At 42.2% G+C, this 121,844-nt stretch overlaps 1 protein-coding gene across 1 annotated transcript; it reads right to left on the bottom strand.

Annotated features, from left to right (window-relative positions):
• Positions 1–32,394: 32,394 nt before the first annotated feature.
• LOC102427937 (kinesin-like protein KIF6) lies at positions 32,395–92,703 on the bottom strand. Its single transcript, XM_006106985.1, has 7 exons — positions 92,555–92,703; positions 86,349–86,458; positions 72,357–72,486; positions 49,423–49,629; positions 39,415–39,558; positions 38,446–38,532; positions 32,395–32,502 (listed from the first exon to the last, which is right to left on the bottom strand). Exons 3-7 carry the CDS (start codon positions 72,366–72,368, stop codon positions 32,395–32,397), a joined length of 558 nt encoding a protein of 185 aa, XP_006107047.1. The 5' UTR covers positions 72,369–72,486; positions 86,349–86,458; positions 92,555–92,703.
• Positions 92,704–121,844: the final 29,141 nt, after the last annotated feature.

Here is a 121,844-nt window from a genome sequence, read left to right as displayed (position 1 = left end):
GCCGCAGTTTGCCAACCACTGACCTAGAGGCTCCACCTCAGACCCCTGGACCAGGATTCAGGCCCATCCCAGACCTGCCGACTCTGCACTTAAACAACATTCTTGGGTGATCAGTTTCATACTAATTAATGTTCAAGAAGCATTACAAGGCCAACTATTGTTGCATGTTGAGTCAAGAATATACACTGTATACACATCTTTTCAGTCCTGGAAACCAAACAGATTAGTAACTGGCAATGTTAAATGATCCTGGCCTCTGTGCTAGTGACTCTGCGTGTGTTTTCTCATTTCGGTGGAAAAAGAATGAGAGAATGCCGCAGTCGGTTTTCCTTTATACCGCCTTCTCCCAATCATTTTATGATGACGTTTACTGACGTTCATTACACATTAGGCACTCTCGTGTATTTTGTTATTCATCTGTACAGTAAACCTATGCATTATTCTCGCTCTTCCATAGACGCGGACAGGAAAGGTCAGAGAAGTTAAGTGCCTTGCATATTGTTACAAAATGAAGGAACGGAAACAGTGGGGTTTAAAAACAGGCCTTTTGAACCAGGAACCCCCCTCATGCCACACAAAGCCTCTCAATCAATTCCATAAAAGCTCTGCCACTTCCTCACAATCCCTGATACACTAAATTTGTCCCTTCAGAACTCTCCTGTACATTTTTTTTAACCAGTAAAGATGCAAACAACAAGGTCAATGGGATCATCCAATACATTTCACGTCTGGCATCTCAAAAACAAAAATTTAACAGAATGCGATAATGGGGGGTCTTGAGACCTAGTGGAGGGATGGCAAAGTAAGGCCTTATTGCGACTTTGCTAACATGATGGACTTCTTTTATGGGGTGTGACCTTTTAAAGCATACAGTGTTGCGATAGCCTGTAATTTATAAAAGGAAAGTTCAGATAAGAGCAACAGAGCCACGATTTATGATTAACTGCAATCCACAGGACATGAAAAACTGAAGGCTGAGACTGTGCCAACAGGACTACGACCAAAAGAAACTCAACAAATATTTTTCAGGGTCATCAGTTTCGTGTTTATTTTTTGTTAGATTCTGCTGAAAGAACGATTCCCAGTTGGCTTAAAGGTAGTTATGGCAAGATTCTTTTCTTTTGTAAGTCTCTGGTCTGTGACAAGTATGACATATGTTATACGTTCCCCGCGCCCTAACCAGCAAGCGCAAGTCACGGCCCCTCGTGTGCAAGGAGTTGAGTTCAGTGTCAGCCACTTTCTTGGAATGAGCTCTGTGGACCGCCAGCAGGAGGCCGGGGAGGTCATGGTTTGGTGATGCAGAGGAAATTCCTACGCGGGCTTTCCCTTCAAGGTTTATCTTAGTGCGTGCTTCCCTTGCCTCCAAAACCGCGCAGCTTTGTGGCGCCTCCAATGCAGAGCCGCACAGCTGCTCGGTACTGTCCGTGTTCTGAAGTAGCGAACGTGAAAAATCCACATGCAAGGCGAAACAGGTTTGCCTCTTTAGTGAGAAGATGCAGCTTACTTAGAGGAAATGCATTTGTGCCATGAACTTCAGTTTATGGAAACGTAAACACTACTTTGAAGTAATTTTAAATAAACTAAAATAACTTTAAAGCTATCAAAGATGTTTTCAAAGCTCTTTAACAATGCAATGATGAAGGCTTTTGAAAAGTTATAAAAGTTAATTCTGATTTTATCAATCCAATTTACTTAAAGGCACATACCTTGATATGATTATACATTTTAACTTCAGTAGACATAAAAAAGTCTCAGTGGTTTAGAACAAGTGGAAATAAGAGATGAAAAGAACAAATTAACCAATCCATAGATATTTGTAATTCTCTCTTTACATTCTCCGTGTGTCTTTTGAACTCCTTTGTTTGCTGTGTTTAATGTGAACATGAATACTCATTTACATAACTCCATGATAAATTAGAAGAGGGAAGAGCTCACAGGGAAGAGCATGGTGGTGTGGTAGGGTGAGGGCGGGCGGAGAAGCCAGTTAGTGGACAGGATCACTGACAGCAGGGACCGGAAAAGACAGGTCACATCACGGAGGCAGCAAGACAGCCAAGAGAAACAAGGCTTCCTATCACAGGGCAGAGAACAAAAGAGCAGCTAGAGGAGTTAAACTGGGCCAGAGTTTAGAGGAGAGGGCAGGAGAGATGGCTACCCAGGGAAAGGACTGGGGGAAAGGAGTCAGATTAGAATGTGCAGAAACTACCAAGAGAGCCCCTCTGAGGAGAACATTGGGGATAGTGAGCAGGTCAGGTCTGGGGAGCAGGAGAAGAAAGACAAGAGGGGAGGGAGGACGGAGAGGTAAGAGAACAAAAGGGAGAGATGGGGGGAGGAGATGAGAGGAGAAAAAGGCAGACCAAAGGTGGATCAAATCAGAGCATCCTATGGAACAAAAATTCATTGGGAAATTTGGAGAAATAGGGCCAGTTAGAAGTGGACTGGACTCTCCCATAGCTGCATATCTCCATGGTTAAGGTTCCCCAGCTATAGACTTTCCTTCATTAATTTAAAGGAGCAGTAAGAGCTTTAGCCATTCTTTGGGCCAACTCTCTGAACTCTTTTTCTGTATTTCTGACTTTTATGAAATTATATTTGTAGACGACATTAAACTTTAGAGATAAACATTTCTCAGCTGGTTCCATTAGCACAAATTCCACATAACAGCCTTGGTTTATATTAAAGAAAGTTAAATAAATATATATTCCACATATATGTGTATATTTTTTAAAAATAGACAGATAACTTGTGAAAGTTTTAAAAGACAGATTTCAAAAGATTTTGTTATGTAAAAATAAAAAGTAAACCCTTGTGGGTATGTTCCCATTTGATAACAAATAATTTGCTTTACTCTATCTTATGAAAAATAGTATACAGCTGTTTGGAAATGTGTTAGTGTAATATTAAACCTAAAGCAAGTTTATGTAAATTGAGTCATACATTATCATCAGGTTCTATATTAAATTGAAGATGGGTTCACGAGGTAAAGACAGAGACCCTATGATGCCATAAAATCACAATAAGCAATATTGAAACCTTAATAAATTAAATGTTGTGCAAAATGACATTAAGTGACTAAGACAATGATGCAGGACCTACAAAAGGAAAAACACAAGTTTAGACCAGGAATAAAGAGGACATGAGTACATGGGGAGTCTCATTAGGCTCTGAATGGGAAGATGCAAGGCTGTAGTCTCCTCCCGAATTTATCAATGAAAGTACAGCAAATCTGATAAAAGTCCCAGAAAAAATGTACACACACACACACACATATTTAATATATATTTTAATATATAGCCCAAATATTTAATATATATTTTCAGGGGTGAAGGGCCCACAAATCCCCCCAAGAAAAATCCAGGTTAGAAAACAGTAAAGTATGAGTTCATTTTTATTAAAATACATATTTATATGTGTTCTTGAAAACTTTGAAGGATTATACCCAAATAATAATTGTTATCATTGAGTGCTGGAATTACAAGTGAGTTCTCTCTTTTTTCTTTTACTTTAGTCATTATCACTTTTCCACAATGAATATAAACTTTTTGTAAAATAAAAAATTATAAAACCTCTACAACCCTCACATGAAAATTTTAAAAATGGGTACAATTCTAAAATTTCATTTGTAACCGATTCAAATTACGTTTCTTTTTTTTTTAATATATATTTTATTGATTTTTTACAGAGAGGAAGGGAGAGAGGTAGAGAGTTAGAAACATCGATGAGAGAGAAACATCGACCAGCCGCCTCCTGCACATCTCCTACTGGAGATGTGCCCGCAGCCCAGGCACATGCCCTTGACCGGAATCGAACCTGGGACCTTTCAGTCCGCAGGCCGACGCTCTATCCACTGAGCCAAACCGGTTTCGGCTCAAATTACGTTTCTTGAAGGCAGGGCCTGGGGGGGGAGATACACCTTTTTTGCTATTAGGTCCTGACATAAAACCCCCAGCTAAAAGGCAAGGCTGTCACTTGGCTTCCAGACGGTGTGCCTGGCTGACATGCTCTGGTCACTTATTTTGGGTCCTGACTGCAGAGGTTGGCAGCTGTGGCTGCATTTGTTTATCACCTTTGGAGCCAGCTATCGGGGACCGGGTGTTAGGTGTCGCTGTAACTTACTATTTCCACACGTGCCCGTTTTCACACTGTGGGGTTTCTTCACCTGGCACTAACCATAGAAAGTTGTAATTAGAACAAACGTTTGTTTCAGGAAGTCTCTAGAAATGTCCAGCTCCAGGTAGACGCAGTTTTTCCCTGTGAAGGGGATGCAGGGGAAGCAAGAAAGAAACACAATAATTCTGGCTCTGATGAAGGGTCACATTCCTTCTTTTAAAATAATTCCCTGGAGCTAAAAAAAAAACACCACACAACACAATACACATACACACAAAACAAACAAACAAGCAAACCCACACAAACCCAATAACAAGAAGCAAAGGCATTAACACACAAAGCATTAAGTGACTGGAGAATGAAACAGTCTGTTCATGCTTTCACACTCGAGACTCCCTCATAGAGAATCAAGTGCTTGGACTCGTGATGAAAGGCCAAAGAATCCAATGTGTCAGCCGTGGTCCAATCCATGGGCCTGCCATTCACGCCTCACCCTTTATTTTTATTTTTATTTTTTATATATTTTATTGATTTTTTACAGAGAGGAAGGGAGAGGGACAGAGAGTTAGAAACATTGATGAGAGAGAAACATCGATCAGCTGCCTCCTGCACACCCCCTACTGGGGATGTGCCCGCAACCAAGGTACATGCCCTTGACCGGAATCGAACCTGGGACCCTTCAGTCCTCAGACCGACGCTCTATCCACTGAGCCAAACCGGTTAGGGCACCCTTTATTTTTAATCTGCTTTCGATATTCATTCATTTGGCCCATTAGAACCCAAAGCGCTTGAACGTTAGGAGAATAAATTAATCATTAAAGTATAAGAGCCCTGGGATGGAGACGTGCCTTTTTAATCATATTAGATAACTCTGTCTCAAGAACTCAGATGCTTCCATAAACGACCCCAGGATAACTAACACAAGCTGTAGACCATATTTTTCGTTTTGGCTTTAATATCTTCGAAATGTAGTGTGGGGACCCAAAACACTTTGTACCAAAGTGGCAAAACCTCATCTGCAGCGAATTACATCTCATGAGTGCTTTCAGAGATCGGATTTGTATGAAATAAGACAGACAGCATTAGGCACTTGTGGCCTCTGGGATATTTAATCCACTAAGCAGAGGTTATTGCTGTACCGCCAGCCAGTGCTCGAAGCTGGGGAAGGATGCCTAGCACACAGGGGATGCGAATTCAGAACGTCAGCAGATAATCTGTCGTTTTTTTTTAAAACATTGATTACTTGGTGGTGGGAATTAACTGTTTGGTAAATATTGACCACGGTACAAGATGTTTCTCAATTTTCTACCCACTGAGGCATTTTAGAAAAGAACTACATTAGGGGCTTAAATTCATCACCGCATAAGGGATATTCTAAGAAGATGGGAAATAAAAATCAAGAATGGACTGACTCCTTCATTTCGCATCTATTCAGAGAGCATTTACTGACTGCCTACCTCATATTATGCATGTCTTCACCTTCCCTTCCCTGCATCCTGATCTGTAAATAGCTTTGAGTTGGTGTTCAATGCTATTCATAAAAAGAAAGGTTTAAATGCAAATATCAATTAGTTATTTGCAAGGTAAAATTATTTTTGGAAATTATGCAAGGGAAATAAAAACTGTGATCATACAAAATAAGACTGAAATAGGGTTAGAAATATTACATGGGACACATACGAAAACATTATCTGTTGTTCGTGTGAAGTTCAAATTCAACTGGATGCGCTGCATTTTTGTTTGCGAGAGCTGCCACCCTGAGCTGAGAGGCAGAAAGACCTGCGGCTTTGCTCACTGCGGGGCTCCTGGGCCCAGACACACAGGGGCCCGGATGACTGCTGTTGGTTAGTAACCTAGTCACTAGCGACAAGGAGAGGTAGGTCCCAGGCCGCTGCTGTTTCCTGAGAGAATAAAAAGGTTCTGCAGACATTGCCCACAACATCCAAATGCTTCCCCACTAATAACACTCCATTTGCAATTGATTTTAAAGCTAAAACTTCCGAGAGCTGTAAGGCTGCCTAGGGCCCTGGGGGAGCCCGAGTCTGTGAAGCTGATTTCCTCAGGAACAATCCGACTGGGAGAGACCTCTTCGAAGTCACATCACTTCTCCGGGTCTGTTTACGAACCTAGCAAATAAGGAAGCCACACGCGGCCTTTGTCATAAGGATCCTGCTCTGTCTGAAATGTTCTCCCTGTCCCCAGCTTCTTCCAAATGGTCTTAACTCATGGGTCTGCGGAAAGTTGTCCCTCATCTCCCCACTCAAAAGTAATTTCTGCCCCTCCAAGAACCCAGCCCGCCTCTCACCCAGGTACCACTTTCTACCTTCTGTATGGATATTTGTGCACACGTCTCCCTTACAAGCCTGAACTCGCCGAAGCCGGCCCGTCCCCAGTTCACTCTGCAATCCCCAACTGTCATCCAGCACCACGCACCTCATTCTGCTTAATGCCCCGCCATGGCCGGGGACACAGGTGTCTATGCCTCCGAGGAAGGCGGCCTTTTTAGGGGCGTTTTGTGGAAGTCACTGCCTGTGCATGGTCTGACTCATGTCAGACTCCCCACATTTTAGAGTCTGAAATGTGCTGCCTCTGAACAGATTTGAGAAGCAGCAGGAAGAGAAATGGCCAACACGATGAGAACACTACTGCGCACATTCTGGAGGCTGTGTAACTGCAGCAGAAGTCTCCACTTTGAAAAGGCTGACTGGGGCCACTTATGGACTGAACGGATAGGTTGCCTTTGCAGCCAAAATAGGGACCAGCATTCACAGCAGAAAGCATGGCCATGGCCATGGGTGCAGGGGGGACACTCGCTTGTAGCAGGAGACAGGCAGAACCAGAACCAGAACCAGAAAAGAAACAGTACCTAAGCCAGAAGCAGAAGAAATCCTAGGGGAGGGTCCACAGCTACACCTCGACCTACACGGTGAGTTATTACAAACCTATATGTTATTTGCAAGGAATATTCATGAAAGGGAGTTTAAGCCATCAAGTGTTTTTTCAGAAAAGGACACTGAGAAGACGAGAACATAAATAGCAAACCCCAACCTTTTAGAAGCACACACCGTGCAGCCTTCGCTTCCCTAGCTCAGCCAGGAAACCCGCGCTCAGTGGGTCAGAGCTCAGCTCAGCCGAGGAGGAAGGCTCTGCTCGCACCTGGACAGGTGCCGGGGAAGCCCTGGGCAGGGCAGGGTCACCAGAGAGTCCCCGCAGAGCAGGGACTGTCCCGTGTGATCCCAGCCATCTGAGCTTCCAGTGTTACGGAGGCCGTGTGAGCACGTGGCCATGTGGCTGAGAAATCAGTCATACTGACTGAAACAAACAAGAAATCCCATACATTTCCGCTCTTCCTCTTTGGCTGATAACAATGAAGAATGACGGGGTGAACTTTGGAAAAGTTAGTAATTTGACCCAAATGGCGGCTAATAAGAATAATTAGGACCCGTCCTGTGTTTCTTGGTAACCACCCCACAGGTTAGTGGCCCCATGATTACTTGAACTGTGAGGAATTTCATTATTGGCATGAACTCTTGAGTTTTATCAGCTGTGGCTACTTCTACATAAACTGTCTCATAGGAAAACAAGCCCTGGTTAGTATACTCCGAACACACCAAATGAGCCCACGGCAGTGGGTGGGTGTCTGCTTTACGGCCTGTTCTCTGTCTTATGCAGAAGCCGATTCCTTAGGAGGGAAAGGGGGATACATTTCCCCATAGCCTGGTCCTTGTCTCTTCTCAGACGTTCCAAAGACCATTTCTCCACGGCATCGTCAGAGTGAGTGAACAACAGTGCAGAAAAGCCAGGATTCCACAGTTTCTGATCATGAACAAGACAGAAGAGTCAAGCCAATCTAGAATACTGCTCCCATTTTGCTCTGCAGACGCCTTCGAAGCAGGACTCAGGCTTACGTCATCACTGGAAACCCCACATCTTTGTGGCTCAAGGGCCAGAAAGAGTAGCTCTGGAGACGGACAAAACAGCATTCAAATTCTGACTCGGCATCTCATCGTGCTAGCTGAATGTTATTTTCCTCATGAAGCGATTGTGGAATTTTTATTAGACTACGTATATAAAGAACGTAATGCAATGCCTATTGGCAAATGCTCAATAAATGGTATTTATTTTTATCATAACTATTACTACATGTTTGCTGAGTGATGTGATTATAACTTATGGAAAATGTGATGAGTTAACATATTGTATCTTTAACATATTTTTAAACATCTTCACTTGGTCTGATCATAAACTTTTTGCATTATACATGAGTAAAATACAGAATAAAAGTTTACTCCAATCCTGGAACCCCAAGATAATACTGTGAAACTTTAATGTTTATCCTTCCTTGTTTGTAGGCATATATGCATATATGTGCATATGTGCGTACATGTAAATGCACTTTTGTTATAAAGGTAACAAAAATATAGTTTGGAAGTGCTCCCAGCTCAGCGTCTCTCTGTCTAGGTTTCACTGACATTGACATCTGCTGCATTATATTCCACTTTGTGATAAATGGTATGATAAATATCTTCATACATGTATCTGTGTGTCCTTAAGGACACATTTGTGGAAGTTAAATTCCTGAACCAAAAAGCATAGCCATTTAAGAAGTTTGTACAAATGCTTTCCAAAGCTGTCCAGCCAGGGGAACAAGATAAACATTATACGTGGAATTTGCTCAGACCTCAGGACATGCTTCCCTGCCCACTGCCCCCTCCCTGGTCTGTCTCCTCTGCCTGCAGTGTGAGAGCTCACCAACACAGGCTAGCACCCTTCTCATTCTCACCAACAAGACTGGAAAAAAAATTACATCTCAGTTTAATTTGCATGTCTTTGATAATTAGCAGCTTTTGTTTCTTATCGGTTGCTTTCTTCCTCCAAATTTATAGGAAAAGTGACGGCTATCAGGGAGCAAGCAAGGGGAAATGTAGAAAGGAGAGGATGCATGTGGCTGCAAATTTCGATTAGGAGCTCAGATGAACTAAAAGGCCGCTATCAGCCCTGTGCTCCGCCAGTCCAGCCGCCGGCTGATCTGAAAACCCACCGAGGAAAGCCGACGAGAAGCACTCACGGTGGGAGGTGGGCTTGTGAACGAGGAGCAATCTGATTTCTCCAGCAAAAGTAAGAAATTATAGGTCAGGCGGTAGCTACCGTGGCATGAATGATGACCCATTTCGAGGCTGTGGCAAAGTCATCACAGGTATGCTCAGTTAATAAGAAAACCACTAGAGCAGTGGTTCTCAACCTTCCTAATGCCGCGACCCTTTAATATAGTTCCTCATGTTGTGGTGACCCCCAATTTCATTGTTACAAATTGAACATAATTAAAGCATAGTGATTAATCACAAAACAATATGTAATTATATATGTGTTTTCCGATGGTCTTAGGCGACCCCTGTGAAAGGGTTGTTCGACCCCCAAAGGGGTCGTGACCCACAGGTTGAGAACCGTTGCATTAGAGAGACTGGGCTGGGAGGACGGGAGTGAGAAAAAGAACACGAAGACCCAGAGTATAAAATACCCATCTCAAGTCATCACTGCTCCTTAGAGGTAGGTGGCTGGAAGGAGGACAGGCTGTTGGAGGCCAGGCAGGGCAGGGTGACCTTGGGGAGCACGGGCCTTGCCTGGAAGGATGCCAAGGCAGACAGGAAGCAGAGCTCCCCGAGTGATGCTGGGTGAGAGGGCTCCGGAGGTGCAGGCCAGGGTCAGCGGGAGGAGGAAATGGGGCACCTGCATGGGGCATCTTACGTTTTATTCTGGTGGGCCTTTGTCGGAGTTGAGTGTATACTGTGAACTTGAATTTACATAATATGTGGGGCTAATTCTCCATTATGTTCTGCCAAAAAAGGGTCTGTGGAACTATCATTTTTTGATAGTTATAAATGAAAAAGAAGTAGAATTTCCCCCAATGTTTAGCCGACTACAAAGATAATCACCATCTCATAGTCCAAAGAATGACGCAGATGGTCCTGGTTCCCTTTGGGGGCATGAGCTTCATCGGCACTAGGATGTCCTGCACTGGGATTCTCCACTGTAAAAACAAGCTTTGAATTTTCTCTCGAGTCTCAGATCTTTTCCTAAGCGTCAGAGGTGGGTATCCATGGCACTTGGTAACATTGCTGAGAGCCCTGAAGTTTGCTTTGATATGTGTGGATGCTTCTTGGAGCGGGTCACTTTTTTGCATTTTATTTTAAAAAGTTTGATCTAAAAAGACAGTTATTTGGCTAATTAACTGATCTTCCTTTCATTAGGTCCTTCACCCTTCTGGTTTTTATTGCCCATTTTGTCTCAGTCTTTAATTTTTTTCAAAAGCAGCTGTCACTCATCCTCACATAGTTCCTTCTAAGCCTGCGCCATGCTTCTGTCACAGACCAAGGAGTGGTTATCACACTCGGGACTGATAGTTAAGGCCCAGGGTTCAGCACAGCAAGGCCCAGGGATGGAACAGAAGGAGAAATCCCAACACTTCTCCCAAGCTAAGACACACTGTTCCCGCTGAACTCTCTTTAGCCCACAGATTTGTAAGCAAATGAGATCCATTAGAAGACATCCCCAAAGGCTAGGGTCTAAGGTCATTCAAAAAGTTACCCCCATCAAAAAACCCCACAACCAAGTAATCAAACAAAATCCTCCTCAGTATTAACAACAATTTTTCAACTCAATTCATCTTGCCCATTTAGAAGACTTCAGGATGTTCAGGAACAATTTTATGTTTGTGTATTTTTAGCACACTGTTTACAGATGTTGAAATGCTCAATTCAGCAAATGGGAAACAGAAGGCTTCTCTGACATGTCCAGCATTTGAAAGAAAAAACGGAAAGTTCTGAATAAAAACAACTGGAAAGTACCTGAAAGAAGTATTAAGGTACTAAAATAGAATGTTCACATCAAACTTCCCTGGAGAGAGGCAGAGGATTCTAACTGGCAGGAGTCCCGGAGAACGGGCGGAGGGGAGAGCAGGAGCTCGAGGCCCATGGCTCCGTGGTGGATATACCTTTCCTACTAGCAAGTCCCTTGGGAAGTCATGGAGGCGATGAAGCCTCATCAACATCATTCAGGCAGAAAGTGTCTGCCTTCTGCTCCTGGCATCTTTCTCATGCGCTCAGACATGGGTGTGCACATACATACTGCTTTCTTCTTCATGTCTGTGTTTCCTAGAGTTGTTACAATGAGAACATATTACTCATCTGCTTAGGTATAGTATGTCAGATAAAATAACTTGCACATATTTACAAAGATTTTGTTTAAATTTATAATTTTATTTTAAATAAAAATATAAACTTTACGCATAAGTTCTCTTTATCTTTAAATTTCCAAATGTCTTGGAGGTTTCAGCAAATCGTTCTCACTTAGGGAGGATGTGGAGCTCTGTTATGGTTAGGAAGTGGATGGTAAGATGAGAGCAACTCTAACTTGGAAGCATCTTATGAACATTCCATTCTGGAAATTTATAGTTTTTGTTTTATTTATCCATTTAGATATACAGTCTTATATCAACCGTGTAAGAAAAAACACCACTCTGAAGCGAATGATTAATAGTACACGACATTATAGCCAGAATATACAAAAAATAATACAAATATTAACGATAAAAATACTTGAAAGTTAAAGGTCCAGAGGCAGATCAATTTAGAACTCAAAACCAACCATGTGTGTTGCAATTATTTGCTATATGCCGAGAGAACATTTGTTTTTAATTCAGCTGTGAAATTTAGTGTAAAAGCTGAATTAACAAAGAAGGGCATTTTTTCTGTTGTTCTTAATTAAGTGAAACAATTTTATTCTGCCACTTGGAGGTGTGAAATCAGCAAGTGACATTAATTAATTTAGAAGTAAACATTTAAAAACTTTTATTGAATTTATTGGGGTGACATTGGTTAATAAAATTATATAGGTTTCAGGTATGCAATTCTATAGCACATCATTTGTATACTCCGTTGTGTGTTCATCACCCCAAGTCAAGCTTCCTCCGATCACCATTTACCCCCCATTTACCCGCTTTGACCTCCCCCAACCCTTTTCCTTTCCAGCAATCACTGTGCTATTATCTATGTCTATGAGGGTTTTTTTTTTTTTACTTTGCTTACTTCCTTCACTTTTTCACCCAGCCCCAAAAGCCCCCTCTCCTCTGACAGCTTGAGTCTATTCTCTGTATCTATGACTCTGCTTTTATTTTGTTCATTAGTTTGATTTGTTCATTAGATTCCACATAGAAGTGAAATCATATGGTATTTGTCTTTCTCTGACTGGCTTATTTCACTTAGCATAACCCTTTCCAGATCCATCCATGCTGTTGTAAAAGGTCAGAGCTTCTTCCTTCTTCCTTCTTCTTCTTTTCCAGCTGAGTAATATTCCATTGTGTAAATGTACCACAGCTTTTTTATCCATTCACCTATGGAAGGGCGTCTCGGCTGCTTCCAAATATTGGCTACTATAAATAATGCTGCAATAAACATAGGGGTGCATATATTCTTTCTAATTGGTGTTTTGGGATTCTTAGAATATATTCCAAGAAGTGGAATATCTGGGTCATAGGCAGTTCCATTTTTAATTTTCTGACAAGTATGAGGTGATAGCTCATTGTGGTTTTAAGTTGTATTTCTCTGATGATTAGTGATGTTGAATATTTATTCGTATGTCTTTTTGTTATCTGTATGTCCTCATTGGAGAAGTGTTTATTCAGGTCCTTTGCCCATTTTTCTTTTAAAAAAAAATCCTCATCAAGGATATATTTCCATTGATTTTTAGAGAGAGTGGAAGGGAAGTAGAGACACACAGAGAGAGAGAGAAACATGGATGTGAGAGAGACACATCGATTGGTTGCCTCCCTCCCCTCACATGCCCTGACCAGGGCTGGGAATGAAGCCTGCAACGTAGGTACATGCCCTTGACCGGATTTGAACCCGGGACCCTTCAGTCTGTGGGCCTACACTCCATCTACTGAGCCAAACCAGCTAGGGCATTTGCCCATTTTAAAAATAGATTTTTTTTGGTGTTAAGTTTTATAAGTTCTTTATAAATTTTGAATATTAACCCCTTATCAAATGTATCTTTGGTGAATATGTTCTCCCATTCTTTTGGGAGATTGGTTGTCTTTCATTTAGAAATAAGCTTTAATTTTCTGTAGAAATTTTAGAAAATACAGCAGGTCAAGAAAACAAAAAACAACAATAAAATTAAAAACAACAAGACAACCTATTTATCATTCCAATAACATTTTCATGTTTTTTTTCTTTCGATATTCTTAATGCAGGATATTGTATGTATATTTCAAAAGAGACATTAAAATTTTCCTTACTCTTTTGTTCTAGTAGAGAAGCTTGACAAAATATCTACATAAGTGAATAGATTCCTCAGCAGCAATAAAAATTGTATCAAGGAACCAGAGGGAACTAATAATAGTTGTGTTTAGTGCATAGCAGGAATTACTTTACCAGTCCTAATAACAGCACAGTGAGTGGGTATGATCATTATTATCACACAACAGCGAGTAGCTGAGACACAGAGATGGTGTCTTTTGCCCCTGGACATACAGCTAAGATGCGAAGATTGAGGTAGAATGAGCATTTAAAGAAAATGCATCTTCTTAGACCAGGAGAGTCAAGATTAGAATTCAAGTCCATTCAAATTTCCTCTGACTCATCTCAGTGACTGTGGGCAGAGTTCAGAAAACAGTGCGGGCACAAAACTGAATAATTTCAGGTAATTCCTCAGCCGTTCTCACTCATTAGATGAAATCCATAAGGCCCAGCACACAGTGGACAGCAGACCAGCACACAGTGAACTAGATGTTAGAAAGTGCTTTCCATCAGCAGAGGCTGGTTCTGAGGACTCTTGTTGATACCAGTCCCCCTGGGGCAGATCTGAGTCAAGTTCCTACAGATGAAAAATGAGTGGCTCATGAAGGAAACCAGCCTGAGGCCCCGGCAGAGGGTGCACTAATTCATTCAATGAGGGTCCAAATGAGCCAGGTGGTTTCCTAGGTGACAGGAACATAATGGAAAACAACACAGGTTTCCAGTGCTTATGAAGCTCCCTCATGAAGTAGAAAGAGATGGACAATAGACAAACATTGGGTGATGCTGCTGCTATGAGCCCAACATAAAGGGCAAAAAGAGTGACCTGGGGAGGTGTATTTAGATAAGGTGGCCTGGGAAGGTCTTCCTGTCATTCGACATTTGAGTATGAAGAATGTTTCAGGGGAGGCATGGTGAGGAGACCAGGGTGATGAGAGGGAAGCATGGGAGGGAATGAAGCCCCAGAGGTTGCCAGAGGCCAAGCCATGCAGGACCCTTGCAGGTCATGGGAAGAGGTTCTGAATAGTGATGGGATAGTCAATATGATTGTCTTTGGGACAATTTCTTCCATAATAACAAGGAATTATTATGTTCTTGAGATTTATCATTTTCTAATGATCAATCTGGTATAGGACAGAGTTCACTCACATTTCAATTTTCAAGAGATTGTTGTTCATACTCCTGCATGGGTACTTCTCTTTCATATTCATTCTCTCTCTCTCTTTCTCTCTCTTTCTCTACTAGTCTCTCTCTCTCTCTCTCTCTCTCTCTCTCTCTCTCTCTCTCATTCTGGCCTCCTGAAACGTGCTCCTCTCTGACTCCACAGTGGGAGATACTCTCTGAGGACCATCCGGAGAGCTTGTCATGTCACAGGGCCTTTACAGCAGAAGGCATCATTTTGAAACATATTTCTAATAGTGGTTTGACAAATAAAATCACTTTGAAGGCCAGTGACAATAAACTGAATATAAAAAGGATAAAGCATTACTGACCCCAAATGAAGTACTAATAAGAAACTCTTAAGATCCTGAAAATGGTGGTCCAATGGTAGCAAAGTCATGCACCTCCTCCTAGGGCCAGGCCAGAAAAGCAACTAAATCAGACAACATCCACCCTGAATTAACAAATTAGACACAGCGGAGGAGAAAATTTTCAATAAGGAAGGGCTGAGGATGCCTAGAGAATGCCACTTGCCAGGCATAACCCACGTGGAACCACCACCATGCCCTGGCAGTCTCCCAGACATCTGCAGGGAATGGGCACTGCCAGAGTGGGCTCCCACACCAGGGCTCCTCACCAGCCCACTGGGACCTAGCATCCTTGGATCCGGCTCCAAGACCCTGCAGTGAGTGTAAGCCAGGGGGAACCCTGTGCCCCACCCCACTCTGGACCCCAGAACTGTGCTGCTAGTCTGACCCCAAGCCACTCAGCACCTGCTCCACCCCCAGCACCCAAACCTGCTGCCAGGGTGACCTGAAGCAATCCAGAGCATGTCACAGGGAGCTCTGACTGTGTGACCGAGAGCATCCAGCACACACTCTACCCCAGCCCCTGGGCCCCCAGGACAGTCCTGCTGGGGCCACCCAGAGCAACCCAATGCCCACCTCACTCTGGGCGACAGGGGATGTGGACTGAGTGACCCAGGACAACCCACCCCCACTCCACACTGAGGAGGAGCAATCATGCCTCTCACTTGGGGCTACAAGAAAGTTGGGACTGAGCAACCCAGAGCGAATCTCACCTGCTTCCCCCTGGTTCCTAGGACAGTCCTGCAGGGGCTACTTGGAGCAACCCAGAACGTGCCTCACTCTGAGCCATAGGAAAGCACTGCTGGGGTGACCTGGAGCTAACTGGTGTGCCCAGCCAGGGGCCATGGGACTGCACTACAAGTGCACTGCCAGAAGGACCTAGGATGCCACCCTGCTACAGGTGCTAGGGCCACACAGAGAATTGCATGCCAGAGGCCTCTGGGTCCTCACAGGGAGTTGCACATCAGAGTAACTGTACATGTGCTCCAATCACCCCGAGCATCTGAAGCAGACAACTGAGGGACCATATCCATGGGAGAAGGGGATACAACTCAGAGAAGAGACAAAAAAGGTGTGAGACTCAAGGCAGACCAAGTCTCTGGGCTATTTCCAGATCATTGAAGCTCTCAAACCCCAAGCAGGGTGCCCAGGGCCAGAAAGAGATAGCAATAAAGGGGAGACAAAGAAACAATGCCCCAAGGAAAGAAAAGGAGGAATTGCCAGAAAAGGAACTAAATGAAATTAAGGTACGCAGTAGGTCAGAAAAATAATTCAGAGTAAGGGTCATACAGGTCATAAACTAGATGGATGAGAAAATCAACAACATCTGTAAGAATCAAGAGGAAATAAAAAATGATACAGCTACAATAAAAAACACATTGGAAGATTTCAACAGTAGACTAGAAGAGGAGGACCAAATTAGTGAGTTAGAAGACAGGACAGAAAAACATGCCCAATCTGAACAGCAATTGGAGAAAAACATTAGAAAACAAAAGGAGAGCCTAAGGGAGATTTGGGACAACATGAAATGAAGTAACATACATATAATAGGGGTACCAGAAGGACAAGAAGAGGAGCAGGATTAAAAAACCTATTTGAAGACACAATGACAGAAAACTTCTCTGATTTGTGGAAGAAAAAGTCACACAAGCACAGAGAGTCCCAAACAAGATGAACCCAAAAGACCCACACCAAGATATGTCGTAATTACAACGGCAAATGTTAACAACAAAGAGAGAATCTTAAAGGCTGCAAAAGAGCAACAGAGTTATCTACAAAGGATCTCCCATTATATTATCAAATGATTTCACAACAGAAACACATCAGGCCAGAAGGGAATGGAATGAAGTATACAAAGTGATGCAAAGCAAGGGACTGAATCCAAGAATACTCTATCCAGCAAGGCTATCATTCAAAATTGAAGGGGAAATCTGGAGCTTTGCAGACAAAAGAAAGCTAAAGGGGTTTATCATTACCAATCTAGCAATGCAAGACATGCTAAAGGGACTGTTGTAAAAAGAAGAAATAGAAAGGGAAGAAGGAACACAGGCATAAAGAATAAAAATGGCTGCAAAAATGTACCTATAAATAATAACCTTAAATGTAAATGGACTAAATGCTCCAATCAAAAGACATAGAGTGGCTGAATAGATAAGAAAACATGACCCATATATATGCTGTCTATAAGAAACCCACCTCAGAACAAGAGACTGACACAGACTGAAAGTGAAGGGATGGAAAAATATTTTTCAGGCAAATGAAAATAAAAAAAAGCTGGGGTAGCAATTTTTATATCTGACAAAATAGACCTCAAAGCAAAGGCCATAACAAGAAATATGAAAGGCCACTTCATTATATTAAAGGGATCGATACTACAAGAGGATATAACCCTGATAAACATATATGCACCCAATGCAGGAGCATCCAAATACATAAAAAAAAAACTTCGGGAAGATATTAAGGGAGAGATCGACAGCAAAAAAATCATAGTAGGGGACTTTAATACCCCATTGACATCACTGGATAAATCCGCTAGACAAAAATTCAACAAAGAAACAACAATCCTAAATGGCTCACTAGATCAGATGGACTTAATTGACATTTTCAGAACATTTCACACCAAAGCTACAGAATATACATTCTTCTCAAGTGCACATGGGACATTTTCAAAGATAGACAACATATTGGGACACAGGTAAAGTCTCTTCAAATTCAAGAAGGTTGAAATCATATCAAGCATTTTTCAAATCACAATGGCATAATCCTATATAATAAAACCTTAATATGCAAATCAACCAAACAGCAGAACGACCAGTTGCTATGATGTGCACTGACCACCAGGGGGCAGACACTCAATGCAGGAGCTACCCCCTGGTGGCCAGTGCGCTCCCACAGGGGGAGTGCTGCTCAGAAGCTGGGCTCATGGCTGGTGAGCGCAGCGGCGGTGGCGGGAGCCTCTCCTGCCTCTGCAGCAGTGCTAAGGACCCCTCAGGTGGACATCCCCCGAGGAGTCCTGGACTGTGAGAGGGCTCAGGCCGGGCTGAGGGAACCCCCTAGTGCATGAATGTCATGCACTGGGCCTCTAGTTTTAGAAATAAACTACAATAAAAACAATAAAAACATTCAAACACTTGGAGACTAAATAGCATGTTATTAAACAACTAAAGGAGCCCTTGGGGAATGTCTGACTGACAGCTTAGGGGAGCGGGCCTATGCTGTCAGTCAGACATCCTTAGCAGTGCTGCGGAGGCGGGAGAGGCTCCCACCACCACCGCTACGCTCGCCAGCCATGAGCCTGGCTTCCGGCTGAGCGTTGCTCCTGCTGTGGGAGTGCACTGACCACCAGGGGGGCAGCTCCTGCGTTGAGCAGGACTGGGCCAACACCAGCTCTCTGACATCCCCTGAGGGGTACTGGACTGCGAGAGGGTGCAGGCCAGGCCGAGAGACCCCACCGGTGCACAATTGGGGCCAGGGAGGGACGCAGGAGGTTGGCCATTCAGGGAGGGGCCATGGGAGGGCTCCAGGGTGTGTTTAGCCCATCTTGCTCAGTCCTAATCAGCCGGACCCCAGCAGCAAGCTAACCTACCGGCTGAATGCATTTGCCCCCTGGTGGTCAGTGCTCGTCATAGTGAGCGGTTAAGCAGCCTTAGCATATCATTAGCATATTATGCTTTGATTGGTTGAATGAATGACCGGAAGATCGGACACTTAGCATATTAGGCTTTTATTATATAGGATTCTTGGGTTACCAAAGAGATCAAAGAAGAAATAAATAACATCTTGGAAACAAATGACAATGAAAACACAACAATCCAAAATCTATGGACAAAGTCAAAGCAGTTCTGAGAGGGAAGTTCATAGCTTTATAGGCCTACCTCAAAAACCAAGACAAACTGGTAATAAATTATCTAACTCTACAACTTAAAGAATTAGAAAGAGAGCAACAAGAAAAACCTACAGTGAGCAGAAGGAAATAATAAAGATTAGAGTGAAAATAAATGACATAGAGACCAAAAAACAAAATAAAACAAACAAACAAAAAAACCCCAAAAATCAATGAAACCAAGAGCTGGTTCTTTGAAAGGATAAACAAGATTGATGAACCTCTAGCCAGGCTCACTAAGAAGCAAAGAGAGAGGACCCAAATAAACAAAATCAGAAATGAAAAGGGCAAAATAGCAACAGACACCACAGAAATACAAAGGATTGTAAAAAAATATTATGAACAACTCTATTCCAACAAACTAGAAGAAATGGACATATTCATAGAAAATTATGAACTTCCAAAACTAAATCAGGAAGAATAAAAAATTCTGAATGGGCCGATAACTATGGAGGAAATTGAAGCAGTAATCAATAAACTCCCAGCAAACAAAAGCCCTGGGTCAGATGGCTTGACAGGGGAGTTTTACCAAACATTCAAAGAAGAACTAAACTCTATCCTCCTCAGACTATTTCAAAAAATTCAAGAGGAAGGAACACTTCCAAGCTCTTTCTGTGAAGCCAGCATTACCCTAATCCCAAAACCAGATACACTACAAAGAAAGAGAATTATAGGCCAATATCTCTGATGAACATAGATGCTAAAATCCTCAACAAAATTTTAGCAAATCAGATCCAGCAATACATTAGAAAGATAACACCATGACCAAATGGGATTTATTCCAGGGATGCAAGGCTGGTACAATATCCGCAAATCAATAAATGTGATACATCACATAAACAAATTAAGAGACAAAAATCACATAATCATATCAATTGATGCAGAAAAAGCATTTGACAAAACCCAACACCCTTTCTTGATAAAAACTCTCAGCAAAGTGGAAATAGAGGGATCGTACCTCAACATAATAAAAGCCTTTTATGACAAACCTACAGCCAACATCATATTCAATGGGCAAAAACTAAAACCATTTCCCCATAAGAACAGGTAAAGACAGGGATGCCCACGTTCACCACTCCTGTTCAACATAGTACTGGAAGGGCTAGCCATAGTGATGAGACAAAAAGAAGAAATAAAAGGCATCCGCATTGGAAAAGAGAAGTAAAACTGTCATTATTCACAGGTGACATGATACTATACAAAGTGGGCTGGGGAGACCTGTTAGGACACCATGTTAGGAATGGGAAAGATGGCCGAGTTTGGGCAAGGGTAGCAGCAACAGAGGTGTGGCGAAGTCGTCCGATTCAGAACGTGGTGTGAAGATAGTCAACAGAACTCCCACTGGGAGTGGATTTAGGGCCCAATGGAAAGGATAGAAACAGAGGTAACTTCCAAGTTCCTAGCCTGGGCAACGGTAGGGCTCGCAGAGACATTGACAGCACTCAGTGGCAAAGACCAAGTCTGGAGAAGAATTCAGCTGCGGGCAGGCTGAGTTCAGGGCCAGCTGTGAGGTAGGCAATGACATCAGTGAGCATGGCATTCAGAGAACAAATATGGGCTAGAAAATAAGCACGTGTAATCAGTATTTGAATGGCACCTGCAGTGAGGGTGTGGATGAAATCCTCTAGGTCAGTGGTCAGCAAACTTCGGCTCGTGAGCCACATGTAGCTCTTTGGCCCCTTGAGTGTGGCTCTTCCACAAAATACCACGTGCGGGCGCGCATGTACAGTGTGATTGAAACTTCGTGGCCCATGTGCAGAAGTCGGTATTTTGTGGAAGAGCCACCCACATTCAAGGGGCCAAAGAGCCGCATGTGGCTCTTGAGCCGCAGTTTGCTGACCACTGCTCTAGGTAAAAGTACGAAGTAAAAGAAGAAGAGGTGGTCCTAGGATCGAGCCTAAGGAAAGCCAGCACAGAGGAGGACCTGCGCCAGGGAGCAAGGAGCAGTAGGAGATGGTACAGGGGTCGTTAATAAAGCTGAATGCTGCTGAAAGGTCAAGAAAGACTGAAATAAGCCCGTTAAATTATCAACACCAAGGTCATCACTGACCAGAACAGCGCTTCAGTGTGAGAGGCAAAAGCCAGATTGGAGGGTGTTGAGGAGTGAGTGGGGGAAGGGGGTGGGGATTGTGAGTGAAACCAACTTCTCCGCCCAGTTCAGCTTAAAGGAGATGAAAGTGAGGGGGGTGTTGGGTCATGGGGGAGTATTTTGCTTTTAAATATGGGAAAGACTTGAGCCCATTCAAATACTAATAAGGAGAGTCCAGTAAAGAGGGAGAAGTTGAAGATAAAGGGGGGAAGGATAGTTGAGGGTCCTGAGATGGCGGAGGACTGGGATTGAGAGTACAGGTGGTGAGGTCGGCTGGCTCTGGACAGGAGACGGGAACTCTCTCCATGTGACCGGAAGGAAGGGGAGGGTAGGCACAGATGCAGGCTGGTATGTAGGGCTGGCAGCAGAGCAGGAAACAGGAAGTCCTCAACTCGGGCACGTAGTAACTGATTGTAAAAAGACATGTTTGTGTGCACTGAGGGGCTGGTAGTCAAAGATACGTTGCTGTTAAATTAACTACAGCAAAATAAAAGTTTCTCACTGGACAGTTTTGTTTTATTTGGCTTTGGTTTGTATAATTACTGATCTTTTAATTTTATATTATCTTTTATCATACAGACTTTTCTTTTAAAAAAAATATATTTCTTTATTGATTTCAGAGAGGAAGGGAGAGGGAGAGAGAGTAGAAACATCAATGATGAGAGAGTCATTGATCGGCTGCCTCCTGCACACCCCCTACTGGGGATCGAGCCCACAACCCGGGCATGTGCCCTTGGCCGGAATTGAACCTGGGACCCTCAGTCCGCAGGCCGATGCTCCATCCACTGAGCCAAACCGGCTAGGGCTCATACAGACTTTTCTAATTTTTTAAAAGTCAGGTTAGTCCAGGTTAAATTTACAGATAGTAAAATTTTCAATTCACCCTTTCTACATGTGTATAAGTATGAACCTTGATGAATGTGTACAGTTTTATGACCTCTGCTAAAATAAAGATATAGAATATTTCAATCACCCCCTCTTGCTCCATTATAATTGATTTCCTCCCCCAGCAGCAACCACTAATCTGAATGCTGGTCCTATACTTTGCCTTTTACAGAATGTCACATAAATGGAATCATCTACTATGTAGCCTTCTGTGTCTGCCTTTTGTTACTTATCATAATGCTTTTGAGATTCATCCAAAGTTGTCGAACATATCAATAATTCACTCAATTTTTATTGCTATGTAAGATTCAATTGTTGAGCTAAACCACAATTTGTGTAGCCACTCACTGGTCTAGACTGTTTCCCAGATTATAAGTAAAGCTGCTGTAAATATCCATGTAGAAGTCTTGGTGTGGGCATGTTTTCATTTCTCATGGATAAGTACCTTGTAATGGGATTGCTGGATTTATCATGTTATGTTTAATGTTATCAGAAATTGCGAAATAGTTTTTCCAAAGGGATGCACCATGTTACATCCCCACCAACAATATGAGTTTCAGCTTTTCAATCTCACCAGCATTTGTTATTGTTAGTTTTAAACAGCTGTGCTAATAATTGTACAGTACTATCCCATTAAGGTTGTAATTTGATTTTCCTAATCACTAATGATGTTGAGCTTCCATGTCCTCATTTGCCCTCTGTTTATATTCCAATATAATGTCATTCCTAATATTCTGTCCATATTGTTTTTCTTCTTATTAAATTGTAATAATTAAAAAAATATTCTGGATATAGGTCTTTGGCAGATACATGTTTTGAAAATAATTTCTCCCAGTCTGCATTTCTTGTTTTGTTAATCCTCACCTGAGAATATCTTTCCATTGATCTTTTAGAGAGAGTGGAAGGGAGGGAGTGGAAGGATAGAAAGAGAGATAGACATCAATGTGAGAGAGAGACATCAGTTGGTCGCCTCCTGCATGCATCCTGATGGGGGCTGGGGATCAAACCAGCAACCCAGGCACGTGTCCTGGACTAGGAATCAAACCAAGGGCCCTTTGGTGCATGGGCTGATCCTCTACCCACTGAGAAACACGGTCCAGAGCTGCATTAATACATTCTTAAAGGTATTCTTCAGAGAACAGATGCTTTAACTTTTGATGAAGTCCAGTTTATCACTTTTTCTTTTATGGTTTGTGCCTTTTATGTCCTATAACATAACTCAAAGTCACAGAGGATTTCTTCTACCTTTCCTTTTGAAGTTATATATTTTAGGTTTACACTTAGGTCTAAGATTCATTTTAAATAGATGTTTGGATATGGTATACAGTATGAGTTGTTATTCTTGTACAAAGTTGCTTTATCTATTCTAGGTCCTTTGCATTTCTGTGAATTTCAGAAGCAGCTTGTCAATTTCACACACACACACACACACACACACACACACACACACACATCTGCTGGAATTTTGATTTGGATTACATTAAATCTATCGCTCAATCTTGGGAGAACTTATATCATAGTATTGTATACCCCAATCCACGAATATGGTATATCCCTATTTGTTTAAGTGTTCTTTGATGTTTTCATCAATGTTCTATAGTTTTCAGCATATATATCTTACACACATTTTTTTAGCGTTATCCCTAAGTGTTTTATGTTTTTCTATGCTATTGTAAATGATGCTGGCTTTATATTTCAATTTTTAATGGCTCATTGTTATTATATAGAAGTACAATTGAATTTATACTATATTTACCTTGTATGCTACAACTTTGTTAATCTCTTTTGTTAGTTTTAGTAGCCTTTTTATTTTTTGTAGATTTTTGGGGGTTTTCTACATAGACAATCATGTTGTCTGTGAATAAAGATAGTTTTATTATTTCCTTTCTGATTCTTTACATATTTTATTTATTTTTCTTGCCTTATTGCATTGACTAAGTCCCTTGGTATGATAATGAGTAGAAATGGTGAAAAAGATCTTCTTGCCTTGTTTCCAACTTTAGGGAGAAATATATTAGACTGTGAAAGTTCCCTTCTATTTCTATTAAACTGAGAGTTTTGACCATTTGTCAAATGCTTTGTCTGAATCTATTGAGATGATAAAATGGATTATTGTTATTGTTGTTTAGTTTTTTGATATGGAGGATTACATTGATTTTTAAAAATGGATTTGAGAGAAAGGGAGAGAGAGAAACACCAATGAGAAAGAGAAATATCGACTGGCTGCCTCCTGGATGCCCTCTACTTGGAATTGAGCTGCAACCCAGGCATGTGCCCTGACTGGGAATCGAATGTCTACCTCTCCATGGACAGGATGACGTCCGACCAACTGAGCCACACCCGGGCACACTGACTGATTTTTTATGTTAAACCCGTCTTTCCTTCCTGGGATGATTCCCATGATTTATTACCTTTTTCAATTTGAAAATCTTTTATTAAATACTAGAGGCCTGGTGCACAAATTTGTGCATCAGTGGGGTTCCTCGGCCTGGCCTGTGGGATCAGGCCGAAACTGGCTTTCCAACATCCCTCGAAGGGTCCTGGATTGTGAGAGGGCACAGGCCAGGCTGAGGGACCCCACTGGTGCACAATCAGGGCCAGGGAAGGACACAGGAGGTCGGCCAGCTGGGGAGGAACTGCAGGAGGGCTCCAGGGTGTGTCTGGCCCATCTCGTTCAGTCCTGATGGACCGAACCCCAGCAGCAAGCTAACCTACCGGTCAGAGCGTCTGCCCTCCGGTGGTCAGTGCACGCCATAGCAAGTGGTTGAACGGTCTTAGCATATCATTAGCATATTACGCTTTGATTGGTTGAATGGGTGACCCAATGACTGGGCACTTAGCATATTAGGCTTTTATTATATAGGACTTTTACTGATAGATGACATAGATGATGCTGGTTTGTAGTTTTCTTATATTTGTCGGCTTTTGATATTAGGACAATAGCCTTGTAAAATGAGTTGGGAATTACTTCCTCCTTCTCTGTTTTCTGGAAAAGTTTGTGTTGAATTGGTGTGATTTATGACTTAACTATTTGGTAAACATTCTATGATTCTATCTGGCTTCGAGTTTTCTTTGTTGGAAGACTTTTACTACAAATTCATTTTCATACAGATAGAGGACTATTCAGGTTTTCTATTTCTCTTGAGAGAGTTTTGGTAGTCTGTGTCCTTTAAAAATCTGTCAAATTTATCTAAGTTAGCAAACATATTGTCATAAGTCACTCATAATATTCCCTGGTTATCCTTGTAATGTCTCATCTTTCTACACTGTTAACTATTAATACTCTGAGTACTCTGAGTCATAAAAAAGGGAGATTCCCCCCCCCCCCCATTGGAAAATATTCAGTGAATGGAATATTTAATGATGTAATATAAATAGATACAGGGAGGGAATGGGGGTAATGTGGCTGAGTAAAAAGATAAATTCAGTTGGCAAACTTTCTGCAGTAGGTTTGAATGTAGGGGGATGTGGTCCTGTGGATCCTGATTACTATGTACTTCAAATCAGATTAGAGAATTTCTGAGCTGACTTTGGTCTTGATTTCAGTATTATATCAACTCAGTACGTCATTCCAAAATTTAAATCTTCAGCCTCAACCTTCCCTCAAAGTTCCAGAATTCAACCTGCACATCGTGTACTCCTTCATTAGGTTAAGAACTTAACATTTCTTATTCTCAACCAATACCTTTCCCATTTTTTTCATTCCCTGATTACCTGCTTTAAGTCTTGAGCTTTTACTATTCTCCCTTCTTTATCTCTTTTATATTTGTAGCCATCACTTCTGTTGGTTCTTCATCTCTTTCTCTCACTGTTGTAACTGAGTCTTTTCTCTCATCGTCACTCCAAACCTGATTGTGATTCATTCCTGATTTCTCACTGCTGCTGATTCTATTCATTGTGTAGCCACAAAAAGTCCTCACCGTGTCAATTCTCTCACCACCTTGTTAAAACGGCACCTCCTGTTTTATTTTCCTCTTTGTACACCCTGCTCTCTGAAATGCTCTGTATTTCAGTGATTAATCTTGTGTCCTACCTCTCTCCCACTAGAATACAGCTCCATGAAGGCAAGCAAGGACTTTGTCTTGCTCAGGCCTATATTCCAGCACCTGGGACAGTGCCTGGCATAAAGAAAGAGCACAATAAACATTACTGAACGAATGAATTGCAATGCTCTTAAATCACAGTGTTCCCTAGTCACCATTAAATAAAGTAGTAGCTACACTGCATATGGTATTCATAACCCATCATGAAGTCACCATTTATCTGACAAATCCTATTCTTCAATAATTCCATAAGAACTCCAGGCTCCTGCCAGGCCAATTTCAATCCAGATCCTCGCTAGTTAGTGCCTGTCATGTGCAAGCCCCACACAGTCTCTTGCTATTTCCCTCTCCTCCTCACAAGGGGCTCCTTCCCTCTCAGCACCATTGTTCACGTGGTCCCCTGCATCTCAGAATGGTACCTTCTCCTTGTCATTCTTTAAGGCTTATTTCACTCACTCAGTGGGTGGTATCTGCCATAGTTCCCCCATCTGAGTTCCTACATAATGATTTAGATTTTCAGTATCATAGATACTGAGTAACTAATGTATTAAACCACATGGAACAAACTGATATTCGATTTAAAAACACGGAGCTGAAAGAGTGCATAGAGAGCATTTAGTCCGATTCTCCCACTTTACACACAAGGAAACAAGTTTATGTAGAGAGCCATCAAAACACTCATGAGCAGTTTCCAAATCTTAGCTATTGTGAATTGTGCTGCTATGAACATGGGGTGCATATATCCTTTCTGATTGGTGTTTCTGATTTCTTGGGCTATACTCCTAGAAGTGGGATTACTGGCTCAAATGGAAGTTCCATTTTTAGTTTTTTGAGGAAACTCCATACTGTTCTCCACAGTGGCTGCACCAGTCTGCATTCCCACCAGCAGTGCACGAGGGTTCCTTTTTCTCTACATCCTTGCCAGCACTTGTCATTTGTTGATTTGTTGATGATAGCCATTCTGACAGGTGTGAGACGGTACCTCATTGTTGTTTTGATTTGCATATCTTGGATGATTAGTGACTTTGAGCATGTTTTCTTGTCTCCTGGCCTTCTGTATGTCCTCTTTCGAAAACGAGTGGATTAAAAAACTGTGATGCATCTACACAATGGAATACTACGCTGATGTAAAAAGGAAGGAACTCCTACCATTTGCAACAACATGGATGGACCTGGAGAGCATTATGCTAAGCGAAATAAGTCAGTCAGAGAAAGATAAATATCACATGATCTCACTCATTTGTGGAATATAATGAACAACATAAACTGATGAACAAAAACAGGTCCAGTGACAGAGAAGCATCGATCAGATGCTCAAACCTCAGAGGGAAGGTAGGGGAGGGTGGGAGGAAGGGGGAGAGATCAACCAAAGGACTTGTATGCATGGATATAAGCATAACCGATGGACACAGACACCAGGGGGGTGAGTGCATGAGTGGGGGGAGGCAATGGGGGATAAGGACACATATGCAATAACCTTAATCAATAAAGAAAGAAAAAAAACTCATGAGCAGAATTAGAACTATAAGTAAGGTCTTACAATGCTCAACATCCACTAATATACTCTCTTATTTTCTGTTTTATATATACACATACATATGTGTGTATAAATATTTATATTGTATATATGTATTATTTCCCCAATAAAACTGTAACTTTTTGGAATTAGTTTCTGTATCTTATATTCATGAATCCCCTAGAGCACAATTAGCATCTAGTAGGTGCTCAAAATTTTCAGGTTGAAGGATTAATTGATTTGCAAAATTTAACTAAGATAAATGGGGCAGAGAAAGACAAATACTATATGAACTCACTTATATGTATAAACTGAAACAGTTGGACTCAGAGAAACAGAGATCACATTGGTGGTTGCCAGGGGCAGGGGTGAGGGAAACAGGAAGATGTAAGTGGAAGGGAACAAACTCCCCGTTATAAGATGAATACTTTCTGAGGTTCTAATGTATAGCATAGTGTCTATAGTTAATAGTACTGTATTATATATTTGAAGTTGCTAAGAGAGTTGATCTTAAATGTTCTCACTACACACACACACACACACACACACACACACAAGTATGTGAGGTGATAGACATGTTAACTAAGCATATTGTGGCAATCATTTCAAAATATGAATGTATATTATAAAATCATCACATTGTAAACCTTAATGTCAACACAATGTTAAATATAGCCTGGGGGGAGGGGAAGATAGAGGGAACAAAAGGATCCAGAAGTTTGGAAGTTCACTTTGGTCAAACTTGAGCCCATGAAATCCAATTCAATTCCATCTCAAAAGTAAACTGCTGCTATGCTGCAAATATTCAACTCATTTAGACTTGAGCCAGGATATAATGCTTCCATCCTAGCCAGACAGCTAAAGGATTTTTTTTTAACCAGAGAAAGAAAGAGGTATGTGTTTAGAGAACCAATCAGAATCAATTCTTCACCCAAGAAATTCTATATAAACATTAACTTGGCTATCCAGCCTTCATCCAGCTGTCTCTTTTCAAATTTACACAGACAGAGAGAGAGAGAGGTAAACTAAAAGTAACACAATAACTGGAGGCTGACATCTGAAATCTTCAAATGAAGTATCTGAGTCAATGCAACACATATTTGCATTAAGAACTGAAATGTTGGGACACAGTTCAAAAAACCTGATCGGGCTAGATATTAACAGACATCTCCAAAGTCCCCAATGCATACAGCATAGAATACATTTTCCATTCTTTATCTGCTGTCTAGCATCCTGCACAGAGTCCCTGATAGGATGCATAAGACCAGAGAGGTAGGCAAGAGATAGACCGTTTCTGCCCTTGGTCCTGCCCTGCTGGGACCCTTCCTCTCTCTCTAGCACTGCTAACCCCTCCCACCTCGATTCCCGGAGTCTGGGCGCAGGGAGGGGACTGAAGCTGGTTCACATCCCCAGTGCATGAGCTGCCCTAGAAGACAGAGAAGCATGTCTACTGACATAAAATCGCACTGCCACATTAGGGGCAGATTTTCGTGTTTCTCTTTTACTTCTAGATGGTAAAGAACTCTAAAATCTGATGAATTTTAAGTTGCACCAACATTCAATCTAGGCTGCGATTTGGTGGGCTGTCGCTTCTGGGTGGTGGTGGGGCCTGTGTCCCACTTGGGGGAAGCCTGAGTGTTGCTTTGTCAGCTCCAGGTCCATGCTGTCGTTTCTCTGTAAATGGCCAGTGCACGTCATGGCAGCTGGCAGCTCCTGTGTTGAGCATCTGTCCCTGGTGGTCAGTGCGTGTCATAGCAACCAGTCAGACGGGTGGAGGGACAATTAGCATATTAGCCATATATATATATATATATATATACACACACACACACACATACAAAATTCGTGCATGGAGGAAGGGTGTCCCTCAGCCGGGCCTGCGCCCTCTCCAATCTGGGACCCCTCAGGGAATGTCTGACTGCTGGCAGTTGGACATCCCTCTCGCAATCTGGGAGTGCTGGCTCCTAACCGCTCACCTGCCTGCCTGCCTGGTTGCCCCTAACCACTCTGCCTGCCGGCCTGCTCACCTCCAACTGCCCCCCACCTCTCCGGCCAGATTGCTCCCAACTGCTCCCCACTGCCGGCCTGCTTGCCCCCAACTGCCACCCCTGCCGGCCTGCTCACCCCCAACTGCCACCCCTGACAGCCTGATCGCCCCCAACTGTCCCCCACTGCCAGGCTGCTCTCCCCCAACTGCCCTCCCCTCCTGGCCTGATCACCCCTAACTGCCTCTGCCTTGGCCCCGCCACCATGGCTTTGTCTGGAAGGACATCCGGAAAGTCTCCCGGAAGGTCTCCTGGTCTAATTAGCATATTACCCTATTATTAGTATAGATATTGCATAGCACATGCGAACCCTTTCATTCTGAAGTCTTATATCCTTTTTATTTTTAGTCTTGAGAAATCAGTAGATATTATTCTTTAACTCTTGGCTCCCTGCCTCTTCTCTGTTTCTCCTCTGCAAACTCTTTGTTAGATTTTGGTAAATTTAGAGCTATTCCCTGTGATCCTTTTCTTTTAAGCTTTCTCTTTATCCTTCTATCTTATATTCTGGAAGAATTCCTTGGCCCAATCACCCTAGTTCACTAACTTACCCCTCCATTTTTTCATTCTGCTATGGAGCCATCTATTAAATTCTTAATGGCAACAATTACTTTTTTTTATTTTCAAGATCTCTTGATGCTCTTTTGTAAAAATCAAGATGCGGGTGTTGTTTCATGGACGTAACAGCATGCTCTCGACCTCTAAAGCTATCAGTCACTCCTGAGCAGTAGAGTTCCGCAGGCCTCCCAGCTGCAAAGCCTCCTGTCCCCATCTCGCTGGCTGCTGGCAGCCCTCGTGTCCTAGGCAGTCCTGGCTGCGAGTTCACCTTTCCTAGACTCTCACTCCCTCTGCGTGGACAGCCCATTGGAAGTGAGGGGGACGTGGCTGTGGGTGCTTGTGCTCCTTGCTTTTCTCAGTGAGCACAGGGGGCGGGCAGAGCTGAGGACAGCAGCTGGGTCAGATCTCACCGGGCCTCTCATTGTCCTGTCACCTCAGCTCCCTGAGGCCCTTTCCCCTTTCTCCATCCTAATGGGGACCTAAAGGCTGGGTGGAGAAGGAAAGGAGTGCCCGTATTCACGGGACACCGCTCCCTACAGCAGCTCCTGCCCTCTGATGCACCGGAGGCCACCACTTCCAGGCAGGAGACTTGGCGGCACTGCCCCGGGTCTGGTCTGTCCCGCTCCCTTGACCATTTCAGCCCACCTTTCAGTCTCCCAGGAATTTTTTCTAGTGTCTAGTAGCTTAAGAAATTTACTTCTTGTTCTTGGTGGTGGTGGGGTGGGTGGGGGGGGGGGGTTGGCTGGAGATTCCAGTGCTTGTTTATACTAGTCCTGTAACTCCCAGGTTTGGTGCAGCGGAGGGAGCCCGCAGCCTGTACTTACTCTGTCTGACGTCTTGAACCCTCACATTCAGCTGAGCCTCCTGAGCCACAGGCAGGACACCAGGGATTGGAGAAAACACGGGAACTGTTCCATATGTTGGCCATTTCCCTTCTGGCTCTTGGAAACTCCATTCCCTGACCCCTTTAACAGCTGGCTTCTGGGTGCGTTCAGCCTATGGGAGGCACTGGGGGAGCGTGGAGGGGAGCGGAGGGAGCAGCTAGGGGTCCTTGCTGGGAGGATGCCTGGTCAGCAACCCAGCTTCCACCGGGCAGCCTGCATCATGGGCCAGCTCCCACTGGCCAGCTCCAGGCTCAGGCATTGGCATCACAACTTCTCCCCTTGTCCCCTGGGTCCTGGAGGAGAGATCCCACTGGTCCTGACCTCGGGATGCTACAGCATGGCCTCAAGACCACCTCCCACACAGTGCATTTCCTCTCTTAGATGCCTTTCGTGGAAAGGTCTAGAATGATTTTTCTTCCTGGCTGGACCCTGACATAAATAAAAATTCTGAAGCGCCATCTTCAAGGTCATGTTTGGTAGTCCCTGTCTGAGGCGAAGGGAGGACCATGGCGAAGGAATTCTCACTCGGGTTCTCAATATCTAAGGTATCGCAAGGTATTGCAAGGTCATGACATGACATTTTTTTAAAATGTGAGTTTTGGCAATATATTTCAGCGTAGCTGCGTACTTCCCACAAAGCAGTTTTGTAAGAACAACCTGAAGGGCCCCTCGTAGTATTAAACACAGTGTTCTAGAATTTGGAAACGCTGTCTGGAGGAGTAACTGCTTAGTGCACAACAGAAAGCTTGCTTTAGACTTACCGCCAGGGGCAGCCACGGAATAGTTTAAAGGAAATATTTTCATTGTCTCTACTGTTTACCGTTCTCTCCTCTGGGAGAAGGTGAGGTGAAACAGCCACATCCCTTGAGAAAGAGCTTGTGCAGCTCTGTTTCCAGTTTGGAAGTAGAAACTGCCACCCCCTCAGCCTGGGCCATGATACCACTCCACAAAGGCTTCACATGCAGCACACACACAAGGAGGGCCCCGGACCGGAGAGGGGACAGGAGCCACATGGCCCTGACGTGCCACGTGATCGGGCCCTGATGTGCCACGTGGCCACGCATCAGAAGGCTGGAACGAAGCCACCTTGTCTGGGGCCCTGAATACCTGCTTTCAGCCCCGTTCTGGGTGTTTGAACTGTACTGTATGGGCCGTCTACTTACGAAAGGGGAGCCTGCTTTGCCGGGGTAAACTGGAGCCGGCAGCAAGATGTTGCTGAATACAGGGACGTCTGCTGAGCTCCTTTCAGGTCTGAGGCACAGCACTGGTGGACGGTTTTACAATTGCATGACTGCGAGGCAAGCCCTTTCTTCAGCTGCACGAGGAGACATGCCCACCCTCTCCATGCTCTGCCCCTACTTCCCCCCGGCCCCGGGCAACAAGAACCCTGCCAGCCTCGCCAGCTTTCCATGGCGAGCTGCCACTCCCAACTGGCGCCGGAGTGCAACTGCAGGCCGACCCCGGAGACCTTCATGCTTTTAGGTGCATTCATAACGTTAGGGCCAACAAAGACGTTAACACAAACTCTCACGGTCAGAGAGGAAGCAAGCAAGTCTGCGGGCTTACAGGAGGAGCTCCGCCTCTGTGAGTGCCTCGGTCCTCGGCTCCCCCGTGACCAGGGCCAGCTCATCCCTCAGTTCCTGGACTTCCTTCTGCAGGCGTGCGATCATCTGCAAGGCAAGGCCAGAGCGACTGTCAGCTCCTCCGGGGACTCGGTGACCGAGACACACATCTCTCCAAGTTATAACCTGCTTGGAGGGTGCAAAAGGGTACAGACAATGATAGAAAAGGCACTCCCATACCTCCCACCGAGCTTTGTGAAATCTTAGCGTATTATTTAAGATAGTTTTAGAATTCTTTTTAACAAATACGACATTACTGACATAAGTGGAACCCCTTATTCCTCTATCCCTCTGTCCTTTCTGGGGTGATCGCTAACTGCATGTAGCGGGGAGCATTCCCCATATGTTCACGTATTTACTCCATGTGTACGGATGGAACTGTAGTAACATATGGTTTCATTGTGCACGCCTTCAACTTTATGTAAATGTTACTATATAGCATGTAAGTGCAATTCATTCCCCCCCCACACACATTATATTTCTGAGGTTAATTATATTGTTAATTTCCATTGGGTATATAGTATTTCAGTAAAGGAATAGATCACAGTTTATTTATTCATGTCTCCTGCTGAGGGACACTTAGAATTTTTACCTTTGTTGTTATAAACAGTGCTGTGTGACCATGATAAGTCTCTGGCATGTATGTGAGTTTCTTCAGAGTGAGCACTTAGAATTGCATGGGTGTAGAGCAGTGGTTCCAACCTTTTTTTGGCCATGCCCCACCTACGCATCTCTAAAATCCTGATGCCCTCACTGTGACATATAATTCTTATTATTCAAAAAGTGAACTCCTATTCACATGGAGGAAGCCTAAAAGACCATCAACTTGGTCTAAACAAGCTTCAAAGAACATGGCATCAATGAAAGAGAAAATAAAAGAACAAAAGGACAGTTGAAGTACTGAGGAAGAAGTCACTAAGAAATTGTTTTAAAAATAATAATACGAAGTGATATGAAAAAATAGCAAATGAAATTTCAAAACATATACTAGAGAACTGAAATGCATAAATATGTCACAATATATATTTAGATACTGTATATGAGGCCCTAGAACCATAAGAAATGCAAAAAATTCACTGTTAATAACTCATTCTCAAATTGTCCCGCTTAAAAAATCAAATTGCCCCCCTGTGGGGCGTGTGCCCCACATTGGGAACCACTGCTGTAGAGTATTGCATATTCCCTTCAATACATGGGGTTAGACTGCTCTTCAGAGTGGCTGTATAGATTTCCATTCTCAACAGCTATGTATCGGTTCATTTCCCCACATTATTGCCACTATGTACGCTAAAGACAGACCCTTTAATTTTGTCCACCAGGTATCTCAATCAGTTCTAATCTGCATTTTCATGATTATTAGAGAGGCTGGTCATCTGTGCATGAATATATATTGGCTCTTTGGATCTCCTCTCCTGTGGATTATTTATTCATATTCTTGCTCATATTCAGTTGAGTTTGTTTTTCTCCTTCCTTATTCATTTACAGCTTCTTTATATATTCTGGATGCACACCCTTTATTAGTTTTATGCAACACACATATTTTATCCCAATCTATGTCATATTTTTTTCACTTTGTGGTGTTCTTTTTGGTAAATGAAAATTTTAAATTTCAATATAATTCTATTATCAACTTCTTCCCTTATGAGTTGGATTTCTGTGTCTTCTGAAAGAAAATCTATTTTACCTAAAACCAAAGGAATATTTTCCTATGTGTTCTTATAAAAGTTTTAAAGTTTTGCTTTTCACATTTAGGTTGATTTTATTTTGTACAAAGTCTAATATACGGATCTATTTTAAATTTATTTTTAATACAGCTAACCATACAAGCTTTGCTATTATAATTCTATGATATAACATGTTTCCATATATAAATGTGTCTTTTTCTAGGCTATTAGTTAAAAACATTTGTCTGCTTGACTATACGTATGGCAATACCACACTGCTTTAATTACTATAGCAGCTCCGTGGTCGGCAAACTGTGGCTCGTGAGCCACATGCGGCTCTTTGGCCCCTTGAGTGTGGCTCTTCCACAAAATACCACGTGTGGGCGCACGTACAGTGCAATTGTAACTTCGTGGCCCATGCGCAGAAGTCAGTTTTCGGCCTGGGCGAGTCTATTTTGAAGAAGTACTGTTGATATTTGGCTCTGTTGACTAATGAGTTTGCCGGCCACTGCTATAGCTTAAGAAGACATTTTGGCATCTACATACAAGTCCCTTCCATCTTGTTCTTTTCCAAATAGACTTGGCTATTCTTGGTCATTTGCTCTTTTATATAAATTTTAGACCCAGCTCATGAAATTCTGCCAAAGGCCCTCCTCAAATTTTAACAGGAAATAAATTTGAGTAAAATAAATTTGATTAAAGTTTGATGAGTCTTTTCAAACTATATATGAATGTTTAATGTTATCAAATACCTTTTTCTACATCTGGTGATGTGATCATGTAATTTTTCTCTTTTAAGCTGTAAATGTGACGAATCCCCTGATTTGTGTAATTTTTTTGTTAGTATGAACCACCTCAGATAAACAAAAAGGTATAAGAACACCTTGTACCCACTACTAAGCTTAAGAAATAAAACATGACAGACTCTTTGAAGCCCTCGTGCTGTGTAGCCTGCCCTCAGTGAATTCTCCATTACCATTACCCTAAATTTGGTATTTATTTTTTCCATGGTTATGTTGATTTTACTATACATTCATTTATTTTCTAATGATAGATTATCCTTAAATTCCTGAAATAAGCCCAACTAGGTCATGATAACACACACTATATTAATGATCATATGACCGATCATAATACGAAGTTGCTAAAATAACAATTAGGTTAAATACAATTTTTATTCTTCCTTCAATATTTGATGAACATAAAATATATTGAGTCTGGTCCTTCCCTCCTTCCCTTCCTCTCTTTCCCCCTTTTCTCTTTATGGTAGCTTTGTTATTACGGAGTCAATGTATTTATTAGTTGTAGATCTATTCACGCTTTACAATTTTTCTTGCTTTAGTTTCAGTGTTATGTTTTTCTAGGAAGTTCTCCATTTTGTTTTAAGTTTTCACATTTATACCATAAAGTCATTCAAAGTACTTTATTATTATTTTAAGATAGTTACTGTATATAATGTTAAGTCCCCCTTGCATTCCAAGTACTGTTATATCAATTTGTGCTTTCTTTATTGATTTTTCATTAGTCTTTCCAGAGATTTGTTCATATTAAAAATAAACTCCAGGTTCTGTTTCTCTCCACACTGTATCTTTCTTTTCCTTTTATTTTTACTAGTTTTTATACTTTTTAATTTCTGTACTTCTCTTGTGTGGATTTACTTAATTGTTTATGTTCCAACTTCTTGGCTTAGATGTTACTAGACCAAGTTCAAATTTGAACTTCAAACTCATGAGAGGCAGAGCCTTGGGATTTCGAATTTTCAGTGAAGCCATGTTTTATTCTACGCGGAGTCTAGGCCAAGTGAACAGTCTCTTTCCTTTCAGGTTCGAACTTTCGCTGGTTTTAGGTTGGGGAGCGGGGGGAAGAGCTGCCTTAGGTTCATCATCTGCCTTCTCAGGCTTTGACCTCTCTGCCTCTGAACCCCCTTCACCCTTTGTTTCCATGACAACTGCAGCCTCAGCTTTGTTTCTGGGCCCCGGAGAAGTCCCCTACTTCCTCCAGCCTCAGACATATATATTTTAAGTAAATTCACAGAAAATGCTTGTTACATTTTTATGTATCCATATTATCAGTATCACATCAAGAGAAGTTCCAAAGAAGATGATAGGAATATTTTGAACATGTCAATGTTCCTAGAATTTCATTTAAATGTGCAGAACTGAGTGGGTTTTGGTTACTTACTTCTTTTTAAAAACATTCTTAAAATCATCAAGCTATGCAGAATGAAAGCCTTGGACAGAACTATGTGAGTCATTCATGTGTACCCTCCCTCTACTAAGTTGATCTTGATGCCATGCTCTCTACTTCTACCGAGGCTTTCAAAGTAAAATCTAACAAATTATCTTCTGTTTTACTGAACAAAAATCTTAAAACTCAGCCAACTTTTCAGGATTTTGAAATTATGACAGCCACACTTCCCCCTCGAGTCACCGCGGGGACTTCAGAATGAGGGCCATCCCGAGATCTGACGCATGCCCAGTGAGCGCAGACTCTGGCTGGTTCCAGTTCCTTCATCACCTGTCTCTCTGAGGCACTAATTCTCATAAAGAAAGCAAGTCAGATCCGTGCTGATCCAAGCTGACAGGGCGGGTCCACATTTGCCATGAAATTTTGAGAGTGAGATATAGGAAATCCCACTCAAGCGGTATTTGGGGTGGTTTTGAGGACAAATGTTCAATTGTCACTTGTGCTTCAGAAATACATAAGGTAATGAACAGTACTATCAGGCTTTAGAAGCGATTATAAAAGAGACCAGGGAATAACACTTCACAGATCATTCTGCACCAGGAAGGCCTCCACATTTGTGCAATTATCGGCTACTAGCTTTGGACGCTTGTTTTTAAATTTCTCACAGACCTACATCAAACACATGATAATGTTTACCTTTCTTCAAATTCCTCAAGTTCCTTTAAAGAAAAGTCTCTTTAGCCAAATTAAAAAAAAACTAACTAAATGTCTAATATGTTTATTTTCCTTCAATTTTTTGGCTTCTGGCTAATAACCCATTACTGTCTTCCTCCTGCGCAGTAATGTTTCAGGGCTGTTGACAGGGTTCAAGCAGCAGGACATTCATCCCAGGAGTTCAGTTCCACTGGACTCAGTTCCTCTGAACATTGCCTCCCCTGTCCAGTGGGCCCGTGGGACGCTGTATCCGACCAGGGCCTGTGCTGGGAATAGATCCTTCCCCACCCACTGGTTTCTCCTGGAGAGAATTACATCAGGGGATAGAACACAGACCCACCATTCTCTCCTCCTCCTCCTCCTCCTCCCCCTCCTCCTCCTCCTCCCCCCCTCCTCTTCCCCCTCCTCCTCTGCCCTCCAGAGGAATGATTTCAGGGAGGAAGGGCAAGCAAGCAAGAGGAAGTAGTTAATATGGGTAATGGTGAATTTGAGATTTTTCTTTTGGAATTTGAGAAATTTGTAACACTGTTGGTAAGCTTACACATTTTATTTTTTTATTTTTTTACAATGCACACTATTAAGCTTACACCAGCTTATTTTCTAGAAAAGAAGAAAGAAAGAAAGCTGAGTGACTTGCAAAGGAATATAATCTAAATTTTGGAGTTTTACAAAATTGAAATATTTTATGTCAATATTTTCAGTGTTGGCATGAGTGAATTCCACATTTCATTTCATTCATGGAAGACTAACAAAATAGAGAAAAAAGGAAATATCTGTGTTTATGAGTAGCTGAATCATGTAACTTGCAAATATTTTTTTGCCTAAAAAATCACTTTGATAAAGTACAATTCACTGTTATAAAACTAGAAGCTTGGCCAGTTTTCCATGGATCAAACCATTATAAATGTTTTTAAATCTCTAGAAAAATAACAGTTATGCAAAATAGGGTCCTATTTTATAACCACGAGGACTTCTTTTTCTCTACAAGCTTTTCACAAGATGGTCTATTATTATTGTCTATAGAAAGTTAAGCATTTTTGAGAGGCTACAACCTGCATATAAATGTAACTATGATTCCACTGTGTACGTCCTCAGAACTCATGCACGCCTCCCTAGTGGAGGAATGGGGGACTGCAGGTAAGAGCACAGGCCCTTGAGTCAGGCTGTCTGTGTCTGAATCCTGGTTCTGCTACCTATGAGCACCCTGACTCTGAGCAAGTTATTTATCATTTCTGTGTTTCAGTTTTGCCATTTGTAAGATGGAGCTAGAAATGGCATCTACTCATAAGGTGGTTGCGACCCACAGGTTGAGAACCACTGACTTAGAACATTGCCTGGTTAGGCGGAGTAAGTGCCCCCAGAGTGTAGCTAATCTTTGATATAGTACTTTGATTTTTTAAAACACAGTCAGCTAAAAGTTGCTTACCAGTCTGGGGTCAATTTCTTCATTAAGAACAGCTTCATTCTTGATGAGCGCCACCCGCTGTGCAAATCTGCAGGTAGATATAGACTCCTGAGAAAGGAAAACAACGCCTTAAACTGTCACGGCACAGAGAGATGGAAAGGGAAAGATGCACATCTGAAGAGCGATGTGCATGAAACACAGTAAGGAAACGTGCCTCCAGGTTAGGGAGCTTTGCTCTAGAACAGTATCTTTTATTAAGGTGTTGACTGGGCTTAATAAAATGGTCAGTGCCAAAGGTGTGGGAGAGCCCGACGTCCTAAGTGGCAACTGGCATGTGTTTCTACTGCTGATTGTTAAAGCAGAGCCGCACATGCCCATCACAACCATAGCAGGTGCCCTGGTCCATACGCATGAAAGATGACAAAAGAAATGTTTGTAAGAAACCAAAAAGAGAAGCACGGTGCAGGGCGGGCGGGGCTCGGCCTTGTTTGGAGAGGCACCTGCCACTTCCGCTTTCAGAGAAAGTCTGGACCACAAACATTAAACCGAAATGCATGAAACATCAGCTAGATCTCTAAAGCGACCCAGGGAAGCCATTCGGTAGCGAGTCCTGCCCAAGCATCCTGGGTACTGTGCCCAGCGACATGCTGAGGGACACGTCTCGGAGATGGCTCCCAGGTATCTCAGTAAGCCAGAGTGAGAGGGGCAGGGGAAGCTGACGTCTCTTCTCGCATGACTCTGCCAAGGTAGCGAACCACCCATCAGCAGGTCTTCTGAAACCATCCTGTGCTACGTGAAGTCAATTCTCAAGTGGGGTCATTCTAATGCTGACAAATAATGCAAAGCTGTGGATTCTGTAGGATGTATCTAACCTGAAGGCATACCCTAACCCAGCTGAAAAGATAGAAACCCACCCAGGACCCTCGACTCTGCACACAGACTAACATTAATAACTCAGACTGAGAGCTCCAGAAAGAAGGGCCAACATACGTCGATGTTCCTTTTCTCCAGAGAGAGCGTGGCGATCATGGTCGTCATGCAGTTCCCTCCCAAACTGTCTCTCAGGACACTGGTCATCATGGAGTTCCTGTAGGGGATGTGCGAACGGTGCTTCTCTGAAAGCGCGATGATGACCTGTGGCAGGGCGGACAAATCATGTCACCAGCCTGGCAGTACACGTACATTGGCCAACTGAGCAGCAACTGCGATGAGAATCCACAGGGAAAGGTGAAGCAATGCAGGGAGATGCCCAGGACTCGGGCTCAGGAGAAATATCTTCACAACATCCAGTGCAGTAACGGTGAGGATGGAATGAAGCAAATGTAGCAAAAACATACCACGGCGAACTCTGCAATTTCTGGACACATGATACAGCTTGTACAGAACTGGCCACACTAGTGTTCTGTTTGCAGCCACTTGGAAATTCATATAAAGACTCAAGAGGAAATAATGCCGGTTTTGAGAAATCCTACCAAACTTGGTCTGTCTCTCATCTTCAAGTTAAAAGAGGCAGATCAGTACCCTTTTGATACCTTTTATATTTGAAGTAGCCTTAACCAGAGAAGTAAAAATTTTGAATTCACAAAATTGTATATTTTTAAGACTTTGAAATGATAATTTTTACTAATATAATTGGCTTTAAACTAATAAACTCAAATCTGTAAGCAAATCAAAATTAAACATTAGTTTAACAGCAAAAACTACATATTGATTTATTAGAAGCTGCTTCGCTTCATTGGTGATTTATTTGTTTGTTTATTTATTTACTTAATCCTCACTCAAGGGTATGCCGAGAGAAAGAGAGAGAGAGAGAGAGAGAGAGAGAGAGAGAGAGAGAGAGATCATTGTGAAAGAGAAACATCGACTGGTTGCTTCCATACATGCCCTGACCAGGGATCGAACCAGCAACCTCGCAACCTGGGTATGCGCCCTTGCCAGGAGTTGAACCAGCAACCTTTCGGTGCACAGGAGGACGCTAAACCAACTGAGCCACTCCAGCGGGGCTGCTGATTTATTTTTAATTATAAAATTTCCAGCAGGCCTGTGCTTAAAGCCTTCAATATTTGAAACAGTTATAAACTTGATGAGGAAATTACACTTGCCTCTAGAATTACAAAGATCTCAGCTTTATAACAGGCATCTATTCATGAAAGTGAAATCTTTAATTGGAGATCAAAATGTAAACTTTAATATGGTACTAAAATCTCACTGTAGTGTATACATGTTTCTGAGTAATTAAAAAAAATAAAATTTACAGATTCATAGACCACAGAACAAACAATAAAAAACAGGCAATAGAGGTTAGATTCTGGTGCCAGACTGTCCAGGTCCAAACTCTAGCCTTACAGGGTCATGCCTCAGTCTCCTCATCTATAGTACAGGGAAAAGATAGTGCCTACCTCAGAGGTAGCTGGGAAGATTAAAAGAGTGAAATGTACAAATTTGAGTAGTACCTAGCCTATAAGTGCAGTCTACATGTTTGCTATCATTTTAAGTGATAGGGGTCATTTATGTTGATTCAACTAAGGCTTGTTCATCTTAGTCCTGAGTGTCTTAGGTACTTAAAAGGAAGATACTAGAAGGGTGGATGGTAGATGAATGAAAGGCTGCTGTGGGTTGTCCCCACAGGAGCCACTAGGGGTGCAGGGTTTTCCTGGGAAGATGAATCCAGTGCTAGGATGGCCACTGCAAAGCATCAGGAATAAGTGGCCCACAGATGTGACTTCAGGGGCACCACAACGCCCTGGCTCTTGAAAATACTGCCAACATCTGCCATTGCCCTCTCCCGGCGTGCAATCGCCACCATCAGAACTTCTTCTACTCCTTTCTTTTACAAAACAATATTAGAGCATTATCTGTGAAGGCTGTTATGAGCAAAAACATAGACCTTACACACTGGTCTCCTTGAAATTCATGACCACTGACTTCACTGCAAACCAGAAATCCTGTGATATTTCTCTCTCTCTCTCTCTCTCTCTCTCTCTCTCTCTCTCTCTCTCTCTCAAAAAAAATCACTTTTCCACTCTCAGAAAGGAGGCTGTCACACCATATTCTTTTGTTTCAAACCTCTACCAGCCTCCTCTCCCGCCTTCAATCTGAGCTGACAGCCACACACCCTTCTTACTAGATGTCAGCAGCCTGACCAAGACCATCTCCTGACCTGTCACTAAATCCACATTCTACCCTCCTCCAGTTACTGCCCTGCTCCTGTGTAAGGCCAGCACTCCACCTTAGCCTTCCTCTCTTCTCACCTGTTTCACTTCTATAATTAACCCCTCTTTCCTCTAATTGATTTCTCTTCCTTTCCTGGATCATTCCCATCCTGCATGCCCACTATAGGTACTAAACTAAGGTGGCTCTTTGCAAGGTCATCACCAACCCCCACTGAACCAAAAGCATCAATTGCCATCTTATTAGACCTCTGAATCTATAAAGTACCTCCTTTAGGAAGTATTATTCACTTAGTAATCAGGACACCACACTTCCCTGTTTTTCACCTTTCTTAAAAACTAGGCAATGAATGCTTCCTTTTCGTCTTCCCAAATTATAAATTTTGGGGTGGTCCAGGGCTCCATCCTTGATCCTCTTCTTTTTCTTACCTACACTCTCTCCCTGTGTAAACTCATCCAATCTCCTGGCCTTAAGAACATCTATATCCTGATGCCTCCCCAGCTGACATCATCGGCCTCACCTCTTCCCTGAGCTTACCCCTATGGCAACTCTACATCTTGGATGTCTATTCTTTACATTCTCTCCCCTCTACCGCTAAACCTGATTCTTTCCCAGACTTTACCCATTATTATTATTTTTAATTTTTTTTGCATTTTTAAAATTTATTTATTTTTTGTCTAGGGTTAAGTCCTTTTACCTTCCTCAGTATTCTTCCCTTCCATGTTTCCTCCTATTACTAGTATATGAGTCCTTATTCACCCCCTCTTTTCTTTTCTTTTTTTTGTAAGTAAAAGTAAGTTTATTCTTTTTTTTCTTTTCTTTTCTCTTTTTTTTATTGCTTAAAGTATTACAAAGAGTATTACATATGTCTCCCTTTTTTTTCCCCCGTCCTTGACAATCCCCCGGCCTCCCCTACCCCCCAGTGTCTTATGTCCATATTGATTTTTTTACAGAGAGGAAGGGAAAGGGATAGAGAGTTAGAAACATCAATGAGAGAGAAACATCGATCAGCTGCCTCCTGCACACCCACTACTGGGGATGTGCCCGCAACCAAGGTACATGCCCATGACCGGAATTGAACCTGGGACCCTTCAGTCCGCAGGCCAACGCACTGAGCCAAACTGGTTAGGGCAGTGGTTCTCAACCTGTGGGTCGCGACCCCTTTGGAGGTCGAACGACCCTTTCACAGGGGTCGCCTAAGACCATCCTGCATATCAGATATTTACATTACGATTCATAACAGTAGCAACATTACAGTTATGAAGTAGCAACGAAAATAATTTTATGGTTAGGTCACAACACGAGGAACTGTATTTAAAGGGCCAGAAGGTTGAGAACCACTGGGTTAGGGCCTTCCTCATTATTATTAATGGCACCACCATCTACTTACTGGCTCAGTCCAAAATCTCAGGTATCATGTCTTATTTCCCCTCACCTCCAACATCTGATCACGAGCAACTTTCTAATGGGTTTAACTATAAAACACACCCAGAACTGGACCACTTTTCCCCACCTCTCTGCCACCACTCCAGCCCAAGCCTCCATCTTCCTTCCGGGGACAACGGCACAGGTCTTTGAATCAGTCTCCTGGCTTCTCCTTTTGCCCTCACATGGTCTGCTCTCCACAGAGCAGCCAGAGGGGTCCTTAAGAAATGTAAGTCACATCAAGTCACTGCCTTGCTTACAACTTTCACGAGACACTTAGTATCATGCCCCCACTCCTGTGCGGTCCGGTCCCTGTCTACCTATCTGACCTCATCTCCCGTCGTACGTCCATTGCTCCCACCGCCCTTGCCATGCCGAGCTGACCACCTCACAGCCTTTGAACTGCTCCTTTTACCTGAAATATTCTTGCTCCAGATTTTCTTTTTTCTTTTTTAATATACTTTTATTGATTCCAGAGAGGAAGGGAGAGGAAGGGCAAGAAACATCAATAATGAGAGAATCATTGATCGGCTGCCTCCTGCACGCCCCCTACTGGGGATTGAGCCAGCAACCTGGGCATGTGCCCATGACCAGAATCAAACCCGTGACCCTTCAGTCCACAGGCTGACGCTCTATCCACTGAGCCACACCAGCTAGGGCACCGCAGATTTTCATACAGCTTCCTGCTTCTCATCAAATCTTTACTCAAACTTCACTTATTCACAGGGCTTCCCTCAAATCCCTATAAAAAGCAACATCCCTATCTCTAAGTTGTTACTCCATTCCATTTTTCTTCGGGCACTTATCACTAGCAGAAATTTCATGAACTTGTTAGTTATCTGCCTCCCCCCTAGGCTTTCTCTCCACAGGCCAGGGACTTTGTTTCTCCTGTTCATTGCTCTATCTCCACTGCCTGGAACAGTGCCCAGTGGCCAGTACGTGTGGCAGAAACCAAATCGTCTCACTCAGCTCTCAAGACAACCCCTATTCTAGTTTTAGTTCCTGTAAAATTACATTTCCTAGTCTCTCTTGCAACTCACGTTTTGCCTGAGATGTAGCTCCATGGAGCAGACACCTGTGTGGGATCTGGAGGTGAGCAAGGAGGGTGGTGGCCCTGAGGACGATCAGATTTACAGGACAGTGTGGTAACAAAGGCATCTGTCTTTTCTGCAGCAGCTGCAGGGAAGCTTCGGGAATCTAGGACTTTATGTCTCAGTGGCAAGTGGGGATATTGCAGCGCTTGCAGAGTGTGGTGGTGTGGTCAGACGCGTGCTCACCATGTGTTCAACATGTGCTCACCACATTTTTGTTAAATTAATCTGAACAGATAAATGAGCAGATTAATTAGTTCACTGGGAAGCAGTGTGAGGGTCACTCGCATGCAATGGGATTTTTGAGAACGAATTTCAATGTAATTGGAAAGGAAGTGGGCCAGACCCAAGTCTGAGTGGCCAGGTGGCCGCCCAGGGCACTAGTGGAGCCAAGCAGACAATGAAGTATCTGAGAGCGGCAAGGCAGGTCTGACAGACGTGCAGAGAGAGTGGCACTAGTGTTTATGAATCACCAGTTAAATATCTAACAATGTTCTAAATACGTCGAAGTTTTCATAAAACAAATGTCACTATTTTTCCCTGCTCCAAGAAATAATATTGATATCTCCTCTATTCAACAGCTTTATTGACAACTTAGACAACATAAAGGAGAACATATTAAACTTCCTGTCGACACTAAGTGGTGTTAGCTAACTTGTCTTTTGTTGCAGCAAGAGAAAACATAATTTGAGTTGGCTTTAATCATAAGGGAAATTGATTGGCTCAGTGCTACCACCAAAGACTCAGTTATGCCCGTATCTCTGCTCTGTCTTTCACATAGGAGAAGTCTGCCTCTCCTCCTGGCATAGGATGGCTGCCAAATGCCCAGTTACTAACTTCCTTATTCATAACTGAGGTGAGAAAGGGCCTTTTTTTTCCCCAATCAGCTTCTCTAGGGACCAACTTGGGTCATGGATCCACCCATGAACCAATCACTGCAGCCTGGGGTCATGGGCTCATCCAGGAACCAATCACTGCAGCTTGGGGTCATGGGCTCATCCAGGAACCAATCACTGCAGCTTGGGGTCATGGACTCATCCAGGAACCAATCACTGCAGCTTGGGGTCATGGACTCATCCAGGAACCAATCACTGCAGCTTGGGGTCATGGGCTCATCCAGGAACCAATCACTGCAGCCTGGGGTCATGGGCTCATCCAGGAACCAATCACTGCAGCCTGGAGTCATGGGCTCATCCAGGAACCAATCACTGCAGCTTGGGGTCATGGGCTCATCCAGGAACCAATCACTGCAGCTTGGGGTCATGGGCTCATCCAGGAACCAATCACTGCAGCCTGGAGAAAGACAGGTTCCAACCAGTCAGGGTCCACTCCTGGAGCTGGGATGGGCTCCTGGCTGCTACCCCTGGAATGAGTGGTGTACACGGAGGTAATCCCAATGTCCTCCCCAGAAAGGGCTCTAAAATTGTTAAAGGAAATAATTAAAATTCAAAATGGGAGTATAGATTAGAAAATACAGTCTTTAAAAATTGGGGAAATGAAGTCAGTTCCTGAGAAAAGAAAGAACCCAGGATTTGGAGTCGGAATCCAGCTTCCCCACTTGTGTGATCTTAGGTAAATCTCTTAAATGTATTAGCCTCAGTTGCTTCACCTGCAAAATCCCCACCTGTGACAGTGGGATGAGAATGCCTGCCTGGCTCTCAGAAATGCTTGGAGATCAATAGAGATCGTTTTTGGGTTAGTTCTTAGTAAACAGAAGGCAATGGATGTGGAGGCATCTTCAGACTATGTCCTTTACGATCCCCATAGAGCAGTGGTTCTCAACCTTCTGGCCCTTTAAATACAGTTCCTCATGTTGTGACCCAACCATAAAATTATTTTCGTTGCTACTTCATAACTGTAATGTTGCTACTGTTATGAATCGTAATGTAAATATCTGATATGCAGGATGGTCTTAGGCGACCCCTGTGAAAGGGTCGTTCGACCGCCAAAGGGGTCTCGACCCACAGGTTGAGAACCGTTGCCGTAGAGACTTGTCTTAGCCACAGAGACCCAGTCACAGGCCATTTCTTCGGAAGAGACTCTGAGCAGGTACCACCTCAATGATGACGCACTTAGGTGCCCCCAGTCAGCCCCAACCCAGCTCTGCAGAGTGGCCGGGCCTGGGAGGAGCAGAGCTGGGGCTGCTGTGGGCTCTGCAGTGGGCGGGAACCCAAGGGGAAGGAGGTGGTCATACAACCAGGGTTGTTTTTTTAACATTCACTTCCATGTTGGATTTCATGTATAAATACAATAACATGTTCCTGAAGATATTCTTTCAGTGACAAGAGCGAAACTCACATTATATGTAATCATACCTCCAAGTACCTAAAGCCATGCCTAACATCAATAATGCAGTTTACTGCTGAATGAGTGAGAGAGGTTTACTTGTCAGAGCTCAGAGGTGCATAGAAGTCGCCCTCGGGAAACTGAAAGGATCTGCGTGGTCACAGGGCACCGGCACCCTCGGGCTTCTCTTCTGAGCACAAAGCGCTCCATGGCGGCCAAGTGGAAACTGACACCCCGGAGGCCCACCCGGGAGGCCCGCTGGCGGGAGTGACCCGACTCGGGTTTCTGTGCTCACGGCGGTTTCTCGCTGCGTGTTGGGCGGGTGGGACCGTCACACCAGGAGCGCCCGGGAGGCTCACGGTCAGAACAAGTCTGCTCGGCCCCTTTATCCTCCACGGACTCGAGTTCTGGGCTGAGATTACCCTGTTGTTGTGGTTTAAGATGTTTTGGAGGAGACTTTTGGAGACAGTACTGCATACACCAGGAGAACTCCAAAACCAACAGCCCCTGGCACACAGCGCTGTTTACCTAAGCGCCCAGCCAGGTGCACGGCCCGGGACGCCTGGGCAGGAGCAGGTGGGAGGGCTCCCAGTTCTGGCCGAGGGCAGTTACAGTCCCACACAGTTTCTAGAGCCACTGCGAGCTAATTATTGAGCAAAGGTCGCCAGAATGTCCAAGACCAAATCCATCTCCCTCTTATACAGTGACTGAGACCCAGAGGATGTAATTCATTTCTGACCCATGGATTTCTGTTACAGCTTTTATCGTACTGCACGGTGAGAAGTCACTTACATGATTTGCTCTTTCCCTGGAGAGCATGACAGCACAGCCTATTCTCAATCACACATTTATTCCCATTGCCTAAGGTAACTCATAGCACCCAGTGGACACGCGATCACAAGTTGTTGAATGTATAAATGAATGAATGAAGCTAATTAAACTAATTTGTGTTACACTTCCAGTCTCATTAGACACAAAGAAAATTTGATTATGAAAGTCTTTGAATTGTTATTTCATTAACAGTATCTGCCTGCTGTTTTTATTATTCTCATTCTGTGTACTCTGTGGTTCTCTCTCTTATCTCTTTCTGTGTGAAATTCCAAATTTTCTCTATTACCCACCTCCTTTCTTTCTGGCAGCTACTTCCTGACTTAACCCCACACGTCTACCTCCACTACTACATTTCCATGTTAATGCTCTTTCCTCTCATGCTAATCTCCTCTTTCCATTAGCTGATATCAGTGCAAATAGTTAACAATTGGAATGATACAGTGGGTGAATATGAAACAGATGAATGACATTCAGAACCAGTGGTGAATGCCATGTGAGGGTCACTGCGACCCTGGTGCAGCCCTCGCCCTGGCCGGGAGCCGAGGGCCAACAGACTCCCGGTCCCCTCTGCCTGCCAGGCTCTACCCAGTTCTGGCCTGGCTTGCTCCTGCTCATTCTGCAGGTGTCTGCCTAATGTCAGCGCTGAGAGAGCCCATGGCCGCTCCCTCCACTGTATACATGCACGGTGACCGGCTCTCTCACTCCTCGGACTCTCCCTGTACAGCTCTCACCGGGACGGCAGGCGCATCCTTACTCAGCGCGTGTCTCCCTGCACTGGCCACGAGGCCCTCAGGACAAAGACTGTTTCTGTTTTGCTCACCACTGTGCTCCGGGGCAGGCTCAGACCTCAGCACATTGCGCTCCTCATAAGTATTTGTTAAGTCAATGCAGTCGTTATACAGAAAATCAAATGCCACAAGGCCACCAATGCGTCCCCCATGGGGCTGATGCTCCGAGGATTTTGAAGAGAAGTTTGTGGGGAGAGAAAGAGCTTTAATGGGAAGTAGCAGCTTGCAAAGATGGTGTAAAACAAAGAAAAAGAAAGGATTAGGGGCAACGCATTTCTCTTGAGTGATGACAACTGTCGGAAATTCTGGTTCAACTGATGAACGTTATTTTCTATGAACAGATGGACACAGAGGGAATGACAGGCCGTGCTACCATCTGAAACAAAGAGGTACCTTTCTTCGCAGAAAGCACATCGCATACAGCCCATCATGGTTTCCTCTCAATGTTTCCTCAGTGTCTTACTAAGTGAGAAGCTCTGTTAAGGAGAAGGAGAAACACCTGAGATGAAAGAGCCCAGGAACGCTGACTCTTATAGAGACACGAGAACGATGAGGTGCCCCGTGGCCTTGTGCTCTGGGCTGAGTGTAACTATGAGCACCTCGTTCACACAGAGCTCCCTAGGTTTTCTCTCAATCGCTTTTTCAGCCCACGTGACCATTACAAAGCGTTCGACACCAAAACATCAATCTCAAAGGTTCATTAGGTAATTTAAAAAGGTGCTTTTCCCCCTTAAATCTTTTAGCCTCCGTCACTCATTAACAAGTCCTTCTGCCTTGCCAATATACTCTATTTCTCCACTCCAGTTTTTGATCATGTTTCTCTTCTTTCTAGAATTTGGAAGTAGTAGCCATCTTTCACATTCAACTCCCAGCACTTATACTCAGCGCTGATAGGAATTTGAGAAATCTCATTCAATTCACTCATTTTAAAGATAATATTTTTTTTTCCTGGAAGATTTATTTAGCTAAATTCAGATGAGCTTTCTCTGCCCTCCAAATCAAATTCAGACATTCAAAATAGCCCTAGCTGCTGTGGCTCAGTTGGTTGGCTGTTGTCTGGTGCACTGAAAGGTGGCCAGTTCGATTCCTGGTCAGGGCACATACCCAGGTTGCAGGTTCAATCCCCAGTTGGGGTGCGTAATGGAGGCAACCAATTGATGTTTCTCTCTCACATGGATGTTTCTCTCTCTTTCTGTTTCTCTTTATCTCTTTCCCTTCCTCTCTCTCTAAAATCAATAAACATATCCTCAGGTGAAGATTAAAAATTATTAAAAAGTAATGTTTGTGTTATGTATATTTCACCACAATAAAAGAAGCAAAGCAAAACAAAATGTCAGGAGAACGCCAGATGCAAAATACACGGTCAACAAATGGTGGATAGTTATGGCCCCTTCTGCCCACCTCACCTGTTCTAAGTAATGAAGAGACAGGTTGATGTACTTGGCCTCTGTCAGGAGCTGGCCCCCTACTCCAGTCTTTGCGACTCGCTCGGAGCCAGCCAGGTCCACCAGGTGAAGTTTGGCGTGTCTGACAGTTGCAGATCCTGGTTCTTTGCTTGACAAATGAATAGTGAAAATGCAGTGGGAACGAGTGGAAGCTTGGTTCATAGGAGTCTACAAAACAAAAACAATGTGAACAATGAGAAATGTTGAAGAATATCAACCTATATAAATTTCTATTTCCGATAAGACATTTCCCATGAACGCCAGCGCTGTCAAATGGAATAACAACAACCAAACACTTGTAGCTGAGACCCTTACATGAATTATTTTAACTGTTTTACATATTGAATGCCTGGTAGCAGATATAGATGGGTTAAATCAGGAAAGGAGAAAAGAGTTTGAATGCGGTAAAGCTTGGGTCCTCTTACTAATATGACAATTTTATTTCATTACATGACAACAATTCACACCTTAACCTTGGCTAGCCACATCGAAATGCTCAATCTGGCGATCATGGCGATAATGGATGCACGGAGAGAATTCATTACACAGTTGTAAACACAACCCGTAGACAAGGATGCCTAGCATCACTGCTATCACCTAACACAGAACCGGAGGTCCCAGCCAATGGAATAAACAAGAAAAAAATATACCAGGCATAGGGATAGGAAAGTACAAGATCAAGTGTCATTATATGCAGGAAATACGGTGGCCTACATAGAACATGCAAAATCATCTACAAACAAACTGTTAAGACTTACAATGTTTCTCTTTCTGTTTCTCTTTCTGCAAGATTAAAATGCAAAGTCTATGAAGTTGTAATGACCCAGCAACAATCAGGAAGTATCATAATGGTGCAAAGACGATGAGATAATAAGGGATTAATCCTACAAAATGTGTAATTTGTAGGGAAAAAGACAGAATTATATTAAAGGCAGAAAAAGAAAACCCGAATTAATGGTGCGCTAGATATTAAAATACTGTTTCATGGGTGAGAAATCAAAATTAATCTATATGTTAATGTATCTAGATTAACCTACATATTCAATGTGGTTGAAATAAAAATGCCACAGGTTTTGTTTCTGGGACAGAACAAACAAATTGATTCTAAAAATCAGATGGAAGAACAAATATTGAAAAATAACAAAAACAATTATATGAAAGAAAAACCAGGAAAGGGGACTTGTCCTGCTATATATCAAGGGGCATCATGACGCCACCGTAGTTAAAACAGAGGGTCCTGGCACAGGACCAGGTGACAGGGCCAGGGAACATGCTGTGCTCACTCAGGAGCTCTGTAGGACAGAGGTGTGGCCGCCCCAGATGAGGAAGGATGGCCAGTCAACAATGGTGCTGGGATAAATGGCCATCCATCTGGAAAACCATAAATTTAGATAGCCTCACACTATGCACATGAGTAAATTCCAGATTGTATTAAAGACTTAAGTATAAAATACTACAACTTTAACATTAATATAAGAAAATATGGTAGCATATTGCATTAACTCAAGGTAGTAATGGATATTTTAGGATAAGACATAAGATACAAAAACAAATTGATTTAAAATATTTGACCTGATAATCCAAAATTAAAGGACTTCTGTGTGATAAAATCTACCACAAAGTTTAAAGATTGAGAGAAGATATTTGCAAGACATATAGCTGACAAAAGATTAATATTTGAAATAAAGAGCTCCCACAAATCAATAAGAAAAAGATGAACAACTCATTAAAAATGAGCAAAGATTATGAACAGACAACCCATAAAGAGTATACCTGAAAATGGTTAATAAGTATTTATAAATTTTTTAAACTCGTAAATAGGTAAAGCAAAATAATTAGAGCTATAACAATAAACTATTTCTTCATATTCATTGTACTGGCAAAAAAATGTTAAGTAAAGTTTAACAAAAGTGTTTGTAAGAATATAAAGAAATGGGAACTTTTATATGCTGCTGGTGGGAATGTAAATTAAGAACCTTTTTTGAGAGCAATTTGATAATATGTGCTAAAGTTGCAAATGCCTATAATCCACAACCCAGCAATAGGCTACCAGGTATATTTCCTAGAGAGAAATTGGGAAAGGCACACAAGGAGAGAGAGAAGGGGAAAAGGGAGGGTGGAGAGAGAAAGATAGAAAAAGAGAGAGAAAGAGAGAAAGAGAGAGAGAGAGAGAGGCAGACTGAAACACTGTCTGAGCAAGAAATTGGTGTTAGATGTACAACCTAAATGAACATCTCTGGTGAAAAAATGAATAAAGTGGGATAATCCAAACTATAGAGATGTTAAAATAAAGTGACTTTTGGGTAGAGTGACCTTGGTTGGTTTCTAAAATAGAAGGCTGAGGAAACAGCAAGCTAAAAATGATGTACACACTATGTTAGAACTTAATTACTAAAAATGCAGTGTGTGATGTAGAAATATTCATCCATGGTGCTATAACTTAGGCCATTAAAAATAAAAAAAATATGGACTGCAAGGATACGGCAAGTCAATGGTAGTAGTTGCCTTTGTGAGGGATGGAAGCAACAAGCTGACAAGGGGACTTCAATTTCATCCCACTGCTTTTATTTAAAAATTATTGGAAGCAACTTGTGATATCCAAAAACATGTAAAAATAAAAATATTCCAAATGAGTGTTCATATGAGTTTTCAGAGCCCCACTTTTGCAGAATGGAATTTAAACAAAGACTCCATATGGATGCACATGTGTGCAGAAGGTTAACATGCTTGGATGCTATTCCAACCAGAAATTGCCTGTAAATATAAATTCTTGATATACACTATCATTGACTTACGCCAATGCGCAAAATACCCAGATGTCAAAATACTGGCCTAGTTTTGGTGATGATGATGTCGCTAGTGAGGTAAATAGGCTGAAAATTTGACCCATTTCTTGTCGCCACAATAACTATACCCGGCCTCGCCAGTGTGTGATTTTGCTAAAGTGGATCAGCAAATAACCGTGCGTGTAAAACCGCAGACTCAAATTTAGAACCTAAGTTGAGGTGTTCTGGAAGTGACTGGAAGTTATTTGCAGAACTTAAACATGGGTTTCATTCCACTGTTGCATCCACACAACAATAAATCCTACAGTACTGTAATGAACGTCAAGTTGACAATCGATATAAAAGAAAACCATAGCGACTGACCCAACAGCTGTCTTCTCAGCTGAGATACTGAAGTCACAGTAACATGTAGGCCCTTAGTGAGTAGGGGAAGAGTGTACCCATTGCAAAGGAGTGTGAGATCGATATCAACTACATCGCATTTCTGGAGCCTGTAATTAAAATGCCGTAATATGCCGTAGGAGTCCATGCCTACAATTTGGTAACGTCTCATAAATATTTTCTGCATGAAGTCGTAGTTGGTGTCCTCTTAGCTAAAATTTTCTTAAACCTCAGAAAACATTCTTTCAGTGCAGCCGTTTAAGTGTGATTGAGTGTGCGGGTGTCTGCTCTGTGTTTATTTCAGGACGTCTTTATGTCTCATAGGCGTTTGTCCTTTTCAGGATAAAATGGTATTAAAACCTTTCTGAAACTGCCGAAGAACAGATGGCACCGTTTAGGCAGATTCATTCAAATTTAAGCGCACATTTTAAACAAATGCGCTCTTGGCACTGGAGACTGTGCCTTTGGAAAAATCCTAGTGATGATTAATCATCCCCGTGCGGAGAGCTTTCACATTTCATATCAGTCCATGCACACAGCTCTGGGTAGGCAGTACAGAGACTAGAAGGAAAATAAGACATGGGCCTTGCCCTCAAGGAATCTGTCATCTAGCTCAGGAGCTAAAGACAAAATGTGTACAATGAGAGTCCACGGTGAGAAGGCAAATGTGCAGTGAAGAAGGCGATCTGCGCTCGGCTGGAGCATCTGACGCTGCGGGTCACACCTAAGAATGCTGCCGTCCTCATGCTGGAAGCTCTCCGCCCGCTTCCCCTGCTTTCTAGAGTCACACACTCCCCGGTCCTCTTCTGCCCCTTTCTCTTTATTGGACCCCTTTCTCTCCAGTCCCTAAAATAGACATGCCCCAGGCTATGGCCATCATTTGTTTCCTCCTTGGGGAACTCTTTCTTCCACTGTTCTAATTCTCACCAGATAGGCACTGTAGTGTAGTTAAAACTCACACCAAAAATCTTAGAATTTGCCATGAACATTGGGGTGCGGATATCTTTTCGAATCAGTGTTCTTGTTTTCCTCAGACAGGTCCCCAGAAGTGGAACTGCCGGATTATAGGGCAGTTCTATGTAAGTGTTTGAGGAATCTCCATACTATTGTCCATAGTGGCTGTACTGGTTTACAATCCAGCAGAGCACGGAGCTTCCCTTTCCGCCACTTCCTCACCGACACTTGTTCTTTGTTGTACTGTTGATAGCAGCCATTCTGACATGTGGGTGGTGGTATCTCATTGTGGTCTGGATTTTCATTGTTTACAATAGCCAAGATATGGAAGCAAGCCAAGTGTTTATTGATAGATGACTGGATAAAGAACACACACACACACACACACACACCACACACACACACACACACACACACACACACACACACACACTGGAATACCACTCAGCCATAATAAATGAAATCTTGTCATGTGGGACAACATGGACAAACCTGGAGACTATTATGCTAACTGAGATAAGTCAGCCAGAGAAAGACAAATACTGTATGATTTCACTTCTATGTGGATTCTAAAAAACAGAACGAATTAATAAAGTGAAACAGAAGCACACTCACAGGCACAGGGAACAAACTGATGATTGCCAGAGGGGAGGGGAGATAGCCACAAAAGGGGGAGGGGAGTAAGAAGTACAAACGTTCAGTTATAAAACAAGCCACAGGGATGTAATGTGCGGCCTAGGGAATATGTCAATAATATCACAATAACTCTGCATGGTGACAGATGGTTACTAGACTTAGGGTGATCACTTCATCAGGTGTATAAAAGCTGAATCGCTATGCTGTACACCCAAAACTCATATAATATTACATGTCAACTATAATTTAAATTTTTTTTTAAAAAAAGGGGGGAAAAACTTAGAATTTGATATTGAATGACCTCATTTTAAGTCTGGTTCCATCACTTACTAGTGTTGAAATCTTATGAAAATTTACACAAAGTAACTTCAGTTTTCATATTTTTGTAACACCATAGTAACACTTGCTTTGCTGCAAAAAAATAGCAATTGAGTTACTGATTGTTGAAGTGGTCCATGAGCTGAAGAGGTCACACAAATGCCAATCACTGTTGATATTCGCTCTATTCAGTGCCTCCATGTCCTTATTTCCAACCACAATTTCTCTGTACACCAGATTAGAATGTCTAAGAGCCCGACTCATGATTGTCGCTAAAATGCCCTGCCAACATCTTGAACCTAACATTTCCCCAAAGCAACCTCATCACTTTCCCTCAGTCCCTGTCCCACAAACGGATATCCAATCTGTCCCATTCCTGTCTGCTCTCCCCATCTCTATCTAAATATCCTTTACCTCTCACCTGGGTTACTACGTTCTCTCCCTGGTCTCCCATCTTTACTTTGGCTCCCTCAACTGTTCTCCACCTTGCAGGCAGAGCACCACTTTAAAAAGACATATTTAATGATGTCAATCCTACCTATATCCCTGAATGGGACTGACATGCTCCCCAGACTAAGTATCTCTCGTTTCTTCAACTCTCTTATGCAACTGTTTAGCAAACTCTTTTTTAAATGTAGCACTTTCACACTCTGAATTGAGTAGATTCTTTCAAAAGTCTCCTAACCACAGAAGACACTGGAATCTGGGCAATCTAAACTGAATGTTGCCAGTAAATAGCACATGAAGTGTTACATACACCACATTTGTTCCAGCCCTTTACCCAGGCTATGGAATTTCTATGGAAAACACACACATTTATTTGATGACTACATTGGATTAGTTCTTACCCCAACATTACAATCTGTTGACATAATTCCAGATCTTGATCTTTTTTTTTTTTTTCAATTTTGAGCTATCTACGAATGAAAATAACTTGTATCTCCTCAACCAAATGATGTGCAAAACACCAAGCAGGGCAGGACAGCATTCCATTAAGACACCACCGCTCCCTCCTCTGCCAGGTGCCAGTTATGGGTATTTTCAAATTGGCTTTAATCCCAATACTTTTGTGTGCCTTCAGTTCCTCACTACATCCTAGAGCAGCCGTGGGCAAACTACGGCCCGCGGGCCGGTCCGGACCGTTTGAAATGAATAAAATTAAAAAAAAAAGACCGTACCCTTTTATGTAATGATGTTTACTTTGAATTTATATTAGTTCACACAAACACTCCATCCATGCTTTTGTTCCGGCCCTCCGGTCCAGTTTAAGAACCCATTGTGGCCCTTGAGTCAAAAAGTTTGCCCACCCCTGTCCTAGAGGGTATTTCGGGAGACTTTATAAAATAAAATGAATTCCCTTGATCTGTGAATTCTTATAACCCAATCAGAAAAGCAAATGAAATTAGTTTAAGGTGAATCAATGCTGATTCTTCCCTAATTGCTTATTGGCTATTATTTAGTGATCTTTTTTTCAGATCCTTTTCTTATGGCTTGATATTAAAAAACAATGAACTTGTTCTTTCCCAAATAGGTTTACTTTTTTGGAAAGCTGAGAATAGATGACTTTATTGACAGGGTAAACGTCTAAAAGGTTCGCTGGGCCCCCTGCAGATTCCTCATGTCTGCAGTCTGTGGTCCATGAAGGTCAGGTTTTTCCCTTTCTCATCTCCAGGACAGCCATGTCCCCCTTCTCACTGAGGGCCCGTCGGAAGGTTACCTCCTCCAGGAAGGCTCTCCACTTTCTTCCTCCTCCCTCCTGGGCTCTGAACTCCTCCAGGGCAGGAACTGGGTCTTAGTCATCATTGTACCCCTAGCATAACGTAACATAAAGTGCTCAAAAATATTTATTAACTTGTTGACTCTTGCTCATTTCTAGTTTTCTGGATGCTAAGGCATGTTTCATAACTTCTAAAAATCTCCAAATAATTAGGAGACTATATCTGCAGACTGTTTGAGTGCATGGAATATAATTCATTTGAGTCTAAAAATTAGAATTTTTTTTGAAACAGCAGATCGACTCATCTCTCTGCTTATCGTGGGCTTCAGTTATGCTTTGTGCCTAGTTCCAGAGCACTTAACCATCACCCCCTCTATCTTCAACTACCCTTTCTTTTCCGTAGAATGCCCTCTTTCTGGTCAAATATTGCCTAGTATTGCTTACTGGAAAACTATGCCCCTTTCCTCCTCCCAAAATAATCCTACTTAAAATTTACTTATCTTCATTAATTCCCTTGGACTATTCTCAAATGGTGTTAGGCATTGCGTTCATAAAGGCCATTAGACATATGTGCATATAGTAGGAGATCATGAATATTCAAAATAGAAAAATGCAAAGAAAGAATTGTTCCAAAGGGATTTTTGAATGTCCATCATTTTTTTTTAAACATGACATTGTAATGGACAATACGCTCCAGTTGGTCGTGGGTTGCGATGGTGTGATCCATTGGGCTACCAGTGAGTGTATGGCAGCCAGCCAGTTCTGTGCACTATAAAGAGTGATGCGGATCTAAAAGGTGACTCAACAATGACCCTCTCAGGCAATGGTGGCTTCAAACTGTCTGCGCAGAAGGAGCAGCAATGTGGTTGCACAGTGGTCCCAGAAGCTGCTTTTGCAGGACACTTTTCATAGCACAGCATTAAACTGAGGAAACACCGAAAGCCTGCATTGAAGACTAAAGCTCCACTCTCAGAAGCTATTTCATATGGTAAAAAAATCTCACATTTCATTGGACAAATTCACTTCCTATTGAGCAGGACATACTCCTAGGCCAAAAGAGAAATTTAAAAGAAACAGTATGACAGTAAGATTGGGTAAGCCTGACAAACATTTTCCAAAGGCTGTTCATTCCTCCTCCCTTTTGGGTTTTACAGACGTACAACAACCAGTCCTGATATTCTTATTCTTATCGGTAGATCAACTAGGAACTTTGTAAATTAAAATATTCACAATGCTATGTGTGTGTGGCCATCTTCAAGACTGAAAATTTTGATTTTAGGGGCAGGAATTGATAAGTAAAATATGGTTTTTGTGTTTATATAATGTGGTCTTATGTTTTTGTAACAATTTTTCTCTTTTTAATCTCACATATTTTCAATAACTTTGAAAGTGATTATAGTTAATGCAGCCTTCAATGATCTACATACTGTCTTTATATCACATATAAGATATTCCAGGATCTTTAAATAGGTGTTTATTTCTTGTCATAGCTTTACCTTATATTCTATTCTTATGTATCAAAGTCTTTTTTTTAATCACTCTGCTATTTTGGAGTGAAATATCTCCACAGGAATTCCCATTGATGTAGACTAGGTTAGGTTAAGGAACTCTCTCTTGGCCTGAACAGGAATACACAATGTATAGACTCTTTAAAGAAAACCAGCTACGACCAACAGCAGCAGCCAGAGTCCAGAACCCAGCTTTCCACCCCAATTTCCTTTCTAATAACACTCTCTACCTGCATGTCCCAGCTGACCTGGTCCTCCCCTCACCTACTCCATCTGCATCGAAGACTGAAAGTACCAATCTCCATGCGTTCTCTAAGCTGATACCCTAGCTTTTCAGGCTAAAACACCCTGAACTCAAGATTACTAACCCTGGCCTCACTGGATAAATAATTCCCTGTCTAGTTCTTCGCACAGTGAATGAGCTCTCTTCATGTTCTCTGGCTCAGCCTTGGTCAGCAAGGCCAGACCAAACCTGCTGGTTTAGCATGTGGCCATCAACACTTGCCTTCATCTTTTTTTGAGATGGCTTCAGAACACGCTGTCCAGCAGCAAAATACCCCCCAATGAGATAGCCCTCTGCTGAAACGAATGATCCTAAACTGCCATCTTCCTTTCTGATTTTTCTCTTTATAGGACACACAGCTGTTAGAAAAGCAATCAAAATCATTTTCCCTGGCTGAAGGATTTCTAGGTCCATCATGTTGTCAAAGTAGTTTTGTAAAAGAGAAAAATAGAGTAGGCACGCGGATTCTGCTTGAAATGTAAAAGTAAGCGTTGGAACAATCTGGGACATATGACAAGAATGTTCCAGCAATTATGATTCACCGTTCGAATAAGAACATCCTACTATGTTTTATTGTGCTATATCCCTCCTAACAGGTCTGGAAATAGTTTGACGGATTTTTTATTTTTACACCCTCAAAGATTTATTAGCTGACAATGATTTGGGGAGAGCTGAATGTCAGAGTTAGTGATGGCTCTTCTTCTGTTGATGTCAGAATTCAGCAGATTGCTTCCCTGTGGGCCATTTCTCCAGGATTTGGAAAATCAAAGTGAAACACATTTATATAGAAAAATCCAAGTATGCTGAAGTTGGCACATAAGGCACATTGCAAAGAATTTTAGCTGTATCTCTAATCAGAGTTATATTCAATTATCATCTCTGTTTGTCATCCTGGAACTGATGTCATCATATCATCAGCACATAGAATTGGTCTCTGAACAACAGAAACTCTATAACCCCAAATAGACCCCCCTTTTGTACCTGCAAGAACAACCATGGCTAAATTTAATCCTCAGTGGCAGTCAGTAACTCATCCATCTAGCATATCTACTTATTTTTTTAATTGACTAACTTTTTTTTCTTTTCCTTTTAAAATTCAGCCTGGCTTACCAATTTCCAAGTCTGACCATACACATAACTGGAACAATACTATTATGGGGCTAAAAATTCTAATGATCTCAAGAATTTATAGCAGTTCATTAAACTGTCTTTAAGGAAAACCTTTTTTTTACACATTCTAATTACCTTCAGATTACAGGTACACTGACAATACATTTACTGTCCTGTGTATAGACAACAAGGAACTTCTGGGATTACACACCCCGCAGAACTCAGGTAAACATTTAAAAAATGTTATTTGCATGAAAGAAATCGATCCTATCACGTTGATGGCAACAGCTCTCAATGCAATCTTTGAGTTTGGACATCAAGACCAGCAACAGATGAGGATTTGAGAACATGTCACTCACAGTAGAGATGGAGATGCTGAAGGAAGAACTAGAAGCACAGATGTCTAGTCTGAGGTATAATATTTCACTCCATGTGATCAGCCCATACTATCTCTCCACGTTTGGAAGATTCACAGTTCTCTCTGTGGCCACAATGATCCCTTGCTGTTAGAATTGGCAAGACTCCAAGTGGCAAACCTCAAACATGATCAAATTACTTGTTGAAGGTTTTGTGTAGCTGATAAGACCTTGGTCTCCTCTCTCCTAGATTGAAACCAATATAAGGAATAGATACAAAAGTCAGCCTGCCAAAAAATGAAAATATCTATCAGCAAGAAATGCTATAAAAATAGCTTCTGTGCTTAAAGCTATAGCAAACATTGATTTTCTGCCAGTTTCCCCTGTGTATATTCCTGATTTGTAAGATAAGCAAAAAGCAATTGATCTGAGTTCTCTGTTCCCTTTCTTCTCCTTTGCTCTACATCACAGAGATGCTGAGTTCTAAAGGTAGCTTTTCCCAAGGCCCCTGTTAGTTGGTAGCTGTTTTCCCACTTGGAAGACAGGGAGAGGGAGAATTACTCTGCCTTTCCCTTCCGCACACCCTCCGATTGCCTGCAGGTGGCTCCTACTAGCTGAGACCTGCCTGATCTAGTGGCTTCCCATTGTGGTAACCTCTGAGTTGCACCAGCATCCGGTTTGTCTTTTCAGATTCTTCCATCACCCATGAGACAAAACTATCTGCGTTGATTTTTCTCGTTTTAAGTACAGTGACTTATCTTTTTCTTAGCATAATACTATCCAGGTCCATCCAAATGTGGAATCCAATAAACAAAATAAAGTGATGAACAAAAATAGACCCAGAGACATAGAAGCATGGAACAGAGTGACGAACTTCAGAGGGAAAGCAGAGGATGGTGGGTGGGTGGGAAGAGATCGACCAATGAACTTGTGTGCATATATGCATAAACTGTGGACACAGACAATAGGGTGATGAAGACCTGGGGTAGCGGGTGGGGGTGGGCTAGAAAGGGTCAATGGGGGGAAAAAGGGAACATATGTAATACTTTCAACAATAAAGATAAAAAAGTAATAAACACAGTGACTTCTCTTCCTGGTTGGAACCTGAGTAATACATTTAATTAAATATACTATATTTAATACTAGAGGCCCGGTGCACGAAATTTGTGCATGGGGTGGGTGGGTACCCTTAGCCCAGCCTGCACCCTCTCCAATCCGGGACCCCTTGGGAGATCAGGCCTAAATCAGCAGTCAGACATACCTCTCACAATCCTGGACCACTGACTCGTAATCGCTCACTTGCCTGCCTGCCTGGTCTCCCTCAACTGCCCCCCTCTGCCAACCTGATCGCCCCTCACTGCCTCTGCGTGCTGGCCTGGTTGTGCCTAACTACCCGCCCCCCCTACCGGCCAGGTCGCCTCCACCTGTCCCCTCCCTGCTGGCCTTGTTGCTACTAACTGCCTCTCCCCTGCTGGCCTGGTCACCCCCAACTATCCTCCTGCCGGCCTGGTTGTTCCTAACTCCCCCCCCTCACCAGCCTGGTTGCCCCCAACTGACCCTCCTGCTGGCCTGGTTGCCCCCAACTGCCCCCCCATCAGCTTGGTTGCCCCTCATGGCCCCCCTGCCGGCCTGGTCGCCCCACACAGCCTGCTTGTTCAGTCGTTTGGTTGTCCCTCACTAACCCCCCTGCCAGCCTGGTCATAGGCAGCCATCTTGTGAGGGTGTGAGGGTTAATTTGCATATTACCTCTTTATTATATAGGATAATATAATGCTCTCAATATTATACAAGACCAATAGAAGTATAAAGTTTTTGCATTTCTTTCAAAGTCACAGGCAAGACACTGACCATTTTGCCACACAAGATCCTTGCATATATTTTACCTGCAATTTAATACCTGTAAGCTTGCTCTGAACAATAAAAACTATGTAATTCAAAATGCCTAAATGTTTCCCTTGTTTCTACTTGTCTGTCTCAAAAATCATAGCTAAAATTTGTCCTTAATGGCAATAAGTTAACGCATTCCAGTTGTCTATTATATCCATCTATCTTCTTTTTTAAATCGAGTTTCCCTTTTAAAAATTTTGTAATTTTTGACACTTTTGTCCAGATTTATAGGTTTTAATATTGTTTCAAATTCACTGGAAAAACAGATGATATATGTAGCACTAACATAAACATTGTTTTCTTAATTAAAAAGCCACGCTACATTTGAATCTTATGAGGAATAATGAGTTGTTATAAATGACACACACATTATATTCATCAAGATAGACCAAATTACATTGTGGTAGCAAATTAACAAATAGCACCATAATCTCAGAGGCTTAAAATCACAAAGGTTTCTTTCTTACATTATTTGTCAATATGGTTTAATGGCGGCTCTGCTCAGTGGTTAGAGCGTCAGCAAGGCTGGGAAGGTGCTGCCAGCTTGTGAGGCACCATCTCAACATAAGCTTCAGGGTTTCCACAAGAGGGGAAGAGACCAAGGAGAACCTCATGCTAGTTCTTAAAAGCATCAATGCAAAAGTAGCATCTCACATTCACTCACACTTCATTGGCTAAAGCAAGTCACATGAACTCTCTTTAAGGAAGCCTGTGCAAGAAGGAATAAGCTAGACATTTTGGTGAGCACTGTTCATCTCTATCACACTTACTACGTTAAACATTCGAACTGCTGGAAGCCAATCCCAGCATGTCATAATTGCAAGCGTTTCATCAAAAGGTTGATGGAACAAGGGCTGAGTCATATATGTTGTCGCCTGTTGGGAATGGCTGAGGGCATTTCCCCAAACCTGAAAAAGATGATTGCTTGCTGCCAGACAGCTCAGGGCATCTTAATCTACATGTTATTGCCTCCTACTGGCCAAACACCTGAACAGCCACAGGCAAATTCTTCCAATCTGACAATGGAATCTGTACCTAACCCTACCCTTTGAAGTGTATATCTCCACCTCACCTTAGGACAATTTGTGTTAATAAATAGCAAGGGGTCCTGAGACAAAGAGATCTTAGTTTCTTTAGCTAGGCTCCTCTGACCCCCAAATGCCTTTCAAAATTATGGTTCAACTCTGGACTCTTTATTAAGTTATACAAAACCCTTCTCCAGATTGCTGAACCCTTCTTAATGCCAGAATAACAACCCCGGCAGGAACAACACAAAAAGGAGCAAATTTGAAAGTAGAAATCTCCCAATCAAAAATAACAATGTTAATGTTTGAGTGAAAAAGGCTGCTTTTTCAAAAAAAATCCTCACCCAAGGATATGTTTTCCATTGATTTTTTTTTTTTTTGACAGACTGGAAGAAAAGGAGGAGAGGGAGAGAGAGAGAGAGAGAGAGAGAGAGAGAGAGAGAGAGAAGAGAGGGAGAGAGAGAGAGAGAGAGAGAGAGAGAGAGAGAGAGAGAGAGAGAAAGAAAGAAAGAAGAGACAGATTGGACAGATTGATTTGTTGCTTCCCAAATGCATTCTTACCAGGGACCAGGGATTGAGCCTGCAACTGAGGTATGTGCCCTTGACTGGGAATTGAACCAGTGACCCATCAGTTCATGGGCCAACATCTAACTACTGAGCAAAACCAGCTAGGGCCTCAAGTTTTCTTTTGATCTTCTTCTCTTATCTTGTAATCTTTTTATTTTTAACCCTTCTACATTTTTAGCTATTTTTGTAAAACAAAGAATGTATTTAGGTAATATCTAAGATATTAGAACAATATCAAAACAAACTCTCTGCTTCTGATGTAATCAACCTTCAAATACCAGTATATGTTCCTTAGTGCTCCCCCCATACCTATACTCCATATATATGGATAGGTCTGCAGATGTTTTCTTTCTAATAACTTTATCTTTGAACATGTCATCTTTTCCCTGAAGAGTAGTCTGGTAATAGATGAGGAAATATTCAAATTAAGATAGTTTTACTATCTTCTATATCCTTAGCCTTAACAGCATACACTTTTCTCAATTTTTTGCTCTAAGAGGTCTGGGATGGTAAAACCCTTAAGTCACAAACTCACTGAACCCCACTAAAAAAGAACATCTTTCTTGGCAATGCGCCTGGACTACTGACCACAAAAAAGTCTGTCTTTAACATTTCTTCTTAGGATGCACCTTTTGTAGTGCAGAATAAATATCTCTGTAACACTGCGCCCCCCATACTTGCCTATGTTCTTAGATCTCAACACTCTGACCAAATGATCATCAGATTTGGGTTTGAGAATTGTGACCCTTTCGTAAAGGGGAAATTGTATCCTGCCTGAGGTTGGAGAGTATGTATGTTGGCTCTCAGCACCCTCCCTCGCCATAAGTCAAATTTCATAGTATTTGGCAGGTTTCCTCCGGGTTTGAGGTTATGGCTGTTTCCTTGTTTCACTGAAGATGGCTTTTATTCCCCCTCTACATTTCACATGTTGTTGCTCTTGCTGGCGAATTTCAATAACAGGGAGTAAAAATTACTTTCTTCTGCTATGTTTAATCAGAAATGAGAATTTTAATGATCAGAAGAAACTCTAGAGCTAAGTTTTTACAGCTAAAAAGATTATGTTTCTGTAATCATGTATAGAGGCTATGTACATTTTAACATTCTAATAATGACTGTACCATACCACTTTGCTTATTTTAATAAATGTTTTAGATCTCAAAACTCATGGTTCATGCAATAGCACGAAATCAGATTAGATGAGAGCAGAAAGCAAACTATGTTATAACACAGAATCACTATTTTAAAATGTATATTTCTCATATATAAAATATAAAAAAAAGAAATGCCTGGCATAGAGTATGTGCTCAAAATTTAAGTTTATTTCCTTCTAGTAAGGATATACAGTCGACAAGAAGAAGAGGTTACAATTGTGAACACAGCTTTTAGCTGCCTATTAGGACCTACCAATAAGAGAGGCTATCCTATATAATAAAAGGGTAATATGCAAATTGACCCTAATGGCGGAATGACCAGTCTATGATGCGCACTGACCACCAGGGGGAAGGTGCTCAATGTGGGAGCTGCCTCCTGGTGGTCAGTGCACTTCCACAGGGGGAGCACTGCTCAGCCAGAAGCCGGCTCATGACTGGCCAGGGCAGCGGTGGTGGCAGGAGCCTCCATGGCAGCGCTAAGGATGTCTGACTAACAGCTTAGGACGGCTCCCCGCGAGCCTAAGTCATTAGTCGGACATCCCCCGAGGTCTCCCGGGCTGCCAGAGGGATGTCTGACTGCCAGCTTAGGCCCACTTAAGCCTTCAGTCTGACATCCCCGGAGGGGTCCCAGACTGCAAGAGGGTGCAGGCTGGGCTGAGGGACCCCACGAAGTGCATAAATTTTTGTGTGCCAGGCCTCTAGTTTGTATTATAATAAAAGCAGGACCCAAAATATTTAGCCTGCTGCGTAATTTGCTCTTCTCAGGCTCACAAATCTTGGACTAAAGGTGCTAATTATTTACAATTAACATATCTTTCAAACAAGACTCTGTAAGTATATGTGAGTCAATGTCCCTCTAAGGGTGGAGTGGAATATGATTCTGTAACACTAATCACGACCCAAATCCTCAGTTCCCACACACAGCACACAAGGCAACAGGCTTAGTGTTGATAACAAACACAACCTAATAGCAAACGTACCCTTTCCTCCTTGTATTACCCGGATGTTATCAGACAACAAGGATGCTGCTCCTGAGAGTGGCCTGAACCACTGACTCTGCTCACACGGTCTCCCACTGCCTTTACACACCCGCAAGGTCACCCAGTTCACTCCCCAGTGTGATAATGAGCAGAGTCTGAGAGTCTGCAAAGCACAGCAGCACAACTCAGATACATCTAGCATGTTTTTATTTCAAGCCAAGAATTAGGTAAAAAGACCTTGAATAGCTACTGGAAAATTAAATTCGATAAACATTACTGGCAGGTTATTTGGAAAGTTTTCCAAAAGGTCTGGGGTCTCACAATTTGTTTTTGTTTTTGTTTTAAGTCAAAGTCATCTGCGATGTGCTCTGTACTCACGTACGTTCAATTCTGGGCCTGAGATTCAGGTCTCATTACCGGAAATCATCAGGCCTCCCTCTCCCCATCAATTCAATAAAACAATTAATTAATGACTGACCACCTGGTTGCCAGGTACTGAGACAATAGAGAGGAACCAGTTAACAGTCTTGCCTTTAAATAGTCGCTCGCTGAGAACCACGGGGTCTTTCCAAATGTTATTTAATTCAATTCTTACTATAATCCCAGAAGGTAGGTGTTGTTATGCTCATTTCACACATTAGAAAGCGTGGCTTAGAGGGTTAAGTGACGTGCCCAAGGACACACACCTGGGAAGGGGGGAGCCGGGAGCAGAACAAGGTCCCTCAGAAGCTCATGCTCTTCACCACTACCTGGCCAGGATGTGAGGAAGCCACAGAGTGACCGTCAACACTGGCCGGAGAAACTCACTGGTCGGTTCACCTGGGGAAGGAAGCCACATGGGGAGAAAGCATGACACCTTCCAAGGGCCCCTGGACTTTCCAATGTTGGCACAGACCATTCTTTTTGACCAAAGCTCCCCTTCAAGCAGTTTCATTGCAAATGCTGTATATAGATAGAGCATATTACTGCTTCCAAATTAATCAAGGTCAAGACCTACACCAGGTACCTATGGTATAAGAAATTATATCCTAGTTATTTGGACACTGCATTAATTTGCTAGGGCTGCCATAACAAAATACAACAAACTGGGTGGCTTAGACAACTGACACTTATTATCTCACAGTTCTGAACACTAGAAGTCCCAAACAGGCTTGTGGGCAGGGCTGGTCTCCCCTATGAGGACCCACTCCAGGACCCTCCTCCTAGATGACCATTTCATGTTAACCTGGCATCCCCCATAGATGTGTCTGTCTCTAAGTTTCCCCATTCAATAAGGACACAAGTCATATTGTTCAGCGCTCACCCTGATGACCTCATTTTAACTCGATTACCTCTGGAAAGACCCTGTCTCTCAACAGGGTCAGGTTCTGAGGTACCAGGGTTAGGACTTCGGCACAGGAAGTGGGAGTGGGGAGGGGGAGACACAGTTTAACCCGTAACAGACTTCACTGTGAAGTTTGGTGGAAAGGACCTCAGACACTATTCTCTTTTCCAAACTGGCTTGTATACGAGGCTCATGTTACCCTTATGATTCACTGAGCTACTTTATCACTCCTTAAAATGACACTTTTATCAATAGAGGCTATTTCTAGAGGGAGGATTCAAAATGAACATTGATTTTGTTAACTTAGGACAGTTTTTTTTTCTTTCTTTCTTCAAGATTCAGGTAAAATCTCCATGTTCCAGAAACTTCTGATAACTTCACTCCAAGCTGATGACAACCGACCATCCCTTTCCATTTCCAGGCCACTATGGGAACAATGGGGTGGATGCAACTGGGCATCACACTTCAATCCAAAATAACACAACACTTTCTAGTAAGTGGAATCATTTGTCAGTGAGCTGTTACATTTCTAAGTATGTTACCCAAAGCAGAAACCATAAAATGAAAAGACTGATCTGAGCAGATGAAGAACATAAAACTAAACTAAAATTTATAAAATGGGGAAAGTATTTGCTGAATATGTGACAAAGACGAAAAGTTACTCTTAATGTCCATTCACTCAATAAGCACTCACTGAGCCCTGCTGTGCATCAGGCTCCGTTTTAGGAGCGGAGGTTGCAAGGTGAACAAGACTGATTCCCAGTCTCACAGAGTCAGCACATCAACCGGACCTCCTCTGGCACTCCAGGGAAATGCTGGAAGCTACCCATTGTCTACACTATCAGGAAAGTGTAAACAAGGAACCCAGAAGGCTGATGGACCTTGAGCTCTGGCAAGGGCCAAAGCTATGCACCCATTGTTTAGTCGAGACAAGGATGGCTCAAGCAATTTCCTGACCTAATAGTCTCAAAGTAAATCTTTACTAATATTTACTGACCTTTAAGATAGTCTGTCTGCTACCAGAATTGCCTGCCTGACTAAGGGCAATATGTGTATCTAAAATTGAATAAAAGGCTGGCAGGGCCTGGGCACCAATGAAGCCCTCCTACTAGAGTTGGGCTCTCTGCCTGGCCCCCTGTTTCCAAATTCATATTTCTTATCTAGTCTCATCATTTGTTGTGGCAATTCTTCAGGTCCCAAACACAAGCCATAATATATATATATATATATATATATATATATATATATATGTATTTATTACCCCCTGGTATATATTACTTTTTTTGTCCTACCAAATTGCCCAAATTTCAAATTTAGTGGTGTTGGTGAGGATGCATATTATAGACCTGCTCACAAACTTTTCAACAGCTTCTTAATGGAAAATCCCAAACTGTCCCCAACTTTCACCTGAGCACATATACATGCTAAAATGTGCAATCCTGGGCTCTACTGCAGAGATTCTGAATCCATGGGTTAGAAATAGCGTCCCAGAAACTTGTCTTTTGACTATGACAGGAAACTCTATTGCAAGTTATCCTCTGACCACATTTGAGGACAGATTGCTTAGAGTATGGGCAGGGTCAAGAAAATGGTCCCAGCTATGGAACTGTGCAGGACTGTCTTGCTCAATTAGACTTGATTAATTGATAGAAACATTTAATTACTAGAGACCCGGTGCGCGGGCTTCGTGCACTGGTGGGGGGCATGGCCTGCAGGTATCAGCCAGCTGTGGGAGTGCTGCTCATCCTGGTCAGCCAAGAGGCGTTCTCACTGTGGGAGCGCACTGACCACCAGGGGGGTAGCTCCTGTGTTGAGCATCTGCCCCTTGGTAGTCTGCGCGTCATAGCAACTGGTCGACTGGTTGTTCTGGTCATTCTGTCACTTGGTCACTGGGCTTTTATTATATAGGATAAGACAAAAAGTATCAAGTGTATTCCATTGTAATTCACCTAGTTATTAGTAATAGGAAAGCTACATATCATAGGCATGTCATTTGGGCAGCTTTGCCAGAAAGCTACATCTTTACACTCCCCAGGGAACCCCAGGTCTATCCCCTGCAGGTCGCAGGGGGAAGGGACTGGACAGGGAGGAGGATGGGTGCAAGTGCAGTGAGTTGGGGTGATGTGAGGAAGTACTTGACTGTCAGTCACACCTGGGAACAAGTTATTGGCCAGAATGGGTGTGGCCACTGCAAGGGCCTGAAATTTGGGACATTTCAATCCCTTGAACAAAGGAGTTTGCTCTCTTGGCAAATTGCACTTGACTCCTGGCTTGCAGGGCTCTCTCGCTCCTGCTTCTTGGCATTCGCTAGACTAATGGACTGCAGCTAGCCTGATGCTAACTGGACCTGGCTGCATCATGGGATGGAAATTCTGGACACTGGCTCTGCTTTTAGGCCTACTGAAACCCAGCTACACTCCTTCTAGGACTGGAACAGGACTTTGGAAACCCAAGGGTGTAATTCCATGCAAATAAAAATCTCTTATCCTCCTGTGCGAGTCTCAGAAAATTCTTTTCCTGGAGATATTGTGAAGACACCACCCCCAGCACCAGTGGGGGAGAGGACGCCCCAACTTTTCCAATAACAAAGTCATGCTTGCTACTGGTGGGCTTTGACACTGGGCCACACACAGTTCAGTTTTTAAGATATTTATTCTCTTTGGCCCAGCAATTCAACTTAAAAAATTTTTACCCTAAGGATATAATCAGGTCTTATTCAAAACACTGGTAGACTTATAGAAACTATTTAAGAGTTTGGAATAAGTAAGAAGAGGATGAGGCTAATCTTGATCATTTTTCCTTGAAATGCTGGCTTTGAGAGAGAACTTGCAAGGGAAGAGCACTCCACTGGTGTCCCACATTTGCAGACTTTGTTTTGCAAATGTTTTCTGGTTACTATGGCAACTTCTGGATGTCTCCGTGTAAATGGGAATTTGGGGAGCTTATTTTTGAGAAGAAAAAAAAGAATAGTGCTTTCTTTTTATCCTGGTAAGCTTGTTCTGTGCTGTCAAATTACATTCTGACAGCGAGGTTTAATCTAGAATATGCTTCATTAGAGACTGAATAATAAAGTATTTCCAGGGATTGACAGTTCTTTTTCATTTATATTTTTATGTATTTGCTTTCAATGAATTCAAGAGATTAAACTGAAGTGCTAAATACTTGCTATCCTTTTAAATAATTCAGAAATAGATCCTCACTTGGAGAGTTTGACACATGTGAGTGTGGTCGTGGCGTTTGTGGAATGAGGCACAAGGAAAGAACACGGCCCTGGGTCAGTCAGACCTGGACACTCAGCCAGTGTTCTGACACCCTGAGCCTCAGTTTCCTCTATACAGTAAGAATCAGAAATAATATAATTATACAGTGTCTACAACAATGTCAAGTCCTTGAGCAGGTTCTCAGGAAAACATGGTAGCTATTCTTACCAAAGAAAAAATAAAAGCAAGCCCAGAAACATCCCACATCTATTAGATTTGGTTTAAAACAATTAGGCTTTTCACTGGAAAATGGAATACATTAAAAAAACATAATACATATCAGCACTATTTGAATTGGACTTCTTCAGGTTTCAGCGTATCCTATATAATAAAAGGCTAATATGCAAATCGACTGACTGGCGAAATGACCGGTCACTATGACCTGCACTGACCACCAGGGGACAGACGCTCAATGCAGGAGCTGCCCCCAAATGGTCAGTGTGCTCCCACAGGGGGTGCGCCACTCAGCCAGAAGCTGGGCTCACGGCTGGTGAGCACAGCAGCGGTGTCAGGAGCCTCTCCAGCTTCCACGGTAGTGCTAAGGATGTCCGACTGATGGCTTAGGCCCGCTTTCCGCGGGGAGCAGGCCTAAGCTGTCAATCGGACATCCCCCGAGGGCTCCTGGACTGTGAGAGGGCACAGGCCGGTCTGAGGGACCCTCCCTGAGTGCACAAATTTCATGCATCGGGCCTCTAGTTTATAATAATATCATTACTCATCAGTAAGTAATAGGAAAAGACTGTGGGGATTTTGTAAGATGAAGGAACATGACAGATAAGCTTGTATAAAGGAAATCTGAGATCCTTAAAACTTTATACCAGTGTGAAAAGATGTAGTGAGCTAAGTTGACAAACTAGATAGCAAAGGCCAAGCTTTTAAACTTATAGAAGTCACGGTAACTAAGGGCCAGGAGCCCCCAATTACCCATTATAGATGAGGGGACGCCGTGGGGACAGGGCTCGACTTCTCTCAGACAAGTGAGTCACTTCCAAAGGAAGTTAGCACTGAGGCAGGGACAGGCTTCCCCACTGGTTTTCCAGTAGCATTGATTCTCGTATGTCTCTGTCTCTTGGTTTGCTGTTTATTAAATTGTGTATGAAGGAACAGGATTTTTAATGGGGTGTGCTACATCAGACTCCTTAATTTCTAATCTGCCTTTATTCCTTAATCTTTAATTATTGTGACAAATTAGAGCACCATAGATGACCACCTGGGCAAAAAGTTGAAGCAAAACACAAATACCAATTTTGTAAAGCAAAACAAGATATTCTGAAATTTAAAACTATGTAAAGGTAACAAACTTTCAAATCTCAGAGGGAATGTGGGGGGTGGGTGGGAAGAGATCAATCAAAGAACTTGTATGCCTATATGCATAACCCATGGACACAGACTATAGCGTGGAGAAGTCTGGGGTGGGGGGCAGGTGCGGGCTAGAAGGGGTCAATGGGGGAAATAAGGGGACATATATAATGCTTTAAAAAATAAAGATTAAAAAAGACTTTGTAAAGGTCCCCTGAAATGAAAGTAATAGTTTAAGGGTCCTTAAGTCCATATCATATGTGGCACATAAGCTCAACTTATAGAAGTTAGTCTATTGAAAAGTATTGATGCAGAACTGTAAAAACCACCACCACCAACAACAAAAGTAAGGGCCCAACACAGAAACAGATGTCAAGGCCGTATTTTCAGTATCTGAATTTGGTTTCCATTTCCATTTATTTGTCTTGTATCTAAGGTAGTACATTCAAGAGAGAGAAAATGGGGCAGGAAGAAAGGTCAGTTGATAGACTTTCCCAGAATGCTGATCCTCCCAGCTTATTGTCCTCCCCTGCTGCTTGTCACCAGAGACAGAGAATCTGGGAGCATAGTTTAAAAAGGAAACTGCCAGGACTAACGGTCAGCTGCGCATTGGGGGACCTGTCCCCACACCACCACCACCACCACCACCCCACTCCTTTCCCCACAGGGTCGCTGGATGACAGCTTCGTGACCCTCCATCTCCAGCCTGTAACTGGTTGAGGTCAGGGTCCCCTGACCACGGCGGGTCAATCCTGGCTCCTGCCTTGGGATCCCAGGTAAAATACAGGTATATCCAGTTAGATTTGAAGGTCAGATTAACAATAAATAGTATAAGTATGTCCCCAATATTACACCGAAACGTACTCATATTACACACTGTGGCAGTGTTCCCAGATCTGCCAGTGACAGCTGCCAATGCAGAGAGCACTTCCTGTGTCCCGTGCACTAATCCAAATGCTTTATAAGTGATCCTCCACTGAATATACGAAAACATATGGAAATGTAAACACACACCAACACATGGGTAATTTGAGATTAGGAAGAATGAATTGTGTATTTTTAAATTGCAAACATTATGCAAAAATTCCTATAATTAAGATATTTAATGAGTTGTCATTCATTAGCTGCAAACCAATTTGTATAAAATTGAAAAATATAAAAATTAAGAGCCTAGATGCTAATTCCTGCTCATTAAGTCGCTGTTGAGCTTGGGAAAGTCTTCTCGCTTCTCTGGATCTAGGTTTCCTACTCGGCAGCTGAGAGTTGGATGGGATCGTGTGTAAGGTCCTTGCTGTCCCTAAAATCCCATGATCTCCTCTAGTGTGCTAGCAGCCTCAGAGGACAGTCTCTCACCTCTGCAATCATCCTGTTGGTGTCTCCTAAGAAAAGCAGGTTCAGAGCCTCTTCCTCCGTGGTTGCCTGATGGCGAGACAGGTTTTTCAGGTGAATGTTCTGATCAGGGTCCTCCAATATTGTCACTTTCCTAGGAAGTGGGAAAAACAGAAACGAGGTACTTTGAAAATGAAAGGAACTTGAAGTCTTTTTTGTACATAGGCTTAGTTTTTAAAAGATGAAGGGTATGATGTCTTGAACTTATAAAAATCAAATAACACACGAGGCAGCAGACAGGACTCAATTCGCATCGCACACTGACATGACCTTGACAGCACATCAACTAGCTTTGTGACTCCTGATTTAAAGCCACCTGTCTTTGCAATCATCAGCTCACTAAATCATCTTGAAATGCATATGAGCGAACTAAAAATGCAAATAGATAACCTTCTACCTATGTCAGGAAACTTGGCCATTTGTGTCATAATTCAGTTACTTACATCGGTAATGCACTAATTATTTTGCCGACTTTCCACCTTTTTTCCAATTTCAATTTATGTGACATTTGAAATTGGTCAGCTCAGTCATTTAAACATGATGAGAATTGAAGCACCTGTCCTCCCTCTAGGAGTCATTGCCTTGTCTAGTTTTCTTATCAACAGGAGTAAAACATTCTCAAGAAATCTTCTAAAGGCTTTAGTTTGTCATTATTTTTATGTCCATCAGATGTGCTTCTTCATCCTTTTTCTTTTACAATATGCCCTTTCCTTCCAATACATCCTTGTAGTCAGAGTCTTGGGGCTAGAATTATGTTGATTTCACAACTGCCTTCACGGGCATCCGAGCGGCAATGCCGTGTCCTCCCAGGTGAGTCCTAACCCTTCACCCAGAGTGGCTTGTCCATATTCTCCTTAAAGTCCTTGAGCACTTTATGCAACTGAATACAACTTGGCCAAACTCCCCCTACTTTGCTTCAAAGGCCTACAGATGCAAGCAATGCAATTAGTGGACAGAGTTCCCGTCTGCCTCTTGAGTTTTGCCTTCCTGACCTTCTTGAGAATTGTTAAGGGAAGGAAATCTTATCATTTACAAGTACTGCACTTGCTTGACTTGAGGATAATAAGTAAAGATGGGCATCTTCTGGCATTACATCTCTAAAAATACAATTTGCAAGTAAACATTTGTCACTCGCCTGTTTCTAAAAACACGCCTACAATATCTTAAAAATGAAGATTTTTCAAATATCATAATTCTCGCCCTTCCCTTTTGTAAGGAGGTTATCTGACTTTCAGATGTAATTTGTGGGCATTGAGAGTACTAATCACAGGAAGAAAGTGTAGCTCTCCCCGCACATCTGTGACCAATATGTCACTAATTATGTGATTTTTTGCCGAGTTTTGGACTCCTTTTTGTCTCCTTCAACAATACCAACTAAGATGGAAAAAGATCTCTTCCTTTAATGAAAACAAGTGTATTTTATTTATTTTTCAGCAAGACTCATAAGTAAGCTTATTAAAAATGTTTGTGAGTCCAAAAATGCTTGGAAAACATGAAGGCATCTTTAACTGAAATGGATGAATTGTGTTCTATTTTTAGGAACCTCCTTTATTCCTTCAATTTTGTTTTCACCCTGATCCTTTTGAAGTGCTCGAGAAGATTTAACTAAATTCAATCCCTAGGGACACAGAAGTTAGAAAACGTCCTAAACCCACAGGTTCTGGGTAATATTGGAAGGAAGATAAAAGTATGAAATAAGTGATGAGACGGTACATAAAAAGTGGGAGGAGAGTCCTGTCTGTTTTAACATGAAGATAAAAAGAATTCTCCAACTCTGAGGCAGTCACCTCTCATGTGTGTGGTGAGGCCAAGACAGATGCAGTGCTATTCTGTGTGAGTTCAGAAGAGGGGGAGGGAGCAGCAGAAAGTGAGTCAAAGAGGATGCTCGCACTCACTGGGCACCAAGCAGGCCAGACACCTGCGGTGTTTCATTTAATCCAGGTGTTCCCCAACTTGGCTGCCACAGGAACCACCTGGGAACTTAAACAAAACAAGACAAACAGTGGTGCCAGGTCCCTCCTGAGATTCTGATTTGATTGTCCTGGGGTGTGGTCTGGGTATCAGAATCTGTAAAAGCTCCAGGCGTTTCTCATGTGCAGCTAAGGTTGAGAGCCACTAGCTTCATCTTGCCTTACCCTTCAAGGCAGACATATGGGGAGGTTTCTGGTTGCTTCATCTTACTTTCCACCCAGCTCCACCTCATGCCCAACTGGGAAAGTTATTCATCTTCTTGGTTGTCACTGAAGTCACTCTTGAGCCACATCTAATTGACAAGGTCACATCTTAATAGCCTGTCCTTCCCTGGGAAGTTCCTTTTCTACCTCCCTGACCATGCAACTCCTTGGTCAACTAGGCACCACAACAGTAACGAAAGCTCAGGCGAGGATTATGGGTCCACCTCAACTTCCACAGGGTTTATATCATTGCTGAGTCAACCTAAGTGATAGTAAGGACACAGCATACATATATCTTTCACCATTATTTCACTGAAATAAAAAACATGGAAAACAAGCAACCATGGCATTCTAAGAGTGTTCGTTTACTGGAAAACCTAAATGAATTTAGGATTATATTTCAACTAGAGGCCGGTGCATGAATTCATGCACAGGTGGGGTCCTGTGGCCTGGCCAGTGATCGGGGCCATTGGGGCCGGCCAGCCGGTGGGAGGGACCCCGGGAGTTTGGCTGTAGGAGTGCACTGACCATGAGGGGGCAGCTTCTATGTTGAGCATCTGCCCCCTGGTGGTCAGTGTGCATCATAGTGATTGGTCGACTGGTCGACCAGTTGTAATGGTCGCTTAGGCATATATATATGTATATTAAAAGTCTGATGCATAAAATTCATGCAAGAGTAGGCCTTCCTTTCCCCAGCTGCCAGCACCAGCTTCCCTCTGGCATCCAGGACCCGGGCTTCGCTCACAGCCCCGGGTTCCTCCAGAAGGACGTCCCATCTAGTTAGCATATTAAGCTTTTATTATTATAGATAGAAATAATAATTAGGAGCATAAGGTAGAAAGTGTTTGTGAAATGTCACCAGTGACATTTGGCTAAGCTACTTTTTTTTCTGATGCAGAGCCTTTGATCTCCAGTGTGGCTACTTCAGAACCATTGGACTTCTATATTTGCTGGTCCAGCTTTGTCAGTTTGATCAAAATAACTGCACATGCCCCCTTCTCTGCATGTCATTTTCAGCTGTCTTTCATAGCGTACCACTACATGTTTCTCTGACCTCTGATATTATGGTTCCCTCTATATTTTCTGATTTCTTGCCCAGGGAGACTTTGAAACATAAATAAAAAGGCAGGTTGGTGTCCAAAGTAATTTAGCTTCTTTCATGGCTGTGCCCCTGCTTAGGGCGCATCTCGGGGCACCTGATGAAGGACTCCATCTCTGGCATCCATATGGATTCTTCTGCGGTGCAAATTTCTCTCTCCAATCAGGATCGCCCTGGCCAGCTCTTCTCCTTCCATTGTTCCCTGGTTTCTGCCCAATCCCTTGGGCAGGAAGCTCTGGACTTTCCCTTATTGCCCTGCCTGTCCTCATTGAAAAATCCCTTTTTTATTAAGCCTTGAGCCTGTGTGTCAGCCCCATCCCCTCTCATGCCTTTGCTCAGAAAAGCCCAGTCATGCCCTGGGTACTACCTCTCACCTAGGTGGGCTAATCTGGGAGTGAGAATGTCTTAAACTGCTGCGGGTGGAATGCTTTTTCAAAGTTGGAGGAAATAAGAACCATTAGCAAAAGTTTCTCCTCAAGTTGCTTCCTTCCTGGCACTTTCTTTCCCCCACTCTCTCACAAATCAATAGCTATTTCCTGAATCCTTAGTCGCCACTTGATTCTGACTGTAATTTTCGTGGGCTTGAAAGACGGCTTTATTAAAGTTTCTTAAATAAACATCCCAATTCCAAGATGGAAACCCCCAAACTATTTATTTGATTCTTTTTGAAAGGGCCTGTGAGTCGTTTTTCCTACAAAATGTTTCTAAAAAGTTTAGATTTCAAACAAAAGTCTCTGATAGTCTTAACTTGGACACCTAAGTGGAAAAGTTTTGCTAAGTATACTCGGTCTGCTTAATGATGGGGAAGAAGCAAGCTTTGTATTTTCTCTGTAAACAGAGAATCTTTTCCATTTAGCTAAGTAATTGGAATTTGCAGGCTCTTTCTAACTGAAGGCATATAAAGAGCCATAGCCAAGCTCTTGTTCTCAATAATGGAAGCCATCAATGAAAGAACCTCCCAGCCCCCTCGCCCGCCTCCACAACATTCCACCACCACCAACTTGCCCAACAGGAACTTTCCAGGAGTTACTGCAATGAATCTGGTTTCTCATTTTCATGTTATAGGCAAAGGTTGCCATAGGTGATTTCTTTTTCTTCTACTTGGGAATGCCCCATGCCATTGTGTAGACAGGGCACTACATAATGGTACCATGTCCCAGGGGCTGCAATGAACATAACGAGGTTGTATATTTATTATGACAAATGTCGGTCAGAGTGAAGTGTCATCTAACAAAACAAGCATATTACAACAATTTTCCAGCAAATGGCAGGGGTGCCTTTTAATAGTTCACACGAAGGTGCCCTATGGACTGGAGGCAGCCTTGTTTAGTTACCTTGACTTAGAGCAGTATCAGTAGTAGGCAGGCCTCATGAAAATGGGAGGGGAACCACCAGTCTCTTCTAAGTAACTAGATATGTTTCGCATGTTGTTAACATGGTCTCACTATTTACTTTAATAAAGAGAATATTCTCTAGTTCAGCAGTTTTCAACCTCCTTTTATGTTCCACCCCAACACACATTCTCAGACATGCTCTATGGTGAAGATTGGGAGAGAAGAGGAGATGTAAATTTTTAGGAGAAATATGTAAGGGGGGGCCCTCCTTCCTGTATTTTAACAATTTCAAAGGTACATTTTCTTTATGTTGATTTTTTTAAACCTAAAAGATTTCATTTGTTATAAATTATAGAGTTGAAACATATCAATTGAGGAAGTTTTATGAACCTACAATACATTTTTGTATTGGTCTTAACCTAGACGTGTAGTAGGCGGTTAGACAGGCATAAAGCAGAGCTAGGACAATGGGCTGGGCATAGAAGGTCACCAGGGTGGGAAGCCCCGGATGTCTAGCAATGGACAATCATAAGGCCCCAAGCTGACCCTTCCTCACCTAGCATATTGCTGGCCATCTTGTTTGGAAGCCCTGGCCCTTCCTCCCTAGAGATAACATCTAGGCCTCAGTTGTATTTCAGCTTCAGGCCCAGAAAAGCAGCAAGACCAGACCCCCTGCCCTGGTGCTCACCTACCAATCAGGGCAGAACCCAGCCCTGAAAGGACACACCTGGAAAGCTGATGAGTATTCCATTGAGGTCTTTCCCTGGGACCGCCTTAAAATCTCCACCCTTAAAACCCTTAGGATGAAAGGCCCAGCTGGCTCTCCCTCCTGGGAGCCTGCCCTTGCCTTTCTCCTCTCCTTCCTACCCCACAGGGGAGTCACCTTGACTTTCCTTACTTCTAAGCTCCAAGGGTCCTTCCTTTACCTCTATACTTTGTTTCCTAAAATTATTTCTTCTACCTCTGTGGTGTTCCAAATAAATGTTCTCTTATAGTTTGAGTCTTGAATTCTTTCCTAGCCAGTACCAAGGTGGCTGAACCCGGGCACCACTGGTCTAACACCTGGTTCCCACTGCTGCCAACAGACAGAACAAGCTAAAAGTAATGGATATTTTTGCTATTTAACTACTATTGAGATAATTTTAAAATTCTTTCTAGTAGCTCCAAATTATATTTTTTCTTTATACATATAACATTAGATCTTTTTATGGATAAGTAAAAATATAGCCCATCACATGACATTTTAGAAATTAAGTTATTTAATTTAACTTACTAAAAACACCAGGTTCTCTAGCAAATATTTAAGGAAAATTTATACTAATTTTCTACAATCTCTTTTAGAGGATAGAAGCAAAAGTAATACTTTCTAACCCATTCTATGAGGCCAGCATTACTCTAATACCAAAACTAGACAAACACAGTACAAGAAAAGAAAACAATAGACCAATATTTCTTATGAAAATAGATGCAAAAATCCTCACCAAAATATTAGCAAATCGAATCCAATAATATATAACAAGAATTATAAACCACGACCAAGTGGAATTTATTTCAGGTATACAAAGCTAGTTCAGCATTCAAAAATCAATTATATAATCCATCACATCAACACACTAAGAAAAGAAAAATCACATAACCATATCAATAGATGCAGTAAAACCATTTCACAAAATCTGACACCCATTCATGATACAAACTTTGAGTAGACTAGGAATATTGAGGAACATTCTCAACTTGATAAATACTATTACAAAAACATAGTTAACATCCTACCAAATAGTGAGAAACTCAAGGCATTTCCACTAAGATCAGATATAAGGCAAGGATGTCCTCTCTCACAACTGCTCTTCAACTTTGTACTGGAAATCTTCACTGATGCAATAATGCAAACAAATATAAGGGAAAAAAAAGAAAAGAAAAGAAAAAGAAAGAAAGAAAAGGTATATGAATTTGTGAATTGGAAGGAAGAAATAAAACTGTCTTTGTTGACAGATGGCATAATCATCTATGCAGACAATCTAAAAGAATTAAAGGGGGGAAAAAGCTGCTGGAATTGTGATTATATCAACAATGTAGACTACAAGGTTAATATACAAAAGCCAATTGTTCTCTTGTATACCAGCAATGACTGGGTGGCAATTGAAATAAAAAAATAATACCATTTACATTAGCACCCAACAAAATGAAATAATTAGGTATAAATCTAACAAAATATACACAAGATCTATGGAAAGAAAACTACAAAACTCTGGTGAAAGAAACAGAAGAGGAACTAAATAAATGGAGAGATATTCCATGTTCATGGATAGAAAGACTCAATATTGTACAGATATCAGTTCTTCCCAACTTGATATATGGATTCAATGTAATCCCAATAAAAATCACAGCAAGGTATTTTGTGGATATTGACAAAATAATTCGAGTTTAATTGCAGTTATAAGCACTTATCTGAAAATAAAAATTTAAAGAAGTGAATTTAAAGAAGGGATTAGCCAAAGAAAATATATGCACAACCCATGGACACAGACAACAGTATGGTGATGGTCAGTTGAAGAAAAGAGTAGACTTAGTTTTAACTCTGAGATCTGTGCTTAGAGGCCCAGAAATCTCTTCAAATGCTCAGTGGGGCCAGAAAAATAAAACAAACAAAGTGTAATGCAATAGGTAGGAATAAGAACTAAAGGATTCATGCTTCATTTAAAGGTTCTAACTTCAAAAATTTTAATCAGAAACTGTCTGGGTTCCTCCTGGCCATTGTGGCTCAGTTGACTGGGTGTTGTCCCCTCCCATGCACAGAAAGGTTGCCGGTTCAATTCCCAGTCAGGGCACGTGCCTGGGTTGCAGCTCCATCCCTGGTGGAGGGTGTGCAGGAGGCAGCAGATAAATATTTCACTCTCATATTGATGTTTTTTTCTCTCTGTCTCTCCCTCTCCCTTCTTCTCTCTCTCTATAAAAAAAAAGTCATTTAAAAAGAAAAGAAAAGAAAAGAAAAGAAAAGAAAAGAAAAGAAAAGAAAAGAAAAGAAGAGAAAAGAAAAGAAAAGAAAATGTCTAGGCCAAACAAAGCAGGTTTGGGGCCGATGCAAGAAGGGCCCAGAGCATAAGTGGAAGGATTGGCTTTCATATAGACCCGTGGTTCTCAACCTTCTGGCCCTTTAAATACAGTTCCTCATGTTGTGACCCAACCATAAAATTATTTTCGTTGCTACTTCATAACTGTAATGTTGCTACTGTTATGAATCATAATGTAAGTATCTGATATGCAGGATGGTCTTAGGCGACCCCTGTGAAAGGGTCATTCAACCGCCAAAGGGGTCACGACCCACAGGTTGAGAGCCACTGATATAGACAGTTTCCTGAGACTGGAGGAAAGTAGGTGAGTGGGATAGGATGGGAGGCAGGAAGTTTAAGGAATTCATGTTTCGCAGTTTCTATATTCTCTCTGAGCTAAGAATACAATTGGTTTCCAAGAGAATTGGGGAAGGTAGTACTTGGCTAAAGAACAGACATTTGATATAATTATTGAGGAATGGGAGAAAAGGACTGGGCACATGGAGCCATTCCTTAGCAGGCCAAGGGCCCCGCTGAGGTTGGAGACCATACTGGGTGGTCTTTCTTCAGCCGTCTCTGAACTCCCTTGTTCTGCCCCAAGGGAGCCCAGAGCATCTTATCACTGACTGTGTAAAGTGGAAATGATCAGTGTATGAGTCTGTTCTACTATCCTAGAACCCTTTGAGGGCAGGAGCAGGTATCTCGGAGCCTCGCAGCGTGGCTGACACCCAACAGAGAGCTGAAATGGACAAAACTTTGCCAGAGGCCTGAAGAAGCCCAGAAAACCAGCCTGCTCAGAGCCCAGATGGACACCAGGACACAACATGGACACCCTGGCAAGAGCACCAATGTCCCCAGCTCAGAGGTCTGAAGAACTGAGGTTGATTCTGATCTGTCTCTGGCAGACATGGAATCTTGGGGAAATACGACTCAATCACCGTGAACCTGTGTAGCCGTGTATGACACATGGATTATGACACCTCCTTCCTCGATGAGATGATGTATGTAAGGCCCCTAGCAAAAAGACTAGCATATGACAGAGCCCTTCCCCTCTTAGAGAGGCTTTCCTGGTATCTTTAAAAAGAACTACCTGGGCGGATGAAGGAAGGGGTAAGACAAACCACCTGTGATAGAATCACCTGGGAAACTTCTTCAGACATATTTCATGTTTGAATTTTCTGAAGGTGAAGGCCAGGAATCTACATTTAACCACCATTCCAGGAGATTCTGATACATAGTTAAATCTCAATCAACTGGACTATTAATTTTGCCTCTCCTCCTTACTCCCTCCCACTCCCACTTAAATGGCCCTAATGACTTCCCACAATGCTGTGGGGTCTCTCTGACTCTCCTTTATGAGAGAGTCACTCCTGACTGATTTTTCTTCCTAAAAGCAGCTCCAATTATGCTATGCCCTTGAATAAACATCCCCAAGGGCTACCCCTTGACTGTCCAATCCTCACACTCATCTTTTCAGTCTTACTGTTCTCACCTACTCCCTGACTGGTCCCAGCCCCACAGGTCCGTAACTGTCACAGAACGAGCTACACACATCAACTTCCCTACCTTGTTTCCACATAGAAGCCACACCCACTGCCCGTCCTATGCCCCCTCAGGGACTACTTCACCTGTCACCTTCTCCATGAATCTCTCCCTGGTCGCACACCTGCTGTGGTTTCGTTCTCCTGTAAGCGCTTGTCATTCTGGTGCCTCTCTTACGATGCTGCTCATATTCCTCCTTATGCTGTTCTGCACTAGTTTTGCCCACTCGATAGGTTCCAGGAGAGCAAAGACCAAGTTAGTAAACTCAGTGCCCAGCACAGTGTGTGGAACAGAATTGGATCTCGAGAAATGTTTACAGAGTAACTGAGTGATTCCACAGGACTAGACTAAAGCCACAAGGACAGAGGCTGAGCATTAATCCTTTTTGTAACTCCCGGGGCACTTGGCAGTGTTTTACATTGATCAGGTATTAGGAACCTGGTGAATCAAATTTAACATTTGTCAACTCTTTTTTTTCCTTTGATGACAAATTACTTAAAAAACACAACACAGCCAAGATTTCAATACTAGATTCTGAAGTCTACTGACTTTCTTTGTAACAATAATAACCATGACCAACTTTGGAACCTTAAATGGAATATGTGTCCCTATTTAGGAATACTAAAATTACACCAAAGTAAGGTGACTATTTTCCCTACAGTTGAGACCAGCAGTTATACTGTTTTACTTCATGAGACACACTTAGATTCTAACTATAGCATATGATATAAAGAGCTTTCAAAAACAGAGGTTCTATTTTCATTTAAATTACTAAATAAAGAATAGACTTAATACACATATGTGTGTATATACATATATATCTCTATATAAGTATATAGCCAATTACTTTTTTAAATTATATTTTATTTTTAGTGTTGACATTGTTACAGATGTCCCCCATTGCTCCTCCTCTTTGTTCCCTTCCACCCAGGCCCACCCTCCCCTCCTCTGGCCCTCACTGCATTCTTATCTGTGTCTATGCACTATGCATATAAGTTTTTGGCTATTCCCTTTACCTTCTTTCATCCTGTCTGCCCCACCCCCTTACTCTCTGACAGCTGTCAGTCTGTCCTCTGTATCCATGCTTCTGTTTCTAGTTTGTTTGTCACTTATTTTGTTCATTAGATTCCACATATAAGTGAGACCATAATACTTGTCTTTCTCTGACTGGCTTATTTCATGCTGCCGCAAAAGGTTAGAGATCCTTCTTTTTAACAGATGCATAGTGTCCCATTGTGTAAATGTACCACAGCTTTTTTATCTAGTCATCTACTGATGGGCACTTGTGCTGTTTCCAGATCTTGGCTATTGTAAACAATGCTCCTATAAACATAGGGGTGCATATATTCTTTCTGATTGGTATTTCAGGAGTCTTAGGATATATCTCCAAAAGTGGGATCAAAAGGCAGTTCCATTTTTAAGTTTTTGAAGAAACTCCATATTGCTTTGAATTTGGCAAAGTAGCAGGATACAAAATAAATATCCAGGAATCAACGGCATTTCTATACACCAATAATGCATTATCAGAAAGAGAAACTAAGAAAGCAATCTCATTTACTATTACAACAACAACAAACTAAGGTACTTGTAATAAATTTAACCAAGGAGGTAAAACTATCGGACATTAAAGAAAGATATCGAGGAAAATACAAATAAGTGGAAGCATATACCATGTTCATGGATTGTTAGAATTAATATCATTAAAATGTCTACTACCCAAAACAATCTATAGATTCAATGCAATCCCTATTAAAATACTAATGGCATATTTCATAGATCTAGAAAAAAATATCCTAAAAATTTTTATGGAACCAAAAAAGACCCAGAACAGCCTCAGCAATCTTGAGAAAGAAGAACAAAGTTGGAGGGATCACAATACTGGATATTAAACCACAGCACAAGTCCATTGTAATCAAATCAGCTTGGTACAGGCACAAGAACAGGCCTATAGATCAGTGGAACAGAACAGTGGCCCAGAAATCAACCCATGCCTCTATGGTCAATTAATATTTGACAGAGGAGCCAATTACTTTTAATTAAACTTTTTATTTTGTGATCACTGCAGATCCACGTGCAGCTGTAAGATATAATGCAGAGAGATCCCATGTACCTGTATCCGAGGTATCACAACCAGGACAATGGCATTGACACAATCCACTGATCTATTCGGACGTTTCAGTTTTCCTTGTACTTGTGTGTGTTTGAGTCACGTAGGCAGTTTTGTGTATCCACAGCCACAGTCAAGATACACAATAGCCCATCATCACAAGGATCCCGCTCTGGCCTGGAGAACCATCCCCACTTCCCTCCCTAATTCCTTCAACCAGGAATCTGTTATCTATTTCTATAACTTGGCCATTTAAAAATATTACATAAATATTTTTAGATAGATTTGCAAATAATATCATACAGCACTTAGCCTTTTGGGAATGGCTTTTTCACTCACCCTGGAGATTCACTCAAGTTGTTAAATGTAGTAATAATGCATTCCTTTTTTGCTATTGTTGTTTTATTAACTATAGGTCCATAATTTACATTAGGGGTCATTCTTTGTGTTGTAAATTTTCACAGATACAAAGAACAGATTAGGGTTACCAGAAGTTGGGGTGGAAGGAATGGGTAAACTGGTTTTTGTGTTTATTTGTTGTTGTTTTTTAGTTTAAATAGATTGGAAAAAACAACAACAATAAAAAAAAAACAGGGTTTCTTATAGAAAGGCTGAGTCCATAGCTGGGTAACAAAAATAATAAATACAAGTTGAACTTCATGGTTCAACTTACCTATTTTTTCCTTCACACATCATGCCTTGGTATTGCATCTAAAAACTCATTGCTAAAGGACTAGTCACATTTGCAAATAGATGGACGTTGGTCTGGCACTCTGACTTCATGTATAGGGAGGCCCCCCAACCCAGTCAGGTTTCCCAATTGGAGCTCCTTTTCAGGGCCACGACTCCTTAGTTCTCTATGCCCCACACTAAGATCTTGAAGCTCTTTTTGCTACTCTGGGATGAAGGTGAGAGCGCTAGTTTTTCATCCTTGCTCTACCATTAACCCATTAGTTTTGAAACTCTGGGCAAGTCACACCTCTTACAGCTTCCTTTCCTCAACCAGGAAAATGAGGAGGGCGCCAACCTACACGATTCACCTTCTCTTCCAATCCAATCAAAGCCAAGGTGCTGAGCATAATCAATTAATTTTATTTCTCATTTATTTATTGTTGCATATCTCTCCTTACATGTTACGTCTCCTCTTTCATGTTCATTATAGCCAAGCCCTTCACTTCTGGATTATTGCTAAGCTGGTTTAAGTTCTTCAGTGTAGATGTGACTTGTTCAATGTAGCTTTAAGGGAGATTTAGCCAGGAGGTATATACTAGTAGGTCAGACTGGAGCTAGAAAATGACTTAAGTCACCTGTTAAAATGAAGAGCAATCTCTCACCCAAGCCTCTTGTCTGAGTCCCTCAGAAGCTGGCTTTTACTTCACACAAATCCTCAACACCTGGCCTGTCCAACCTCACCTCGTATCATTAATGCTGCTGTTCCTACGAGGAGAGTTTTACCTTTTTGGATGGTACCCAGAGTGTTTGGTATATGTCAGCTCACCACAATGAAACAGGGAACTAGACAGGCAGGACTTCCGTGAGAGCTGCTCCCAGTTCAAGAGCGTGTGAAGCCACTCTTTCTGGTGGCAATGGTAATTAATGAACACTGGACAACAGAATCTTTTTGTAATGTAGTGGATATTTTTTTAGTAGTGATAGGAAATGTTTACCTTTTTTGTAAACATAATTCCAATAGTTTCTTTAAGACCAATTTCTTACACGCATTAAGTAATTTTTCCTTCCTCTCAATCCTTTTCTTTCTTTCCCTTTAATTCTTATACAAATATTTATTGTACCAACAAACATCCCCTTTTCTAACTTTCTCTAATGAATACTGTAAACATAAGAGAGATGATATGTAAAAACATTCAATCAACATTAATAGGAGAACATATATATAAAGGTGGGTTACAAATTAAACAACTGGTTGTTGATCTTTTTTGGTAGAGGATTAATATACTTTTAAATTGTTTTAGAATATTTAATAAGAAGAATATTAAAGTGTGTTTTCTTGGCTCTGGCATCTTCTGATATATGAAGATGTCTGGGCAAAGTATATGCAGTTACCAATTAACATATGTCTAATTTAGGCAGATATTCAAACAAGCAGTGAGTAATGTTATAGAAATGCTGGCAGGGTAACTTACTCTATTATTAGATAAGCTCTGAAGACTCTATTTATAGTTCTGTCACGAAACCACCAGTGCCAATCGTGATTGTCACTGTTAGTCTTAATGATAGTCGAGAAGCTGTTTTTGCTACTCGGGCATTTTCTCTCTTTCAGATTCTCTCCTTGCTGCTGGAAGCCTAATTTGAATACCTTCTTCAGAGAAAGGCCACAGTCGGAGGGGTAAAGGGTTCCATGGAATAGGATTAGAGGACTGCCTGGTCCCATCGGTCCTCTCAGCTCACACTCCCAGGACGCTCACTGCCCTCCCTGCACCAACGCCAAGAGATTTCCCCAAGAAGTGAGTCCTAAGCTATTTGAGTTCCTATCACTAGTGAAAAAGCATCCATTATGTTACAAAAGGATTCTGTTATCCAGTGGTTGTTAATTACAGTTGAGACCAGAAACATGCAAAGTTTCAGAGAAAACAATTGCAGGAAACATCTGAAAGCAATTCTCCCCGTTCTTTGTTGTTCTGCTACTCACGGCAAGTCTTCCAAACTGGAGGCTTCATGTCTTGGATCCAAGAGATCATAACCGCATTCATTGTAGATTTCCAAGTAAGAAATGTGCGTTGTGTATATTTTGCTGCTGTCCTGATAGGAAAAGGGAGAGACGGGATTTAATGGCTCTAACGACGATTCAGCGCAGAGGAAGATGAACACATTGATCGTGTAGCTTCCTCACAGTTTCTCTCTCACTTTGTACGGTTTACATGTTCGGTCCGTGACACTTTCAAGTTGCCAGCTACCATAAGCACGAAGCTTTTTTTTTTAATGGCCAATACCTATGATTACAAGCAACTTCAGTTTGTTACTTTGTATTGGTTCCACATAATACGTCAAAAGTCAATACACATTTACAATTAGCTGACGCGGTTGCAGAACTCTATAACACCATGTTGTACGTTCCAGACCAAAAAAAGAAAGGTTACTAAGAAAAAATAAATTTACATTCTGTGAACAGTCTATTCGTAAAAGAACACAGAATTGTTACTTTGGTTTAAAAACTTCAGTAGCAAAAGAGTTTTCATCTTTAATCACGAATCTTTTTAAACTCTTCTAATATGCCAAATTTCTAAGGACATAAATAGATAATGGACAATAATTAGCTAATGTAAAGTTAATTCAGGGGACAGAAATGGTTTAGGTCAATTAGGTAATCACAGGGTGGACATTACCAGTCCACTGCCTATACCTTACCTGGTTATTTTTTTGGCCCAAGTGGCAAATCAGGACTGTCCTGCTACTGGCCATGCTGAAATGTGATGGCATAGGTGTCAAGGAAATCAGGATAAAAAGTTGAGGGAACTGGTTCTCTGGTTCTTGCCTTAGCTCTGTCAACAGACACACACACACACACACACACACACACACACACACACACTCCCACTGCAGTGGAATAAAACAGAGAATTTTTCAACCAGCCGCAGAGATGGGGAGAGAAGCTGGAGTCCTAGTTCTACCAGCTGTGAGCCCTGCTATGTCAGGCCTCAGTTGCCATAGCATTCAAGTAAGGAAGCTGGATAATGAATTCTTACATGCTCTTCACATTAAAAGTAATACAATTCGCTGGTCCTGAAATGGCTCAAACGATTGAAATAAAGATACCACCATTTCACTAAAACAAACTAATACATGGAAAATTAAAGCAAGTTTCAGCCAGCACATGACTGTAGGAAAATGTTCAAGCCCCAGCTGAAACTTCACGTTCTCCTGCTCTGTGAAGGTGACGGCATGGACTGAATCTCCATGCAAAAGATTTCTCCCAACTGCACGTTGGAAACACTACCCATGTGGGTGTCTCCGGCTGCTTCTCCTGCAAGGGATCCATGAGTTACACTAGCATCCTAGTGCCGTGACGGCACCATTCCGACATGATCCTTTGGCTTTAAGTTTGGCTTTAAGTTTGGCTTAGTGCAGGCATCAGAGATGATAAATACTAGACAGACTCTGTGTGGCCTTTATTCTAACGCAGTGTTTCCTAAAACATGCCATGAAATACTCATGGAAAACTGATCCATGGTCCACACATACAGGGTGGGCAAAAGTAGGTGTGCAGTTGTGGGTATGCGAAACAGAGTTTATTCTTGCATTATTATTTATTAATTACTAGAGGCCCGGTGCACAAAAATTTGTGCACTTGGGGGGGGGGGGGGGTCCCTCAGCCTGGCCTTTGCCCTCTCGCAGTCTGGGACCCCTCAGGGGATGACCACCTGCTGGCTTAGGCCCACTCCCTGGGGGATTGGGCCTAAGCTGGCAGTCAGACATCCCTCTGGCAGCCCGGGAGCCCTCAGGGGATGTCCACTTGCCAGTGGGGAGCAGGCCTAAGCTGCAGTCGGACATCCTTAGCGCTGCTGAGGAGGCGGGAGAGGCTCCCACCAGCACCGCTGTACTGGCAGCCATCAGCCTGGCTGTAGCTGAGCAGAGCTCCCCCATGTGGGAGCGCACTGACCACCAGAGGGCAGCTCCTGCATTGAGCGTCTGCCCCCTGGTGGTCAGTGTGTGTCATAGTGACCAGTCATTCCCAGTCTTTCTGCTGTTAGGGTCAATTTGCATATTACCCTTTTATTATATAGGAGTGCCTGGCCAGTCTGGGTGAGGGGTTGATGGCTGTTTGCAGGCTGGCCACAGCCCCTTCAGGGTGGGGGTCTCCAGGGTGCCTGGCCAGTCTGGGTGAGGGGCTGAGGGCCGTTTTCAGGCTGGCTAAGCCCCCCCAGCAGGGACCCTCACCCTATGAGGGTGTGGCCAACCTGGGTGAGGGGCTGATGGCTGTTTGCAGGCTGGCCATAGCCCCCAGCCACCCAAGTTCCCAGTGGAGGCTGGCTGGAAACAGGTATCTGGGATTTATTTGTCTTCTATAATTGAAACTTTGTTGCCATGAGTGGAGGCCACAGCTGGCTCAGGGCAGGCGGGAAGCTTGGCTTCCTCCATTGCCCAGGCAACCAAGCCTCCTGCTTGCTCCAGCTCCGAGGCTGCCAACCGCCATCTTGGTTGGGTTAATTTGCATATAGTCGCTCTGATTGGCTGATGGGTGTGGCTTAGGGCATAGCAAAGGTATGGTCAATTAGCATCTTTGTCTTTTATTAGTGTAGATTGTATTATTTTCCATACGGGCCATTGTAAACCCACTTTTGCCCTACCCTGTATATGCTGTTTCTCTCTGGAAGATTCTCAGAGCACATTATAGGCCAGTGCAACATGTTCCTAAAACTTATCTGAAGATATCTTAAATATTCCAGATTATGGTTTGAGGTTTGAGCATATACCTCTGAACTCATCTTAGCATCAGACAAAAGACGAGGCTTAAATATGGGCTCTGTCATTTATACCCTTATCCTCAGTGGAAAATGGGGACAGTCATCCTTATCTTGCAGATCTGTTGTGAGAAAAATAGGGCTCTGTATTTAAAATACACCCTAAATGTGTGGCCTGCAATAGACTCCAATAAACTGTAGCTGTTGCTGCTGTTATTGTTGGTGTTGTCATTATGTTGATTCTTTCTAAAACCTTCAAATGGAGAATTCAGTATGTGAATATAAAAAGAAAGGAAAAGAGGCAGAAAGAACAGCTAACTTGAATGTTCATTTACACTGGAGAAACTCTCTTTCCAGAAATTAGAAGGAATGAGAAAAAGTCAGGAAGACTGCAGGCCCACGGCCTGAGGTGATAGGGATAATGCGGTTGGCCCCCAGCTTCTGCAGTTTCTGGGCTTTCACTGGAGTAGAATTCATCTAGCGATGTGGGAGCCGTCTTTCCTTAGGGCTCTCTCAGTGCTCCGGATTGTAATGTAACACACGTGTTGCCTGCAGATAGCCTTCTCTTCTGCCCCAAACAAGTCTGAGCCTCACAGTACTCTAAAAGAATGAGCAGTGATTTCTAAAATAATGGACTCAATTTTCTTCTTTTAAAATCCTTGAGAATGTGCTCCTACCGCACTCACAGGCACTTTCGGGCCCGGTATGTACTCGCTCTTAGTTTATCTCAGAATAAATACTCCGCATACGTCAAATGTTTTATTCAAGAACCCTAGAGAGCTCACGGGGCCTCTACGGCTATGACTGGGGACAGCCGAGCACCTGGCTGCATGTTGCGGCTGCACTTTCTGGACACTTTCTGTGATGCACTCCAGCTGCCTTTGCCTGGCTTTGCCGCAGCTCAGTTAGATTACAATGAACGTGCTGCTCCCCCAGCGTGGAAACTGTCCATTTACAGAGAGTTGTCCTGGCTGTAAATTGGTCCGATGGCCGCTCTCCAAACGCAGGGTCACTCAGGATGAAATGGGGTCTAGAGTAATGTCAATGACAAACACATAAAGCAATGCACCTGACACATGGCAGGTACTGGGGAGACAGGTAGACTTTTAGAACTGTATTTGTGTGTGTGTGTGTGTGTGTGTGTGTGTGTATTTTGATAGCCATAGACAAAATTTGCAAAGAGACAAATATATTTTCTATTAGGAAAGGATTTGTTTATTCTGTTTAACTTTATCAGGGGAAATGACTTTATGTGTTCTGCGTTTCAAAGGGTTATTTGAAATTGGTCAGGGATATTTTGTCTATATGCCTATATAGCACAAGAAGTCCTCCATGTTGTCACTAAGTTCTGTGGCTTTAAGAGAAATGACATGTAATCAAACCAATTTTACCAGAGGCTAATAGACAGACACCAGAGTTAAGTTCCTGCGGCATCTATCAGCGTCATAATGTGCCTGCTGAAGGAGAGGGCGTTATCCGAGAACCTGCTGCATGTGGACATTGACAGCTGTAGTAATAACAACTACGTATTGAGCACCTACTACGTGCCAAGAACTGGGCGATGTCTTTAAGTACAGTAAGCTCAGCTCTCAGAGAAACCCCACATCCCGGACCTTTAAGAAACTGCCCAAGTCCACAGGCTGCAAGTAGAAGCGGGCTGGCCTGCATGACTCCCATGACCTCGCCTAGACACCAGGCTTCCACATTAGGCCTCAGCAATAAGCACCAAGACAAAGCATATCCCCAGTTTGTGAGATCTGGGGAAAAACAAAGCAGCTAATGTCACAAATAAATGAGTAAATGAAAAGAAGGGATTTGGATTCAACATATACGCTATACTCAACTCTTTCTGTTCCTAATATTCTGGCAGGCGGAGTTGGAATGTGTGAGCTAGTGAGAGATGAGCTGAACTAATGGGTAATTGCTACTTTATGGATGGAAATTAGAATTATGCAGATCTCAGCGATTTCTTCTCATTGTTGCAACTTGAAATGCAAACAGCATACAGTTGAGAAATGTTGTGATGACTGTTACACTGACCTAGTTAGGACATTGGTTATACAGAATTAGGACAACTGAGCACTTGGAACTGCTAGGGACTGTGGAGATCCTCTAGTACAGGGGTAGGCAAACTTTTTGACTCGAGGGCCACAACTGGACCGGAGGGCCGGAACAAAAGCATGGACGGAGTGTTTGTGTGAACTAATATAAATTCAAAGTAAACATCATTACATAAAAGGGTACGGTCTTTTTTTTTTTTAGTTTTATTCATTTCAAACGGGCCGTAGTTTGCCCACGGCTGCTCTAGTACGACTCACTCCCTGCTCCCACAGAGGGAGAGCTGAAGCTCAGAGAAGTGGCTCACAGGAGAGAATGTGTTTAGACACAACCAGCACAGCAGATCCAGCCTGGGCAGCGTGCATGGAGACAGAAAGCACACGCACTCCTGGCATGGACCTCCAACCAGCTACTTACAAGGACCCAGAGAAAGACATTTAATCTGAGACTTAGTTTTCCCAAATATAAAATGGGGATAAGGATGCCTACTTTGTTAGTTGTATTATATGTTGTATTAAATACTTATAAAGCAAGTGGCACTTGGAGCCACACAATAAATGATGCTTATAATATAGATAGGGAATTTGTCTTTATAGAAATACTAGAGGCCCGGTGCACAAAATTTGTGCACGGGGGTGGAGGAGTGTCCCTCAGCCCAGCCTGCACCCTCTCGCAATCCTGGACCACTGGCTCCTAACTACTCGCCTGCCTGCCTGCCTGATCGCCCCTAACTGCCTCTGCTTGCCAGTCTGATCACCCGTTAACTGGTCCCCTGCCGTACTGGCCACCCCCTAACTGCTCCCCTGCTGGCCTGGCCGTCCATAACTGCCTCTGCCTCGGCCCTCGCCACCGTGGCTTTATCCGGAAGGACATCTGGAAGGATGACTGGAATATGTCTGGTCTAATTAGCATATTCCCCTTTTATTAGTATAGATTAATTGCAATAGGACTTTTACTCCAGTAAATTCCTATGGGCTTCTATTAAAAGTGTGATAAGGGAACAATCACATTCTCCTATTCAGTGCTTTAGCAGCTAAAATAAAGGTCTGTTTTGGCAAAAGGGCATTCTCTGGTTTCTTAATGAAGAATAAGAAATATTAGTTGTAAAATGTGTTGTCTGTTCTTTTAACCTACGTGTGTGTCAGAGGAGCCCCCTCTGAGTCTTTGCTGGAACAGGATCCCTTTAATGAGAGGCACCTTCTCAATTTCCGCGGTGTCAGCAAAACTCCAAACTCCCCTTCAATCTCAAGGACAGAAATATTCCACAATAATACTTTCTCATTTTGATACAATATGATAAAATGTCAAAATAACTATTTTGCACACAATAAATTTCTGCTGAATATATCAAATGCAAAATGAGCCTATAGTCCTATACCTTTTGCAACTCCTCAAAAATGTACGACAGTGTCCTTGGGATAATGCCTCTGTCGCTGTAGCGCTCTGCCCCGCCCGTGATGGTGAAGGTCTTACCGCTGCCTGTTTGCCCGTATGCAAAGATGGTGCCATTGTAACCGGCCAGGACACTACAAGAAGAAATGACACATTGTTAACATCAAAATAGGCTAATTGCATTTGTATTAAATGGCTCATATTATAAAAGCAGCCACCGGATTCACCACTATTGAAGACATCGATAGGGATGTTTGTACTCGTAGATGTGCGTATCTAGACAGATTTACTTTTTGACCCAAGAACATCAGCATAATGACCTTCTTCTCTCAGAAAAGACCCGCAACAAAAATGGGGCCAGGCATCTTAAATATTTTCTTTGTTAAAAAATTATATTTTTAAATTTTAGGGTGGTTTTGTATTTACAGAAAAGTTGCCAAGATAGTACAAAGAGTTCACATACACCTCATACCCACTTTCCCCAATGTTCCCCTATTGTCATTTACCACAACTAATGAATCAATATTGATACATTATGACAAACTTTATTAAAATGTCCTTGGTTTTTACTTAATGTCTTATTCTTTTCAGCCTTAATAAGATATAATTGCCATACAACATGTGCAAGTTTAAGATGTGCAATGTGATGATTTGATGTGAAATCAATGTCAAGACTAATGTTGAATTAGTGTTTGGGGTATCTTTGGATAAAGCTCCAGAAGTGTAATCACTGGGTTTCAAGGCAGGTCCCTTTTTAATCTTTTGAGAAAGCTCCATACTATTTTCCATAGTGGCCGCACTAATCTGCATTCCCACCAACAGTGCCCTAGTGTTCCCTTTTTGCCACATCCTCGCCAACACTTGTTGTTTGTTAATTTATTGATGATAGCCACTCTTAACAGGTGTGAGGTGATGTCTCATTGTGGTTTTATTTTGCAGTTGTCTGATGATTAGTGACATTGAGCACCTTTTCATATGTCTATGGACCATCTGTATGTCCTCTTTGGAGAAGTGTCTATTCAGATCCTTTACCCATTTTTAAAATTGGATTTTTTTTTAGTGTTGAGTAGTGTGAGTTCTTTATAAGTTTTGGATATTAACCCCTTATCAGATGTGTCATCAGAGAATATGTTTTACCATTTAGTAGGTTCTTTTTTATTTTGTGATGGTTTCCTTTGCTGTGCAAAAACTTTTTAGTTTGATATAATCTCATTTATTTTTTTTCTCTTTTATTTGTTTCCCTTGCCTGAGGATGGATGGATATATATATATATATATATACACACATATATATGTATACCAGTATATATACACATATATACATATATACACACATATGTTTTATATATATTATATATTATATATTATATATTATATATTATATATTATATATTATATATTATATATTATATATTATATATATATATCCATATCCATATCCCTATGGTTATTGCAGCATTATTTACAATAACTATAGAAGTAACCCAAGTGCCCATCAATACACGAGGGGATTAAAAAAGTTGTGGCACATATATACAATGGAATATTACTCGACCATAAAGAAGAATGAAATCTTACCATTTGCAACAGCATGGGATGGACCTAGACCTAGAGGGTATTATGCTCAGTGAAATAAGTCAGAAAAAGACAAATACCATATGATTTCACTTATGTGTGAAATACAAAGAACAACATAAAGGAACAAACAAAATGGAAACAGATTCATAGAAATAGAGAACTGGTGGTTGCCAGAGGGGAGAAAATGTTGAGGCACTAGGTGAAGGAGGTGAAAGGACTAAGAAGCACAAACAGGAAGTTACAAAATATCTAGGGGAAGTGAGTAAAGCATAGGAAATGCGGTTAATAATATTGTGGTAATTATGAATGGTGTCAGTTGGGAACTGGAAACATCATGGTGAACGCGATGTAAAGCATATGATTGTCTAACCACTAAGCCGTACTCCCCAATTCAATACATAATTAAAAAAACAAACTAATGCCATATCCCTATGTTTTCTTTCTTTTTTTTTAAAATATTTTTTATTGACTTTTTACAGAGAGGAAGGGAGAGGGATAGAAGTTAGAAACATCAATGAGAGAGAAACATCAATCAGCTGCCTCCTGCACACCCGCTACTGGGGATGTGCCCGAAACCGAGGTACATGCCCTTGACCAGAATCGAACCTGGGACCTTTCAGTCTGTAGGCGGATGCTCTATCCACTGAGCCAAACCGGTTAGGGCACCTATGTTTTCTTTTAGAAATTTTAGTTTGGGGTCTTTTGTCTTTAATCTATTTTGAGTTAATTATAGTGAGTGGTGTAAGACAGGAGTCCAATTTCATTCTTTTGCATGTGACTATCCAGTTTTTCCCAGCACCATTTATCAAAGAGTCTATCCATCCTTTCTCCTTGTAGTATTCTTGGCTAACTTGTCAAATATTAGTTGACTATATATGTATGGGCTTATTTCTGAGCTCTTGATTCTGTTCCATTAGTCTATGTGTCTGTTTTCTGTACCAGTACCAAATAATTTTGATTACCATAAGTGTGTAATATAGTTTGAAATCAGGAAGTGTGATACCTCTAGCCTGGTTCTTCTTTCTCGGGATTGCTTTAGTTGTTCGGGGTCTTTTGTGGTTCCATATGAATTTAGGATTTTTTTTCTATTTCTGTGAAAACTGCCATTAAATCTATAGGTAGCTTTGGGTAGTATGGCCATTTTAACAATATTCTTCCAATCCACAAACATGGGATAGCTTTCAATTTATTTGTGTCTTCTTCAATTTCTTTCATCAATGTTTTGTAATTTTTCACTGCCTTGTTTAGATTTATTCCTAAGTATTTAATTGCTTTTGATGCTGTTGTAATTGTATTTTAAAAAATTTCTTCTTCAAATACTTTATTGTTACTGTATAGAAACACAGCTGATTTTGTATGCTAATTTTGAATCTTGAAACTTTCCTGAATTGGTTGATTAGTTCTAAGAGTTTTTTGGTGGAGTCTCTGGCATTTTTCACATCTAAGATTGTATAATCTGCAAACAGAGACAATTTTACTTCTTAGACAACAATTGGATGCCTTTTATTTTTATTTCTTGCCTAACTGTTCTGACAAGAATTTCAAGTACCATGTTAAATAGGAATGGTGAGAGGGTACCCTGGTCTTGTTCCTGATTTCAGTGGGAAAGATTTATAACATTTCACCATCTAGCATAATGTTAGCTATAGGTCTGTCATATATGGCCTTTATTATATTGGGGTATATTCCTTTTATACCCAATTTGTTGAGCGTTTTTATTACATAAAAATGTTGATCTTTTTAAAAATTTCTGTACCTATTAAAATGACCATTGGTTTTTATCTTCTGTTCTATTAATGTGGTGTATCACATTTATTGCCTTGTGCATGTTGAACCATCCTTGCATTCCAGGGATGAATCCCACTTGATCATGGTGTATGATACTTTTAATGTGCTATTGAATTCAGTTTGCTAGTATTTTGTTGAGAATTTTTCTATCCATTTTCAGAGAAATTGGTCTGTAGTTTTGTATTTTTCTTTTTTTCTAGTGTCTGGCTTGTTAAAAGGGTAATACTGGCCTCATAAAATGAGTTTGGAAATGTTCCCTCATCTTCAATTTTTTTATAAGAGTTTGAGAGTAATTAGCATTATTTTAGAAATGTTTGGTAGAATTTATCAGTTAAAACCATCTGGTTTTAGGCTTTTCTTTGTTGGGAGGTTTTTGATTACTGATTTAATCTCCTTACTTGCTATTGTTCTGTTCAAATTTTTATTCACAATTTAGTCTTGGAAGGTTGCATGTTTCTAGGAATTTATCCATTTATTCTAGATTATCCAACGTTTTTGGCATATAATGTTCATGGTAGTCTCTTATAATCTTTTGTATTCCTGTTGTGTCAATTATAATGTTTCCTCTTTTAGTTCTGATTTCATTTATTTGGGTCTTCTTTCTACGTAGTCTAGTTGAAAGTTTGTCAATTTTGCTGAACTTTTCAAAAAAGCAAGCTCTTAGCTTCATTGATTTTTTAATAGTTTTTCTAGTCACTATTTTGTTTATTTCTATTCTGGTCTTTGTTATTTTTTTTCTTCTGCCAACTTTGAGCTTAGTCCTCATTTATCTAGTTCATGAGGTATATATTTAGGTTACCTGTGAGCTTCATTTTTCTTAATGTAGGCACTTAGAGCTATAAACTTCCATCTTAGAACTGCTTTTGTTGCCTTTCATAAGTTTTAGTATGGAGTGTTCCCATTTTTCTTTAAAAGTATTTTTTATATACCTTTTGACTTTCTTGACCTATTGGTTGTTTAAGAGTATGTTGTTTAATTTCAACACATTTGTGGATTTTCCAGTATTCCTCCTATTATTGATTTTTAGTTCATACCATTGTGGTCATAAAAAATACTTGGCATAACTTTAATTGTATTAGATTTGCTAAGGTTTTTTTGTGATCTAAAGATGATTTATCCTAGAGAATGTTCCATTTCTGCTGAAGAAGAATGTGTATGCTGCTGATGATAAGTGGAATGTTCTGTATTTATAGGTTAAGTGCATTTTTCTAAGGTACAGTTAACACCCAATGTTTTCTTATTGATTTTCTGTGTGGATGAATTATCCAATGTTGAAAGGGGAGTATTGAATTCCACTATTATAATAATATTTTTTCATTCATTCTCCCTACATATCTGTTAGTATCTATTTAATATATTTAGGTGCTGCCTTTTTTAGATGAATATGTATTTATAATTGTTATATACACATAATGAATTGACTTTTTATTATTATATAACTAGAGGCCCGTTGCATGAAGATTCGCGCAATAGGCCTTCCTTACCCTGGCTGCCGGCACCGGTTTTCCTCTGGCACCCGCGACCCAGGCCTTTGGTCTGGCCACAGCGGAGAAACCAAGCCTCGAGCCAAGCAAGGCTTGGCTTCTCCACTCGGGCTGCAGCAGTGAGGCTTGGCTTCTCCACTCCGGCCGCAGCAGAGAAGCCAAGCCTCTTCAGTCTTCAGTTGTCTTCAGTCTCCGCTCCACACCTGCATATGCAAATTAACTGCCATCTTTGTTGGGTTAATTTGCATACTCATCCTGATTGGCTGGTGGGCATAGCAGAGTGACACCAATTTGCATGTTTCTCTTTTGTTAGTGTAGATGACTTTCTTTGTCTCCTTGTTCCAGTTTTTGGCTTAAAGTCTACTTTGTATGATATAAGGATTGCTACTCTTGCTTTCTTTTGGTTTCTTTTTGCATGAAATACTTTTTTCCATCCCTTCACTTTCTGTCTATGTGTGTCCTTAAATCTGCAGTGAGTTATTTATAGGTAGCATATACCTGGCTCTTGTCTTCTAATTCATTCAGTCACTCTTTGAATTTTGATTGGAGAATTTAACCCATTTACATTTAAAGTAACTATTGATAGGTAAGGATTTATTAATGCCATCTTATTCATTGTTTTCTTGTTGTTCGGTTTCTTTGTTCCTTAGTTCTTCTTTTGCTTGCTTGCTTTGTGAATTGATGATTTTTCCTAAAGTATGTTTTGATCCTCTTTTCTTTGTCTTTTATGTTTCTTCTATTGGTTTTGTTTTGTGTTTACCACAGGCCTATGTAAAATGTCTTATAGCTATAACAGTATATATTAAGCTGATAATAACTTTGATCACATACCAAAACTCTGCCTTTACTGTTTATCCCAATGTTTCATGTTTTGATGTCACAATTTACCTCTTTTTATATTGTGTATTCAGTAATAAATTATTGTAGCTATAGTTTTTAATATTTTCTCCTTTGACCTTTATATTAGAATTAAGTGATTAATGCATCACCATATCACAGTATTAGAGTATTCTGAATTTGACTATATAATTACCTTTCCCAGCATTTTTATATTTTCATATATTTTTATGTTACTAATTAGTGTCCTTTCACTTCAACTTGAAGAACTCTTTTCAGAAACTTAAAGGAGTTAGTAAAAGAAGTGACCAGAGGCATTACTCCTATGTGGTTCAACTTTCCACACATTTAAGAGACTTAATAATTTTTCTCCATGTGAATACTCTTGGAGCTGGAACTACTATGGTGAATTTAGATGAATAATTATAGAATCTTTCTGCTCAACATAATTTATTGCCCATGATATAGCAATGTCCCATTAGCAATATCATTTGGATATGTGATATTTCTTGGCCATAACTGCTGTAGGTAAATGAAGCCTATAATGTTAAGTTCAAACCTTAAACATTTTTCATAAAGAACTTTCGAAAATATTTGGGCATTCTGTGTCTTAAAAAGCAAAGAATACAGAGAACAAATGAGCATTTCATTTTGACTTCTTTAGCTAAGCCTATGAAAAGTGAGTGCTACAGTGTGCTACACTGTCACCTGCTGACTACTTTTTATAGATAAATCTGTCTCAGTTGTCCTAGTATACCTGCCCCTGAGATGTGCTCCTTTTCCCTACACCTGCTATGGGATAGAAAACTAGATGGTAAAAATTGACGGGGCTGTGTAAAATAAAAAGGATCTATAGAACACCGACAGAACAACATACTCACTCTATGGCTGTTTATTACTGTAATATAATAAATAATTAATGTAAATGGGCAAAATTTGTCTCCTGTTCCTATTCTCTAGAGCCATTTATCCCAACTCAATCTTGTGTGCCCTCTCCATTAGGCACTGGGCAATTTCATATGTTTCTAGTCTCATCTTCCTAAGGGGAGATACTAATTTAAAATAAGGAGAAGTGGTGGATTAAGTATCTTTGTAAATCCATGGCCCTGGCCAAGTAGCTCAGTTGGTTGGAGCATTATCCTGATACACCAAGGTGGCAGGATTGATCCCCAGTCAGGGAACATACAAAAATCAACTAATGAATGAAGAAATAAGCAGAACAATAAAACTCTGTGTGTGTGTGTGTATGTGTGTGTGTGTCCACTCCCCACTCTTTCTCCCTCCCTGCCTCCCTCCCTCCTTCCCTCTCTCTTGAAAAGAAATGAAAATCCATCCCCCACAGAACAATGATAACAGAGGAAAAACTGTCAAAATCAACTTTTTAAGAACCCTGGAAGTTATCTAAAGGTTCACAGGAAACTAAACAGTACTCACTTAAGAAAAATGGCCGAATCTCATTAAGAACAGTAAGATTTATGGTGTTTTAACTTGACCATTCCCATTGCCTTCTCCCCAGCTCTGTGGTAGCCTTGAAAAACAACATCTTTGCAACCACAGAGGCTAGCAACTATGGGGGGGTATATGTTTGGAGGTTCCCCAAAAGCCCAAAGAATTGCACTTCTCTGATCAGCCTGGCAGCTCCCAGGAAAAGTCTCACTCACAGCATTTGTCACTGTTTGTCCTGAGTCAGAGTTCACTATAAACAGTTTTATCTCCATGGTGTTTTTGAAAAAGATCATAACAAGTGTTTAATATCACAGTTGCCTTAGGCTGCAATATCAGCAAGGTAAACAAATAGGTGAATAAATCTATAATAATAAAAGCATAATATGCTAATTGGACCGGACGTCCTTCCGGACGACCTTCCGGATGAAGCCGCAGTGGTGAGGGCCGAGGCAGAGGCGGCCTCTGTGGCAACAGGGGCCAAGCCCCTTGCACAAATTTTGTGCATCGGGCCTCTAGTATAACAATAAAAGTCTGTGAAACACAATGTTTGTAAGAGGCTTTGAAAAGTTATAAACTATTCCTGGAATGGTAGAAGGCCACATACATGCACAGGTGTTTTGCATGGCCAGGAAAGACCTCAGAAGGTCTTTATGTGTCACCTCTGGCTGACCTTGAAACTGCAGAAGCAGGAAGTGAAGGCTAAGGCAGAGTTATAAGCTCCAGGTGCATTTAAGGAAATCTCTGTGCAGTCATTAGCTGACCACTGAGCTACTTGAACACAGATTTCAGAGGCTGCACACAGAATTCATCCAGAAAATTCACTTCACCAAACAGCAGCAGCAGCAACAATAACAAATAAAAACAATCCCTGGAAAAGGTGTGAATCTAATTTCCAAAGCTGTCACCTTATATTACTTAAAATGCTCAGTTTTTCAACAATAAGTTATGAGACAGAAAGAAACAGGAAAGCATTTCCCACACCTAGGAAAGAAAGCATTTAATAGAAACAGTTCTTGAGGAAACCCAGATCTTGGCTTCCTATATAAAGAGTTTAAATAAGCTATTATCAATCTGTTCAAAGGACAAAAGCAATGCATGATGAAAGAATTAAAGGAAAGAATGAACATAATGTCTCACATTAAAGAAAATATTAACAAAAATAGAAAGTATTTCAAAGAACCAAACAGAAATTCTGGAGTTGAAAAGTAAAATAACCAAAATAAAAATTCACTACAACAACAAATGTGAGTTGCTAAAGAAAAAAATGTTTCAATAAGAATAAATCAGTGAACTTCAAGATAGGTCAGCTGTGATTACTCAGTGTTGTGAGGATGCAGAGAAACTGGAACACTTACACATTGCTGGAGGTGATGTAAAATGGTGCAGCCGCTATGACAAACGGTTTTGTGATGTCTCAAATTTAAACATAGAGTCACCATCTGACCCAGCAATTCCAATCCCAGGTATATGTCCCTCCAGCAGACTGGAAAGCATGTGCCCACACAAAAGTTTATAATGAATGTTCATAGAAGCATTATTCATAATGGCAAAAAAATGAAAACAACCCCAATGTCCATCAGCTGATGAGTGGATAAACATGTGCCATACCCATACCGTGAGATAGTATTTGGCCATAAAAGTATAAAGTCCCAATACATGTTACCAATATGGATAAACTTTGAAAACATTGTGTTAAGTAAGATAGTCACAGAAGATCACATGTTGTATGATTTCGTTTGTATGAAATGCAAGGATAAGCAAATTCAGAGAGAAAGACAGGAGAAGAGCAGCGCCAGTGGCTGAGAGTCAGGAGAAATGGGGAGGATTGTTTATGGATATGGAACAGGGTGATGAAAATGTTCTAAAATTTGATAATCGTGATTGAAGGTTGCACATTCATACTAAAAACGACTAAACTGTATATTTTAAAGTAAAATTTTGACATGTAAATAGTATCTCAGTGAAGCTGTTAAAATAAATTCTTCTTTACTATTATTATAAACTAGAGGCCTGGTGCACAAAAATTTGTGCACTCGGGGGGGTCCCCCAGCCCAGCCTATGCCCTGTTGCAGTCTGGGACCCCTCGGAGGATGTCCACCTGCTGGCTTAGGCCCGCTCCCTGGGGGATTGGGCCCAAGCTGGCAGTCAGACATCCCTCTGGCAGCCCAGAAGCCCTCGGGGGATGTCCACTTACCAGCAGGGAGCAGACCTAAGCTGCAGTCGGACATCCTTAGTGCTGCTGAGGAGGCGAGAGAGGCTCCTGCCACCACTGCTGTGCTGGCAGCCATCAGCCTGGCTTGTGGCTGAGCAGAGCTCCCCCTGTGGGAGTACACTGACCACCAGAGGACAGCTCCTGCATTGAGCATCTGCCCCCTGGTGGTCAGTGTGTGTCATAGTGACCAGTCATTCCCAGTCTTTCTGCTGTTAGGGTCAATTTGCATATTACCCTTTTATTATATAAGATAGAGGCCTGGTGCATGGGTGGGGGCCGGCTGGTTTTCCCTGAAGGGTGTCCCGGATCAGGGTGGGGGTCCCGCTGGGTGCCTGGTCAGCCTGGGTGAGGGGCTGATGGGTGTTTTCAGGCTGGCCACACCCCCTTTAGGGTGGGGGGGTCCCCACTGGGGTGTCTGGCCAACCTGGGTGAGCGGCTGAGGGCCGTTTTCAGGCTGGCCAAGCCCCTCCAGCCATGAAAGCTCCCAGTCTCTCCGTTTTTTCTTTTTTTTTATTCTGGGATTTATTTACCCTCTATAATTGAAACTTTGTTGCCTTGAGAGGAGCTCAGAGCCGGCCAGGGCGGGCAGGAGGGAAGCCTCCTGCTCACTCCAGCTCCGTGGCCACAGTCAGCTGAAAGCAGGTATCTGGGGTTTATTTACCTTCTATAATTGAAACTTTGTTGCTTTGAGTGGAGCTCAGAGCTTCCTCCATCATTGGGGCAAGCAAGCCTCCTGCTTGCTCCAGCTCCGTGGCTGCTGGCCACCATCTTGGTTGGGTTAATTTGCATATAGTCGCTCTGATTGGCTGGTGGGCGTGGCTTAAGGCATAGCAAAGGTACGGTCAATTTGCATGTTTGTCTTTTATTAGTGTAGATTCTAAATGAGATGTTTTATTTTTATTTTAAAATTTTTTAATATTTTAATTATAGTCGATATTCAATATTATATTAGTTTCAGGTGTACAGCATAGTAGTTAGACAATCATATATACTTTACAAATTTTTCCCCCTAATATTTCCAGTACCCACCTGGCATCATACATAGTTGTTACAATATTATTGACTATATTCCCTATGCTGTACTTTACATCCCTGTGACTATTTTGTAAGTATTAATTGGTACTTCTAAATCCCTTCACCTCTTTCACCAAGTCCCCAAACCCCCTCTTTTCTGGCAACCATCACTTTGTTCTCAGTTTCTACGCATCTCTTTCTGTTTCTTTTGTTCGTTTATTTTGTTTTTTAGATTCCACATATAACTAGATGCGTTTTAACAGCAGTATTTTAAAAAGATGGAAAGATGAAATAGTAAATTTTAAAAAAAGATATGAAAACTAATGATAAACTTCAGCAATAAAGAACCCAATAGACATTTTGGGTGAGAAATATTTCTGAACTTCTATCAAAATAAAAAATGCAGGTGACTGCCTAACTCATCACAGGTAGAAACAGTTCTGATATGTAAATAAATCAGTGCTCCATAAACACAAAGCTTGATGATCAGGTGAAATCTCCAGTGTAGAATTCCTCTCCTTCCTTTTGCAAAATGCATTTTCCCTATAAATTTAAATTATAAAGCTAAGATATTTTGTCATTTCTTATTTTTTAATATTCTCATGAATAAAGCAAAAATAAAGCTTTCACCCTCTTGGAGATTATAAACTGAAGTATTACTCCACACATATCACATTTACATGTTCAAAAAAATACAGACCGTTCAGGTTTAGATTTTTACTTTTATGACTTTTTGTTTAACTAGACCCCGAGTAGGAGGAGACTGTTTGGAAGTATCGGCATAAAGTGAGACTCCTTTTTGTTTACCTAGATAAGAAGGCTTTAAGAATCTCCTTATACAATTGTAAATCACAGCAACCAACAAAAGTTATTATTGTGATCATTTAGTTCACCAAACCAGACAAATGATATCATATAGTCCCTCAAATTTGAAGACACAGCACAACTGAAAACAAACAACAAAGTAATAGAACCAGGAATTTTATAATTGGTGTCATTAGAAATCTTCTAACTACTTTCTGTCCAACAGATATCCCTCCTAAGATATTTCTAAAAGGCAGGTGTCCTCACTGTGCTTAAACACTTGCTTCATTCCTGAGCAGGACGGAATCAGAGAATCCCCGTAGGACTGCCTTCATTTTTGAGGAGAGGGGGACAGGTTGAAGTGGTACCTTAAAACACTTATTTACAAAAATTAAGAATCCCAGGAAAATACATAGTATTTCTATTTTTAGAGACTGTATATTGAAACAAAACAAATAGTTCACTCAGAAAACACAAACCAAACAATTAGTACTAAGAGCAGAATATATAAGTTAATAGAAAAAAAATAAAATATATATATATATGTTTCACTTCACGAAAAATCATTGCTTACTGTCAACAGATGAATCTGGAACAGAATAATCAAAATTAAGGCCTGCATTTTATTTTATTACTACCAGTTTTTTAAATCCTCACCTGAGGATATTTTCCCATTGATTTTAGAGTAAGTGGAAGGAAGAGAGAGAGGAGAGAAACATTGATGTGAGAGAGAAACATTGATGGGTTGCCTCCCGCATGCGACCTGACTGGGCTGGGGATGGAACCTGCAACCAAGGTATGTGCCCTGACCGGGAACTGAACCGATGACCTTTTGGCAGCGTATGGGACAACACTCCAACCCACTGAGCCACATCGGCTAGAGCAGCCCTGTATTTTAAATATATGGTTACTTTGTGACTCCATCTTGCTTTTCACAGTTTTAAAAGCCCAAGTAACTGAAATTCACTTCTTTTTGTCTGTTTTTGATTCTCAGAACAGTTCATGCCTGCCCACTGCTGCCCTCTTCCTTAGAATAAAGTCCCTCAGAAGCAGCCTCGAGCAGCTCTGGCTTTTATAAAGAATATGGTAAGTAGCCTCTTCATTGTTTCACTTTCAGGATATTTCTGAGTGTGTAATGCAGCGGCCTAAATTTTTCAGAGAAATGTGAACCAATAGCAAGTCCTAATTAACATGACACAATTCAGTTTTGCCATATATACAATTAACCTTCCCATCTGTTAAGCCAAATGAGCAAGTTATAAAACGCCCAGCAAATTTTGGTCATGGGGCATCCCCTTTGCTGTAAAAGAAGAGGGAGGGAAGAACATGGGGGACCTATCTTGTGGGGAACTTGAGAGGGCAGTAGACTTGGAGAGCTATATTTTCCTGCCCAGCAAGCTTCCTTAGTCCTTCTCCTTCTGTAATAACCCCTGCTCCCCACTCACACCCCCACCCTCCACATACACCATTCTTCAAGTTCATGAGGAACAGGCAGGTGTATGGGGCATGTGAGTCAGTCCTGGCCAATCACAACCTTATCCCATCATGGTCCGCAATCCCTGCCCATCTGTAACGAAAACACTGTTCCACGAGGTTGCTGACATGACTAAAGAAGAGCAAATAGCCCCTCCCGTACAGCTTTTGAGAAGAAAAAGGCTCTTTTTGCTGGAGTCCATGGAGCATGACTGCCAGAGGCATGTCCCCTGCCCTTCTGCACAAGGAAGTAGGGCGGGGCGAGGCCAGGTGGGTGGAGAAGGAATCCGGGCCATGGTAGGTCCCTAGTTGGAGTAGCGAAGACCCTGATTTCCACAGCTCTCCCTTCCGTTCTCTGAACTGACCTGGGTACGTGAGCCAAGAAGTCCTTTCTTTCCTTTCCGGGACTGTTAGCGGTAACCAGCAGAGCCTCACTAACCTCGAGTGTCTCGAGTAATCTGGAAAACAACTTGTGTACCAGAGGCCTCAAGCTGGCAGTGAGTCTTGCCTCCAGGCACGTTTGAACACATCTAAATGGGATGCCTGCGTGTGGGACATCTGCTCTCCAGGGTGCCACAACCTCCAGCACTCCTGTGGTCTTAGAATCTGCTTCCCAGGTGCATGGAACCCGCCTGCGCTGGGAGGCCGGGCGCGTCACTGCACAGTTATGGGGTGCCCATCACAGTCAGTCCGTGTGGACGCCGCTGCTCCCCCCAGCGGCATGGCACCCAGCCATTCACGTGGGCCACTGTGAATCGGGCCACTGTGTACGCCGGTGTGCGACATGCAGTCCTGTTTAAAATCATTTGAGTTTAGTTCCCCTGGTTTGGGCATCATCCCTTCTAGAAGCACATCTGGCAAGGCCATCCCAAGATCTCCCGCAGCTTCACCTGGATGCTATGACCTAGTGCAGTGGTCGGCAATTCGCGGCTCATGAGCCACATGCGGCTCTTTTGCTCCTTGAGTGTGTCTCTTCCACAAAATACCGACTTCTGCGCATGGGCCACGAAGTTTCAATCGCACTGTACGTGCACGCCCGCACGTGGTATTTTGTGGTATTTTGTGGAAGAGCCACACTCAAGGGGCCAAAGAGCCACATGTGGCTCGAGAGCCACAGTTTGCTGACCACGGACCTAGTGTAAATGCTGACAGGGAAATCAAGTAGGCTGCACGGCTACCCTCCGCTGACCTAAATGAAATCATCAGCCAGTTTTTGGAAAGAATACCCAAGGTGAGGATACCTACACATCCAAAATACGCTTTTTGTCAGCAAAATAAAATTGCAAATGTGGATTAAGTGGTCACTGATACGCTAGGGATCACATTTAAAGCTTTTTGTAAGCACCTGTGAGCATATTGGTCGTTGAATCACAAACCGGAAGGCCCGCAGGCCAAGTGCAGCCCCAGAGCGTGTTGTTTGGCCAGCACTGCCTTTCCTTTCTCTCCTTTCCTCAATTCAGTCGCATAGCCCTGGCTCCTAGGACCTGTGTTCCCAGTCCAGGCCCGGACCCTCTCCCCATGGTCTCATCAGCTTACTTCAGACAGGCTGCCTGTCCTCTGTGCAGTTTTGAGTTTTGAAACCCCTGGTATAAAGCAACTCAGATAAATGCTAGGAGAATAACACAATGATTTTAAAACACCACTCATATGCATAGCCCATGGACACAGGCAACAGGGGGATGGGACCTCAGGGGGGTAGGGGGTTGGGAGGAGGGGGGTAAAGGAGGGGAAAATGGGGGACATCTGTAAAACTATCAACAATAAAAATATATATAAAAATAAAAAATATATAAAAATAAAAAAACACTCAACTAAACTAAATATAAGAATGATATGGACATAGAAAAATCAAATTTGAAATGTCATAAGCAACACCTTGACACCATCAACCACCCAAGAACCAGACGCACATCTCTCCCAACCATTGCTCACATTTCTTAAGTTTTCAACACGACAGGAAACACGAATGTTGGGCTTTCCTCTCAAACGGGCACGTGGGCGCGATCAGGACTCCCACCCTTGGATGTGTCACAAAAACCGGGTCAGAACTGCCTGTCTCGAATGATGTGCAAATTCTCCTCCTTGGCCACGGGGCTCAGAGGAGGACCCTGGCGGCTCTCTCCAGCTCTGTGATCCCCAGGACTTGTTCACAGTCTTGTCCCAACTACTTTAAAGCAAACTTTGCAAGAGGCAAACACTCTCCCTCGAAAGGATCCTCGAGATCTTAAGCACACCAACCAGCTTCACGGCCACAAGGTCATGCCCCCGGTCGGGCCCACGTGCTCTCTGAATGGGGCTGTTTATCTGTTTATCATTTCCCAAGTTCCTGAGGAAACCATGTTGTCTGATTATTAATAATAGGCAGCTTGAATCTGGAAACATAACAGAAATGCATGAAACTTCAATAGGAGAAAATGACCCCTTCTGAACACAATCCAGCTCTGAAATCTGTTTCCGTTTGAAGTCCACTATACTGTATTAAAATGTGAGGGCAACATTTTATCTTATTTACATTATGAAAAGTGCATTTACTGTAGCATTTCTGACAGATATTTTTCCATGACCCTTGAGAATAAACACTTAGATTCATTAAACACGTAATCGTTTTCAGATGACCATCTAAGGAGGCAACTCGAATGAAACAACAAAAGTTTTATACACTACGATGCAAAAACCCATTGTCTATAGAAATTCACTTGGGCACAGTCTTGCATAAAGGCTGAACGTATTACTTTGTGCTTCTTTTCTAGGAATACAAAAGGAAATAGAAAACAACTTTCCCTAAAAGTGTAACACTGGGTTCTCTGTCAGTAAACCGCTCAACCACGTCTTTAAAGCACCCATTACAGTACATTAGAAGGCCGGCACTGTGTGCTATGTGCGTTTACAAGGTAAAACAAAATAATTAGCAAGAGAAGTATCTCCAGGCATATGAGCATGTGCATGTATATTATGCCTATATAATGTTTTGATTTATACATTAATCTATAACAAAAAAGCACCTTTATAAATGTGCCTCGTGGAGAGATGGAGCATTTATAGAAAGTCCCCTACAAAGAGTTCCCATTAGAAAAAGGCAAAGAGAGAAAACTGCATTTCCCCGGGGAGTGGATTCCTTTCCTCGAAAGCTACTGGCCCTAAGCCGGCTGAGCAGGTGGAAGCAGAAGTGCAGGGACCCAGGCTGAGAGGGGAAGACAGGCCCAGATGGAAGGCTCTGCAGGCCTGCGTCATGGGGAGAGTGGCCTGGGCAGCTCTGAGAGCGGAGAGTGGGAATAGCGAGCTTCCGGGGACAGGGAGGGCAGCTGGTTATGCCGTGGGGCAGGTGCTGAGAGAAGCAGCGAAGGAGAACGGGCAGTTAAGACGTTTGCAGCACTCCTCTACCCCGCGCATTCCCCTGAAAGCCTGAGTACAGCCTGACCTTCGAGTCTCTTCAACGGCGACCTGTCCACGGGCCAGACCACATGGAGCTCTAATTCGTACTTGAGTTACAAGCCTTTCTCTCTGTACTTCCAGTCTCGAGGTTATTTGCAAAATAAGACCTTCTAACTTGATTTCAGTTGTGTGAAATGGAGGACATTTTTCACATTCTTGGGAATTCAATTACACTTCGATTTTTTTAAAAAAATATGTTTTTATTGGTTTTTAGAGAGAGAAGGGAGAGATAGAAACATCGATGAAAGAGAAACATCAACTGGTTGCCTCTGCAAACCCCCAGCAAGGATCGAGCACAGACAGGGCATGTGCCCTGATCCAGAATTGAACCAGTGACCTCCTCGTGCGTAGGTCGATGCTCAACCACACTAGCCAGGCAATCGCACTATGATTTCAATGAATGACCACCAAGGGCAGAATTGACCTTGGGAACGGAAAGGTGAATTGAAAATACATCTCATGAAGTTCCTAATCATTCCTCACCGTGGCTTTAGTTATACCACAGATACACAGGTTTTTAATGAGACTCACAAGCTAAGAGTCCAAAGCAGAAAGATGCAACTTAAGGAACGAGGAGAAGGGAGCAGAAAATGAGGCAGAATGTACGAGCCAGGGCACCACTTAGCGGACTGTGCAGCTGAGCCAGGTCGAGGTTGCCCTGCAGGCCACGGAGAGCCGCTGCGAGGTTCAGGCAGGGATTCTGGCAAGTGGGGACCGGAAATCACCAGAGGGGCCCGCGAGCAGAGGTGGAGGCCATGGCGGCTCCGGGAAAGCACTGGAGAGAGAATGGGGAGGGGAGTGTTCTCCCTCAATAGCACTTTGTGAGAAGCCTATCCCACCATGAGCTCGTGGATTGTGAAGAGGAATACCTGATTCCACAAAGTGCTATTCACAGCGTGGTCTCAGCAAACTGAACACCTCGGGCCGCACAGCAGTTGATTGACTGCTTGGCACATCTGCATTTTTCTAGGCGCTGCAACCTCAGTTTGATAAAAACTAAACTCATTTTTCCTCTCAAATGTATTCCTCTTCCTTTGCTGTCTAGGGGATTTCTCCTGAGACTTCTCTCTATTATCCCCACTCCACGAGGTTTTAGAAAAGTTAACTAGATCAAGGCCACACTTATTAATTGATAGGGCTAACATCAAGGTTTAACTGGTTTCAAAGAGAATATTCTTTCGTTCTACTACTTAAGTTATAAATGAACCTGACCATTTTTTTTAGAAAACTTAATAATCTAGTGTGCTCATTAGAATCATATCAAGCTAAATATTTGTCTCTAAGCTGCTCTCCTCAGAAATGCATAGGGGATAAAGTAGTCACGTGCCACGTAAGGATGTTTTAGTCAGCCTTGGACCACATATGTGACGGTGTCCCATAGATTTGAATGGAGTTGAAAAATCCCTATCACCTGCTGATGTCATAGCTGTTGTGACATCATAGCTCCACGCATGACACATGTGTTATGGTGATGTTGGGGTAACAAGCCTATCGTACTGCCACTGTATAAAAGTGTAACACATAGAATTATATATAGTACATAACTGTATATACACTGAGTGGCCAGATAATTATGATCACCTGACGTTTGTAGGTGGGGAGGGCGGTTGGGGGCAACCAGGCCGGCAGGAGGGCAGTTGGGGGCGATCGGGCCGGCAGGGGAGCGGTTAGGCATTGATCAGGCTGGCAGGGGAGTGCTTAGGGGGTGATCAGGCAGGCAGGCAGGTGAGCGGTTGGGAGCCAGCAGTCCTGGATTGTGAGAGGGATGTCCAACTGCTGGTTTAGGATCAGGCCTAAACCAGCAGTCGGACATCCCCCAAGGGGTCCCAGATTGGAGAGGGTGCAGGCTGGCTGAGGGACACCCCCCCGCCGCAAGTGCACAAATTTTGTAGGCAAATTAGGGGTGGTCATAATAATCTGGCCACTCAGTGTAATTTGATGGTGGTAAAAACACCTATGTTACTTGTTTATTTAGTTACTATACTATACTTTTTAATTGTATTTAAAAAAATTTTATCATTATTTTTTTAATTTTTATTGCTATTTTTAGATTATACACTTTCTACTTACTACATTTTTTTCTGTAACACTGTGTGCTGTGTCACAGCGGTAGCATCTCATGCATCTCGCGTTTCCTGTGCCTCTTGGTCGCATCATTTTCTCGTGTTTGACTTACTCTTGTGTTGCTTTGTACAGTAACAAGCTGCACAGACTCGCAGCCCAGGAGCGCTAGGCCCTCCACGCAGCCAGGCTGTGTGGTCGTCACGTCTGGTTCGTGTCAGTGCACAACGATGAAATCGCTTCATGACCCATTTCACAGAATGCATCCCTGTCACTAAGTGGCCTGAGACTGTACCATAAAGTCTTAGAGATTACACTTACTGCTTTCATTTAAAAAATGTGAGGGCTAATCAGAGTAAAAAGATTAAGATGAATACAACAGACTAAGCTATATATAGTTAACTTGCCCATTCTAACACTTTCCATTTGTTTTCATCTTAACACCACACCTTTGTTGCTCTCACTACATGCAGGAGCATCTACAGGATAAATGCAGAGCACAATTTCACTCCTTCCATATGCACCACTCGGACTTTGTAGTAAAACTCTGCTAAGCACAGGTGAATAACACTACTGACTAGGATGGTTAAAGGTAGGAGAGAAAATTAACAACAACAAAAATCTGTAGCATCCATTGAGAGAGAAGCAAAAGATGTGCCCTTAACATCAGCATGTTAGTGGCAGGGCTGACAGCACAGAAGACTGAAGTGGCTCATCTGTTAGGGTTTCCCTCTGAGGGCAGCTGTCAGAGGGAGCCTGTGCCAGGGACCTGGCACCGCCTCCAGGAAGTCAGAGGCTGTAGAGCAGCGGAACAAAGGGCTCAGACATTTCCCTCAATTTCCTTTGGTGCCTCATAACAAAAACTCTTCCATTCCATATCTGGAACCCAAGGATCGCACTGGGATTGCCACTTGTAATGAGTGACTAACCGTATTTGACAGAAAGGTAAGTTCAGCTGCTGGAAGGCTCTGACATCTGAGCAGAGGGAAGGCAGAACCCCTGCTCTCCAGCTTCGCCTTTAGCTGACTGTTGAGAGGAACAACAGAGGACTTTGCGAGGCTGCAAAAAAGAAATTCCAGAGGATGCCAGTCGGGGAGTCGGGGTGGTGGTTTCATAGACTTCCCTGGGGAGAAATCCGGGAATGTTGTCCCCTAAATGCACAGGGAACAGAAAAACCTGGAGTACCAAATGGGATACACTAGCATCAAAGCCGGCTGTTTCAGAGCCACTGTCCATATTCTTTCAAACAACAGGAACTGGCTCACTGATATGCCCGGCACCCTGGGCTTGTGTGCAGGCAGCAGCAGGACTGGTGGGAGCATACACAAGGGAGTGACAGCCCTTCTTTACAAAGGTGACAAGAGGACACTGCAGCCCACAAAGGTGATGACAGCCCCCTATAAGAGATGCTAACAATGTTAAATGTGCTTGAGGTGCACAGGTGGAGAGTCCGTCGGTCACGTGTACCGACGTCCACAGTGAGGTGGTGGGGGACAAGCTGTTACTTCAAAAAGAAAACAAAGGTCATCGGACAGGAACTTCTCATCTCCTCTCTCCACTCCCAGCCTCCACCCCCACGTGCATAAATTCATCTCCATTCGCCTCATCACTGCCCCCTCTTCCTCTCCAACGCTAACCTCTTCTACTGAAACTGTGGAGTGTATTCTCTCCCACCTCCCTAGGGACCTCCCACCCATAGCTCCTCCCCTCTATGCTTGACTCTCTCTTTCTATTCATCGCGTCCTCCCTAAATAAGCAGGCTCAACTTTCTCCCATCGTTGAAAACATTTTTATTTATTTTTGAGCATACAAGTATTTCATTAATGTGTGAATACATACTTATTAAATTTTTAAAGAATTACACGTAAATTAAAAGTAAGTGCCCCTTAAATATAATTCCCCTCCCCATCCTTAAACTTTCACACAGCCCATTACTGTTATCCCCTGTCCATGAATACTTCCAGACTTCTTTACATGTGGCATTGTTTTATGTCTTCTACCCTTTTTAAATAACTGGCTTACTACTCTGTAATGTTGGGAGATTTGTTTTGTTCATTCAACAATATGCCTTATCACATCCAAAGGCCCCTGGCATTTCACATTGGTGATTCAACCAAAGCACATCAGATCAGTAATGGGAGGTCCTGCTTTATTCACTCTCTATACTACCAAAATTCTATTTTGCCCATTTAATAAGGGAAAGAGGTCTCTCATATTTCTAATTTTCATTTATCTGATCACAGTGTGATTACACATTTTCATATTCATTTTTCATATCCACATTAAGCATAATTTCATGTTTATTAATTATATTTCTTCTTCAGGGGACAGACTGTTTGTGCCTCTGACTAATTTTGTAATGGGTTGTTTGTCTCTTATTAATTGGGAGGAGTTATTTCCAATTTACAGATATTAATCTTGTTATATGTTGCATATTTTCTTCCAGAAACTAGCTTACCTTTTAATATTGTCTATGCTGGCTTTTGTTGTCCAAATTTTTCCTGATCGAGTCACATTTGTGTTTTGCATCTTGTGTCATTAAGAGGGTCTTCTGAACCAAAATCATAAACATATTTTCTCCATTTCCCTCTTTTTATTGCTTTCTTTTTTACAATTTGTCATTTAATTGATCTTATGTTTACTTTTTGTTAATGGCATGAGTTAGAATATAACTTTATGCTCAGTTGATAGCTAATTTCCATAGCACCATTTATTAAATGATCCATCATTCCTCAATTCTTTTTTTTATTGTTTGAAGTATTATATATGTCTCCTTTTTCCCCAATTGATTCCTCAATTTTTTTAAAATGCTATCTTTACCATAAACTAAATATTCATATATAAAGGGTGGGGCAAAGTATGTTTATAGTTGTTCATATGGAAATGATATAACAACTAATAAATGATAATACAAGAATAAACCATGTTTCGCATACTCACAATTGTAAACCTACTTTTGCCCCGCCCTGTACCTGAGACTATTTCTGAAATATTCATTCTATCCTATTAATTTATCTGTCCATTCTAGTGTCAATGCCATGCTACTTTAATTATCGTAGACTTGTCATATGGTTTGATATCTGGTAGGGCACGTCTCCACATCTTTGTTCTTCTACAAAATCGTCTTGGCTATTCTTGCACATTTTCTTTTCCCTGTGAATTTTAAAATCAGTTTTGTTAAGTTCCAATTCTTCTAATTTATTCGACCACAGAACCCATGTTTCAAAGATCAATGTTCAGAAGCACGCACTTCAGTGGTGTATTGGCCCAGGTTGTATCTGGCCCAAAGCTTTATTTTGTTTGGTCAGTATAGTGTTGACCCGTTCATGTTTTTAAGAACGTTTGACACCCATCTGAGAGCCAAAAGTAAACGATGGACGTGCAACAGGGGGTGTGTGTGCGTGTGGTGGGGTCTCTGCTTTCCCAATGGCAGTGGGCTGAGCCAAGTGGCGGCTGCTCCTTTATTTACACGGGCCCTAAGTCCACGTTCTCAAGTTTCTGAACTTGGCCCATTTCGCTCACTTGTGCTATTTGCCTAGACCCTAGACAGCCTTTGCCTCTGAGGACCCTGCATTTCAGATACCATCCTAAATAGCCTCATGTCCCCCTAGTTCATCCTCTCTCTACACGGCCACCAGAATAATTTTTCTTTTTTTTTTAAATATATATTTTATTGATTTTTTACAGAGAGGAAAGGAGAGAGATAGAGAGTTAGAAACATCGATGAGAGAGAAACATCAATCAGCTGCCTCCTGCACACCTCCCACCGGGGATGTGCCCGCAACCCAGGTACATGCCCTTGACCGGAATCGAACCTGGGACCTCTCAGTCCACAGGCCGACGCTCTATCCACTGAGCCAAACCGGTTTCGGCCAGAATGATTTTTCTATAACACATGTAACTGGGCCGCCACTCTGATTTAAACCACTTGGCAACTTCTGATTGCTTTCAGGATAAGCTCCAGTTTTCTGTGTAGGACACATGAAGCTTTTCATAACCTCAAATACTTTTCATGTGTCATTTCTGATGATCTCCACATTATGCGTTCTTGAGGCATCTGTCCTGTCAGTCATTCTCAACAGGTTTCCACATAGTTGCCCATACTTGAATTTAAGTTGTTGCGTATGGAAGGCCAAGTCACTCAACCACCCATAAACCTCACCCTCCAACCCTCTACCTTCTTTCCTCATATGTATGTCCTTGTAGGTCACCTGCATCTCCAAGCCGCAGGTTCAGTTCCCTTACTACCTGCTCTACAGTTCTTACTTGTCTACTGTCACCTTGCCTTCCCACCGCTATCGCAAGAAGGGACTGAGGCTCTTCTTCTGTGTCCCTCTCCCACGCATTCACCTCCCACTGCATCAGCAAGTGACTCATTTTCTTGTCTGTTTGACCCATAAAATTGTGTTCTCTTTATGGGCAGACATTCTATCTTAATTCAGTATTTCCAAAGCCTTGGTCAGGGTAACTGGAAGTCTACAGTCATTCAATAAGACTTTAGGAGTAAAGGTAGAGAAGTTTGGAGAGAGGGAGGAAGGAAGAGAGGGTTTAATGAATCAACTATTGCTTCTACTCTGAGGAAGCTTAGCATCATATAGAATTCTGCTCAGTATTTAAAACTAGTGTCCTGGTGCACGGATTCATGCACATTGAAAGGAAATTAATTAGTCCCTCTGGTGCAGGGATTAATGCAGGTGGTCCCTGGTGGTGGCTGGAGGGGCAAGACTGGGCCAGATGGGCCAGACACCCCCCGGAGCCAACCTCTCATGGTCCCTCCCCAGCCGGCTGCACCTGGGCCAGTGCCGCAGCTCAAAGGGCGTCTGCAGAGTAAGCAAGGTCCCTCCAAAAGGTGGGATCCCTTGGCCTGGCCTGCAGGGATCAGGCCAAAACTGGCTCTCCGACATCCCCTGAGGGGTCTCGGAGTGCAAGAGGAATTGCAAGGAATCAGGCTCCCTCCTCTCTGGTTCCAGGGTGTGTCACCTGAGAACCGAACCACCACTGCCAAGTGACCACAGCTTGGCAGCTCCTGCGTTGAGCGTCTGCCCCCTGGTGGTCAGTGCGCATCATAGCTACCAGCTGGTCAGATGGTCAGACGGTTGCTTAGCCTTTTATATATAGATAGATAGAGCAGAATCAGCATGACTGAACAACTAAATCCCCAGGGAGAGTGGAAAATTAATTTTGTCCTGTGTTTCAACAAATAGTGAGGACACAATTACCTCTTTCTTTGACAAATTTATAAGAGTTGTGCAAAACCATAGACTAGTTCTCTCTAAATTTAAAGTTAAGGTTTTTACAGGTTTTTTTTTCTCATGTAGCCAATATACTTTTAATTTTTACTTACAAAATAATAAAGAAACTGTATGGTAATAAGTGGTAAGTATACAAATACTTGCTTTGCACACAGAAAGTTAAGATGACCTGTGCTCAAATAAGACTTAAGGATGCTCTTTGGCATATATGAGCATCTGCTCACATATTAAAGACCAATCAGCTATATCAGCTTTGTCAAACATTAAAACATAATAATAAGAAGCTCAACAAGATGCCTAAACCCTATTTATAGAACATTTTGAGTTGTATTTAGTCCCATTTGTAGTTAGTCCCATTTTGGTATTTTTAGCATCTGTCTAGCAGACTTGTGCGTGTACATATAAAACACAAAACTCCATTAATACAACATTAAGGTTTCAAGTTTAAACATACAGGAAACTGAGAAGTTATAGCCCTCATAAGAACTTTAACATACCCACTTTATATTTTCTACATGTGTTAGGTTTAGATACTAAAACGTTAAGCATTGAGCTGGAACACAAAAAGGACACATATATAAACAGTCCAAATTCTCATCTTGCCTAGGATGTCTACCTTTATTTTCAAAGAACTAACACTAATATGATCTGTTTTCCATACACATAATGGATACATGTAGCAAGGAGTTGGAAGGGAGCCTATTTCATTGGAACGTTCAGGTGGCTTAATGTTAAATATTCACAGTGCATTAAGAACATCTCCACACTGCATTAAAAATTTCTATGCAATTTCAGTACATTGTAAATAAAAATGTAAAACAGAAACAGAGAAAAGCACCTATTTCCAAAATCAGAGAAGTATGTGCTTTTTTTAAAAAAAAAATACATTTTATTGGTTTTTTACAGAGAGGAAGGGAGAGGAATAGAGAGTTAGAAACATCAATCAGCTGCCTCCTGCACACTCCCTACCGGGGATGTGCCCGCAACCAAGGTACATACCCTTGACTGGAATTGAACCTGGGACCCTTGAGTCCGCAGGCTGACGCTCTATCCACTGAGCCAAACTGGTTAGGGCGAAGGATGTGGTTTTATTAGGTATCTTGAAAATTCCGTAGTGGTTGAAAGTGCAAAAAATATATACCTAACAGGCATACAAGATGTTCTCAATTCTATTTATTGTTGCATTTTCCCCTAAAACTCTTTTGATGCAGAGATTTTAGAAAGAATTCTGTCAACTTGGAAATAAGCACCCAGCTCCCTTGAAGAGCATAATTTGTTTCACAAATGAGGGGGGGGAAACTTACTTTTTTCTACTACTACTAAACTCAGCGTATTAAGTTCAGAGTTATACATTAAGTAATTTCCCTACGAGCTGAGGCCAAGCACACATATTTCCACCCAGGGGGAAAAGTTTAGAGTGAATGAAAACAAAACTCAATAATGAAGTTCTTCACGCAGGAGGCAGTCGGCCAAGCGAGAGTGTGAAGTCCAGCGTGGTGTGTGGCTCTTATTTGAATGCACGAGAAAGAACTACTAAACCATTTAAGCACGGGGGCTTACCTTTGAGTTAGAATGAAATATAAACACTTTGGCTAGAGGCACAGTCTGGCTTGCCCTGCTCTCAGGTAGGCCCACCCAAACTATCCTGGACAGAGGAGACACTGAACTGCATTTAGAGCCTGCCAAGAGAATCCACAATTACTCCCAATAACTCATTCTAGTATTAAATAGCTTTGTCAAGAAATCTTCCCAATATCTCCAGTAAATCCTTTGTGCTGAAATTTAAACTGGAAAACAGGCCCCAGTGCGATTTTAACATGTGGTCCCCTAACCTGGAGGTCATGTTGTAACATAAAGGCTCATACAATAGGACCAATTCTCTATGTATTTTACAGCAATTTCCCAACAGTTACTTAGGAGTCTCTGGGCCAAGAAAATGCTACCTATAGAAAATTTATGTCCTATTTTGTTACAGTATTTGGAATATCATCTCATTAATCTGAGTTTCTTTCTCAAATGTGGCCACACGTCTAAGGCTGGCAAAACAGCAGATCACAAAAGAAGACCAGTTCTCCATTGCCCAGTCAGTAACCAAACTGGCCTTCTCACCGCATCATGGCTAATCAAGTCAGATTTACCAGCTCAACTATGTAATGATCTTAGTTAGTAAAATCATGTTTTGTATGATTTACTCAGCCTTAAAGAAATGGCTTCAATTAGGCCATACTGAAAACTGGCCAATCAGCCATATCATATTTACCCATTAGTTCATGTACACTAAAATAGCCAATCAAAAATTTATTGAAGGCCAATTATTTATCCTTCAACTCATCTCCCTCTTCATGCATTTATTCCAACATTCTCTCTCTTCCACAGCACTGTTCTAGGTACAATATAATATAAAGAAGTAAAATGTATGTGCTATACCAGAACACAGAGTGTACAACTTAGTCTCTACTTGGATGAGAAGACCTAGCCACAGGGTACTGCCCAATCACTGAGGGTATCATCCGATGAGATGAGGATATTGGGTGAGTAGCCACCTATGAGAGTACCAGTATACGTTATCTGGCTGTGTTGTCAATGTCTCTTTGTAGGCTTTGAAGTGCAAGTTGTGAAGCTGAGATATATGAATTGCTTACACAGTTTTGTCAATGAAACTGTACACTTTTTTTCCAGTTTAAAACAGGCTTTAGAAAAGCCAAATATTGTTGAGCTAAGGACCCCGATATTCAGTTTATTCTATTGTGTGACATGAATGTTATCAGTCTAAACATACCCCGCACTGTGTCCCTAGTAAAATAACTTTAGAGCAACTCCAGAATACTAACAGTTAACATGAGATAATAACATTGTCTGAACAGACTAATTATGATCCAGAAGCTTCCGTTTACTTTCCAAAGAAGTAAAGAGTTAAAATCAAATTATTCTGGTCAGTGAAGCCATTATGCATGATTCCATAATTACACATCAGGTTTTCTAAGGCAAGCAATAGTTTCCCTTTTACTCCCTGTAAATCCTATGAAAGCACCTTGAAGTGCTTCATACAAAAGCTGGTGCTCACATATTCATCGTACTGCTGCTCTCTCAGTGAGAGCTGCGAAATCCAGATTGGTTTTACTTGCACTTCAATTATTACGCTGTGGAACCAATCACCCTGAAAGGCTGATGCTCCTACACATGGTGACTATCATTCACAATCAGTCTGAAAAGAGACATCAAAGGCTGCTATTTCTAAAATGATTCTTACCACAGTTATGTATTAACAGAATATTTAATAATATTTTTTTAAACTAGAGGCCCAGTGCACAAATTCATGCACAGGTGGGGTCCCTTGGCCTGGCCAGCAATTGAGGCCTATTGGGGGGCCAACCGGCCAGGGAGAGGGACCCCAGGAGGTTGGCCAGCTAGCTGGGGAGAGTGGCCATGGGAGGTTGGCTGTGGGAGTGCACTGACCACCCGGGGGAAGCTCCTGCATTGAGTGTCTGCTCCCTGGTGATCAGTGCATGTCAGAGCAACTGGTTGACAGGTCGTTCTGGTCATTCGGTCTTAATGGTCACTTAGGCTTTTATATATATACTAGAGGCTCGGTGCATGAAATTCATGCATGGGGGTGTGTGTCCCTCAGCCCAGCCTGCACCCTCTCCAATCTGGGACCCCTTGAGGGATGTCCGAGAGGGATGTCCCACTCGGGATCAGGCCTAAACGGGCAGTTGGACAGGACTGCTGGCTCCCAACTGCTCACCTACCTGCCAGCCTGATTGCCCCCTAACCACTCCCCTGTCAGCCTGATGGATGCCGAACTTCTCCCCTGCTGGCCCGGTTGCCCTTAACTGCCCTCTCCTGATGGCCTGGTCACCCCTAGCTGCCCTCCCCTGCTGACCTGGTCGCCCCTAACTGTCCTTCCCTGCAGGCCTGGTCACCCCAACTGCCCTCCCCTGCAGGCCTGGTCTCCCCCCCAACTGCCCTCCCCTGCAGGCCTGGTCTCCCCCCCAACTGCCCTCCTTTGCAGGCCTGTTCCCCCCCAACTGCCCTCCCCTGATGGCCATCTTGTGTCCACATGGGGGCAGACATCTTTGACCACATGGGGGCGGCCATCTTGTGTGTTGGAGTGATGGTCAATTTGCATATTACCTCTTTATTAGAAAGGACTAGAGGCCCGGTGCATGAATTCGTGCATGGGTAGGGTACAGCCGGCCCTGTCCCCACCAGGCCAGTTGGACAGCTGCAGTGTGTGTCATAGTGACCAGTCGTTCCAGCCGCTTGGCTTTTATATATGTAGATATAGATGGGCAGGCTCAATTCTTCATCAAGATTCACTTCTACCATCTTCATAAAGCCTTTTCTGATTCTATGGCCACACTAATCCCCTTGATTAGCATTTATTTTTATTCCTTTTTAAAAATTTCTCTGATTATAAATATAGTATATTTTCTTGTCAAAAACACAAATTAGAGTAGAAAATCAAAGTCCTCCATAACCTGTCCCATAGAGATAACTCAGGTTAACATATGCTGTGTACACTTCTAGATTTTTATCAATGATTGTGTTAAGAATGTTTTCTTTCTTTTTTTCCTCCACTAAGTCCAACCCCCATCCCATATTCTTCCTGGGACCTGATTTTCCTCTCCTCTAAGAATCTAAAGCATCCCACCCATCTCCAGTAGTATAAATGGATTGAAATGAAAATCAAAGACCAGAAAAGAAGTTACAAAGGCATGTGGTGGGGAAAAGAATAGAAGAGAATGGGGAAGAGGCACCATAGACTTAGGAGGTAATAAGAAATACCCTGAGAGAATCAATAAAGTCCTCCCAGGAAGAAGCTGATAAGGTGCTAAAGCAGTGGTTCTCAACCTTCTGGCCCTTTAAATACAGTTTCTCATGTTGTGACCCAACCATAAAATTATTTTTGTTGCTACTTCATAACTGTAATGTTGCTACTGTTATGAATCGTAATGTAAATATCTGATATGCAGGATGGTCTTAGGCGACCCCTGTGAAAGGGTTGTTCGACCGCCAAAGGGGTCACGACTCACAGGTTGAGAACCGCTGCGCTAAAGAGAACAAGAAGTCACCACCAGATCAGTATCTATCCTTTGGCCCCCAGCAACAAGGAGCCATCTTTAAAAAATACAAATCTGGATGGTGGTGTAGCTAAACCCAGTACTCGCTGCCTCCCATAACCACATCAAAATTACAACTAAAATACCGAACAATCATCATTCAGAACTGCCTGAAAGCTGACTGAATGGAAGCCCTACAACTAGAGAAGAAAAGAGGAAAGCACATAGAGACTGGTAGGAGGGGCAGAGGCCCAGAATGGGCTGGTTCAACATCTTACATATGGTATTTTTTTTAATCAGGAGGGATAACTTGGCTGCGGAGACCTCCCATGAGGAGCAAGGGGTCCCAGCCCAACACCAGAACCCTCAGCCCAGGGTTCCAAAGCTAGAAAGGGAAGTCCCCATAACTTCAGGCTATAAGAACCAGCAGAGATTGTGGCTGAATGACATGGAGGCTGCTGGAGCCCAAGGCAGTACCTCTTAATGGGCCCATGCATGGACTTACTCAGACTGACTCCTTCTGAGCTCCAACACTGGGTCAGTGGCTTGGGAGGGATCCAGGGACATACAGGGAAGAGCTAGATTGTCTGGAATCAGAGCAGGAACTCAGGGGCAGCTTTCTCCCAGACAAAAGTGCTCACAGGGATCACTGTTTCTATCCTGAGACCTTCTCTGTGGCAGAACTGACTGGGAGGTTCCATACCTGAGTCTCCATCAACCTCACTCACACTGTTCTCTCTGCCCTGGTGATTCCCTGAGAATCCACCCACCCAATTTGCAGCCCTGCTCAAGCTGTTTTTCCACATGAATGGTAGGACTTGGATCAGGCTTC

This window comes from Myotis lucifugus, unplaced genomic scaffold, assembly GCF_000147115.1.
Source record: "Myotis lucifugus unplaced genomic scaffold, Myoluc2.0 scaffold_964, whole genome shotgun sequence".
NCBI classification, from domain to species: Eukaryota; Metazoa; Chordata; class Mammalia; order Chiroptera; family Vespertilionidae; genus Myotis; species Myotis lucifugus.
This window is presented reverse-complemented; position numbering and strand designations above follow the sequence as displayed.

What these genes read in the sequence shown, in the direction of transcription:
- LOC102427937 (XM_006106985.1), bottom strand. An exon ending in CTCTTCATTACTTAGAACAG is followed by an intron (nt 39,559 to 49,422) that starts GTGAGGTGGGCA and finishes GCCCTGCCACAG; the next exon opens with GTCATCATCGCGCTTTCAGA. An exon ending in AAGAAATTGACCCCAGACTG is followed by an intron (nt 32,503 to 38,445) that starts GTAAGCAACTTT and finishes CTTGCCTTGCAG; the next exon opens with ATGATCGCACGCCTGCAGAA.